Raw genomic sequence first — 140,548 nt, 5'->3', positions numbered from 1 at the left:
TATCCAGGACATCAGGTGCCCCTCCCCCATGGAACGTTTACACACATCTGATGTCTGGTGTGCTGGGGTCACATATCATTAGGCCACTTTCTCCATGGGTGGAGTAACTGGGAAAAGCGGGCGTCCACACACCAGTGCCCGGGGCAAAACCAAGCAAAGCTCTGTTTCTCTTCTTCACAGCCTCCTGGGGGAGAGGGAGAGCGGGGGCAGGGGGTCCTCCCTTAAGAAGGGGCTCACCTCTGAGCCAACCTGCCCCTTGAGGACAGGAGACAAATCTTCCCTGGAGGGAAGGGGGCCTCTCAGGTCTGGAGTGTTTGACGCAGCGCGTGATCTCCACATGCTTTCAGCCTAATTAAAGGCCGCTCAGCCCTTGCCTGGAGGTTCTTCTCCCCGGGCTTCATGGAGACTCTGATAACCCACATTTCACCCTCACCATCCTCGAGGCTGGTGAGCATTAGGCGGAGGCCCCACCAACAGAGGAAGCAAAGCTTTTCTCACCCCTGAAACCAGGGGCTGGCTCTGATCTAGTGGGACCCACCATCAGGGTACCAGGATGGGTCAGTGTCCCAGGATGCCAGACTTTCACGCTGAACCCAAGACAGCCCTGGGCAGGAGGGGCCACCCCGTATCTCTGAGAACATCTGGGGCTCTGCGGGGTCATCATCGGGCTCCTGGCTGGGTTCTCGCCTTCCAGGGCTCCCGCACCCCTTCCAGTCTGCACTTTTTCGTCATGACCACTGCGCTGTTGGCCCCAAGGATCCTCAGAATAGAATTCTCTCTGTGCCTCTCTTCTTCAGATAGTAATCTGTTCTGCAGGAAAACATCACACCACACTGGGTTAGGTCTGCTAACTAAATTCTCAAAAAGCCACTACGTGGCTCCAAATTTCTCTAAACACTTAAGTTACTTAGAAAAAATCAAATTCGTGAAGAGTGAGCTGGTGGCCGGGTTGGAGCACCAGGGCACAGAGGGCATCCCTTGTCTTGCACAGAGAATGCTGGCAATTTTTAGAGTAACATGAAAAACCTTATACTTTTCTGATGACCTAAATATTTCTAGCCAAAAATGCATACTTGGTCTCAGACGAGCCGCTTGGTACAGTTGTATCTCTGTATTAAGTTGACCGTTCTCGGCGCTTTGGGTGGGAGTGGGAGGAAAGGTCAGGATTCCGAGGGGGGGGGGCACGCCCTCCTGCCACAGACACATCTGTCTTCTGGACGCTCCCGAAGGCACCCCGGGCCGAATTCACACGGCACACCCGGCAAAGATGAGGCTTCAGAACCGTCCAGCCTCCATCCACTCATGCTGTTAAATTGTCTGTGAGTCAGGACCTCTGGGACCCCACCCAGGGCTCGGCTGAGGGCCACTGACGTGCTCTCAGCTGGACGTCCCTGTAAAGATCTTCTGAGACACAATAATCTCCCTTTATTAAAAATAGGCGGTACAGTGGTTAAGACTCACACTTCCATTGCAGGAGGCGCGGGTTCAATCCCTGGTCAGGGAGCTAAGGTCCCAAATGCCGCATGGTGAAGGAAAAAAAAAAATACTGACTGTAATTTATTTTAAAACTTCCTCTGTTTCAAAGGCCCCAAATGTTTATACACTCTAATTCATTATTCTTTCTTCTGATTTATTTTAGAGATAATCAGAAGTGCCCACTAGGTTTATATAGAAAGGGGTTCAATGCAGAATTCATTCTAATAAGAAAACTTGTCAATACTCTCCCTACCCACCTGCAACCCACCTAACCACCTGTATTGTAATACAACACATACACTGAAGTATCACGCAACTGTATTTAGCACTTGCTAAACTTCATAGACCTCTTAGAAGCTTCAAAAACAATTTATGTAGACCTTTTCTGTTGGTTTTGTATATATGGTAATGATTAATGAGTGCAGGAAAATGGCCGGATGATTTAGAAAATGATTTCTTCGCTATTATATCAATTCTCACTAAAAGGCAATGTTTCTCCTCCTCCCTTCCTTTGAGACAGCTCTGTCTTCAGGTGGCCCATCAGCGGGCATCGTCACGTTCACAGAGCTCCCAGCTGCCCTGGGAATCAGGGGTGCCCCAACGCAGGGTGCTCTGTGCTTCTGTTGCCCACCCGCCCCATCGCCTCTGCCACACCCCACAGACAGCTCACAAAGCAGCAGCGATTTCTCGCCGTCCCTGAGAGGCCTGAGGCCCAAGTCCCCCCGGGGCCCCCACCCACTCTGCTCAGCACCAGAGGAGGTCGGGGCCTCGGGCACCCGCCCCCTATACCCTGCAGCTCCCTGAGCCCCCGTGCGGGGGTCCCTGGACCTCGGACCCTGCCTCGCTGCTGCTTTCCCAGCTCTTTCTCCCGGGATCCCCCCCATCCGGTGATGCTTCAGCCCCGTCGCAACCCCGATCCACTGACCCTACAGCTGCTTTACTGTCCAGCCTCCTCCTGGCACCGGCCTGGAAGGCCCAGCGGTGCACTGTAGGTTCCAGGGCAGCGGGCCCAGAGGACCCACTGCAGGACGGTGCCCACGTGGCCGGGGGCAGGGCGGGGGCTGCCCTGCCTGTATGGGAGGGACTTCAAGGCCTGAGTATGAGGGGTGGGGACCACTGGTGCCCGCCGTGGAGCCTGCAGGTCACCCCGTGTGGCTCCACTTCATGGAGCTCGAGGTCAGGCAAAGCGACCCTCTGGTGCCGGTGACGGCGTTTACAGAAGCTCAGCTCCTGTGGGCGAGGCTTCACTGGCTCGGCTGCGGGGAGTCTCTGTCCTGAACTGGGTGAGCGCAGGTCCACAGACACACGTGAAAGCCCAGCTGAGCTCTTTGCTGGCTGTGAGTGAGTTACCCTTCGATACAACATAAAAATTGGAACCTGTGGCCTGGTGAACACCCCAGCAGCAGGGGTGCTGAGGACGGCAGGCTCGCAGGACACCTGGGCTTGTGTGGGCCTCTGGGGAGAGTGAAGAGGGTCCGTCTGCGTCTGCGGAGAGGCTGGGCACCAGGCCGTGAGCTCAGCAGCCCTCCTGGCAGGTGGTACTGGGAAGGGGGCACGTGGGGAGGCCCTGAGGCCACCTAAAGAGAGAGAGATGCCACCAGCCCCCCACTGCTCTGCATCCCAACACCCGGTCTTCTACCTCAACCAACCCCTGACCCCCACCCCAGAGTCCGATCCAGAACCACCAGAACCTTCCGGAATTCCAGACCCCAAATCCACGATTGGTTGTTAAAGTCCTGGGTTTGGGAGGCTCCTTCCTCCTCCGACTGAGGCAGTTGGTTGGGACCCAGGTGCGTTCGCGGCACTTTCTGTTGTGAGAAGCCAGTATGGACCCGGCAAGCCCGTCCGCAAACGCTCAGACTGGAAGAACACCTGAGCGCCTGTCAGAAGGTGGCCTGCGAGAAGGGTCTCGTCCCGAGGAATGAGCAGCCTTGAGAGCCACAGACGGTGCCCAGTTGCCACGTGATCGCCCCCGTCACAGGCGGGGCACCGCCGCGAGTCCGCCAGCCCCATCACTCCGCCTGCCTCACCCCTAATCCACGAGCTCGAAAAGCAGCCCCCGGCCCCCCGGCCCCCTGGCTTGAGCAAGGACCCCGAGGGGCAGGTGGCAAGCACAGCCCTGAGCTCAAGCCGAGGATGCTGAGGACGCTGAGGGGTGCCGGGTGCGGGTGGGAAAATGCTGCTCGCGGGGGGTGCGGGGGTCTCCCAGGCCCAGAGCAAAGGGATCAGAGGGGGCTGGGGGCGGCATGGCCGGGGTGAGGGCAGGGCAGGGCTGCGGCTTCCTGCAGCAGCTTTGTGGTCCGAAGGCCTCAGCGGGTGGGCCCACACGTCCACGTGTAGCTGCAGTTGAAGGCCCCGAGCCGACGGAGAGCAGGACCGCGGGGATCACTCTGCCCGGAGGAGGTGGCCGGCTGTCCTGAGTGGTCACCTTCCCGGTGCCGGTCAGGCTGCCCAGAGAGTGAGGGTCTGCATGTCCTGGGGCTGCACCACAAATCACCACACACTGGTGGCTTGGAGCAGCAGAAACATATCCTGCCCCTGCTCTGGAGGCCAGAGTCCGACGTGGAGGCCCCGCTCCCTCTGGAGGCTCCCACCTAGTCCGGCTGCCGGGGCCGTCGCTCCAGCCCCTGCCTCCGTCTTCACGTGCGCCCCGCCATGTGTCTTGAATGCCCTCTTCCCCCGCCTCAGGACACCTGCAATGCACTTAGGGCCAACCGGTTAATCCGGGATAATCTCCTCCTCGCGAGATCTTTAACTTGGTCACATCTGCTGCATCACATTTCTCCTATTTGAAGAAAGGTCACATTCCCAGATTCTGGGATCAGGATGTGGACGTGATCGGGCTGGCGGTTCCTGGCTGTGAACCGTGAAAGACAGACCTGCCCAACGTCAGAAGCACCGCAGTCACTGGGAGGACACCAGTGGCCTCTGATTTTCCAGGGAGGCTGGAAAGCGAGGTCCAGAACATGGGCACCTAGGCAGGAGGCCGGAAACCAGCCAAGGTCGCGGCCTGGGAGGCCCTAGTGACCTAACCACCCTCCCTGGAGTGCATCCTGCCCCCACCTGATTCACACCTGTGTGTGCTGGGCTGAGGGGCCTGATTCCCAGGAAACCCTGGGCCGTGTGAGACCTGCATGATGGGAGGCCCTGGTCGGGGCTCCCCGACCGTGTGTCTATGGAGCCCCATCCGCAGGCGACACAGCAGGGCACAGGTGAGGGCTACGTCGTGGTGACACAGCATCCCTCAAGTGTAAGGAATAAAAGTCCAAGGATATGGAGACTCCGGGGCCCCTCACTGTGGGGCCCCAGCCCTGCAGCGGGAAAGTGGCTAGAGAGAGAGAGAGGCCTTGGGGAGCTGACCCACCACCTCCAGGCTCTTTCCTGGCTGTCGGGGCTTCATCATCTACCTGATTCATGTCTGCTGACCACTGACTGCAGGAATCTGAAGGGTGAGGTCCCGAGGGCTGGGGCCCAGAAGCCTCGGGGCCGCCAGGATGTGCTGTCCTAGTTTCTGAGGGGAACGCCTGCACAATGAGTCCCCAGGGCTAGGCTCTCCAAATGCAGGAAGGGAATCAGATTCAAGAAAGCCAACATGACAACACTGTCCTGGTTCTAGCTCCAGGCACCCACGGAGATGAGAGGAAACCCACGGGCGAGGGGAGTTAATCTTTGAAACACGAGTTCTCATCCGTGGTTCCTGTGTCACACATTTCTAGCATCACTTTTATTTTATTATGAGATTCTTAAAACACACCTTCTTTCTCTTCATCTCTGGGCATTGTCCCCGAGGCCTTGGAAGTAGAAGGAACCTTGTGACAGGGATGCCTCAGGAACCCGAGACCCGGCCAGCCCCAGGTCATGAAGAACAGGTGACCATAAACAGCGTTGAGGGCACCCATGACATTCTCCTTCTCCAAAGGAAGCAGCTGTTATCTCTCACCTTCTATCAAATTCACTTCCACCCTCCATCTGTAAAATGGGAATCGCTCTTTTATTTCAGTTCATGTATTTTTTTCCCTGTATATTAGTGAAACAGGACACAATGATTAAGTTCCATAGCATGGAAATACTTAACTAACTGGAGAGCTATACCATGTACCTGAATGGAAATATGCAGTTTTGTAACATGTCAATTCTGTAAATTCATTGTAATCCTAATCAAAATTTCAACAGAATCAGGCCTCTAAAATTCACATAGAAGAATAACCCTACAAAAGTGATCAAGAAATACTTGATAAAAACAAAAAAAATAGGAGGGATGGGGAATGTCCCCCATGGACAAAGAAGGAACATTATGAAACTGCAGTGTCAGGCCAGGCCTAGTCAAATAAATCCAGGAAGCAGATCTGTGTACGTATAAGAATGTACTATGTGGTTTATCTGGCTTCCAAATCCATGGAGAAAAGATAAAGTGTTCAATAAATCCTATTTGGACAAATGACTGTTCATTTGGGAAAAAAAAATTATATCCCAAAGACAAATGCCAAATACTTTAAGACCTAAACATGGGAAAACTACAAATATATCAGAAGCAAATGTAAAACAGTGAGTATATAACCTTTGAGAATTAGGACCTTCTTATACCAGATACTAAAAACAAAGTGCATAACAAATAAAATGACTGATAAAGTTGACCACCTCAGAATTTGAAACTTCTTAGTTAAAAGACAGTAAAGTACACAGACCAGGACAACTGGGGACATAAACAACAATCAGAGTTATGACCCAGCATCTGTAAAGAACTCGGAAAATCCAGGCAGAACAGACACTCAACAGGAAGACAAGTCAGAAGCAGACAATCTCAGAGGAGGAAACCCCTATGGCCAATGAGAACTGAGAAAATAAACTCCCTAGTAGACAACACAGTGCAAATTGAAGCAATTTCCACAGCTCAGGCTGCAATCATTTACGGTTGGGTCTTTTCTTTGGGGGAAGAGGGGATGGGTCTGTGGCCGACCCCAGACATCCAGCAACATGCATCCCTCCTTGTTCCCTGTAAAAGAGTCCCCGACACTGAGCTGAGACACAGCTTCCAGGAAAAGTTCATCTCCCAGCTTCCCTGAACCTGCGCAGCCACGTGGCCAGCCGTGGCTCATGAGCGGTGGGGGGGACGCTGTGCATCCCCAGGTTAGTGGGGGCGTGGGGTACATACGCACATCTTCCTTTTTATCAGCTGGTTTCCAGGAAGACATGAGGGCTGGAGCTTGAACTCAAAGTAGACCTGCTGGTTGAGGATGACAGAGCCACAAAGCGAAGGGAGCAGGTCCCCGCCTGACCACGAGCCAGCAGGCAGCCCCACCAGGACCGTCCACCCGAATTTTGCCTTTAAGTCCCTGCTCTTTTCGATTTTCTGTCCACAGCCACTGAGGCAAATCCTCACCACTGCAGGCTCTCCCCTCACTGCTGGTGGGAGTGTGGATCTCTTAGCAGTTTGAATTACATTTTTAACGTAGACACAGCCCCCCATCCTCAGGTGCCCCCCCGCCACTTTCCTCTGTTATCCTCGAAATGTCCCATGTTGAACCATCCCTGAAAATAGCCCCTCTAGGAGACAGCCAGACTGACCGTGGTCCAAATGGCCAAGGTCAATTAGGTGACGGCGTTGGCTGGACGGGAGCTGATGACCCAGCTGCACGTCCGTCAAGCTGTTTGGCCGCACGGTCAGTGGAGTGACGGGCATTGGGGGGGTTCCTTTTAAAGGGTCATGAGGGTGTTGGGTGCTGCCTCTGAAACAGGCCCCCACGTGGGATCAGCGGATGGACAAGGTCGTGTCAACCCAGGTGGGAAGGAACCAAGACGAGGGGCTGCTCCCACCCACGTGGCTCTGCGGAGATCGCACACAGGGTCGTCCCCCTCCCGGCTCTGGCGGGTGAGCCTCAGATCAGAGCGCCCCAGGGCAGCGCCCCAGTCACCTTCCATGCGGAGGGTGGAAGTGGACGGGTGGGTTTCAGCCTCCTGATCTGGAAGAAAATCTGAAGCCCCAAGAAAGCTTCTTTTGTCTTCATCACTCATTCCTGGGCCAGCACCGAACATCGGTGCCCAGTAGTTATCTCCTCATTGAAGCAGAAAGAAGGCTGGTCCCCTTCTGTGTTCCCATGTGTATTTCAAGGCAGGACAACTAGATAATTTTGTTAAATCTGCACGAGAGAGTTCACAAATTCAAACAGGTTCATCTGCTGAACAGAGCAAATCACTCATGGGTTGTTGACTTATAAGGGAGTTCAGGGGCCAGAACGAGCCCTGACGGTGGGACCGGGCCTGAGGCCTGCCCTGCTGCTGGCCAGTGCTGGGCCTGCTTGTTACCACCATCACCAGCAGGGCCCACGACCCCTGGGATTCAGCGGGAGCGGGTCCGACACTAAGTTCGTGGCCGAAGCCTGGACCGTCTGTTCCATGGATCAAGGACCACGTCTGGTGGGAAATCAGGGCCAGCGCAGAGGCAGGGGTGGGTGTTGATGGTGAAGATTGCTCACAGTGACCGGAAGTGCCCAAACACCCAGGGAGCAGCTGAAGCAAGCGCTCACTGGAGGGCGCCCCGTGGTCTCAGGTGGCTCCCAAGCCAGGCTTCTGAGAGACGCAGGTTTGCTCTCACGGGGCAGTGCACACAAGCGGGCGCGCCCGTTGTTTCACTAAACCGTCACCAAAACAACTGTACTGTGCGTTTACAGCTAGACTTCTCCTTTCTCTCCAGCCAGGATATCGGCAGGACATTCTCCCCACCTCACGAGGGATGGCAGCTGGACATGGGTCTGTATCACCTGGACAGGACCACATGCACGCCGGTTTGTCCTGCGAGCCCGCCCCGAGTGTCTAGTTACAACCGAAAGCTGAAAACCAGGGAAGACGTTCTCCCTGCATATTTTGCCCGCCTGGCCTGGAGTCCCGCCCCAGGGCCACGCGACCTGGGGACGCTCTTCAATCCTCGTGTCACAGCTGAGTCTGTAGGAGCAAGAGGCCCAGAGAAGGAGAGGAGTGTTTAAAAATAAGAAGTTTTTTTAAAAAAAATTAAGCATCTAATTTAAAAAAAAAAAAAAAGAGGAAGTTTTTTAGGAACTCTCAGTGATTTGCGCTTTGAAGAAAATGCCTGTGAAGCTACCAAAATTCTCAGAGGCTGCCCTGGGCCAGGCACTGCAGGCTGGCCTCATGCCCTCGCCTGCTCCCCCTGGGGGCAAACACTGTCCCGGGGGTCCTGTGGGAGAAGGTGTCTGCCAGCTGCAACCTCATCAACCCGTCTGCCTTTGACACGTGGGGAGCTCGTCCAAGCCAAGAGAAAATATTGATTCAGTGCTTAGCAAAAAAGGCAATCCATTGAAACAGCTTTGCTTTCACCGAGAGCCCTTTGAAAGCACAGTGGTGTAAAGTAATGGCTGTTTTTTGGTGTTTTTTTTTTCACGGTACGTGGGCCTCTCACTGTTGCGGCCTCTCCCGTTGCGGAGCACAGGCTCCGGACGCGCAGGCTCAGCAGCCATGGCTCACGGGCCTAGCCGCTCCGCGGCATGTGGGATCCTCCCGGACCGGGGCACGAACCCACGTCCCCTGCATCGGCAGGCGGACTCTCAACCACTGCGCCACCAGGGAAGCCCGCAATGGCTGGTTTTGAAATGCTTGTTTAGGTGGTATGAGTGCATTTACATGCAACTATTTATATAGCATTACTATCTTTTTTAGAAAACTTTTATGACATGTGACCGTCAAGCAGAATACTGTATAATTTCACACATCATGTGGCCATACCAGCAAACCCAGAACTCGACACCAGCACACTCACAGTCCCCACCGTCCAGCCACCGCCCGGCCCTTCAGGCACCCCGTCCCCACCCCGATGCACCGGACAGCGTTGCCCAGTTTTGAAATCTGCACTGTCAGCAGAAGCAGGACGCAGGCTCTTGCCTGGCTTCCAACAGCCATGCTCCCAAGATCCGTCCCAGTGTTGAGTGTGTTTGCAGTTCATTTATCATCCTTGCTTGCTGGATTCTGCTGCGCTCACCACCACCCCCCATTTATTCGTCCACTGTGTTGTTAACGGGCACTGGAGTTGTGCCCAGTTTGGGGCCGTGAACGTTCACACTCGTGTGTTTTGGTGAACGTAGTGTACATGTTTTTGTTGGGTACCTGCTGGATGTGGCATCGCGTGTCCCCATGTGCAACTTCAGTGGCATCCCACATGCCTCCAGCTCTAGCCGCTCCACCCTGATGCCATCCCTGACATTTCTGTCTGTTTCATTTTAGCCAACCTGGTGTGGGGAAGAAATTCTGAATTTTGGTGTAAGTGAAATGTCCCCATGTGTGTTTGTTTCTGGAGGCCTTATTTGTCTTGTTGGTCTATTTTTCTTTCTAGAGTCCCACACTGTGTTACTGGCTGTAACTTTATTTATTTTTATTTATTTTATTTGTTTATTTGTTTATTTATTTTTGGCTGCATTGGGTGTTCATTGTGGCGCATAGGCTTTGTCTAGTTGTGGCGAGCGGGGGCTACTCTTTGTTGCAGTAACCAGGCTTCTCTTGTTGTGGAGCACAGGCTCTAGGCATGCAGGCTTCAGTAGTTGTGGTGCGTGGGCTCAGTAGTTGTGGCTCTCAGGCTTAGTTGCCCCATGGGATGTGGGATCTTCCTGGACCAGGGATTGAACCCATGTCCCCTGCATTGGCAGGTGGATTCTTAACCACTGCACCACCAGGGATGTCCATGTAACTTTAAAATAAGTCCCCCATCCAAGAGCAGTAGTTCTGCAACTTTGTTCTTCCTCAACATTATGTCTATTATGGACTCTTGGTATTTCAATATATTTTTCAGAAATGTGTTTTCAATGTCCACACACACATACACAATCTTCTGAGATCTTTATCAGATTATGGTGAATCTATAAATCACCTTGGAGGGAATTAACATCTTCAAATATGAGGCATCCAATTCATGAACATGGTACATCTCTCTATTCTTTAGGATTCAACACTTTTTTTCTGAATAATATTGTGTAGATATTTTGTAAAAGGTTTTGAGCATATTTGATTAGATTTTTTCTGGATTTTTTTAGTGCAGTTCTAAATATTTAAAAACTTTTAAAAATTGTTTTTGCTAATATATAAAAAGACAACAGAGTTTAAAATAATTCACAGACTTTATTTTTTAGAACATTTTTAAGTTTGCAGAAAAATTGAACAGCAAGTACAGAGAGTTCTCACGCACCTCCTCTCCCCTGACCTGCAGTTTTCCTTATTTCTAATATCTTGCATTGATGTGGTACATTTGCTACACTTGATGAGTCAACACTGATACATTATGACTAACGGAAGTCCATAGTTCACATTGTGGTTCAGTCTTGGTACTGTACATTCTATGGGTTTAGATGAACGTATAATGACATGTATCCAGAATTATAAAATCATACAGAGTAGCTTCCCTGCCCTGAAAATCCCCTGTGCTCCACCTGTTTATCCCTCCCACCAAACCCTGGCAACCACTGATCTTTTCACTGTCTGCATATTTTGTCTTTTCCAGAATGTCATGGAGTTGGAATCATACAATCTGTAGCTTTCTCTGACTGGCTTTTCTCCTTTAATAACATGCATTTAAGGTTTGTCCATGTCTTTTCATGGATTGATAGCTCATTTCTTTTTTTTTAATATTGGACAAATCATAATATTGATATATTAACAAAATATTACCATGGAAGAAAAAATGAGCAATCCTGCATATCCAAATATTATTACTTGAAAAAATGATGAAAGTAGATAGCTCATTTCTCTTAAGCACTGAATACTACTCCGTTGTCTGGATGGACCACAGTTTATTTAGCCATCACCTACTGGTAGGAATTCTTCTTGGAAGCACTTAGTTACTGATTTGTTTGCCATCTGTTCTTTAATGTGATGAAATTCGCCTGTGTTCCTTTAGAGAGAACCTCTAATTCAGGCTCTTCAATCATTAAAACCAGGTCCCCAGTCACCCCCCAAGAGTGAAGTTTTAGTGTCACTCACAACGGTCGTCAGTCATACACAGCTGCCCTGTCTGAACCATTCTTTATCTCCAATAAAACTATTCTACAGGTGTGGCTTTCCTTACTCTGAGCCGGGCACTATTCTAGGTACACACCATGTTCCTGCCATCCTGGAATGAACGTCTTGGTCGGCAAGAAAAACAGGGAAAAAGTAAGTATGAGCCAGGTGGGTAGGCCGGGTATAGCCCTTGGCTGAGTGGAAGAGGCCCACCCTGGGGAGAGCCATCTGCTTTACTGAGTGCATGGAATCAAAGGCTATTCTCATCCAGAAGCACCCAGAATAAACTCTGACCAACTATCTAGACACTTAGTGATCCAGTTGACCCATAAACTCAGCTGTCACACAGAGTGACATTTCACAGGTAGTTCTGGCTTCTGTCTGGACAACATGCTGGTAGGCTGCAGGAGCTGGAGATGCCTCCAGGGGCCACTGATGACCCAGTTCGGTGGAGCCGCCCTGCGTTTCTGAGGCTCCAGCCGGCACCCTCTGGTTCTTCCCCTCCAGGTAACTACACACCAATCTGATGTGGCTTTCTGGGGAGTGATTTGAGGGACTCTAATGCTGGTCTCCTGATGGCTCCTCCCTGCCCAGGCTTCTCCAGTATGGACCACCATCCACCATCTCACCGTCTCCCCCTCCCTGGTTTGGCAACACACTGGTGTGTAATTCAGAATCAGATGACTCTGATCCTCAGGGCTGTCAGCAAAAAGGAGCAGCCGCAAGTATGTCACGGGAAAGCAGAGTTTTCAGAGTGCCTGTGTGGCTCTGAAATGCAAGTCGCTGGTAGGGGTGGCCTGCTTGTCACATCAGAGGGGCTCCCGACACCGCATGGGACACCCAGGTCAGACCCAGGCGCAGCCGGCTAAGGAATATTCGTGTTTTCTCTTCTTGAGAAGCCATGCTCAACTTAATCACCCCAGTGGGTTCACAGTTGCAGGAAACATTGTTTCTTTTTAAAAAATCATCCTTTTCTTCCAATTAAGTACAGCTGGTTCGCCATATGCGGTAACTGTTCTGCAGAGACACCCAGACACTGAGTTGGCAAGCCCTGAGCCTTTGCTCCTGGGGACGCAGGGCTGGGCTCCTGTGGGCCTCAGGTCACATTTCCCTCAATGGGTCAACACCTAACCCTGTCTTGTGTGTGTTTCTGCTGAGGGACATCTTACCGGATATCTACTGTTGCCGCATTGACACGGACCTTCAGCCAAGAGCACGTAACTCCGGCCCTGACAAAGCTTCTCTCCCAGGCCCTTTCTCCCGAAGCACAGTCCTTCCTCACTGGGCTTGGGGGCATTTTAAGCAGCAAAACCACCCCCCCAAAAAAAAGCACAAAAATGCAAAAATGACAACTTTTTGTAGACCTCGAGAAAGCCACATGTCACAGCGGAGCTGACACAGGAAGCAGTGTCTCCTCTCAGGCCAGGGCTGGCGCTACGAGGCAGGACCACGCTGGCTCGTCCACGAGCGTGGATCTGGAGCCCCAGACAGACTTCAGTGAACAAGTGTATTCGAGAACACAGAACCAGGATGGTGAGGACCGGGGTGGTTGCCTGGCCTTTATTCCTCTCTCCTCGGGGACCGTCCTGCGCCTGGGGCTCCCCCGATGTCCAGTATACGCCTCTCGGGGTGGGGGGGTGAGCATCGCTTAGCACAAAGGCAGCCAGGAGGGGGACCAGAGGTCAGCAGCGGGCCCACCAGGCAGGTCCTGGGGCAGACACCCTCTTCCGAGGGCTGCAGTGACACAGCCAGGAGCACACCTATTGGAACCCGCCCAGCGCCTGCTGTCCCGTGGGTATTCTGTAAATAGTTACTACCTGACCATGAACCCCAAAGGGCCTTTTGAGGATGAAATCTCACTCCGGCCTCCATGGCCCTACCAGCGAGAGATGAGGGGACGTGGGGCTTGGCACACAGTATGTCACCTTTAGGCCGAAGGGCCACCCAAGAACGGGTGGCGAGACGGCCACGAGTCCACACTGCTCTGCCTCATCCAAGGGAGCAGCAGAGATGGGGCGGAGCAGCCTGTGGGTGCTGGGGAAAGCCATGCCTTCAACCCACCTTCAGAATCACACTGTCGCTACAGTGAAAGCCAGAGAGGCCCAAACAGGGCTCTAATGGGAGCACCTGCAGCAGCATGGGAATCCCGCCTGCTGAGGAGACCCTCTTTTTCCTTAAGGATGGTGACTAAAAAAAAATCTTTTGGTAATTCCCTGGCGGTCCAGTGGTTAGGACTCTGAGCTTCCACTGCAGGGGGCACGGTCCAGTCCCTGGTCAAGGAACTAATGTCCCGCTTGCCGTGAGGCCAGAAAAAAAAAAAAAAAAAAAAAAAAAAAGATGGCAACTGCCAGACCTTGTGAGGTATATTCCAGGAATGATTGTTTCCTGGAGAATCTTTATTCTTTCACAGAACTTTTAACCTTAACTTGCTAGAGATTGTCGTAAAGTCTTACCTCTAACATCTACATGTTTTAGGGGAATTCAGATAAAACTTTCCACTTTCTATCCCATTTTAGGAATTTCTTCAAAGGCTGAGATATTCCAAGCACTATTTTGATTCTGTAATTCACCTTATGGGGAAAGTTGGCTCAAGGAATATTTCTGAAACAGACAAAGAGACCAGGAGATGGGCCAGGCCACAGCCACCCCTGAGCACAATGCGATGCCCACTTAAGCCCCAGCTCCAAGCCATTGGGAGGTTTTCTCTCCTGTGAGTCAAGCGCCCTCACCTGTGAAACAGCTGATGACCCCCCCCCATCCGCCTCTGCCAGGTCTCCAAGGTAATTTATACAACACTTTACACACTTCAACACTGTTTCTTGTTATCATCACTATGGCTGTTATTATTATGTTATAGATGGCGACAAAAAAAATTAATCAGTCGACCTAAGAAAGAAATGAAAAATTTTATTCGGGCCAAACTGAGGCTTATAACCCAAGAACAGCCTCTCAGAAAGCTCCAAAAATTGTTCCACCCATTAGAAGCCCAGGCACAGTTATTTAAGTTTTTTGAGACAGAGGGCTGTGCATTAAATGAGGTATTATTGACAGTTTACACAGTCTAGAGCTAAGCATCACTGTGGCCCCTTAAAAGATCAAAAGGAATGTTTTCTTTAAGGAGTTGTCTTGTTGGTGCTGGGAGAATGTTGCTCTGTGTGGATGAGCAGGTATGTCTGCCAATGGGGAGGTGTGGTCATCCCTAATGCAGATACATGATGCACAGTTGGGGGAGAGGGGAGGTCAAAGGGCAGAGTAAATTTTTTATGTTTAAATTTTTCCAGTCTTGCCATAAAATATGAATTTTATTTCACATAGATGAAGCTCCTGGTTAAAATAAACAATGAAAGTGGAGCACCAATAGTATTTCACAGGTAGAATAAAACGCCTCAATCTGAAATGGTTAAAATACTAGATGCACCTGAGTTTTCCAAACTATAATCTTTAAAAACTCAATCTTGTCTCAGAAATTACTTCTCCAAATTTTGACGTACAGTATTTCACGTTTGTCTTCTGCTGGGAGTGAAGCTGCCGACCTGAGCTTAGGGGATGGTGGGTCACCCCTAGGCCGGTGACTCAGAGACAGCTGGCTCGGATGCAGCCGGAGGGACTGGGTCTGCTCTGGGTGCCCCCCTTCCCTGCTGCACTTGAGTAGAGGTGGCCAGAGGGACATCCACCCCCAGACAGTATGGGCTTCCTGAAAAGCTCAAAGGCAGAGAACAGTGGGGTCCTCAGGCCAGCATCCCAGCTGTTGGGAACAAGAGTGAATCAGCTGCCTGTGGACGGGGTGGGTGTGATGACATTCCTTGTGCCCTTGTGACCTGGCTGTGGCCCTGGACAAGGAACTAAAATGCTTAGACTCACTCCCAGAGGGTCTGCCTCTCCAGGAGGGAGGGCGCTGGGCAGGGAGGATGGAGAGGTGGCAGCTCCCCCCGCTCCAGAGGCTTCCAGGAGTGGGGAAATCAGGAAGGGCTCGTGGACGGAGGTGTCCGCCACTTGGCGAGGGTGCTGGTCTCCATGGGGGCAGACCCACCTCAATGCGCCGATGCTGGGAGGTCGCCAGGCCCTGGGTGGACAGCAGGAGCTGTGTGCCCTGGCTGGGGATGCAGGCGGTCCTCGTGGGCCTGTGTGTCCTGGACGCCAAGCCTGGACCTGCAGATCAAGCCCAGCATCTGAAGGAGGAGGGAAAAAGACCAGACAAAGACAGCATCTGGCCAGAGTGCCAGGACTAGGGGCAGAGCTGCTGGCCTGAGCTCCAGGGAAGAAAGCGCTGGACACTGGCTTTTCACGTGCTCCATGGCCAGGAACCGGTGGTCGAGTCAAGGAAGCCAGAAGTCGAAGAACCAGCAGACGGAAAGATCCGCAGTCCAGACCATCTTCTACGTTCGAGGGTTGATAATCATGGTTACAGAGAAATGACGGTGCTACTGGATGGAGGGGCATAAACTTTCAGGAACTTTCCCGGTGGGGGGGCGGGGGCAGCGTCCGTCACAGACAGGTCTGGGAACAACCTCAGGGCCCCCGCCGCCTGCTCAGTGCCCCCGGAAGGGCCCCCAGACTCTGCTGCTCAGGGTCCGCCCAGTTCATTGAAAGCCCTACTCAGTGCAGCCCCAGGGCAAGGCCCGGGGTCTTACATGTGATTCTCCAACCAGGCAGGACAGCCAGCCTGGGCAGGGTCACCTGGGGCCCTGCCCTCCCAGCAGAACAGGTCCAGCAGCTGAAGGGGCCACGTCCCCGCCCCAAGGGCAGGACTGGAGTTGGGGGGACGGTGTCTCAAGGCCACGAGGTGGCCTCCTGCCCACGCCCCAGCCGCCCCCACACACCGGACGTGCCCACATCCTGGCCTCAGTCAGCACTGCGTGGCCCGGTGCTGCCGTTTCCAGAAGTCAGCTGACCCCAGAAGGCGAAGTTCCTGTTTGCAGCGCAGACATTCTGGCAGGGGAAGGGGGGGGGGACGGCCCCTCCCCCTCAGCCCTGCAGACCCTCCCAAGCTGAAAGGTCACAGCGACACATGGCAGGGGCCCGGGCAGCGTCCCCTGAGCAGCTTCGGGTGCCCTGAGGGAGTCTGTGGTGACAGTGAGCTTCCTCCAGTAAAGGAGCTGCAAAAGCACCGATTCTGGGGACTTTGTCCAGAAATGACCCCAACCCCCCAGCGGGGAGCATCGCACGCACTGCCTCTCAACTCCAAGGGGCACAGACGCCTTGGGAGGGTCCCAGAAGACTGAGACCCCTCTGCTGCGGGCCTGGTGCGGACAGCGGGCACAGAAGCCTCGGCTTTGGTGGTCTGGGCGCCGCAAACCTGCTGCACGTGAGGGCTTTCCCACGTGCCCCGGTGATGCTACCCGGCCCCCACCTGCACCTGCTCTCACCTGGACGCTGGCCCTACTGTTCAAGGTCCCTTTCGTCCGTCTTTGGTGGGGTCAGCCACCTGCTGCCAGCCAGGACCCTGCTTATCCCTAGTGGTCCCCCGGGAGACCCACCGACGCCTGTGCAGGGCTGGCCCCAGAGCTGTAGGGCTTTGCGTCCAGGCTGTCCCTGCCACGACCACTCATCCTGTTGTAGGCGGACAACGGCCACAGCGAATGCAAGAGGAGCAGGGCTGCGTTCTGGTAAAGCCTCGCTCACACTCTGCCCGTGGGTGCCCTTCCCTGTCCTGCACCCACACCCCTGTGAGATGTGACCTGTGAGCGTCCTGGCTGTGGACGGGATGACGGGGCCCCGAAGCCCTGCCTGCCAGGTGCTGCCCTGAGTCCTGCCAGAGCCTCGTCCCCCTAGCCTCCCGCGGCAGTCTCTTCCTCCGGGCAGCCTTCCCTGAGCAGGTCACACCTGCATGTGACCCCCCACCCCCCGCCCTGGTCAGAGCCTGAGCTTGGCTGCGTTGGGAACATGCTCCCATGTCCCAGGAGCCAGCCCTGAGCTGCGGGGAGGGGCCATGAGGGGGACAGGTTGAAAGCCAGAGCTTCGTCTGTTGAAGACGTCCTGGGCCTGTGAGAAGGGTGCGACGCCACACCTGCATCAGGGTTTGGAAGTAAAATGACCCCCTTCCCTCAGCTTGGGGCACCCTGCAGCCCAGGCCCCACCCCTACACGTGAATTCCTCACGGTCCTCAGTCATCCGGACCCAACCATGTCCTTGCAGGGACGCAACCCTTAGGTGACTTCATTCCACTGAGAAAAATTCAGGCAAGGCGGCCAGTTTGCACATCATCACAAGCCACAGGTGGCGTCGCTGCCCCGTCCTCTGTGGCGCTGGCCATCCTGGCACAGAGCCTCCACGCAGGCCCCTCCTAACACCCGAACAGCCCAGGCCCGCCCTGGGTTCTCCACAAGCAGAGTCACAAACCGGCATCTTCAAGAAGAATGACGAGAAGGGCCGGAAATGCCCCCTGGGAGCAGGTGAAGTTTTGTGGGAGCCCAAAGCTGCCACTGTTGGCAGAGGGAGGGCCCATCCCGACACATCCTTGTGCAGGGAAATCCCTGAGAGGTTTTCGGGAAGAAACCTGAGATTCCGTGGCTCAGTAAATATTAGCACAGCATGGAACACCCTGAGTGGCTGGATTCAGAGATGGACTTGGTTCTGCCAAAGTCGGGGCCGGCGGGGAGCCTGCCCGACTGCGGCCCCACGGTGACCCTCCCAGCAGCGCTCCCACCCCGTGGGGACACACCCCTGGCCCTCCAGCCCAGCCCAGCTGCCGACAGGCCCGTCCACTCCAGCCGGTTCCCTGGTGAGCTAAGGAGCGATGCTGCTGGGTCCCGAGAGGCCACCCCTCCATCCTGTCCCTCAGTGTGTAATCAACACCGTCAGAAACTGTACAGAAGGCATGCTTTCCATGTGCAGTGGTGAGGGCCTGGCAGTCCAGACGTGGTTAGACACAGAAAAGCAGCACTCAGTTAAAAAAAAGAAACTCTGAAACTAAGGAATCATCACTGCAAGGCTGTATAATCCTTGTTTTGACAGAAAAGACAGCTTCCAGATTACCCTGTTCTATAACTGAAAGCCTCACACACTGGACCGTCCTGCAGAAAATCCACGGTGGGCACCATGCAGAAAGGAGCAGCCGTCGGATTAATCAGCGGCCACGGGGGCCTGAGCTCCACGGGGTGTTCTCACCAGGACCCAGGGTGTCGCCTTCAGGGTGAGCCTTGGATGAAGGTGTTTAGCCTTGAGAAACACAGTTAGAATTTGCAAAGGTGTCAGGGTGGGGGGACCAATCCTATCACTCTGCAGAGGAGGACACCGAGGGGCGAGTCCCCAGCCCTGATCAAGGACCCGTGGTGACCCCACCCGCCCCGTGCCCGCCTTCCAGGGCTGGTTCTGCAGAACCTCTGTTTGGCACGTGGGCCCTGCATCAGCCACCCGCCTCCACAGTCTCCCGTTCTCCTTCCAACCCCACATATGTGTTCAAAACACACCCACCTCCAGGACACACCGGCGGACAGGTGCGCTCAGGTGAAAACACCTGAAAACCACGCAGAGCAGACCTGTGCCTACCTAGGCCTCAGAGGGGCAGGACGGTGTAAAAGTAACTTCCCTGAAGCTTTGGTTGGAGAGAGGGGAGGAACAGGGTTAGGTGGCTGGAAGACCCCTTGAGGGGAGCCCACCCAGTCTGCAGCAGGTCTGCCTGGAGGGATGAGCCCTCAGCCCCGCCTGCCCCCTGGCTGACCGCCAGCTGCAAGTCCCGCCCCATAGGGCCTGGGCCGCGTCACTCCGAGGACTGTGCCCAGAGGAGAAGCAGGAAACGTGCCCTCTTCTCTTTCTGCTCCGCTGATCTCTGAAAATGGGGCCCAGCAGGTTCCGCCCCCGATGTGCAGCACCAGCCCCTCCTGGGAACTGTGCCGTGTCAACTGGACGACAAGACAGCCTAGAAAGATCACACGGTGGCGGGCAAGCCCCCCGCCCCACCACATTCTAAGGTTCCAAGGCCTGAAAGAGCAAGACCCCCATCTGAGAACCAGCTGCAGCCCACCCGACTCCCAGCCCGATGCATCCGCCTCAGGTCCCTGCCAGGCTGTAGAATTATCCAAACAAGCCCGCCTCGTCCCCCTGGGAACTGCAAAGCTTCCTCTGCAGCCCCCCAGACGGGCCCATTAGTCATGTGCCTGTGACTAATCACCTGCTGCCAGTCTCACCTGTCCAGGGTGGGGTGTGGGCAGGTCCCTCCCTTCTGGGTGGGGCGAGAAGCAGGTGGCCAGAGCGGCCCCTTTGGCTGTGTTGGCTGAGGTCCAGGCATCCCTAGACGCGCTTTCCCCTTGGGGTCAGGGAATCCTCCCTGCCTTCCTTCCAGGCAACGTCCAAACAGCTAAGGTTTCAAAGCCAAAAAAAAAAAAAAAAAGGATTGAGAACTGAACACAACAATTCCACAAAATCTGCAGGAATGGAGGTCTCCCCCAAACCAAGTTCCTGATCCTGAGTTTGTGGGGCTGACATGCCCCCTCCCCGAAAACTAAACACGGGACCGAGCGCCTCAGGAAGGAAAGGAAAGGTGGTCGTGAGGGTCCCGTGAACTCGGAGGTGCTGAAGAAATTCATGGGGCAGAGTCCCCTCCCTCCGGTCCACCCACTGAACCGGAATCGGGCACCGTCTGTCCCCCTCCACGGGCTTTCCCGCCAGGTCCATCTGCAAGTCCGTCCCCGTGGCTGAGCCGAGGCCGGGACCCTCTCTGTGCAAAGCCTGTCATGAGGGAACAGAGGCTTTTTGTTGCCCTGCGGTTTCCAGGGCTGAGCTGGCCTCACGCACTGAGTGGTCTTGCTCCACAGACCTTGGCCACCTGGCCGCTGTCCAGCGGGGGACAGAGGGATCTGTGTTGGGTCAACAGCACAGCACAGCCACGGCAGGAAAGCGGGGCGGCTGTCCCCAAAGCCCTGGATTGTGTGAACGAGGTTTCTTTTTCCGAAGTCGCCAAAATGTCGGTCCATGCTGAAAGCTCACCACCAGCCAGGGTCACTGCAGTTCCATCTAAAATAAAAATACTACAGAACCAGAAGCTGAGTAAATTCTTTTTTCTTACTCTCCTTCAACAAAGCTGAATGGAATAATTGAGATCAAATCCTCCCCTTCAAAATCACATTTGGCTGAGAACCATCTGTGCCAAGTGTCAGCCTGAAATAATCCTTTTGCTGACATTGTAAACCCTGTGAAAGAGCGTGGACCACAGAGATGCTGACGCCACCAGAAGCGCGGCAGGACAGATGAGATGTGAGTTCTCTTTAATTTTATTCTTAAAGTGAAAGAGCTTGTCAGCAGAGCTGCATCTAAAACGAGTCACGTAAATGCTGTGAGCACTCAAACCACCTACTGTCAGGATTTTACCCTCCAACGTAAAATAAAATTCAAGCACGGAGATTAAAATTAAAAGTATTGAATATAAAAAGCCACAGTTTCATGATCAAAAGAATAAAGCTCAAGACCTAAAACGTACATTCCCAGTTACATAAACACCCGTGGGTGTCTCAGGGTCACACCCCCTCCTGGGTCCAGCCCCGTCTGCTTTCCTGTGCAGGACGGCACGTGCCACAGTGAGACCCCGACGGACCCCAGCCTCATGCTGCTCCCCTCGCCATCTGCCTTTGTCCATTTACTGTTAGGGTCATTTACCATTGCTTCAACTTTCAGGAGATGTCTCATCACCTTCCGCATCTACTTGTCCAAATCTGCTCATGTCTTAGAAGGAGTCTGAGTCCCCACCCAAAGTGCTGCCTTAGGACATCCCCTGGAACTCTGTGCCTCTCTTCTTTGGTCTTAGGTTGTGATTGTTTCCGTGCTTCTAAAAAAGAAAAACAATCCCCATTCGCTGTGGTTCTCCGGCTCTGCCTTGTTACCCACCGCCAGCACCTGGGGCTGCATCTCCTTCTCGGCTACTAGTCGACTGCTCAGGGCTCCACACGTGACTCTGCTGACTTCTCTTACCACCTGCCCCCTGGATGGACACTCCAGTTCTCACAATTCCACAATAAAGAGTCTGCTCAGCTGTGGGGCTTCTCTGGGATGTATCCCTAGGGCTGTCGTTCCTGGGTCACAGGGCGTGTGCATCTTCACTGACTGGGTGTTTGCGCACTGGTTCCCGGGCGGCCGCACTTGCCTCGCGTCCCAGGTCCTGGCCGGTCCCCAGCACCACTTTGCCAGCCCCTCTCATGCTGCATCTCCTTGGGTGCGTCTCCCGTGGGTCTGCAAGCTCAAGCACCTTCTCGTCTCTTCCTGCCCTGCGGGCTTCCTCTCTTGGGCATTGCCTGTGCGTAAGCTTTCCCCATTTGGGGTCATTTTGCTTTCTTAGAGCCATGTAGAGTTTCTTTACATTATCAAACGATGCTGGTCCTTTTCCCATGATGCTCATTGTAACTATTTTTTGGCTGAGTTGTGGCTTTTATTTTCAGCCGGTTTACAGTGAGACTTTTACAATGTTATCGAAACGTGTTGGTGTCTCTTCGGCTTGTGCTTTTTGTGGACTCATTAGGAAATCCTTCCCTATCCAGAAGTCACAAAGAATAATCTCCAATTTTTTTAACTTTAAGGTTACACTTTGCACAATTAGCCACTCATTCATTTGTGGGGTTTTTTTTAATGTGGTAAAATAAACATAAAATAAAATTCACCGTTTTAACCATTTTCAAGTGTATGGTTCAGTGGCATTTAGTGCATTCTCAATGCTATGCTACCATCACAGGCTCTTTCTTCACCCCAGACTCATTTGTTTTCTAAACCATTTATTCAACAGACCTTATCGAGCCTCTCATGAGGGCCGGCAAGACGCTGGAACAGCCAGTGAAGGAATTAACAGGACTCCCTGTCCTCGGGGGCTGACCCTCGGGGACACGCGTCAGTGGTAAGAAGCGGGGACCGGACGACCGGGCTGGCTCTCCGGCTTTTGCCCGAGGGCCGAGATTTGTCCCCTCTGACCTGTGAGGTGACGTGTGGGGCCATCACCCCAGCCACGCAGGCCGGCCCTCATGCGGACCGGACGCTGCTGCATCTCAAGGAGCTTCCCCCAGAGAAAAGCTGCTGAGAGCACCTGGTGGCACAAACCAGCTCCCGGACGCCGCTGATGAGGGGTGTCTGCGGGCAGGAGATGACGCTCCTTCCGTGCAGATTTCAGATCTGCTGGAGCAGAGATGAGAACCAGATGAGCTGGTGAGAGGGGCCCCGGGAGGGCGGTGACGGCCACCGCCCCAGCTTTAAAGGGCTCATCCTGGAGGGAGGCAGACGGCTGTTCTGCTCTGTTCGGAGAGCCGCTTTCAGGGTGTGGTCGGCGTCCTGGCCCGGGGTCGGGCGGCAGGAGGGGTGGCTCCTGGGGTCCCAGGAGGTGCAGGCCGTGGGGCGGGGGGGGCCCGGGATGTCCCCGGCACCTTCTTCATGTGCAGCCGGCAGGGCCACAGTGCAGCCACGGCTCCCCCCGGTTTGCCGATGGCACGGGCTCCTCAGCACAGGCCTCGGCCACATGTCCGGTGGGTAGAGGGAGGGTCGGCCTGCAGTGAGGCCGCCGGCTCGGGATGCGCCCTGGACAGAGGCACAGGGTCGGGGGATGGCTCAGGACCAGCTCGGGGTGCGGACAAGAGGCCCCGGCCGGGTCAGCCCCCTAGTCCACAGCCAGGCTGGTCCTGACTGCATCACTCCAGCCGCCCAAGGTGTCGCCGATTTTAACACGCCTTCTCCTGAGCGGCGAGTTCCACCGGACCTTGGTAACAGGGCCATCGGGGAGCCGTCCCCAGAGCCAGGCAGGCCACGTGGTGCCCCTCACGTGGCAGCACTCGGGACTGGGGAAGAAGGTGGCTGTTCCGTGTCTCACGGGGTCTGGAGCTTTACACAACCGCAGGTGCTTTCTTTAAGGAAAAAAGTGTAAAATTACAATAATAGATTAGGATGACACTGAACACCTGTTTAGAATGAGAACAGAAAGGGCCACGTATCACAAACATTTTAAAGCTGCAGGACAAGGTCAGATGTGGGAGGAGTGCCCACCCTGGGACCGCACCCTCTCCGCTCCCCAGCTGGTCCACACCTTGGACACAGCGAGTCCAGAGCCCAGCCCAGCCAGGCCACATTTACTGACAGTTTAGGGAAGTTTCCTTCCGCTTTGCCCTGCGGAAGGGCTGCCCTTTTGAGGCAGGAAGGAGGCAGGGCACAGCCTTTAAAAGCATGACACAGCCCGAGGACACGACAGAAGCTGGTTGGAACAGCGAGGTCCAAGGTGGCTGACAAGCAGCCCTCCACTAGACCCCGAGCCTCAGTATCCGCTCATTGTAACACGTCAGCTACATGACTCACCCACAGGAGCCAGGAGAGTTCTGAGGGTGACCACGGAAGGCCGAAAGCAGGCGAGGCCCAATTCCCAGAAACTTCCCACCCCCCCAACCCTCCTACTCACTAGCCTATGAAATTACCCAGCCCTATAAAAACTGACAACCCCGTACCCTGGCTCTTTTGGTTTCTTGTTTCTCTCACCTTCCGTCGATGGAGTGTGTTTCTCCCTGAATAAACCTTCTTTCCTTTTACTACGGCTCGCTCTTGAATTCCTTCCTGTGCGAAGCCAAGAATCCCCACTCGGCGGCCGTCCCCGGGACTCAGATGTGACCTGGGAGGTGACCATCCTCTCACGCCTCACTCTCTTACCTGCAACACTTTGACCTCAGCTGTGCCAACTTCTTACGCTGCCTCAGCCCCCGGGGCTTGGCCAGGTCCTGAGTGCCCCAGGGGCAGCAGGGGTGCCCTGCTTGGTTCTTTCTCCTTGAGGGTCACAGAGGTCCACGTGGGCCATGGGCCCTGGGGGTTGGGGAGGTCATGTGGAAGCCAGGACCTCACCCAGGGGAGGGGGCACCCACTAGGCCTCCCCCCACATCCCAGAGAACGCTCTGGAAGGGTCAGGAAAGAGGGGCCCTGACGCTTGAGGGTGACTGGGCCAGGAGGCTGTGGGTGAGGACGGGCATCACTCTATGGCCAATGGGTAGAAGCACCTCCCGGGGAGGCTGTGGCAGTGGGGTGGACACCTGGCAGAGGTCAGTCTCCTCGGGCCAGGCCCTGCGGCTTCCTGGCAGACAGAGGAAGGAAGAGGGTTTGCTTCTCCGACTCTGGCACCTTCTCACTGCGTGGACGGTTAGAGCAGAGGCACCGGGGTCCGGCGCTGCAACTGTCATAGTTGTCACCGGGGCCCCCTCGCTCCCCTCTGCTCACGGGGGACCTCGGGGCCCCCACGAGCGCTGTCACTCCCTTCCTCTCACCTCGATCCCCTCAAACCCAGCCCCCAAGGCAGTGCCCTCCTGGCCCAGTGCTGGGGGGTGACCCCGCTGCCGCTCCGTCTCCCCCTCCTTCTTCCCCTCCGGGGCTGCGTCTCCTCTCTGGACACCGCCGTCCACTCCCCCGCGTTCCGTCTGCGTCCTGGAGCCGCGCCAGACATCTGGGCATCCCTTCCACGCTTGGTGGAGAGGAAACAAATGGGCTTTGAGGATCTGAAAGAAACCGCTGCCAAAGTAAACCTTAGTGTCCTCCACAGTGACAAATACCACGGTTGGTTCCTCAGACAGCCGAGATTCGAATGTAAACGTGTGGGTCCCAAAGACGCCGTGGGGTGGTCCACGGTCAACCGAAGAAGAGCTTGCAACACCAAACGGTAACATGTCCACAGAGTTTATTTTCTACTGAATCTCCTATTACTAGAAACTTTCTTTACTCCTAGGCTAAAAAAAAAAATTTTTTTTAAGGATTAAGATAGAAAGATTTAAGTTGGAGCCTAAGAAACTTGTTACATAGAGCTTGAGGGACTGACAAAAAAAAGAAGAGGGAAAAGGCAAGGATGCTACAAGGGTAAATCTGCAACTCTGTCCTGCCTGCAGATTTTACTGAGAGCTTTCTATCTCAAGGTAGGATACGATTCCAAGGAAAGAAATCATTTCTGGAAAAAGGACCTTTTGAAAAATGTTTGACTAGTTCACATTCTCACAGTGTGTCTTTACATTTGGACTTTGGATAAACTAGAGGAGTGGCTGTGTAATGTACCTGTGTCCCCAGGGATCCCGTCACAGGACACCTGACAAGGGACTCCACCTCCGAAGCCCTCGGGGCGGGACTGTCCTCTTCTCTCCAAGCCCTAACCCTGAAGACTCTATAGCTTAGACAGCAGGCCCAGACATCTGGGAATTCACTGGAATTCAAATTCACTGGGCCTTCTTTCTGTTTGCTTGTTTTGTTTTGGTTTTTTTAAGTTGATATGTTGTGTTTTCACTTTTATTCAGTTCAAGGAATTTTTTTTTATTTATTTTTTATTTTTTTGCCACACAGCATGCGGGACCTACTTCCCCAACCAGGGATCGAACTCGCTCCCTCTGCAGTGGAAGCCTGGAGTCTTAACCACTGGACTGCCAGGGAAGTCCCTGGGCACCCTTTTTGGGTGTGAGGAGACCCATCCCATCGCCCAGTGTGGGAGCTGCAAGGAACTGCATTTTCACACTTCGCGCCTGTGAAGTACGACCGTGGCTGCAGAAATACCTGGGGGAGCAGACACAAGGGCTGCACGGGGTTCCTGTGTTTTTACCCGCGTTCGCTTCATAGGGTGGGTCTTGTCCCCATCACACCTGTTGGGATCCTACAGGAATTCTTCGTGGTTGCTTAGCCACATGGGACGTATGTCCTTAACCCCAGGTCGTGCTGTGCACCCGCGATGCCCTCCCCCACCTCGGAAGAGGAGCTGGATGCCAGGAACGAGGAAGTGGCCCTAAACCATTTGGTTGAAGTCACTTCATGAATCATAATGACGGCTGAGAACAATAAGCCGCATTGTGAACACTGCATGAGTTCACCTCAAATATACTGTGTCGCTGTATGCAGCCTTTCCCCGGATTTCTTTTTAAACAGGGAAGACAGAAGACCTTACTGCCCACCCACGTGTGATTCAATGTCCGTTTGTCTCGGTTGGTTTCATATGCGGGAGGTGGGTCCCTCTGGTCGTATCAGGGGCCTACCCTCACCCCCAGCCCCTCCCCCAGCTCACTCCCCCGGGGACAGGACAGGCACGAGGCTGGACCATTTACTTAGTGGTTACCTCCATAACCCTCCTGACAACCATCAAAGAGGCGACAAGATCTGGACACAGCCAGTCCCATGGACTCCAGTGAGAAAGGGGTGGAGTTAGAATCCAGGCTTAGAAGCGGCCACCTTCAGCCCGTGTCGACTTCAACTTCTCACAAAAGCACAGCATGCCTGTGAGAGTCACACGTATGAGCTCACAGTTTAAAATAAAAGTCCACATCACATCTAGAGACAGGAAACAACCTGCAATTTAAAATAATAATAATAATTTGAATAATATTATAAAAAGACGACAGAGCATCGGCGTAATTTGTTCCTGAGAGGCTATGGTGTGGACAGAGACCCACAGTCACGAACACTGAGCAGCACCTGAACCAAACGCAGGCTATGATGTTCCACCTCGTGGAAGAAGTCCACGCGGTTGGCACAGTGAGCGAGGAACAGCCGGACTTCAGGTTTAGGTGAGGAAGCGGCTCACGCTTTTCATGCCGATGCTGACAGTGAGATCATTCATTACGAACTTCCTGCGAGCCCACCTTTTGCTAAGGCTGGACATGAAGACGCTGTTTGCAGTGACCCTTGAGACACGCCGTCTCACTGACCCCCTTAACTTGTCCAAGGTTCCCCTCATGGCAAAGGCCACCCCGAACCCCAACTCTCGGGCAGCCCCTGGGGGGCAGCCTTTGTTCCGGTGCCCTTGGTCAGCAGGCACGTTCATATGTCTAAGTCATGTCACCGTGCACAGGTGCTGGGGATGTATGTCCAGAGAAATGTGTGTGTGTTACACAGGAATAAACCCAAACTGTGAAAATGAAGAATGCAGGGCACATGGTCAGAGTGGGACCCATGGAGCTGCATGTGAATGTGGAGGAAGTCCTTTGCTCAAAGAGAAGGCGGGGAGATGCCCACGTCAAAACACACCACCTCTCCTGTAAGAATTGGGACTCTCTGCTAAACACACAAAGTTGGCAGTGTGTTTCCCCAGTAATCCAGTCAGTAGCAAAAATCACATCCAACTTTCCACAAAACCCTGTTTGCCGTCCAGGACCCAACTCTCAGAGAACTAGGACTGATTCCCTAACCTTCATGAAGCAGTTGACGCTTTGTGTTTTCCCGGCCACATCAAAACAAACTCTACCGAGAACTCAGGGATGTGCTCCTGTCCACCCCAAATCCCCGCTTCTCTGTGAAAAGAGCACTGACTCTGGCAGATGAGCACTGATGAAGACCATGGGGGCTTCAGAGCCCAGGCCATGCCAGGCGCCCTTCCACGCCCTTCCAGGCCCCTCACCTGCGCTCACTCGGTGCTTCACAAAAACCCTGCAGACAGGTTCAGCTCCATCCTTAGTTTGCAGGTGAGGAAGGAAAGTGAGGCAGACAAAGGCGGTCCCCCCCAAGGTCACGGCAGAACCCACGTTCCTGACCCCACTCTGCTGTCTTGCTGTGTCACAGAATGTAACTCCCATGACTAAAAAATACTCTGGACTTGGGTCAACTTGTCCCAACGGTGAGATCGCCATTGGTTACAAGAGGGTTTCCAGGATAACCCTTTAATTCTGAGCCCAGAGGAAAGGGGAATTGCTGGGACCATGGTCAGAAAACAGCCCCGCTCATATCAGACAAGTTTGCCCTATCACGGGGATTGGCACAGCTGAACGGTATGAAAGTATTTCCTTTACAGCTTGAAAAATACAACTGCAAAAGAATTGGGCTCATTTTGGGTTTTCAATGCCTGTTCTAACTGGGGGTCATTCGGGACTTCCCTGGTGGTCCAGTGGTTAGGACTCTGTGCTTCCACTGCTGGGGGCGCAGGTTCCATCCCTGGTCAGGGAACTAAGATCTCACATGCTACGTGGCGAGGCCAGAAAAATGGGGGTCATTCTAAAAATACACGATGAAGTGAAATATATGCTGTTCAACTAGGACTAAACACACTTTCCGGGAACCAAGGGCTGCACGCCCAGTTCTGAGCGCAAAGTCCTGACTCAGAAGCCCTTCCTCAAACCCAGGAGCTACTTTCCACCCCTTGTCTTAAGAGATACACCCTCCTTATTGAGTCGCTAAAATCAAGTGGCTTATAAAAGCCCTATGCTCCGATACAAGTTCCCGGCCTTATCAATTTAAGTGCAGAAAATAGGCACAGGGCTCCTGTTATGATGGACACCCCAAGGTCAAGGAGCTGGATCAGGTAATTCTCTGCAGCCTCTCTTCTCGGAGACCAAGTGCTCCTGCTCAGGAGGATGCCCCTGTTTGCTGAAGCAAGAACCACTTGTACAAAGTGAGCCCCGGGGCTGCCGCAGCCGGGGCGCCAGTGCACTGGGGGGGACATGAAGAGGACAGGTGTGCAGGCAGGGCTGTGTGCAGGTGTGTGAACAGGTGCAGGTGTGCTTGCAGGTACAGGCTGTGAGCAGCACACCCCCGGGTGCCCATGGCTCCATGGCCCAACCCATCCACACCTGCCATGCTTGCTCACTTCCAGGCGTGAGTGAGGGATGTGGCACCACCCGGCTATGTAAGAGGTCTTGCCAGAGATCCGGTGCCCAGCCCTCATGTCCGCAAGAGAGGACTACAGGGAGGGAGGGGGCAGGCCACCCCCCGCCACCTGGCACCACATGCTGCAGACACCACGGGGCCTGGAGCGGATGAGGTTCTCACCTCCTCACTCACCACTTTCCTCCTGGACCTCTTTCCAGACTTTCCCAAATGCCCTCTCCTCCTTGGAAACCTCCATGACCTTCCAGTAGGAGCTACTGCTCCCTTCCTCAAGCTTCTGGGCCTTTCCAGCCCCTCTTTTCCCCCAGGCACCTGCTGGGCCCACCTGCGTAGGTGTTATCCCCCAGCTCGGGGCAAACCCACATCCTTGCCCCAACCTCCCGGCCAGAGCTTGGGAGGTACGAAGGGTTAGTCAATCATGAATATGAAGATTTAAGCCACTACACCCATCTAGAAGAAAGTTTTTACTCTCTAAATGAGTCTATTTTCTCTCTCTCTCTCTCTTTTTCAAACGATAATGTGATACAACCAAAATGTCTCAGGACCTTAGAGCGAAGGTGGCACCTTTGAGAAACATCTCCTGAATCCCTACGATGTTCTAGAGCTTTGAGGTGAATAAAAAGGTCCGGGAGATGTCAGACCACCAAGGGCAGGAGGCCCTCCTGACAGGAGAGCAGGGTGGGCTTTAGGGAGTGAAATGGTGTGGGAAGGGGTGGAGAGGGGCCAGGCCAAAAGGCCCTGTAGAAATTGGGATGAGAGACAACAAGGGGATTGAAGAGGAAGCAGGAGATAGGCGTATTCAGAGGGGTTTAAAGGGGCCTCTTAAATCTAGTTCAGTGCACAAAGATCAATACCTAAGTCTATTTTGTCGATGCAAAAAGATCAATAACATATCTTCTCGGGCTTTGCTTAGGTTTTGTGGGGTTTTTTGTTTGTTTTGGTTTTGTTTGTTTTGGTTTTGCGTGGGCTTTTTTCAGTCCAAGCATCCCTAGTGGCCTATATATTCATTAGGATTAAGTTTACTTGCAAGCAACAGAAAAATCCAAAACAATAACCACTTAAAGATAGAAGCTTACTTCTCACAACCATGAAGGCCAGCGGTAGCCACCCAGGGTTGGGAGCAACCTCCACATGGTCCGGGACTTGGGTTCCTTCTCTCCGATTGGTCTGCTAGGATGCCTTCCACTCCCAAAGTTGTTTCATGGCTCAAGATGGATGCTGTAGCTCCAGCCATTACATTCCCCTTCCAGCCAGCAGAAAGGCACCCTTGCTTAAGGGCACTTCCCAGAAGTTCCACAAACCTTGTGCTTTTGTCCCATCTGCTGCTGGAACTTAGTCATATGACCACAACTAACTGGCAGGTAGGTTAGGAAATGCAGTCTTTATCCTGGGTGGCCATGCTTCCCTGTGAGACGTGCACAGTCCATCACGATGGAGGTGCAGATGGGTGTGGCCTGGCCTCCACCCGCCTCCTCACGGTGAGCCCCCTCCTTCAGGAATATGCCCCTCTTCCGAAAAGTGAGGCCTCTGTTTGCAACTTGGTAAGAATAATTCGACACAGTATTTCTCAATGCCAACTGGAAACAATTACTGTAAGCAATTTTTTTCATAAAAGATCACTCCTTTGAGAACATATTTTCATATTTGTGCTTTCTTTTGACATTTTGGGAAGCAAAATTACATGCAAACATTTGTTCTGCAAACCCAGTGTGTGAAGAAGCTCGGCCTCTGAGTTCCAAAACCTGTTTAGTTTGCACAGAGGCCCATGGAAGAGCATCATCTCAGCGCATGTTCCACTCCGAGGATCGTTTTCTTAATGCCACAGAAAAGGGAACACTGCTAAGGGGACACTGCTAAGAGAGGGGCCGTGGGATGATGAGACTTTAACCCCCTGGGGCCCCTTACACCTGCATCTCTGTGTAAGTGGCTTCAGATCACCAGCGTTACCCCAAGTGGGTTGTAAGTGCTTACCTGAATATTAAATGACAGTCAAAAATTACACATAGGGGCTTCCCTGGTGGCGCAGTGGTTGAGAGTCCGTCTGCCGATGCAGGGGACACAGGTTCGTGCTCCGGTCCGGGAAGATCCCACATGCCGCGGAGCGGCTGGGCCCGTGAGCCATGGCCGCTGAGCCTGCGCGTCCGGAGCCTGTGCTCCACAACGGGAGAGGCCACAGCAGTGAGAGGCCCACGTACTGCAAAAAAAAAAAAAAAAAAAAAAAAAAAAAAAATTACACATAAAATATAGAAAAACGTCAAGTATCTAGATCCTTACTTGATGTCCAATGTCTGTATCTTTGAGGAAAATGGTTTTGTCTGGAATCCAAGTGTTGTAAAAATAGGACCTCTCTCTGGAAGGCCACCTGCAGAGATGGATGACCACAGGGCAAGTCCATCCTGACATGCGAGCTGAAGGAACGACGCCTGGAAACATGGCTGCGGCCTTCACTGGTCCTGACTTGGATCTTGACCTCAGTCTCTGTGCCTCCATTTTTCTATCTATAAAATGGCCCTACTTGGCCCGAATGTGAGGGGAAGGGGGAGGGGAGGGAGGGAAAAAGAGGTCGGGAGAGAAGAGGGAGACTGGCGGAGGTGCTGACGGGGGTGGACGAGGTCAGGGGAGAGTGGACAGAGACTCCAGGGGCGTCTGGGAGCCCAGACAGTAAGGTGGAGGAGGGGCGTGGCCAGCAGCAAGATGCCCTGGAGCGTCCAGACGCCGACGGACCAGGACCCAGCAGTGTAGGCCCCGGGACCGGCCATGGGAGGGTGAGGAGCCGGGTTGGCAGCAGATCCGGGGCGGCCGGGGATGTGGCCGCACCAGCCCTCAGAGAGGACAGACACCTCGGGCCCCTCTGCTGTCCTGCCACCTCCAGAGGGTTCTGGGCCCTCCCCGGTGCCAGAGAGCAGCCCGTGCTGAGGGCACCGAACCAACACAGGCAAGACAGTGACGCTGCTCAGGCCACCAGCTCCGGGTGGAGCTGGACGCCGGCAACGAGACTTCCGTGGGCGCATCCTCGCCTCTGCCAGGTCTGAGGAGGAGGAAGGGCTCTGAGATCCTCCAACGAGAGGCCAGACCTCACCTGTGTGTGCTGGTGGGTTAGCCCATGCTCGCAGAGATGCAGGAGTGAGCTCCTCCAGGACCTAGGAGACACCGACACAGCCAGGTTTTCTTGAAGGGACCACGTAACGTAAATTCCTGAGCATGCAAAAGCAATATTTTCTTTGTGCTTCTACGCTGGATTGTGCACCTTGAATCTAAATTGAGTACAGAGAAGATGATGCTCTTCACCGTGTACTGGACAAACCGTGCGTAATAACGCTCAACTGGCTGACGCTCATCAACATTATATTTTGATAGGTTGAAGTCCCCACATAGGTAATATTTTCTTTCTTTTTCTTCCTCCAAATTGCATCAGAGTTGGGTTGAATAAGAAAACACGACGGGGGATACTTCGTGGCCTTAGAAACACGCTCACACACACGGTGCCCACGTCGACACCTGTCCCCTGCCCTGGGGAGGGCCCCGGGGGAAGGACTCAGGCCCTGCAGCCCCGTCCCCACGGCTCACGGGGGCACTGCAGCCAGGACCCCTCCCCACCTCGAACCCTCCGAGGACTGGACGGGCAGCGGGTGCCCGGAGCCAGAGAATCCTCAGTGAACTCGGTGCTTGGGTATTTTATGGCCAAATGCGTACAGAAAACTCTCCCAAAGGGATCAGCAAGGAAATGTAACAAGGAGAGTGGCGGGCATGCAGTGAGACGAGGCCCCAGTGCAAGTGGGGCCATGAGGCCCACAGAAGAACTTGCTCCAGGGCCGGTGCAGCTTGTGATTTCCTGAGCCATCCTTTGCAGACGCCACCAGGTTGTTTCTGGACGGGGGCGTTTTGGCTGAGCTGCTTCCACCGAGGTGATAACCCCCAGCCGACGGGAAAGGGAGCCCTGAGCCCTGACCTCTGTGGGGTGATGGAGGGGACAGAGGCTGTATTTTATCTTTAACATCTATTCACGGATTTTGCCAAGATTGCCCAAGATGAGCTGGCCATAGTGGGATGGATCATGCTCCCAAAAAAAGATGTGTTTAAGTCCCGACCTCTGGTACCTGTGGAAAGTGCGTGACCTTATTTGGAAACAGTGTCTCTGCAGATGTGATTAAAGTCAGACCTGCAGAAGAGACCCTCCTGGATTGAGAGCAGGCCTCCACCCAATGACTGGTGTCCTCCTAAGAGAGAGAAGAGGGCGACTGGAGACCCACAGACACGGCCCTATAGCTATTACAGAAACTGAATTTCAGTTAAAAACACTCCCAGAAAGAAAACTGCACACCCAGATGGCTTCATGGGAAATTCTACCAAATATTTAAAGAAGAGATAGTGCCAGCTCCACACACACTCCTCCAGAAATTTCAAGAGAACTGAACAACTGCTTCTAAAGGCTAACATCACTCTGATTCCAAATCCAGACACGGATGTTATAGGAAAGGAAGCAACATCCTGCATGAATACAGATGCAAATTTTCTTGTGAAGTGTTTGCAAATAGAATCCAACAACGTAAACAAAGGATAATACATCAAGCCTAAGTGGGAAAAGACAGGGATGTCCATGGTCACCACTTCTATTCAAAAGTATACTCAAGGGCTTCCCTGGTGGCGCAGTGGTTGAGAGTCCACCTGCTGATGCAGGGGACACGGGTTCGTGCCCCGGTCTGGGAAGATCCCACATGCCACAGAGCGGCTGGGCCCATGAGCCATGGCCGCTGAGCCTGCGCATCTGGAGCCTGTGCTCCGCAACGGGAGAGGCCACAACAGTGAGAGGCCCGCGTACCACAAAAAGAAAAAAAAAAAGTATACTCAAGGCTCCAACCAGTAAGAAAGAAAGAAAAGACATCCAAATTAGAAAGGGAAGGAGTAAAACTGTTGTTATTTGCAGAGAACGTGACTTTCTATCAAGAAAATACAGATACTAGAACTTGCAAGTGAATCTACTTCGTTCACGACATGAAATCTGTATTAGAAATAAATTGTATTCTCATATACTAGCAGTGAACAATCAAAAATGGACATTTTTAAACAAGGATTTACTGTATAGCACAGGGAACTATATTCAATATCTTGCAATAAGCTATTGATATAATGAAAAAGAATCTGAAAATATATATTATATATACACACACATAAGTGAATCACTTTGCTGTACACCTGAAACTAACACAATATTGTAAATCAACTATACTTCAATTAAAGAAAAAAATAAAAAGGGGCATTTTTAAAGTATTGTGTACAGTAGCACCAAAAATTTAAATACTTACTGATAAATCTGAAAAAAGATATACAAGATTATAACTGAAAACTACAAAACGTTGCTGAGAGAAATTAAAGCAAACCTAAATAAATTGAGAGATAAACCATGTTCATGGATCAAAAGACTCAATATTGTTGGTGCTATTTTTCCCAAAACTGATGTATAAAAGCAACATATTCCTAACCAAAATGGCAGAAGGAATTTCCTGTGTAAATTCACAAACTGATTCTAAGATTCACATGGAAATGGAAAGGACCTAGAATAGCTGGAATAACTTTCAAAAAGAAAAACTAAGTTTGAGGACCAATGCTGACTGATGTTAAGACACATTATAAGGCTTTAGTAATCAACATGGTGTAGAATTGGCATCAAAATGGATAAATAGATCAATGGGCAGAATAGACAGTTCAGAAACAGAAGCACATATATGTAGTCAGTTAACTCCTGACAAAGGTACAAAGGCAATTCCGTGGTAAAAGGATGGTCTTTACAATAAATGGTCTGGAACTATGTATGCCATGGGCAAAATATTAAAAAGCCTTATATATATATATCTCACATCAAATAAAAAATGTGTTCACAATGGATTATCTACCTAAATGTAAAATATGAAATTATAAAACTTCTTGAAGAAAACAGGAGAAAGTAATTTATGAACTTGGCTTAAGCAAGAGTATTTTTAGATATAACACTAAAAAGGAGGATTCGCTTAAAAACTGATAGATTAAAAAACAACCATGAAAGACAGAACTCAAAATAAATATAAATATGATCAAGTGGGGGTTTATCCAGAAAAACAAGGTTGGTTTAAAATTGGAATATCAACCAATTTAATTCAACATATTAACAGGATTAAGGAGGAAAAACTATATGATAGACCTTTGACAAAATGGCAAAAACGCTCAGCAAACAGGGAATAGAAAGGAACTTCCTCAACTTTATTCAAGGTGGCTATGAAAACCCACAGCTAAGGTCGATACAGAATCCCTTCCCTAAGATTGTTAACAAGGCACCACCTCTGCTCAGCATCGTGTACTGACGTCCTAACAAGTGAAATGAGAGAAAATAAGAACAATCGAAGACACACATGTTAAGGAGGCAAAAGTAAAACTACCTTTATTCACAGGTAGCATGACTGTGAATAGGGAAAAGCCTAAGTAATCTACAAACATGCCATCAGAATGAATAAATGAATTTAGCAAGGTTGAAGCATACAAAGTAAATACACAAAATTCAGTTGTACTGCTCTATATTAGCAACAAACCTCTAGAGATTGAAATTAAAAATCAGTTCCGGGGGCTTCCCTGGTGGCGCAGTGGTTGGGAGTCCGCCTGCCGATGCAGGAGACAGGGTTCGTGCCCCGGTCCAGGAGGATCCCACATGCCGTGGAGCGGCTAGGCCCGTGAGCCATGGCCACTGAGCCTGAACGTCCGGAGCCTGTGCTCCGCAGCAGGAGAGGCCGCAACAGTGAGAGGCTGCGTACCGCAAAAAAAAAAAAAAATCAGTCCCGGGACTTCCCTGGTGGCGCAGTGGTTAAGAATCCGCCTGCCAATACAGGGCACACAGGTTCGAGCCCTTGTCCGGGAATATCCCACATGCCGTGGAGCAACTAAGCCAGAGAACCACAACTACTGAGCCTGCACTCTAGAGCTCACGAGCCACAACTACCAAGCCCATGTGCCACAATTACTGAAGCCCGCGTGCCTAGAGCCCATGCTCCGCAACAAGAGAAGCCACCACAGTGAGAAGCCCAACGAAGCAGCAACGAAGACCCAACACAACCATAAATAAATAAATAAATAAATAAATAAATAAATAAATAAATAAATAAATAAAAACAGTCCCATCAGCCCCATTTGGGAACTCCCTGGCTGTCCAGTGGTTGGGACTCTGCACTTTCACTGCTGGGGCCCAGGTTCAATCCCTGGTCGGGGAAATAAGATCCCACAAGCTGAGCAGCACAGTTAAGAGGAAAAAAAAAACAGTCCCATTTACAACAGCATCAAAACATAAAACAATTAGGGGCAGAATTAGAAAAACATAGGTAAGACCTATAAGTGATAAGCAAAATCATGAAACATTGCTGAGAAAAATTAAAGAAAACCTAAATCAATGAGATATATACCATGCTCAGAGATAGATAACAATATTACTAAGATGTTGATTTTTCCAAATTAATCAGTAGATTCCACACAATCTCATTAAAAATCCCAGCAGATGTTTTTGAGATATTAACAAATTGATTCTAAAATTTCTATGGGAAGTGAAAGGATCTGGAAGAGGAACACAGTTGGAGGACTTACATTATCTAATTTCAAGGTTTAACACAAAGCTTCAGTAATCAAGGCAGTGTGATGTTAGCACAGGGGTCAATGTACAGATAAATGAAACACTACACGGGGTCCAGAAATGGACCCCATACTCATGTCACAAATTTGCTAAGGTAAGTCAACAGTGCAAGGATTTTCTCATCAACGATGGTGCTGGATATCTAGAGAGAAAACAATATAAGCCTCTGTCTCCACCCTCACCACAGGGCTTCACAAACATTAATTTCCAATGGAATCTAGACCTACAAGGTTAAAGCTAAAACTATAACACTTTTTAAATTAATTAATTAATTAATTAATTTGGCTGCATTGGGTCTTTGTTGCTGCGTGTGGGCTTTCTCTAGTTGTGGTGACCGGGGGCTACTCTTCGTTGCAGTGCGCGGGCTTCTCATTGCGGTGGCTTCTCTTGTTGCGGAGCATGGGCTCTAGGTGTGCGGGCTTCAGTAGTTGTGGCACGCAGGCTCAGTAGTTGTGGCGCAAAGGCTTAGTTGCTCCGCGGCATGTGGTATCTTCCTGGACCAGGGCTCAAACCCATGTCCCCTGCATTGGCAGGTGGATTCTTAACCACTGCGCCACCAGGGAAGTCTGATTAAGATAATTCTTGAAGCGCCACCTGGAATTCATCCTACTGGCGACTAAGGCACATTAATCCAAAGGTATAGATGTTAGAACAGTGTGGTACCAGCACAGGAACACACAAACCAATGGAATAAAATAGAGCATCCAGAAATAGCTTTATAAACACTTCTCTTCATGCCCAAAGCGAGACCACAAGTGGGAGACACAGATTGATCAATGGTGTCGAAAATATCGGGTCACTGTGTAAGAAGAAAAATCTGTAGATGGGTTAGAAACAGCCATGAAAGGCAGAACTAAAAATAAATATTAGAAGAAAATGAAAGAATGTCTCTTCCTCTCCTGTAAATAACTCTAGAATTCAAAAACTAAACAAACCAAAACTACCTCATCACCCAGGAACAGGCAGGTACCACCTGCGCTCCGTGCATCTGGAGCGCGGGAAGTTGTTCTCTCTATATCCACCTTCACTAAACCGAGCAAAGCAAGAGTGGGGAGCTGAAGGGACACAGCTGTGTCCCCAGAGCACAGCCAGCAGCTCCTGGGTCCCAGTGTCCAGGGTCCGAGGGTTCCCGGGGATTCCAGGCGACTGGCTTTAGTGGTTAAAGGACCCACCTGGTGGTTTTTCCAAAACCAAGAAACTAAGGCCCCAAATGATTGAAAGCTTTCTTTCTCCTCTAGCAAAAGGAACTGCTTATAACTGCCTGCCCGAGACCAGCTTCTCCCAACCAAGCTTCCAGAGCCCTCTGGGACTTCCAGAACATCCTATTACACTATGAAAATTGAAGCCTAGGTTTGAATGACCAGTGCGAGCCAACAAGCTCCCCAGCCCCTCTTCCGGGCCCGCGACACCCTCCCCCCAGCCCCTACCCAGCGTTCTCGGTCCCCCTGCACACACGGAGGTCCCTCGTCCCCAGCGGGTAACTGTCCTCCTTTCCAGCTGGAGCAGAGAGGGCTCCCCAGCCCGTCCCAGCCCGTCCTGTCCCTTCCCCTGATCCGGGACCCTTCAGGACTGAGATGGGGCCACAGTGGGGGTTTCAACCTCCCCTGTAGGGCTGGCTTTTTGCCTCCTGCCCCCAGCCCTTCCCCAAAGAGACAGTCCTGGATCCGAACCCCGCCCCTCCCCAGGCCTCCGCTTCCCTCCTGCTCCTCCATCACCCAGCTTTCCCCACGGCCCAGTGCAGGCTGGTCTCCACCGCTGGCTACTGCCACTGAGTGGCCATCCCAGTTCTATCCTGGTCGGTCCTGCCGGGGCGGGGGGCGACTCCAGAGCATCACCCCTCTCTCCCCAGCCCCGCTCTCCTGGCTGTCTTCCGCCCTCGTTGGCCACTTGGGGCCCACCAGGCTTCTGCTCGTTGTCAATGAGTGCAGCATCCCTCCCTCACCCCTTTCCCCTCACACTGCCCAGCCCCCCGCACCATCCCACCAGCTCTCCCAGCCGTCAGAGCAACTGGCCACCGAACATCCAGGAGGTCAGCAGAGGGACAATGGCCTCAGAGGCAAAGGAGATGGAGCCCACCGGTGTCCACCGGTGTCCACAAGCAAACAAGGTCCATCATGACCCCTGGGGCTTTCGTGTGGTCACAGCATGGTGGAGAAGGCAGGCACCGCTCAAGTTGCCTTTTACAGATGTGACAACCGAGGTTCTGAGGAGTGGTCACTTGTCCAGGTCGAGCATGAGGCTTTGAAGAAGTTTGGACGCAGCCGTGCACTTTCCCTTCTGTATTAACAATGCACGCAGGATGCCAGAGACTTCGGGGGGGAGGGGACCACTGGCCTCCCTTCTGGCTCTCCTTGCCCCAACGTCTCTCTCTCCATCAAAACACAGAAGGGCCCTCAGCATGGCAAGGCTTCACCACGTCATCCGTGAGGGTATTGGCTGGGTTATCAGAGGGCAGATCACCCCCTGATGTGCTGCCCAGGAGAACGCAGCTGCCCCAGGAGCCCAGGGCTTTGGAGAAGGTCAGCCAGGCAGCCCCAGAACAATGTGGGAAGAGCTGGGGGTCCTCCCCAAGGTTTCGGGAGGCCTTCCTCACCCGCCACCCACTGCCTGCTCCTGCGCTCCGTCACCTGCCTGTCGGGGCCACAAGGAGAGATGTGCGGAAACGTAGCTGTTCTTGATACTAAAGGTTTGCGGTGAGTTTTCGAAATTTATAGACTTTGAACAGGGAGTTATTCTGCATTTGCCCTAGTTAGTACTGTGCCACAAATTAGGGATCCCCTGTGTACCCCCTTCACCCAAAAGAGTAATTCAAGAACTAGAGTCCTTAGGGAATGAGAAAGAGTCATCACCCCCTTCTCAAACCACTGGGTCCCTGGACCCTGTGGTCTGAGTGGACCCCGTGCGTCTGGGATGAGGCCTGCCCTCAGGGGCTCCTGGTGCAGCCCACAGCCAGGGCTGGCAGGACCACGGAGCAGCGCAGCGTAGCCCATCTGAGGAGGACAGGTGAGGAGGAAGAAAAGCCAAGGGAGCTGGGTCCAGGACGGGGACCCAGTGGAACCTCTCACACGTGCGCCTGGCCAGGCGCTGCTCAACAGCGTCCCTCGGGATTTGGGCTGCCTCCCGCGGGGACTGCTCTGGGACTCTGCATCCACAGCCCGGGGTAGCGCGTGCCCGCCCCATCTCCACGTCGCTGCACTCCTTCCGCTCCACAGGCCGCGCCCCGGCTCGGCGCCCGGAGCGGCGTAAGGGGCCAACGTGGCGTGCCGCGCCGCGCTGGGGACTCGATCTCCCCTTCTCCGGGACCAGGCCCGGCTCGTGAGTCCCTGTGGTCAGGCCACCGCGAGCGGCTCTCCGCCAGGGCCTCGGCGCCCCTCAGGACCCGCGCCCAGCGACTCCGGCTGGCACACCCGGCAGCAGCGCGCGGAGCTCTGGGCTGTCGGCGCGCGCTGGGGCGGTCTCTCCCGGCCCGCGGGGGGCGGGGCGAACAAGCACGCCCCTCCCCGACCCGCCCCGCCCACCCCGCCGGCGCCCCCCGCCCGCCCCGCCCCGCCCACGTCATGCAGCCTCCCCTCCCGCGCCTGCGCGGCCGCGCGCCTGGCCCGCTCCAGACGCCGCGCATCCTCTGCCCGCGCCCGGCGCCCCGCGCCCATCTCTGCGCCCGGCTCCGCGACCCGCTCCTCGCCCGGCCCGGCGCCCCGCTCCCCTCGCCGCGGGCGGCGCGGCCATGAGGCTGCGGGGACGCGATCCCCGAGCCGCCCCCGCCTCCAGCGCGGGGGCCGGCGACGCGCGGCGGCTGGCGCCCCCGGGGCGGAACCCTTTCGTGCACGAGCTGCGTCTCAGCGCCCTGCAGAAGGCCCAGGTGTGTGTCCGTCGTGTGCCCAGCCCGCCCCGGGCCCGGGGCCGCGCCGAGGGTCGGGGATGCGCGGCCGGAGGGGGCCGGGAAGGGGACTTCGGGCGCGGCCCAGCCCCGCGGCGCCCCGGGGCCCGCGATTGCCACACTTCCCTGCGACCCGCAGCCTGCATCCCCCGCCTCCCTCACCCCATCCCCGGTTCCCGTCACCCTGGTTCCCACCGCCAGTGCCCTGAACCTGGCTCTGCATCCCCTTTCCCCAGGTCCCCGCTCCCGGCTCCATCCCCCTTTCCCTGATCCCTAGACCCCGCAGCCCTTTGCCCTGGCCCCTGCACCCCGATCTCGTACCCGCACCCCGGTCGGTCGGCGCCGCGCGCTGTCCTGGTCCCGGCGTCCACTGCCGCCGCGTGCAGGCCCCGCGCGGTACCGGAGCGGCTCCCCCTGGATGTGACTTCGTCACTTGATGCGCTTCGTGTGTGGGGACCTCTTTGGTCACTTGAGTCAGTGCCGGCGGCAGTGGGGTGCGGACTGTGGGCTCCCCTGGCGCTGCCGGCAGGAGGGTTCTGCGTCTGCGGGTTTCCACGTTGTTTCTGAGCGACTCCCTTGGGGGTTAGTCTGCGGCCAGAATCGGTCGCGTCCAGCCTTGTCCAGCCTGGGGTACAGCGCGCAGGCGGCCTGCTTCTGGCACGTCTTATCTGTGGGGTGGTCTGGTACTGGCTGAGGGACGGCGGCTGCAGGAAGCAGGGCGCCCCCTAACACTTGTCCCCTGCCTTCACGTGGCTCCCGACCTGGAGGGATACTTCTCTGAGCTGGTGGGATCTGTGAGCTGACCGTGAGCTGTGTTCGCATTTCTCTAGGATTGCTCACAGGAGGGCCTTTCTTTGACTCCAAAACGATGCGTAGAAGCAGGGAAGTTTCGGGTCTTCAGGGGTTGTCTAGCCGGTGGGGCGTACACCTCCAACTGGGACAACACTTTTTGTGGGAAGATCGGAGTTTTTTAAATGTGTAAAGTAACTCATCTGAAATCATATTAAAGTGAAAAGATCTTGAAGTCAGCCTAAAACTGTCATTTCCCCAGACGCCTGCCTTTTCTCTAACCGCCCCCTTGGTGGGTCCAGTGGTGGTCAAGGTGGTTGTCAGTGGGAGCAGAACCGGGCAGAAGAATGGGGGGGAGGGGAGAACGGAGAGCGGCAGCCCCCTGGCGACACGAAAGGACAGGGCTGTCCCACCCTGCCCGCCGTGTGGTCCCCGGTGCCTCCCCGCTCGTCCTCATTGGCTCACACGCCCCCTTGTCTCCCCCAGGTGGGGCTCACAGTGGCTTCCTCTGAGCTCCTGAGTGAGCCCCCATCACTGTCACACCCCCGCTCCCCCACCCCCCCACCCCCGCTTCCAGGGTCTTCCTCCCGCTGCTTAGAGCCCTCGGGAGGGGGCTCCCTGGGATGGAGCCCTGAGGCCTTCGGGCAGTTTCCGGTGCCCCCAGGCCCGTCACCCTTGGCCCCCGCTGATGCAGAGCCGTCCCCTTTCTGCTCCTGCCCCCTCTTCTCCTCCCTCAGGTCTGGGGTGAAACATCTCCACCAGCAGGCAGCCCCCTGCGCCCTGGAGGGCCTCCTCTGTGTCCCTGTCACACTGGCAGCCCCCGTTACTGCGGGCGCACGGGGCGGGGTGGGGGGGGGTCAGGTCTGTCCTGCCCGGGACTGTGCTCACTGCCCCAGGGGATGGAGGATCCACACGCAGAGCCAGCTGGCTGTTGAGGGAATGAACAAGCAAAGGGACAGATGTCCGAGCAGACCCCCCTCAGGTGGGGGTCATGGGGCTGGGAATTGGAGGATCCCAGCTGTGGGCAGTTGTTGCCTCGGCATCTGGATGAGTTCAGAAGAATAGGTGTGTGGGAAAAAAAAAATACCGAACAGGTGGGTGGCATGTTTTCACCTGCCTCCTAGGGAGTAATACTTTGTTTGTACCTTGTTGCAGTGTTTCAGAGGCCCGGTCAGAATAATCTTGGTGTATTTGTAACAAAGCCCTGTTTCTGCCCAGGGGTCTGAGGCCCCAGGTGTAGTCTGTAGTCTCCAATTTCCAAGTCCGGGTCTGCAGAAGCATTTTGCTTTTTACCAACACTGTTCTGCAAAGCTACCCCCCTTTACCATACTTTGTTATGGTAAAGTTTGAGCAGAGTGGACTGGCCTATCCAAGCAAAGAAAGCCCACCTCCCGAAATCAATACATAAATGGATCGATCCTGCAATGTCCGAGACACCCGGGGGCCGCTCAGAAGCTCACCGAAATTCTGAGTTGAGATCGAACAGTAAGTGTGCCTATATTTACCTGCTGGCGTTTGCTGTAGGGGAGGGGCTGCTGCGTGTCTGGGGATTAATGACCAGTTGGCCCATCTGGCATTTAACTGCAGCTTAGTGAGGAGCTTAAGCATCTCTTTGGACAGAAAACAACATGTTGAGACCTGAAAACCCATGGATAGTGGAATATCATATCATCACCCTGTGATGTGGAGTCAGGCGGTGGTTCGATGTCACCGGGTGTTTGGGTACTTCCCGCTGGAAGCCGCGGGTGTGAGCACATCCCCTCCAGCTCTGGTGCTTCCCCATTTCTGAACCCCCTGAACCAGTGTCACCGAGAGTTTACTTCCTGGAGAGCAGCCTGGTTTCCCAAACACCTTGGAACTGAGCCCTGGGAGGGAGAGGCCCTGCGTGCACCCCTCCCCCGGTCCAGTCCTCAGGGAGGATCACAGGAGGGGTGACTCCAGGGACAGACCTGTTGGGCAGCCCAGAAGCGGGCGATCTTTTTCTCCAAGTTCTGATCCAAATGCCCGAGTCTGGGGCTGTGTCTGGACGCCGAGTCAGGGGCAGCCGCTCCGGGGCAGGGGGGCCGTGCCCTGCGCACTCCCCAGCCACTCGAGGGAAGGCTGCTGTTTACACCCATCGTGGCCCCGGTGCTCCGCCCCCACATGTCCACACACCAGGCCCACCTGCACCCGCTCACGACCCTCACGTCTGGGTGCTTCACGCAGGAGACTCCACGGTGAGCAGCTCTTCATCCAGCGCCTCCCACGGCCCCAGCGCTGTGCCTGGTGGTGGGGTCGGCGGGGGGGGGATGGATGACTGGGGAGGTGGCCCGGCCTAAAGCCGGTGCTCTTGAGGGGCTGGCGATAATAGAAACTGGGAACAGGAGATGGAGGCCTTCCAGGAGAGCACGTGTCCTGTGGAAGGAGCAGGCTGTGTCCCTGGGGACCTGGGAGGCCAAGGCCCCAGAGTCCCCTTCTGAGGACTACTGAGGACCCGGGAGTGCAGCCCTGGAAGGCAGGCGGGTGGAGGGTCGGGGGCCGTGTCCTCATGTCCAGGTGAGGAGGCCGAGGCCCAGGTCCTGTGCTGTCCCCGGGCTCCAGGCAGCACGGGCTGGCTCAGAGCAGGTGTCTGACCCGCCGCTTTCTCTTCCAGCTCACCGGGAGCCTCCTGTAATCCGATCCTAATTTTCTGGAAGGATGCTCGTGTGAAACTTCATTGTGGTTAAGGTTGAGGAACGAGACGGGGGGGTTCAAGGGTGCAGGATTCGACTTTTCATTTGTTGGGTTCTTCTGTCCTGAAGTGCGACACACACACACACACACACACACGCACATGTACACACAGTTTTCTCTTTCTCTTTCTCTTTCTCTCGCTTTAATTCCTTAGTGCTGAGCAAAGCACAGTCTTATTTCTCATTTTTACAAAGCAGGATTTTGTCCCTGAGCGTGGGCCCGGCCCGCCCCGGCCCCGAGGCCCGGGGACCGTCTGAGGAGGTGCCCGGTGGTCCTGTACCCAGCGAGTCCCAGCATGGCCTCCAGGAGCCTCTGTCACGAAGCCGGGCCCTGCCCACCTGCCCCCAGGCTGTCACCCACACAGCCGGGACAAGGGCCACCAGGACAAGGGCCACCATCCCCAGTGGGCGGGGCCCGAGCCCACTTCTCGCGGGTTCGCTGCAAGTTAGGGTTGGTGTTTCCGTGTCCCTTAAACCTTCAGTCTTGCTGTGAGTTATTCTGAAATGAGCCCAGAGGAAAGCGTGTGTTTGGAAATAGCCTGTGGAAATGCGGTAGTGGGTTCGTCCTAAAGCCCAAGTCACTGCTCGGCCGTCAGTGCAAGGTTTGCAGTAATTTGCTCATTCACACGTTCCTTGGTGTCTTGACCACGTTCCAGCCTTGTGGGCCGGGGTGTAACCGTGGCTGAATACCCTTCGTCACCGCGCACACGGCTGCCGGCCTCCGGGACCCCCTTGGGCCCAGCGTCCTCGGTGGTGCTCCGCAGGGGTCCTGGATGGGGGCCGAGCCGGGGCGCCTGGGACTGCGGCCTGTGTACCCCTGACTCGTGTTTCCATGTTAGACCCAGAGGAGTGAGTTATTTTCCCTAAAAAGTTAGTTGCCAGTTAAGAGCTTTTTAAACTACATCTTTCACGCTTTTAACCTTTCAGTCCCCTGGGATGGGAACACGGAGCTGGGCCTCACCTTGCAGAGTCGTGCTCGGGGTCCTGAGGTCCGGCTGGGGAGGACAGGCCACCCGGCGGGCCCTGCTACTCCTTGCCACCCGAGGAGCCCGGGAGCACAGAGCGACCTCAGTGCCCGAGACAGCGGGGATGCCGCTGGGCTGGACCAGGCACTGAATGCCCGCCCCAAGGCGGGGGTCTTTTCTACCGGGTCTCTTCGCTAGCCCTGGAGGGCTGACAGCTGTCCCACGTACAGAGCGAGTGACAGAACCTCCTTTCGGTAGCAGCAGATATTTCTCCCAAGAGGGCAGAGCCAGTGGTCGCTTTTGTGTGTGTGCCTCATAATCCGCACGTCCTCGCTGGGCCTTTCCAGCTGGACCCCTGGTCCCCCACCCTGCGACCACCCGGCGCGGAGGGGTTGATGTGGGATGTGGAGCCCCTCCTCCCTCCCCCCAGAGTAGCCGGGGCCACTCTGCGTCCCCGCAGTGCAGTGGTCTCCCGGCTGCCTGCCCTGGCCCCGCCCTCTCCATCACTGCCTCACCTGTACCTCGTCCTCAGGAGCTGTCAGACCGGTCACCTGCCCGCTTCCCCAGGCTGCTCAGAGGAGTGACTGCCTGGCTGGGGGACGGGCTGCCCCAGGCTCCTCTGCACTCCTGCTACCCTGAGCAGCCCCAGGGCCCAGTGCCGGGCCCAGCCCAGCCCACGCCGGAACTGGCGGGCCAGGGGCTACCTGCAACCGGGGCGGGGGGATGGGCGGAGCTGGGGTGTTCTGGGGGGCTGCCTGCTGCTGGGGGAGGTACAGAATGTACCCGTGGGTCGCCTTGCAGCTAGAGGGGCCGTCCCGAAGCTGGGATTACAGCCAGGATGTGGTTGGGGGGAACCCCTTGCAGTCGGGGGTAGGGCCGGGATGTTCCCTGGGGCTCCCCACAGCCGCGGGCCTAGAAGCAGAATTTTGGTGACGGGCCTCCAGCCGTTGGGCCGGGGTTGAGCTGGGATGTCCTGGGGGTGCTCTCGGTATCTGAGGGTGGGGTGCGTAGGAGGTGCCCCGCTGGGGGGCTGCCTGCAGCTGGGAGCCCCAGAGAGCCCGAGGCTGCTGGAGAGGCTCCCACAGCAGAGGGACTAGGAGACTCTGGCCAGGGCCCTGCCGCTTCCTGCAGGTATTTGCTGAACAGGTGGAAGCAGCGGGAAATGCTGCAGGTCTGGAATTTCGAGATTCTCTTCTTCAAACCCTGCAGTAAGGGCCCTGGAGATAAGGGATTTCCTTGAGCCACAAGCCAGGGTGGGTCTGACGTCAGGGCAGCTCTGAGCTGTGAGCAGGGGGCAGCGAGGGGCTGGGTCTGAGCCTCTCAGGCCCGTTCTGTGCAGGGGCGGGGGGGGGAGTTCTTTGTCATCGGGGTTCTCACAGCATCCTCCATCCCTGCCTTGGGGACCGCCCCAGGCCCCCCTTCCCGTGTGTCCTGCCCCTGTTGGCCACCCGCCGGGCGTGGTAGGATGCTCCTGGCTTCAGACAGTGAAAACATCAGAAGGGGTGCAGGTAGGAGCCGGCCGCGAGAGCCCCGAGGGCAGGGACCGCCGTGTCCTGCGACACAGCCAGGGATTCATAGCCACCTGTGGTGAGCCAGCCAGTCGGCAGACATTACCTCTGGGCCCTGGCACTCATTCGGGTGGCACCCTCCGGCCCAGTGTGTTGTTTGTGGACACAGAGGTGCCCCGCCTCAGCTGCCCCCCAACTCCCCCCTCCCGTGTTTCTCAGCCCCTCGGGGAGACATTCTCGAGGACCAGGCTGCTGGGAGTGCTGGTGGGGTGGGCCCTGCACCCCGGTGCCTGAGCCTCGGCACCTTTGTGTGGGACTTGCAGCCTCCTGGGTCCGCTTCTGCAGGTGGGGAGCTCGGAGCCTTGGAAGCTAGCTCCCTTTCTGCAGACGCAGAATTACCGGGGGTCCCAGCCCCACAGGGGAGATGCGTGGGGAAGGAGGTCAGGAGTCGCTGAGCTCCTGAACCAGCACCTGCTCTGGGACCTGAGCCTCGTGCCCGTGGAACGTCCAGCCCAGAAGCCTTGCACCTTCCCGCCTCCCTGCTGCTGCCGTCCGTCCTTCCCACGGAAGGGCTCCAGCCTGGGGTTCGCTGTGCTGTGAATTTCACAGCTGGAGCCTGCAGATCGCCATCACGGGGACCCCGGGACAGAGCTCTGGTCTCCAGCAGAGGGGTCCTGAAAACCCGGAGGAGATGAGATTTGGTACAAAACTTGGGTGATTCGGAGGAGGATTGAGGATGGCCAGGGAGGGTGCAGGCAAGACCCAGAGGCCAGCCCGGTGGGCGCCGGCGGCCAGAAGCAGGAGCGGGGCACCGGCTGTGGGCGCCCCCCACGTGTCCGCCCTGCCCCTCCAGGCCCAGCCTCCCCTCCCACACGTGGGAGGCTCTCCCCTGCACTTCCTTCCGGCTTTGCTCAGACCCCACCAGTTATTATCCTAGGGGCCTTTCTCAACTGCCCTGGAGACCCGGAGTCCACGTGGCAGGCGGCTCCCGGTGTCCCAAGCGTCCACTGCCCTGGCCTCCCGGGCGGGCTCCTCTGCCGTCTGCTGGAATGTACCGCGGCCTCCAGCCTGGCCTGAGTGCCCTGCCCGGCCTCCTTCAGGCCCCCAGTGCTGCGATCTCTGCTGCACTGCCCCCGAGGCCCCCGAGCTGCCCCTCCGTGCAGACTGCTGACCCTGGGGCTGCCTTCCCACCTCCTTTGCCTGCGGACCATGGGCCCCACCACCCCTGGCTGCCCGCGGTGTCCGGGCACCAGGGACCGGCAAGCCCCGGCCCCGTGAAAGACCAGTGTGAGTGCCGCGGCCAGACGCAGGCCGAGCCGGGCAGGATCAGCTGATGCGAAGGCTTCGACCTGCCCCCTGGAGCCCTCGGACCCTGGCTGGGAGGAGGAAGGGCCAGTGTGTGGTTCTCCTTGCCGCCTGGGCTGCAGGGCGTCATGCTTCGGGTTCCCTCCGACCAAGTGGCTCTGATCGCTCAGAGCTGCACAGGTGTTCACTGCGGCCTCACAAGATCACCCTGTCAGCTGTGGTTGAAAATGGTGACTATGGTCATCTAGGAAAATCGCTCTGCGTTGGGCTGTGGGACAGATTTGTAAACTCGGTGAATTACCGAAAGACACTCATTTTGCAGAAGGCTCCAGATGAGGCGACACGCGCTAAAACTTGAGTTGAAAGCTCTTGAGTAGATATCACCGGGATGGTGGGGAAGTTGGGCCTGCTTGAGAGTTTGAAAGAAAAAAATAGCTCTTTAGAAAAGCTATATTTAATTTTAGATTTGAGTGGGAGAGCTAAGAAGAAATAGCTTCTATACACAGTCAGCATGGGCTCTGGAAGGAGAGTTTTCCCAAGTGGAGGCACAGATTATCCTAATAGACACACAGGTAGATGGAGAGCCTCGGAGGTGAGGCAGTGGAGGCCTGAGGTCAAGAAGACAGTCACACCTTAGCAAGAAAAAGACACATGAGTCCAGTGTGAATTTGGGCACAGGATTTATGTAGATGGACAAACCCCCAGAAGAAGCCCAGGTACCCAATAAACAGAAAGTTCTCAATAAGCACAGGACAGGACCTGTGCCCCCTGGGCCCCCACTAGCCATTCCCCCCTCGCTGTTGACCCCTTGGATCTCTGGCCACACTTAGTGTTTTGTCTGATAGTAAAGAGAAGCCTTTTCTGGAGGGCAGCTGTGTGTGTGACAAGCCACCGTGAACAGCCACGGTTCAGAATGCCAGCTTTTTCTGTTTCGCTTTTGCTTTCAAGTATTTTAACTATTCGAATTAGTTGTGAAAAGGACTGGTTATTTCCTATTTGAAGGCAGCATATGATTTGGACCGGAAGGCATTTTATATTTAATAAAGGTGTTTTGCTGATGGCGGTAAGCAGAGGGGATGCGTTTTCAGGTTGATTTGCTGGCTTTGCATCTCAAGCATCCAGAGCTGGTGCTTCTCCTTCCCAGCTGTGACCTCCAAGGGCCTGTGGCTTCACTGTGCCAGCTTGTAGGACTCTGTGGCAGTAACTGTGCTTTTTCTAAGAAAAATAAATAAAGTTAGATGTGTCTTTTTCTCTCTCACCACTGCGTCCAGCAGATGGAGTGTTCCCTCAAGGCTCTGCCTGCTTCCTGCCCGAGCGAGGCTGGGGTGCAGCCACCGGCTGCCCAGGGCATCAGGTGGCACCTTGGCAGTTTTAGCATCTTCTGTCTACTCTAAAGTAGGATTCTCAAAAACAGCTGGCTTTATAGTTTGTTTGTTTGTTTGTTTGTTTTAATACATGTAAGTAACAGCAAAGAAAAGATTGATTTCCTGGGTGAGGCTTTCCTGTGTTTCTCCCACGTGCCTTGGAGATGTTTCTGCAGAATTTGCGAGTCTCATTTCTAACTTGCTCCACGTGGAACAGCTTGGAGGTGACCAGGACCAGGCTCCCAGGAGAGCACAAGACCAGCCCCAGAACGCACTGCTCCCTCCCCTCTGCCCCAGCTGTGCTTGTCTCCAGAGGTGAGCTCTGTGCCCCACCGGGACTGCGGCTGACCTGTCTCGGGAGGCTCCTCCGGGTCGGGGCCGGGGCGCCTGTCTGACTCCCTCACTCCTCGCCCTCTGGCCCTCGTCTGTGGCCGAGGGGTGAGAGGGTGCTGGACCTGGCCCTGCAGCCTGGGGAAGGACCCTCTGTGGTGCCCGTGGGGGAGCCTGGGGTTAAAGGGTGACCCTGCAGCCATGCAGAACTCTGAACCCCGATCTGTTTTGGAGGCGGAGCCAGTAGGAGTTGGTAAGAAAGAGAGGTGGCGTGACTCCCAAGTGTGTGTCCAGGAACAGGCAGGTGGGCGGGGCCCGCTTGGGTGTCTGTTTGGGGGTTGTTGCCAGTTTTCCCGCTGATGCCTCTGGAGCGCTGGGCAGCTGGGACATCAGTGTAGGGGCCTCATCCACATCAGGCCAGGGTCCGAGAACGTGAGGGTGCTCACGGGAGGGAGGGGGTCCCAGGCCTGGGCTGCCCCCGCCCCCTCCGCCGCCAGGGCAGCCCCTTCTCGTCCAGGCTGCTCCTCGAAACTTGGCTTTGCTCCCACCGGCGGCTGACCTTGGGAAGCCGCCCCGCCCCCTGGCCGGGCCTCAGTTTCCTCGCCCATCTGAGCCCATGCACTGTGGGTGCGTTCTCTCTCTGGGGGGTGGCCGGCACCCTGCCTTCCCTGGAAAGATCATTGCTGACGCCCCCTCTGGCGGCCTGTGTGCTGGGCGGGTGGCCAGGCCCTGCCTGCCTGCGTCCTGCACGGGGTGCCCGCGCTGTTTGGGAGGGTGAACTGATTTGCGGGGAGTTGACGGTCGTGTTCCTGGAGCTGCTTCCTTGCATCCTGTGAGCTGGTGAGCCATCCCCGTGGTTCTCTGCCCCCGTGCGGGGTCTCCTGGCCTCTGGCACTTCCTGCGGCCACCAGTCAGCCCAGCGCCTGTGTCCTGGGGTCCCATCCTCGTCGGTTTGGGGAGACCCACAGGGCAGGGCACCTTTTGTCCTTCACACCTGGGATCTGGGCACCCTGGATGCTGGCTCCGTGCGCCCCAGGCCCCTGTGCTGGCCGTGCGTGTAGCACCCCTGTTAAGCCAGGCTTCACCTACCCCTCAACCCCACCACCGTGAGTGATTGGCCTACTTTCTGTGTGCTCACCGAGGTCCGCCATCCTTGAAAACCCTTCATTCCAGGTTGTGAAGTCATCTAATTGGCTTGCACAGGTCGGTCCCGTCTTGTTTCGTGCCTTTTTTACCGACTGTCGCCCTGGGATGTGTCCTCTGTGTCCCGTGTAGTTCATCGCTCCTCCCCTGGCTGGCCCCTGGTGTCTGTCACACAGGTGACCTTCAGCGTACCTGTCCCCCGGTGGCGCCCTGGGTGGCATCCAGCTCCGCTGCTACCAGCAGCACGCCCATGTGAGCAGCCCCTGGGGAGCTGGGCCTGGGCCCGCCAGCTGGCCAGGTGCCCACGCACAGCTCCCCACCCCGGCCCCGAGTTCTCACCTGCAGCGCAGAGGCTCCAGCACCGTCCTCACGGCCTGGGGACCACCTCTGAGCTGTGGTTACTCCCAGAACCTCAGGAGCACGTGGACTCCGGCAGAACCAGTGGGCCCTGGGCTCTGCACTCAGGGTCCTTGCGGGCAGCGGTGCAGAGCTCTTGGCCACATGATGTCTATCAGTTCATGGGTCTTACCCACTGCCCGGAGATGGTTTGTGGTGCCCGCGGTGGATCGAGCACCCAGCGCGCGAGGGCAAAGTCTATTCCCTTTTTTTTTTTTAAAGTCCTGCTAGGATTTTTTTTTTTTTTTTTTTGGCTGTGTTGGGTCTTTGTTGCCACACGCGGGCTTTCTCTAGCTGCGGCGAGCGGGGGCTACTCTTTGTTGTGGTGCGCGGGCTTCTCATTGCGGTGGCTTCTCTTGTTGCGGAGCGTGGCCTCTAGGCACGCGGGCTTCAGTAGTTATGGCGCACAGGCTTAGTTGCTCCGCGGCACGTGGGATCTTCCCGGACCAGGGCTCAAACCCGTATCCCCTGCGTTGGCAGGCGGATTCTTAACCACTGCGCCACCAGGGAAGTCCCTCTTTCTATTTCTATCAGCATGATTTTCAGGAACTTTCGGAGAAAAGAGGTAATGGCCGAGGATGTGGGCTCAGCGCAGGGTTTGTGTGGCCAGCTGGCCCTGTGTGTGCTTGCTTATTACATTTTCTTTCATCATAGGAGGGAGTGAATTTCCCTCCAGCCGCCTGGTGAACGCGGTTCCTTTGGAATGGTGGGATTTCTTCCCGTGATGCAAGCACTGGCATTGGACGGCGCCTTCGGGAGAGTCTTCCTGTGCTGCCGGTCCACATGCTGACGGTCCTGACGTGCTGGCACCCAGCATCTGGGACGTCGGCTCTGCCTGTAACGCGGCCGCTGTTCTCCAAGCTACTGGCACCGAGTCCCTAGTGCTTTCCTGGCCGCACGTGTCGAGTCAGGGTCTCGCACGGCTGCCTGGGGTCCCTCAGCAGGCGTGTGCTCGAGGGCACAGGCATCGCAGCCCCCTGGGGCCTGTCCTCCCTGGGCGAGGGCCTGGGTCTCTCTAGAGATCTTGTCTCTTAAGTAACGCATTGTGTTTCCTCGTTGGTTGTGAAACATAAGGCACTTGGACCAACTTGGGTGATGCCAGCGGCCTTGGTGGCCTTGGCAGGGAGGAGGGGTGATTGCCGGGCTGGTCTGAGCCGGGTGTTGGAACCTCAGGTGCTGCACCTGGAGAGTTCTGGACCCGTGGATTCGATGAATTCAGTGTGAACTGGAGACTGTTTTACATCCAAAACAAGAATTGTCACTTTCACAGTTCTTATCACAGGAAGTGTCAAATGTTTGACAACTTCTAGTGGCTTAACCCAAGTAGCTCAGCTGGGCACTCATTGCACGTCACCCTCAAGGGTTGTGTTATAAGCCCTCGTGTGGCCCTCGAGAAGGGTGACCATATAGTTGACCTGGCACTTTTGAGGGTGATGGGCCCCTGATGGTGGCCCAGGGCCGAAGCTCTGGGCACCATCTCAGGAAACCAGTCCCCCCTGCCCCCCGTGGGCTCCCGAAGGGACCCGCCTCCTCCCAGCAATTTCCACGGCCCCCGCGTGCTTGCTGCCCACCTCGTCCCCCAACCCCGGCCCCGGCAGAGCCGAGGTGGGTCCCGGGCTCAGGCCGCGTTCCGTCGGCACCTGCCCACCTCGTCTGTGGGAGGCCTGCCTCTTCGCTGAGGGTCGAGGCTGTGTGGTCACTCACACGTCCCTTCCCCGCTGGCTGCAAAACTCAGACACCAGGACCGTCTCCCCGACGCACACAGAGCGGGCGCAGAGATGCATCCTCTGAGAGGCAAATGTGGTCACATGTCTTGTCCACGGGGAGTGGCCGGTGAGCCAGCTTGCGGGACGTCCTCCGCTCATCAACCAGCAGTTTGAACGGCGGCACTTGCCCCGACTCCAGGGTCACCCCTTCAAGCCTCGTCATCACCCCAGTTGGTCCGGACAGACTGGGGTGCTACCTTCCGGGGCCTCAGAAGCCGTGGGGAAACTGGGTGCTCTTTCTGGAACCCTGAGACCTGGTGTTCTCTTCTGTTACCTGCAGTAGCAGCCGTCCTGGCCGTGGAATGTGGCTGCACAGTCAGGCTGTGTCCGCGACCCATGAGTGCTCTGAGCGTGCTGGCCCCGGAGCTCCTGTCCGGCGCTTTGCCGCCTGTTCATTCTCTCTATGGCACAGGCACCGGCTTTAGGGTCCATTTATGGGGACACACCGCAAACTATCCAGTGACTCAGCTGCCCTGCAACCTGGAGGAGCAGCAGCCACGGGTCGTAGGCTGAGCGGGTACGCGGGGCTCCCAGCACAGCCCCCAGAGCCGGAGCTCTGGGCCGTCTAGGTGACAGGCAGACCGAGAGGCAGGGGCCCCGCCAGCGAGGAGGTGGGGTGTCTCCGCCCTCCCTCTGCAGCAAAGTTACAACAGCAAGGATGGACAAGGACATGTTTTGAAATGAAGGAAAGGCTACCTTTTAAAACTTGTGGGATTGAATTAAAGTCCTTAGAGAAAGCTGCCTTCTCCATGTGAATTTGGGGGAAATAAGGTATTTCTGAAAATATGCTCCAGGCTCTTCCCTCAAGAAGTTAGAAAGAACGTTAGGGTACACTCAGAGTAGAGGAGAGAGGCCCCTGTAAGATACAAAATTAATGTGACTGAATAGGTCACAGCAGAGATAAGGAACAAATGCACAAGTGGTTCTGTAAACAGATTAGTGGAGGGGAGGGCTGTGTATCGGCACAGGCTGAAGGGTCTCAGAAGCACAAACGATATGAACAACGACGCGTAGATCAGGGCAGGGTTGATGTAACTTCAAGGCTGCGGCTTCGCACGATTATCTTGAAAATGCACGATGGGGAATCTGGTGGGAGGAGAAGCCTGCTGAGGACGCCCAGAGATTTCCTCCCTGACAGAAATACTGAAATAACTCCAGAAAATAGGAAATCTAGATAAACAATGAGAAGCATTGGAACAGCCATCAGGAAGCTCCATAGGAATTCCTCCAATGAGGTGGGCTGGTGTCTGGCGTGGTGACCGCAGGACCCGAGGACGGCGGTGCCCGAGGACGGCGGTGCGGGGGACGTGACCAGGCTCGCCTTCCAGACGCGTGTTGGCAAACAAACCTGGCGAGGTCCTAAGAGAGGTGGCTTCCCAGCGCTGGAACCGAGGTTGTGACACCAGAGAAGCTGTGGCTGCCGTGGGTCACGTGGACAGGGTGACAGATGAGCACGTAATTATCCCGCAGGGAAGACTTGTGGTGACATTCACCCCGTTCACGCTGACCCCAAAACAAGATGCTTAGAAAACCCGGGGTGGGAGGCACGTTCCCGCCAGCACGTTCCTGCTCTGTCTGACCCCCTAGAGCAGACCACCCCCCCACCATTTAACAGGAAGCATTGTCACCAGCGGCGGCCACGACAGGTCCGGGGTCACCGGCCCTGTTCCACCTTGTGCTGAAACCAGAGGTTCAGCCAGGGGATCCCACCCAGCCCCTGAAGGCGGGGGGGAGAGGCCCTTTGAAGTCACCAGCGTCACAGCACATGGAGACCTGGACCCACACCAGCGTGGGCAGCACAGGCCACATGTGGCTGTAGGGCACCTAGAATGTGGCGCGCGTGAATGAGATGTGCTGTGAGCCCAGAACACACCGGACTCCCTGGACGTGATGAGGAGAGTGTGAACTGGCTCGTCCACGCCTCGTACTACGTACGTGCGGAAATGACGGTATTTTAGGCGTGTTGGGTTAAATAAACTGCATGTTGAATTAATTTCATCACCTTTGTGTTTTTAAACATGGCTGCTAGAAAATGTAAAATGGCACACGTGACCTGCGTTGTATTCCTGTCGGGCAGTGCTGGCCTTGGTGGAGACCGCAGAGAATCAGGGAACGGTCAGCACGCAGGCCTGCAGGTGGCAGAGACGGGTGCGGCGGGTGGTGGTGGTGAGCAGCTTGGACACGGTACCACGGACCTGGGTCTCTTCCCGTCTTTTCTGTCTCCTGTGCACCAAACCTACGTATTTCAAGGGTATTTTCTTGCAAATAATCAAAAACTGCATCTGTTCGTTGTAAGGCTCCATGAGTTTTGTCTTGTCATCCCCTGTTTTCTAATCGATCGCCTGAGAGCAAGTTCATCACAAAACATGCTGTTCCTGGATGTCGCCCACCCGCAGTGTGGGACCAGAACGTCACTTTGTACGCAGAAGTGCTGGGACCTCAGTCACAGCTGCCCGTCCACCGGGGCCCCTCCCTGAGCCTGACTTGGCCACTACTGAACCCGTGTGTCCCCCCTCACGTGCAGGGCCTGCCCTCCCCATGGAGCCCTAGCCTGCTCTCCCCGCGTCCACCGGACCAGACCCGTGGCTCTGGATGCCCCCCTCCCTCCCTGCTGGGCCCCCATCCCGTCTGTGACTTCCTGGGGTTGGAGAGTCCCCGAGTCCCCGTCTTCCTTGTGGTCTGAGCCCAGTCCTGCCCCTCTGTGCCTGTGGCCCCGTGAAAGCATCCTTGTGTGCAGGGGCTGCTGGACGCGCTGAGGAGGGGGCTCGGGGGGCGGGGCTGCCTGCTGGGGGTGCTGGGAGTGAGCGGAGCGCCGTCGGCCAGGAGGACACCCCGACCCCAGGCGTCCCCTCGGTGGCTGTAGGAGGGACTGGGCCGCAGCGCCCGCGGGAGGCGGGTGCGGGGGGCGGCGCGAGGAGCCCAGAGGACAGTCCCCCGAGTGACCGTGCCCTGTCCCCCCAGGTCGCCGTCATGACGCTGACACTCTTCCCCATCCGGCTGCTGGTTGCCGCCGTCATGATGCTGCTCGCCTGGCCCCTGGCGCTCGTGGCCTCGCTGGGATCCGCTGAGCGGGAGCCAGAGCAACCCCTGGCCTTGTGGCGGAGGTGAGTGCACGTCTGTGGGGGCCCTGGCGGGTGTCGCAGGGCCGCGCTCCCCCTGCCAGCATCCTGCCCTGAGGCTCCTTCCAGGGCTCCGCGAGCCGAGTGGCCGCTGTGTTGTGCCCTGAGCACAGGGGCCCCGCGCGTCCCTGTCCCCTGCCCTCGAGGCCGCAGGTCAGCCTGCTTCCGCTCGTGTGGCCTCTGCTTTGTGTAGATGGACACGTGAATCCATCTCAAGTGAAGACCCAACAGGGGCCTCCCAAAAGGACATGAAATCACAGCGTCTTCTTGTGTATTTAAATGCCTAAAGCTGTTCCTTAACTCAAACTACATGCCGTTTCTAGTGAAGGAAAACGTTGAGCTATGGGAAGGATTTTGGTGAGTATTTCCTGAGTGTTAGAAGACACCGTTCCGGTCGTAAAACCAAGTTGCTGGCCACCTCCTGTGTCTGCATCTCCGATCAATCCTAAGGGTCCTTGGACGGTTTATTCAGAACAGAAGTGTTCTTAGTTTAGCACAGGGGCGGTGGTCGGCAAAAGGGCCCACAGGCCAAACCCGGCTGCAGCCTGTTTTTGTGAATGAGGTTTTATTGGGATGCATCCCTGCCCATTCATTTGTACGCCATCCAGGGCTGCTGTCCTGGAGGGCAGGGGTCATTGTGGCCAAGGCCACAGGCCCACAAAGCCTAAACTACCTGCTGCCTGGCCCGCAAGGTTTATGGACCAGCTCAGGCCCCTCCTTTCTCTCCCAGTGTCTGAGCTGCTGGAATGTGGATGCCCTGAGAGGCTGTGGAAACTGGCGCCCATCCTGGACCTTGGTTCCCCGCTGCCCACGTGCCGTGGTCAGAACAGCAGTTACATTCAGGGCAGAGACGGCCAGTTAAGGTTCAAGGGTTTTCTGAGCCTTTCATGAGCATGGCGCCTGGGGACCCCTCACCCTCCTCGTGGTAATATTTCACGTCCTCAGACCATCCCCAGTTTCAAGTGAACCATGGTCTCTCCCCCTCCCTAGAAGCCAGAAGGTAGACGTGGCTGTCTCCGTGGGTGTGTCCCCAGCACAGAGCCTTGCCTGAGGGACAGGAAAGTCCCTCCCAAATGAACGAATGAATGGGTCAGTGAATGACTGAATGAAAGAGGGCATGGGTGGGTAGAGAGCTGGGTTTTCTCATCTCTTTGGAAATCAGGCTTTACCTTGAGGTTTGGGTTTTTTTTTTAATATTTTAACTGTAAAATATGAATTTGGTATCATATATAATCAAGCAAAACAAATCCAGACCAAATAGGAATCAGAATTTCAGTTTTCACTCGGTTGAGAACCCGTAGCTAGAAAGCAGAGACTTTGTAGTTTTTTACACATTACGAATGAGTTGATCAAAAGTGCCTTAACTCCCTGTTCCCCCTGCTCTGTTCTGGGGCGGGGCTCCCCTCCCGCCCCGCCGTCCTGCCCCACGAAGGAGGAAACCTCGCACAACCTCGGCGTCTGTCTTTTCAAAACAGGTGACTCTGGGCTGTTTCCATTGCCCTGTGTTGACTCCCTGTAGCTTTTCTTGTCTGCGATAACGTACTTGGTCTCATCGGGTGATAGATGGGCCACAGCAAACTTTAGTTCCGACAGCCCGCTCACTTCACAGACGCACCGTATGTGTGTGCGTGTGTGCGTGTGTGTGTGTGTGTGTGTGTGTGTGACGTGCACACCTGATGTGCCCCACGTGGGGAGATGTGGGGCTAAGGTTCACGGGAGCTCTGGGTGCTCAGGTACGTGGAGACTGAGCATCGTTCCGAGTATATGTGTATATGGGCGTGTCTGTGTGTATATGTGTGTATGTATATGTGTGTGTGTTTGTGTACGTGTGAGTCTGTGCATAAGTGTGTGTGCACATATGTGTGTGTTTATATGCGTACTGGCATGTACCCCTGCTGCACACGCCACCCACATTGAATTCCCACCCCCTGCAGCCCTTGGGGTCTCCACACAGCAGCGTTTCTCGGGAACTCGGTGCACAGCCCTGGGCTCTGTGGAAACAAGAAAAAACACCCGGCCCCGAGCTCCTCAAAGGAGACACAGTGACAGAGCATCCTGAGTTTGGGGCACGGGGAGTTAGGAGGAAACAAGTTTAAAATAACAGGACTCAGGGCTTCCCTGGTGGCGCAGTGGTTGGGAGTCCGCCTGCCGATGCAGGGGACACGGGTTCGTGCCCCGGTCCGGGAAGATCCCACGTGCCGCGGAGCGGCTGGGCCCATGAGCCATGGCCGCTGAGCCTGCGCGTCCAGAGCCTGTGCTTCGCAAGGGGAGAGGCCACAACAGTGAGAGGCCTGCGTACCACAAAAAAAATAAATAAATAAAAATAAAAAAATAACAGGACTCAGAGTAGAGGACATCATGTCATCAGCTGCGGCGGTGGGTTGGTTCACGCCAGGCACAGCTGTGCGGTTTTGAGCAGATTTTTGTTTGATCAGGGAGGATTTTTGCTGAATATAAGTTAGTGTCAGTCAAACCTTCCTCAAATAAAATCTTGGGTTTTCAATGAAAGGAGGAACGACACAATTTCTCATAAGACTTTGTGTTTCAAAACACAGAGTGTTGTAAAACCTATAGTATTTATCTTCTTACAGAACCCTATCAGGCAGGGCAGGAGACACTGCTGGCCAGTCCTGCAGGCCCTGGCCCTTGGCCGACTCAGGGTTCAGGAGGGTCAGTTCAGCCGTCACAACCGGGTACCATGGTGGGGCTTAGACAGCAGGATTCGTTTCTCATGGTTTTAGAGGCTGAAGTGGGAGGTCAGGGTTGGCAGCCATGGCTCGTGGCGGGACCTCCGTCCACCTGCAGACGCCGCGTCCTCGCAGGCGAGACCTCTTCCTCTCCTGTAAGGACACTGGTCCCCTGGATCAGAGTCCCACCCTGGGACCTCCCTGGACCTTAGCTCCAGATACAGTCATGTTGGGGGTCAGGGCTTCAGCATAGGAATGTGGGGTGACATGAGTCGGTCCATCGCAGAGGATGCCCTTTCCTGAGTGCACCGTGTGGGGACATCCATCCCTGGGTCATCTCCATGACGACTCTGAGTCGCCACGTGTATGCTGGTGGCGTTTCTCACTTTTGTTGGAGCAACGCGAGTTGGTGGTTACAGCAAAGTGGTGGGGAAGGGTGGGTGGCCGAGGGCAGGCCTGCAGTCCCTCCTCCCAGCGCCACGCAGATGCCCTCCGCACGTGTGTGTGGCTTTTCTGCCGTTGCCTCTGTCACCCTGGGGAAGGAGCCGTGAGCTCTGGGCCTGTTGGGTTCGGACCCCAACCCCGAGGGGCACCGGGCGGCCTGCGCATCTGCACACGCAGGGCCCCGGGGCGGGTGAAGGTGGTGGTCAGCATCGCCATGTGCTTCTCGCTCACACAGTTTCTCAAAGTCACCTGCACATCTGCCTGCTTTGTGAAGTAAAGTCTGAACTTTACTTCTTGTATTGTGTTTTCCATTTTACAGAATTTCCGATTTTATTTTGCCTGTTAACCAAGAGAATAATGAGCCGTGAGTGTAGCCTCAAAATTCTCCACCCCAAAGTCCTGCGGCCGCTGCCTGGGATTCATTCTCCTCCCAGAGGGTCCGGGGCCCTGACCGCTGCGTGGCGTGTATTTCTCTTCTGCTGCACTCTCAGCATGATCTGCATTTCCTGGGCCTGTTTTCTTTGTCTTTGTTTTTTGTTCCAAGATTTTCTGGAGTATTGGGTTCTCAGAAGGAAGATGTGCAGGAGGAACTCATTCACATCTTGTGTCTGGAAATGTCTTTATTGTCTCCTCTGTGTTGGTGTGTAGTTTGACTGGGTATAGAATTGCAGGTTTCACGTCATGTGTCCCCAGAGCTTTGGAGATGCGCTGCTGACACCTGCAGCTTTGATGCTGGAAACCCGTTTGTTTTAAAGTCTTCTCTTTGTCATTGGAAATTTGAAAAATTCTCAAAGGAAATAATATGAGTCTTTTTCATAAAATTCATTCTGCTCAGCACCTTGAGATGGTGCTGAAGATCTGGGTCTTTCTTCAACTCTGAGAAACTATTTTCTTTATATCTTATAGTTCTGTCCCTTTCTTTTTCCTGCATGTTCTGGGAGGTCCCCTTCTCTTGTCCTCTGGACCTTTGCAGAGCATCCTGCTCTTCTGGCACTGTAACGTCCTGATGCGTGTGGATTTTTACACATCTCTTCTGATGCCTGCCCTCGGGTCTCCTCAGGGTCATACTCCTCTTATCCATCATGTAGCTGGTTCTGCCCACACGTCCAAGTCTGAGGTGTCCACCTGTGTGATGAACGACAGATGGAGTCGGGGTGCAGGTCCCTGCCCTTGAGCATGTAGATCTGTCTCCCGATTCCCTTCCCCTGGAGAAGCTCTGGCATCTCCGGTGTCACTGGTGCCCTTGCCTTGGGGACCGTGGTGCTGGCCCTGCACTGGGAAGTGGCTGGGGCTCTGCTCTGAGGCCGGTACCCACACCCATAGGCATCTCTTCCCCACAGGCAGCTTGGGGACAGAATTCCTCCAAGACCTTAGAGGATTATCAGATTTGGTTTTTCCTGTCCCAGTACATCACTGTCACTGTTTGACCTTTGGACCCGAGAGGTGGTGGCTGTGTCTCCGATGGAGGGGCTGAGATTTGACCCCCCTTTTCACCAGCTCTCCTCCTGGACCTGCCTTCCTGGGACTGGCTGTGCTCCCACTGCAGCCTCCCCCGCAGTCTCGTTTCTCTCTCCTTGTGCATCAATTGACATCCATTGGCTTTTATTTTTGTAAATGACTTTATCGTGAAAAATAACATGCATGCAGAGAAGTGCATTTTAAAATGTGCAGTAGAACAAGCGACTGGAAGTGCATGCTTTGTAGTCACCTAGCTCTAGACGCAGCGCCCAGCGTGGCCCCCGCATTGCGTGGGTGACTGTGCAGGACCTGCCCGTGGTCAGAGGACGTCGTTTCCAGGTGGCTCCTTGCAGGCGCGGTGCAGCTTCAGAGACCTGCTCAGATCTGTCGGGGCTCATCTCGGGAATTCTCTTGAGAGGGTTGTTAAGCCCCCTGGGAAATCAATCCAATAAGGATTTAGGCTCTTGTGCTTCTATGCAGTGATTTTTACCCAATTTGATCACCCACGTAGCACAGCAGCACAGCGAGACATGGGTCCCTCTGAAGGTGGCCCTTCTCCCAAGGGCTCAGGTGCGTGGCCTGCAGTCACTTGCCCGCCAGGCCATCACTCACCGTGGTTTCAGGGACATGACAGTGACCTGGTTTGTAGTATCAGATTCCTGTGAAAGGGAACGTGCAGATTTAGATGCTTAAGTTCTCGTATGTTTAGAAAGGAATAAATTAGAAGCAAATTCAGTTTATCTAGCCTGATTTTTACTCTGTTTTCCAAATTTATTGTGCATCTAATTTCATCCAGAAAAGGCTGGTTTCCGGAAGGTAACGGCTGCCTCCCGGAGCCTGAGGCCACCTGTGGGAGGCGAGGGTGCGGCTTCCCCAGCGTCTCTGCTCCTGACCGCAGCTCCGCTGCCTCTGCACAGTTCAGTGTGCAGTTTAGGTGCCGATGAGTTCTTTTCGTTTACAACTTAGATCCTTAGGATGCTGAGAGATCACCCGACGTGTCTGTGTCTCTAGTTTTGTCCTGTGGGCCTCACTCCTCACATGCTGCTGGCCCTGTGACGTGGCTGAGACGGCTTCCGTTTTCTTGAGTGAACGGGTGCCACAGCTATTCTGCTGCCCGTGTGCACAGTCGGAGGGAAGAAAGCACAGCCTCCTTCCCTTCCCTCCTCGGATGTTTCAGTGACAGTGGCGGCAGATCTCCTGGGATTGGCACAGTCCCTGACGGGGTGTGGGCAATGGGGCTGCGTCCCCCGCCAGGCCTGGGTCTGACAGCTGCGCTTCTGTTGCAGGGTCGTGGACGTCCTGCTCAAGGCCATCATGCGCACCATGTGGTTTGCCGGCGGCTTCCACCGCGTGGCCGTGAAGGGGCGCCAGGCGCTGCCCACCGAGGCCGCCATCCTCACCCTGGCACCACACTCCTCCTACTTCGATGCCATCCCCGTCACCATGACGATGTCCTCCATCGTGATGAAGGCGGAGAGCAGAGACATCCCGATATGGGGAAGTGAGTGAGCCCCCCGTCCTGCTGGGAGTGAAAGCCCCAGTGCTGGCCAGTCCAGGTCACGGTGACAGCACAGCCACGCCCACACCGCTCGTGTACCCACGGGAAATAGGCACCGGGCCTTGCATCCCTGTTTTCTCTGTTGTGATTTCTTCTGTGATATTCTTGTGATTTTCATTTTTTATTAACACGCAAGTGCCCTTGGCTCTAAGGTGTTGAAGTGCTCCTTGAAGTTCTAACAAGAACGTGTCACCCTCATCACACAGAAGCTCTAGAAGTTGGGGACAACTCAGTAACTGTCCCATTGGGTTACTGTCTGTACCATAAATCCAGGTGTATGAGCGTCCTGAGACCTCGTTAACCCGTCACCAAAGCTGAGGGCTTAAAATCACAGGAATTCGTCCTCTCCCAGCTCCGGGACCAGAAGCCTGCCATCAAGGTGCCCCAGGGCCCCACTCCCTCCGGAGGCTCCAGGGGAGGCTCCTTCCTGCCTCTCCCATGCATTTACCCACCGCTTCAAATGTCTTGACCACAGAGCTGCCCGCTGCGAAGCAGGCATCGGGCCCTTCTTGTCCGGGCTCGGGGCTCGGGGGACAGAGACTGTGTTTCCCTCCTGTCCTCAGAAGCATGCAGTTCCCGGGTGGGGTCCCCACGGACACGCGCAGTCAGGGACCCCTGCCGTCCTGAGTCCAGAGAGCCCTCCGGGTTCCCCGCCTTGGGCCTCGGGTCCGTCCAGGAATTGGGAAAAGCCTCCTCATCCGCTTTCTTCTCTTTGCCGTGTAGACAGGGTAGCTCTGGCCGGTAAAACCCACCTCCCTGCCAGGTGAGCGGGCCTCCTTCCCCCTCGCCCCCTGGGAAGCGGCGCCGCGCTCGGGCAAGACGGTCGCTGGGCTCACCTGTTTCTCTGTGCCCCGTCCTTCTGGGTGATTCCACCGGACCTCCCTTTCCTTCTCATGGTCATTTTTTAGCAGCATCAGGGTAATTGGTGAGGAAGGATAAAAGAGTTCCAGTTTGGTGAAGAAGCAAAATGTTTCAAGATGTGGGAAAAACTACCACTGAGATCCACTTAGATTTTATGAGTGCCATGGACCCAACTAGATAGAATTTTATTTTTTTTAATGTTTTTTCTTTGCTTTTTGGAAGACCTCCAAGACGTAAAAGTCATGAAATATGACTCTTTACAAGTAACAGAGATGCTCAGAAAAGAAGCTCAGAGCTCATCTCAGTACCAGTGAGGTGTGGCCCTGCGGCAGAGCAGGGGGGGACGTGGCCTCACCGGCCCAGGAGGGTGACCGACTGCCACGGCCTCTGCCTGCCATCAGTTCAAAGTTTTCTAAGAAGTATCTTAGAAATACTAAGAAGTATCTTAGAAATACCACCTTTACATCCTCGTTCGAGAGGACCGGTGTGCTGGGTGTCGCCATCAGCTTCGGTCAGGGAGCCCTGACCTCACACACTTGCTGGGGGCCGTGTGTGTGGTGCTGGAATGGGGTCTGTGTGAGTGTCCTGGGGCAGCCGTGACAAAGCACCACAGACCACAGAGCTCAAAACTACAGAAATGTATATTCTCTCACTGTTCTGGGGGCCAGAAGTCCAAAATCAAGGTGTCGGCAGGCTGGTCCCAAGGGAGAGTCCATCCCAGGCTGCCCTCCGGTCTCCAGTGGTCCCGGCTCTCCTGGGCCTCCCCCGGCCATGGCCACATCACCCCGTCCTTGCCTCTGTCATCACGTGGCGATCTCTCCCTCTCTCCTCCTTATGGGGACACCAGTCACTGATCAGGGCCCACCCCAGCGCACTGTGACCTCATCTGAACTTGACTGCATCTGCAGAGACCCTGTTTCCAAACGAAGTCAGTCACAGGCATCTGGGCTAGGACATCAGTCTGTCTCTATGAGGGACACAGTTCAGCCCGCAGCGAGGCTGATGGGGTCCGAGCCACATGCCCCAGGCCCTGCTGGCTCTGGGTCCTCCCCACTTCCCCACCCCAGCCCCCCACCGGTGACACGGGTGACCAAAGGCTCTCCACTCCCCATGGGGTCAACCCCATCTGTCTCTTTCTCCTGATTTGTCATCTGTGGATGCTTGGAGTTGTTACTGTTGGCCCCGCAGTTTGCAGGGCTTCTGGCCATCCTCTAAGTCCACTGAAGCTTCAGTGCCCCCGCCCTCCCCGATCCCTCGTGGTCCGCGCTGGCTGGCTGCCTGCCCCACGGCACAGCCCTCGGGGCACCTCTGGGGGGCTCACCTCTCACCGGGCGCTGTGGGCAGCCACCCCAACACGAGCACCGCCCCCCTCTCTTTCAGCTCTGATAAAGTACATCCGGCCCGTGTTCGTGTCCCGGATGGACCAGGATTCTCGCAGGAAGACGGTGGAAGTGATCAAGAGGCGGGCGCAGTCCAGTGGGAAGTGGCCGCAGGTGTGCAGCGCTGCTTGCGTTCTCAGCAGTTATTCCAAAAGAGGCGACCTTAGGGATTGGAGGGGAAAGAGAGACACGAGGGCCAGAGCTTGCTTCCCTGGAGGCTGGCTTCCTTGTGTTTCGTTTTATTTTCAATGAGTGCAAATCCAAGAATGTCCCGGATATCAGGTAGTTTGGGTTCTGGCGTTTTAAAAATAAAAGAAATAGGGGAAAACAATTCTCACATGCATCTCAAGGTGCCGAATCGTCTTTTAAGTTCTGTATCGGAAAGAGCCAGCTGCCCGACCCTGGGGTCGGCATGGTCTCGTGTCTGAATACTGCGTCAGGCTGCAAGGTGTACCCCATTGCTTCTCAAAGTTCCGGGCTTGTCTGGCATGTGTCTGGTTCCCTCGGGGCATCGGGAAGGCTGCCCCGGGCCGGGGGGCAGGGGCCTCGGCCAGTGTTAGCTGTGGGTGCGTTTGACCTATGCTGTTTATGTATAGCTTTTCTTTTCACTCGAGCCGACCTTGAGAAGCTGGAAATCCCACAGGACTCTCTGGGTTCTGGCTGCTCAGAAGACATTGAAGGCCTTGCTTGTGGCACCCATGCCCGAGGACGGGCAGCCCTTTGGGGGTTCCAGGGTCTCCAGCTGCCATCCGCACAAGAATAGGTTGACCCCCTCCGCCATTCAGCTCACCTGCCTGACCCTCAGGCGTGCTGGGGTCGGTCCCAAGCTGACTCAGTGCCCCTTGGAGATGATCTTTCTCCTGGGCTCAGGACTGAAGGCAACCTCACGGGCTATACTTTCCACCACGCAGGGGAAAGTTAGCGTACGTTATGTTGCTGGAAGTCAGTAAGAATTGGAGTGATTGGAGGTCCTGGTGAGGAAGGCGTTACTTCGCTGCTGATGCTGTGGGTGTTTGTGTCGCTGGCCGGGCCCCAGCCTCTCCCCCACCCCACCCCAGGCCCCGTACTCAGCCACGGGCTCTCCATCCCTGCGCCTTTGTCCTGCTTTGTGCTCGTGGCTGCCGGCTCCAGGCAGTGGGATCTCGTCTGCACAGCAGCTGCAGGTGGGCACTAAGGCCAGTTGTTCACATATCCCACCGCCCAAGAGGGCACATGCTGTTTGTGTACCTGCGTTGCTTCCAGATTTTAGTCAAACCAGCAGTTAGAAGGGAAATTAATGAAGGCTTCTATATGCATCTTAACTTTTTCAACTGAACATAATTAAAGTACCTAAATCACGTCAGGACTAGAGGAAATAGGTTGTGAAGTTGGCCCCTATGAACTCTGAACTGTCCCTTTGATGCTGATTTTTTTTTTCTATTTCAAGATAATGATTTTCCCAGAGGGCACTTGTACCAACAGGACCTGCCTAATTACCTTCAAGCCTGGTAAGTAGTTTTCTTAATTATTTCTTTTTTGCCTTGAGAAGGTGGGGGACACCCTCACTCCCACCAGAGTACCTCAGCCCGGAGATGCTCTTGTGCCTGTTTCCTGTGCCCCTGGGGTTTTCTCTGAGCGTCCACAGCTGGCACAGATGTTGAGGAAACCTGCCCAGCACTGAATGACTGCTGACCGGGAAGGCCTGTCAGAGAAGCCCACTTTGTCCTGAGACCCACACGGGAAGTATGGGCAGGGGACTTGCTGCCACGGAGATCAGAGGTGTCCCTTTCTCCCTCTGCAGGTGCGTTTATCCCAGGAGTTCCTGTCCAGCCGGTGGTTTTGCGGTACCCAAACAAACTGGTGAGTGTGTTTTCCTGGCACGAATGTCCAGTGAATTTCCTGGGCCTGAGAATTGCCCGGTATCTCAGGACACTGTCTCCATCTACCCTGGCATTCTGGAACATTCCCCAGCACTAGCTCACGAAGTCCCGCCTTCGTGGATCACAAAGCCCTGGCCCTTCCGCGAGCCTGACGTGCAGGTGTGAGACCCCCGTGTCCTCGGTGGCTCCTGCCTCCCAGGTCGCACTCTGGGACATTTTAAAACTGAGAATGTTTAATTCCCAAAGGCTGGCAAGCAGGAGGGAAAGAGGTTAAGTGCCTCCATGGTCCCTCTGCCAGGTGCACAAGGGTGATCTTGACGGACCCCAGCTCAGCTCGCAGGGTGGGGGGCCTGGACGAGGTTCTGGTGCCTGTGGGCACTCCTCCTGGGCTGCCCTGTCTGTAACCCCCATGTGACATCTGTGGGCACCAGGGGCTTTCAGCCCTCCCTCTTCCGGGCCAGGGCCCTGGGGTCCAAGGTCAATGCACTGACCCTGTGCCCATGGGTGTGGACAGGCCCAGTGTGTGAGTGCCAGTCAGAAGTGGCAGCCACACGGGCCGGCAGACACAGCTGTTCTTACAGCTCTGAAGAGGTGCGTTCGCTAGCCAGTTTCTGAGAATGAGAATCCATCATCACCAGTGTGTAGGATTCTAGATTTTCCCCTTTTTAAGTTTGTTCCATCAGCTTATTTGAAGCACGGCACTGGGTTCTTCTGGGAACATTCAGCGCGGTTGTCGGGGAACGGTGACCTCTGTCTGCCTTGCGCTCATGGTCTATGTCACGTGCTCTTTGGCTGCTTAAGGTTTGAGCACAGACCTGCGTGGAGGGGGCTGGGCTGGGGACTGCGTGTGGGACGCCCCGTGGCAGGTGGGTTTCCAGGAGCCATAAGGGTGTGGGTGGGTGTCAGACCTGCGAGAGAAGGAAGCCCTGGTGGGTGACCGGTGTCAGGGTGGAAGCAGGACGTGTGTCACCCACGGTCCTCACCTAGGTGGCTGAGGATGGAGAGCATCTGAAATGTCCCCGTGGGACCCCGGGCAGGCACGGGGTGGGGGAGATGCGGCCCTGTGGCTTTGTTCCGCGCTCCCTGCCCCCATCCGGAGCTGACCGTCAGCGTCTCTGACCAAGTCCAGGCGAGGACCCTGGGGGCTCAAGTGGGTGTGGAGCTGGAACGAGGCTGCCAACAGCATCACCTGGCTAGGTGGTGGTGATGGGCAGGGCAGGGCCTGCAGAGCACAGAGCAGGTCCGGGCGTGGACTGAAGTTGCCCCGGGCGCCCGGAGAAGGCGGAGGCAGAGGGGGGCAGGACGGGGTCTTGGGCGGACGCTGGGATGGGTGAGTCTGGGGGGACCTGCGGTGCTGGGCTCCCCCTTCTCCCCTGCCCCAGAGGGGACGTGGCTGGTAGGGAAGACAGCCCCTCTGCGGTCCCAGGTGGCCAGGGCGAGGGCCGGGGCGAGGCCGGCATTCCCGAGGTCGAGGAGGAGGAGGAGGGGCGCGGCACACACGGGCTTCCCTCCTGACTCATCGCTCCTTTCCTGCCCCCAGGACACCATCACCTGGACGTGGCAAGGCCCCGGAGCGTAAGTCAGACCCCGCCCTGTCTTGTTTGTCCTGTCCTCCCAGGAAAGCAGGCCCGCTCCAGTGACCGCCGTGCTGCTTACTTTAGCAAAGGCAGAAACGGAGCACAGGGCCGCTGCTGCTGGACAGCAGTTCGGTTCGGCCCAGGGAGGCCAGCTGCACGAGGCTGGCCTTCTTCACACTCCTGGATTCCAGGACTGAAGTTAATTGTCCTCGGCCCTGGCGGGAAGGTAGCTGAGAACTTCTCTTCCCGCCTGTGTCTGCCAGCTCGGCGCTCGGCTGCACATGGCCGGCCCCAGAGAGGAGAGGGGAGCGTGGGGCCTCCTCCCGCGCGGCTGCTGGGGGCGTACGGGGGTCCAGGCGCCGGCATGTGGGCTGGCGTTCGGAGGCCGAGGGCCGGGTGGTGAGGCCACGCAGAGCCCTCCGAGGCCCCTGGCGCGCCCGAGTGGCGCGGGGGGTCGGGGGGGCATTGCTGAGGCTGGAGGGCGGAGTGGACGGAAGCTGGGGAATGTCTGGGAGGGGGATCCTTCAGGGTCCCGGTGACCTGGGCTTGGGGCTGGCAGTGATGAGGTGGAAGTGGGGGGTGGGCGGAGAGCTGAGGCCGGGCATGGGGATGGCATGATGTAGGGCCTGGGACAGCCAGGAGGGGGCGGGGTCAGGTAGATGAGACTTCCTGAGCCAGAGGACAAACAGGGCACAGCGGCTTCCAGGGCACAGCCAGGCCGGTGTGCGCGTGTTTAATAAGCTCAGTGGAGACTTCTGTTTAATCAAAGTAGCCTTGTCACTCAGTGGTGTGTTTAAGGTTCAGATTTAGGCTGAGGAAGGCTCAGCATCCCCTCCTGAAGGAGAATTGCCTGCTCGGTGGTGCCCTCTGCAGGGGAGCGGGGTCTGGAGACTTTGCTCCAGAACTAGAAGTAGTTTAACTAAAAGGAATTGAGAATCTTTTAACCAGTGCTGTAAACCCTTTCATTTTTAAGGTTGAAAATCCTGTGGCTCACATTGTGTCAGTTTCACAATCAAGTGGAAATTGAGGTTTGTATAGATACAGTGTTACACAACGTTGTATGGGAGTTTATACAGATGCGATGTTATACAATGTTATATTGTCTGTATTGTTATAATGTTATGTTGTGGTTTCTATAGATACAGTGTTACACAATGTTATTTTGATGTCTCTATACATATAATGTTATATGGATACAATGATACATAGGGTTATACAATGTCATGTTGGTATCTGCACAGATACAAAGTTATATGTCATCTGTCTTGCTTTGAACTTCTTCCATTTCTCATGGCTCCTTAAAGGTGCTTCCCAAGGGTTTTGCATCAACTTTGTGTCTCTTGCATGACTTTTTATCCATTCAGATAGGATTTTAAAAATCAACAGGAAGCTAAGCCCATCATTCTTTTATTATGGTTAGCATAGCTTAAGGGCATGTAAGGTTGGCATACCTGCGATTAATGATTCTTTTGGCTTATATTTTTACCCAGTACTAACACTGCTGATATCGTACTGCTAACTTATCATACTGTTGTCCTGTTTAATACTTGGTCAGACCAGGTAGACTGCCTCCAGTATTCAGCCCGTTTCCAAAGTCACAATACCTGTCCTCTCTACTCACATAAATATGGTCACATTCATGCAGCCTGTAAATTTAATTGAGTGGATGAGGAATAGAGTTTATTTTCTTAAAAGGGGAATTAACTTGCTACTCCTACACCTGAAAATGAGAGATGAGTCTTACACAACTTAAAGCATTTCATTTGCTACCTTCTGATAAATACTGCAGAGTAATACTGAATTTACAAACGAGCCCGGCTTTCAGCCAGGTTTTTCACTTCAGTAGAACATAAGCCACTTAATTATAAAGGACTGGGCTGAAAGGGCCATGGCCTGAGTCCAAGGGTGGCTGGCCTGCAACCCAGGATATTTTATGGGGCTCGTTTGCTGGTGGCCGAGAGGCAGAGGCGGGGTGAGACTCCAGGGAAGATGCTCTATTTCAGACTGGTTTCTAATTTTAAGAGCTGGGAAGAAACTCTATGGCTTTGTGAAATCACTCTAAATTCTTTCTTTGTGTCACTCCTACAAGACGCCAGTGCTAATATGAGGAACTGTTGCAACTTACAAAGTTTTTAAAAGGTGGCAGTAAGTGAAAGACAAGAATTATATGATGAGAATTGATAGGATTGGGGGATGTTCCTGTATTCTTGGATATCCATACTAAAGAAAAGGGCTCCGTGATGGTCTTTTTCCTTTTCTACAATGGGGGGTTGGCACAGGGTGTGAGACATACTTATTTAAAACACGCAAAGACACACGTTCCTGGGACAGTTTATTATATTCTCCAAATGCGGTAGTTGTCAAAAAGCTAATAATAGTCTTTCATGTGGAAATAATTTGTCGTGTTACCCACAACACAAAACTGAGACTTTAGAAGTGGAAGCACACGTGCGATTCTTTTGATTCCAAAGACTAAGCCCCTGTGTGAAATCGTAAGCACGACTCACTGGCTTCTGTGTCGGAGGAGTGGTGCTCCTGGTGAGGAAAGGTGGGTTGTGAGTTCACACACGTGTGTGTCTGTGCACGTGTGTGCGTGCATGGGCAGCAGTGACAGCTCCGGAGACGATTCCAGTGGGGGGTACTCTGACAGATCTTGATTTGTCCGGGAGGAGCTTGTCATCGTGGTGGTGGTGGGGCGAGGGCAGAGTCTTGTGCTCATGCAGGTAACCGGCGTCTCTGTGTGCACAGTTCCTTCCCGTGTACACCCCCTCAGAGGAGGAGAAGAAGGACCCCACTCTGTACGCCAGCAACGTGCGGCACGTGATGGCAGAGTGAGTGAGCGCCCCTTCCGCGGCGGGGTGGCGGGGTCTGCGGGAAGCCCCGGTGCCCTTGGCTTCCCTGAGCGTTCGTTACTCAGTGTCCTTGTCCGCCAGTGTCGTGGCCTTGCTGTAAAACCAGTCAGCGGCTTCGGGGAGGTGGCTGGAACCAGCCTAGGCTGAGCATCGGCCAGAGTGTGCTTGGCTGCATGCTTTGTCTCCTGATTCTGTTGGAGGACATTTCTGCTTGTTCAACATTTGGAAGATGGTTCATTGCCACTTAATTCTGCACATTGCAAACATCCCCATTAGCCAGCAGTCCCCATGGGGGCTGCGTCCGTGCGCGTCCCTTGGAGACAGGCAGCGGGGCCGCGGGCGAGAGCACTGGCCTGGGCTGGTGCGTCCTCGACACTTGCCATCTACCCACACAGCGTTACTAAGGTTCTTACTCCGTCCCGCCGAGCTAAGTGTGGTATTGGTGCACTTAATCTTGCGCTGCTCGTACAACAGTGTGTGTGTGGCCAGGAATCTTCTCACCTCCTATTTCCCTGCAGTTGCCGCTTGTTTCAGGCCCTGGCAGCCTCAGCCCAGACCCCAGGTGCCTTCCCCCTTCCTCTCAGTCCCAGCCCCTCCCTCCCCTCCTCTCTTCTCCCGGGCAGGGACTGCCTCTGAGTTCGGCCACTGCAGTGCCTGGAGGGGTGCTCGGACGGTGTCACCTGTGGGGACGTGCACACAGCTGCCCTGGTGCGACTTAGGTTCTAAGGGAAAGTCCATCTCCTCACTACGGATGCGTCGTCCCCGCTTTAGTGCATTCTGTGAGACACACTGAGCAAAATCATGCGTTTAGCCTCAGCACACGTGAATTAAACTCAGCCAGGCGTTCAGTCTGCCCAGGCGTCCTCAGAGTGTTAGGCGCTGGGAATGGAGTCCAGCAAAACACGCCCGCTCCCCTCAGGCCCCCCTTCTCCGAATCCCACATGCGGACACAGAGCTGCCGGGATGCGGGAGATTCTCAACTCCCAGCTTTTGGGAAGTCAGGGCAGTGAGTGACACCCTTGATCAACCTCTAGATAAGAAAATAATATCCAGAGTCACAGACCTGACAGGTTAGGTGTAATTTTTTTTTTTTTTTAGTTCGTGTTCAGACAAATTAACAATTAAATATTTTAAATATGTATCCTAAAGAAACTTTTATGGCGTCATATGATCTGTGTTAACAGAGACGCGTCACGTTCAGTGGAAAAGGGCAGAAACCCATCGGGTCTCCCCTTGCCTCACAGCCAGAACCACGGACGTGGGCGGTCACCTTCCTGGTCTTTAGTCACACCGGGGCTGCACCTGGGAAGGGCCCGGGTCCCGACAAGCTTTGCAGGCGGCCCCTGAGCCAGCCCCCTCCCCCTTCCTGTGGGTAGCCCGGGAGCTCCTGGGGCAGTTCTGGCGTCTGTCCCCACGCGACCAGGCCTAAGTGCTCTTAAGGGGAATTTAGCAGCCTCGGAAAGAAGCCTTCAAAGTCGCTGTTTCCTTATTACCTGACTGCACACAGCATTGCCATGGCAGCAAGGAACTATAGCTGTGCCCCAGTACCCGCCAGGGACTGGTTCCAGGACCCTCGGAGGCCAAAATCCAAGGATGCTCGAGTCCCTTATGTGAGACAGTCTGGTGCAGCTGCCCTCTGTATCCTTGGATGTGGAACCACGGATCCAGAGGGCCGACTGTCCCATCGAAATGAGTAAACGCCCTTTCAGTTACGGAGGCGGGGTTGGGGGGCAGTTTTCTATATGCGGTCAATTTCCTACCATGAATGCACTTTCCAGAATAGTCAGGAGAAGGCTATTTTTCTTGAAATCTGACGCCGCTCTGTGGAATGACTGGGTTCTGACTCTCCCTCTGACTTCAGGGTGGTGCCAGCACAGATAGCAGTGGTCCCTGCGGCCTGCAAAGATGACTTGAGCTGAACTGAGCACCACTGCGGGCAGCGTCGTCCTCTTTAAGGCGCTAGATGCGTGCTAGTTCCCTAGTGGGCGGAAACCACAGCGATACGAGACTAACCACGAAGCTGGGGCGGCCCCAGCTTCCAAGTAATTGAGATTTGGGGTCAGCTCTTCGGCCTTTATGTTTACTGCTGAATATGGTCTTTTTTATTTATTTGTTTGTTTGTTTCTATTTTGGCCACACCTCGAAGCATGTAGGGTTGTTCCCCGACCAGGGATGGAACCCGGGCCGCTGCAGTGAAAGCGCCAAATCCTAACCACTAGGCCACCAGGGGACTCCCTGAACGTGGCCTTTAAACGTCACCTTTCCGCCCACCTCAGCGTCCAGAGCACTCGCTCTGCTGCCCCGAGGGGGCGGCTGATGGCAGTGCCCTCCTCTCTCGCAGGGCCCTGGGCGTCTCCGTAACTGACTACACGTTTGAGGACTGCCAGCTGGCCCTGGCGGAAGGCCAGCTTCGTCTCCCCGCGGACACGTGCCTTCTAGAGTTTGCCAGGCTGGTGAGGGGCCTGGGGTGAGTTCCCTGCTCCTTTCTCTTGAGCGCCCAGTTGGAGGCAGCGCTCCTGTGGGTGCCTGTGACACCCACCAGGCCGCCGCAGGGTCTCCGCCTGGGCACTTGCTGACCGAGCTGGAGGTCACGGGTGGCGGGCAATCGAGATAATTAATGGTGCTTTTTCTGAGATTTGGGGTGGGTTTTTTTTTCTCTTTTTTTCAAATACCAGCTTCATTCCACACAGAAGTAAGTGTCTTAAACCCTGAATGGTCGGCCCTGGCCGTCTCTGTATGGACGCCCCCACCGCCCCGGTCCGCCATCCCCTGAGGACCTGCCCAAGGGTGGGGCCCGTACACCCACAGGGGTGTCAGTGCTTGTGCGGATGCTCACACAGGACACACTCGTGCCTTCAAGCTCCTGGAAGAGCCTCTTTTCTCGAGGACTGACTGCTGCTTGGTCTATGAATCCTTTTAATGTTTTGTTGGGGTTTAATACATAACAGTAAATCTGCCATTTTCAGCATTTTGTAATTTTATTGAAAAAAAATGTTCCCCTCATTTTTTGTTTAGGCTAAAACCAGAAAAACTCGAACGCGACCTGGACAGACACGCAGACAGCGCCAGGCTGAAGCGGGGCGGGAGGCTGACTCTGCCCGGGCTCGCGGCGCAGCTGGGGGTCCCCGAGTCCGAGGCGCTGGAGGACCTGTTTGCCCTGTTTGATGAGGTGAGGCCTTGTGGGGGGGCTTGGGGGCAGCTGTGTCCCTCGACAGAAACGTTCTTCAGGCAATTTTGGAAGCAGAGAAGGGGAGACCAGCCCTTGTTGCCCATCCTGCCAGCCCCCCCAGTCTTTTGGGGTATTTTCTCCCCCAAAGATGCTGTCAAATGCACATAGAAATTTGGCTTTAAATCAGCGTTTGCTGATAAACACGCCTGTAGTTGGGGTTTTTTTAAGCGGTTGCCAAAAGGCCTGGGACGTCACACGCACGCTCGGGACGGGGCAGGGCTGTCTCCTGAGAGCGTCTCTTCCCAGGGAGGCAGCGGGGAGATGGACGTGCGGGAGTACTTGGTCGCTTTGTCCGTCGTGTGTCGGCCGTCGCAGACCCTGGACACCATCCAGCTGGCGTTCAAGGTAAGTGTGGCGTTTACGTGACCTTTAAGTTGTGGGGTCGGTGAGACCGGGGTCACGTGAGACCTGTGAGGCTTTTCATAGCCCCTTATGACTTTGGTAAACGTACTGTTTGCCTGCTCTTCTCACATAAGCTTGTACTGGCCGTTGTTTGTAAAAAGGCCCGCAAACCTCCTCTACTTGATTCCTCCCTGGAATCAGAGCCCTCACTCATAAGGTAAGAGTGTGGAGAAGGGTCTTCCTGAGTCCTGGATGCCTGAGCAGGACCAGTGGGTTCTAGCTCCCAGCACGGCCTCCCCATCCCATCAGCCTGTTGACCAGAGGAAAGCAGGGCTTCGGGACTAAGGAGCCGCCTGCCCCAGCGTAGCCCAGAGCCAGGCCGTTCACCATGGGTGCAGTGAGTCTGGGAGACTGGGGAAGGCCCATGATGGGGCCCCGGCCCGCCCACAGATCCACCTGGCTGCCCTCAAGCATGGCCTCACCTGGTCAGTCCCCTAGGGTGGAGCTGGGCACGCTTTGCCACACAGAGACATCCTGTCTGTGTCTCACAGGTGCAACTCACATTAGCCAGACTCACGAAAACATGACGTATAGGTCAGGAAGCTGCTGTCACTCACTGCCGGGAAAACCCCTTCTCTCCCTTCTGACCCCAGCAGACCCTCTCCATGGCACACTGGGGGAGTCCCCCACGGTGCAGGGCGGCTTCTGCGGGTCAGGTCACGGAGGTTAATCAGACGGCAGCGGCCCTCGGTAGCGCCCTGTCTCAGAAAGCCTGTCCCCTCCTCCAGCCTTGGCGGGCACCTCCAGGGTGGCTCTTGGGCTCGTCGCCCCCGTGCCGGTGCTGCCTTGGCCACGCCCTGTCTGGTGGCCCTGCAGCAGCTTCTCTGACATCTCCTGGTGGACTCTGCTGCCACGACAGTGGCTGGCAGGGAGGTGGCCAGCTTGTTTCTCAGTGAAACAGCTGAGCATGAGCATGGCCACCTTCTAGCAGCGCTACCAAGGCCCCCACCTGAGGGCAGGCGCGAGGGCCGCGGGGAGGACGGCGCCGCTCGTGCCGCCTTGTGGGTCCCGGCACTTCTCCACGACGACGTCCCCTGCAGTGACCACTCCTCACGGGCCCCCTGGGAAGGCAGACAGCCCCATCCATGCCCGGGCATCCGCACGGCGGGGCCGGTGTGTCCTGCTCATGTGGACATCCCGCCACGGGAAGCCCACCTCTAGGCAGGAGGGCAGAGGGACCGCCCCAAGAAGTCCGGGGGGTTGGGGAGCAGGTTGGTCAGGGGCCCCCCAGCGTGGCGAGGAGAGCCTGCAGACAGCGCAGCAGTGATGGCCCCCAGCTCTGCAGCCCCTGGTCAGGCTGGGGTGGGGGAGGCAGGGGCCGCTCCTCCCAAACTGGGGCAGGAGGAGGAGGACATCAGGCATTTACAGCGCAGGATGGAATGCGGTCGTGTGCTGGTCTCAGCCTGTCGGTAGCCAGGGCTGTGGCTGGACCGGCCCCTGGGGCTCCCAGTGTGACTGCAGGACGCCCTCGGCGACAGCCATCAGGGAACTTGGAAAAGACAGGTCTATTACTCACAGGTCCTGGAGGGCACACGGCGTGCCCTGGGGGCAGCGAGGTCACAGGTCACGGGGCTCTGCCTTTGTCAGGGTTGAGGGTAGGGGCCTAGGGTTTTGGGGGTTCTCTCTTTCTTGGTGAATTTAAAGCGTTAAGAGTGGGAATTAGGGCACAGGAGAGGAGAAGCAGGGTCCCTGAGGTGGTCAGTTATGTGGGTCACCCAGGGCCTTCTGGAAGGGGGACCTCACAGAGGCGGGGCGGCCTGGCTCCTTTCCTGGCAGTTTCACTGGTCACCGCGACTCATAGCCGCAGCGTGTTCATTCAGGTGGGCATCTGTGAAGTGGGCACCTCGCAGCCAAAGGCTGAACGCCAGGTCCTCACGTTGCAGCGTATATACCACCCTTTCTTGGTGGGTTTAAAACACAAGAGCAGGGCCTCCCTGGTGGCGCAGTGGTTGAGAGTCCGCCTGCCGACGCAGGGGACACGGGTTCGTGCCCCGGTCTGGGAGGATCCCACATACCGTGGAGCGGCTAGGCCCGTGAGCCATGGCCACTGAGCCCACACGTCCGGAGCCTGTGCTCCTCAACGGGAGAGGCCACAACAGTGAGAGGCCCGCGTACCGCAAAAAAAAAAAAAAACACAAGAGCAGGGAACTGAAGGCTCCTGGCTGCCACCCTGCCCGAGGTGCTCAGTGCTCCCGAGGGCTCGGTCGTGCAACTGAGTTCCGGCCATTCTGACCCTGTGGTATCTGGGCCGGCCGGAGAGCTGGGAACGCCAAGGAGGAGAAGCAGCTGCCCTGGGTAGTCGGGGCTGGCGGGGCCACGGGGTGACGCCTGCCCCTGCCTTGCAGATGTACGGGTCGCAGGAGGATGGCAGCATAGACGAGCACGCCCTGTCCAGCATCCTCAAGACCGCCTTGGGAGTGGCTGAACTGACCGTGACCGACCTCTTCCAGGCGATCGACCAAGAGGAGAAGGGCAGGATCACGTTTGGTGAGTGCTGGGAGCTGGGGAGGCCACCCCCTAGTGCGAGGTGGGGGAGGCACTGCCCCTGCCCTCTCGCCAGGCTCTCCTGAAACCTGGCAGGGCTGGGGTGGGAGCTTCCAGTCTCGCTTCTGCAGGCCATTAACAGAAGCACGTTCCCAGCCCAGCTGTAAAGTAGGCGCCTTCCCCGGGGCTGCGGCCGGGCTGAGATCAGGGTCCCCGGTGGGGGGAGGAACCCCATGCCCAGCCCATCAGGACCGATTCCTGGGGCATCTCCTCTCCCAGGGTTTTGGCTATGTCACCTGTCGCCACACAAAGCAGAACAGCCGAGATCCTCGGGAACGGGGACCGGAACCCGCCTGGGGACCGAGGCCGGGGGCGTGGGAGCAGCAGGAGCCCCAGAAGGCGGCCCGCTCAGCGCGCCGGCCGCGTGCACATCTGAGGATGAGCCCATAATCTCCCTAAAGTAGGAGGAGACGTTTGCTCAGGAAAGGTCACTGTGCACGTCGTGTTTGGATGTGTTTTTAAATCGCATCCAAATGTCAGGCAGGTGCCGCAGCGCGTTGGTCTGGGTGTGCGCGCGTGTCTGCGCTAAAGGGGGCCGTACCTCCCGGGGAGCGGGTGCTACTGCTGAGCCTCGGAGCCCTGACCGACCACAGACTCCCTGTGGAGGCAGCTCCGCTCCCCGCGGGAGCACGGCATTTCTCTGCAGCCGCTGGAGCTTGCAGTGCCCTGGGCCCGGGCCTCTGAGCATCACCGAGCCCCCAGGGTGCCCCAGTGCGAGCCCGAGGGCGCTCCCCACCCCGACGCCAGGACCCAGGGCCACCGGGAGACACACAGCCGCGCAGGCCCCACGATGGCTCGGGGTGACTCTCTGTGCACCTGGTGTCCCCAGGGCCTAGCTGTGTCCATCGAGGCTCCTGCCTCGGGGGTATCAGGCCGCTGCCAGGATGCTGAGCACCCAGAATACATCCCTGACTGGATCCTTTAGTTTCCCCAAAGCAGGAGTAGCCGAAAGGACGTGAGAGCCACCCTGGTCTTCACGGGGAATGGGGTACACAGAGAAAACTGAGGTGCAGTGCCTCGTGTGGCCTCCCGAGGGTCCACGTAGATGCCACGATGCCCCCAGGGTGTGAGTGGGGCGCCAGGGAGAGACCCCGGACTCTAGACCTTTGCCCCCGCAGGCCGGTAACCAAGGTGCCTTTGTCTTTCCAGCCGACTTCGAGAGGTTTGCCGAAGCGTACCCCGACTTCGCGGAGGAATACCTGTACCCCGAGCAGACGCACTCCCAGAGCTGCGCACAGACGACCCCGGCTCCCACCCCCAACGGCTTCTGCGCCGACTTCAGCCCCGAAAACTCGGCCGCTGGGACGGAGCCTTTTCGTAAGAAGCTGGACTAGGACGTAAGGTTCTGGCGAGACGAGGCCTCTCCGCAGCCGCCGCCCCGTTTGCTGTGATATAGCATCCGGGCTCCACGCTCCCACACGTGCTGTCCCTTTCCTGCCCGCGGGCCCGAGGCCGTGGCCGTGCGTGCCTGACGGGCGCGGTGAGCTCGTGGGGGCGGCTCCTGGGGCTCCCTTCCAGGCGGCACTCGGGGGCCGGCCCAGGCATTGCTCTCTTTTCACCTCGAGCCTCCCGTTTTGTTTCCGTGCTCTCCCACCGTCCCTGCTGGCCCGTTCCAGGCTGCGCAGGCCAGCGGCTGCCACACGCACCTGAAAGCGGGACGTGTCACCCGCGTTTCGATTCCGGCACAAAGTCTCTGCCGACCTCGGTGGAATCGGTGGGCAGAACCGCCATCTGATTTTTCAACGTTTCTATATTTGCAGGAGCTCATGAGTATTTTATAAACTTCATTTAGATACTTCAGGAAACACTCAGCATTTTTTTACGAAAAGAGAATTGCTTTTCTACTTCATCTTCCTTGGAGGGTCAGGGGATGTTTCTTTATAGGCCCTTTTCCTCGCAGGCCCTGAGGCTGCCTGGGGCTCTGAGCTAACGCTCCCTCCGGCCTCTCTCGACCAGGGAACTCCCCTCCACCGAGGCTCCCGGCCCGGAACCACCTTTTTGTCTCCTCGGTCCTTTACAAAAACCCCCTCTTTTTATACCAGCTTTTGGGGTTTCTGTTTCCGTGTGACATGATCTACTTCACCAAAGTGTCAGCTCCGATCAGAGCATTGAATATTGGGGAGATGAGGTGGGCCGGGGTGGAAACGGGGGGGTTCCTGTCTCCCGGGCCGGGTGCCCCAGGGATGGTGACACTCTGGAAGGCCCCGCCTGCGCTGACCGTCCCGCCATTCGCACCAGGGTTCTCGGGGCATCTGGAGACAGACGGATGAGCCTCGGGGAAGGAGGGGCAGGCCTGGGGGGCTCCAGTCCCTCTCCGTGTCTGGGGGCGTCAGTAGGGAGCAGTGCCGCCGGGCTCGGGGAGGGGCTCCAGGTGCTGCCTTCACCCTCATGAAACCACCTTGATTCACCTCCTTGTGACGTAACTAGAAACCTGTCGTCAAAGCACAATGACAACCACACACTGAGTTCCCTGAAGCAAAGCCTCTGGGTCTGTTTGGGAAATTTTTTTTGAGTTTCTAATTTCTCTTGGGGCCATCTCCATAGGAAGTGACCACCAGAGCCAGAAGTACAGGGAAAATGTTTACTAACTTCCTGAGGCTTGGAGACGTGCGTGTCTCCAGTTAGACGTCAGAAAAGGAAACACCCTTAACTTCCGTTCATTCCGAAGCCCCTCCTGCCCCGCGCAGGGTGCGTGCGGGGTGACTGACATCATTCCAGGGCGCTCGCCCGTCAGGCGCAGAGCTTCCCGCACGGCCTGGGTAGCGAACAGGACTGATTTCATGATCGTGGGATGCGTGGAGTTTCATTTTTAAAAGAGAAAAACCCACACCTGGCAATGAAGGAGGTGAACAAGCTGAGATGTTCTGAGGAAGGGCCTGGGCCCTGTGTCTGTGGATGAAGGGTTTTTGAATGAAATGCCGCTGTGCGTTTTCAGGAAAAAAATCTCTGATAAACAGACATTGAATGGATGTTTGTTCCTCCAGATACTCTTTTCTCTTTCGTAGCGACTTAGGGTCGCGGGCATCCAGAACTGTGAACGTACAGAGCTCGGGACTGAGTCCCCTTGTGTGGGACCAGGAGCCACAGGGGCGCCCGCCGCCTGCAGAGGCCCTGCCGGGCGCGAGGGGGGTGGGACGGGAGCCTCCCAACAAACTCGGGGTTTTCAATGGAACGAATAAAACGCAAAGTCTTACGTACTTGAGGACGTATTTGTTATGTGCGGTTTTTTTCATCGGAAAGACAACAGCAGACATGATGCAGGCTATGACAGGAGAACCAGTCCCACTGAGATTTCTTAGTGCTTTTCTAGGACGTTGGGGAAGCATCGTAATTGAACTCTGTAGAAAACGCTTTCTGGATGGCAAAGGGAGGGTCGGAGGTTTCACTGGCACGCAGACAGCGGCTGACGTCTCAGAACTCAACCTCGTAGGCTGTTTGCCGACCTGCTGAGTTGCTCTCTATAATTTCTCTGTGAAACACGCACCTTCTACGTACGTTTTGTCGAGCAGAGAGAGACAGGAATCTTGAATTCGTCCTATTAAATCAGTGAAGGATTTAGAAATAGAAGTGAAAGAAAGAGCTGATGTACTGCAGTCCCGAAAACTATATAGGAGAAAATTGAGGTTGTGTAGCCAGCGGCTTCCAGATGGAGTGACCCTTAGCATCGTGTTCATGTCGTAAGTCAGGGAAGCCGGAGAGGGAGCCCGTGGTCTGACCCCATCGGGGCAGCGGCGGAGGAAATGCACCAGAATGACATTCATGCACCAACCGGGGTAGGCATTGGCCCTTCCTAACGTAACAAATAGGTGTTGCCTTTGAAAATGGTTAAAGTTTGCTCAAGTCTTTAAGTAAAAAAAAGGGCCAAAGCAAGCCAGGGTCTGGACATTTCACATTCAAAGCTGGGCACAGCTTCCCAGTCGAAGGAAGGGGACAAGCAGCCTCTGGGAGCTGGGGGGGGGGGGGGTGGAGGGCACACTGCCCTGGGACCTGCCGCGGCTTCTGGGGCTTCCCAGCACCTCAGAGGGGACGGGTGTTAAGGTGGGGTGGGCGCTCAAGGTGTGCCTGGTGGCGATTCCTACAGAAGCAGAAGGTTCACCTCTGCCCAACCCCCTGCCCCCATTTGCTGATCCGGCCGGAAGCCCCCTCCTGGGGCGGAGCTCCGCACGCGCGGGTGGGTGCCGCCGAGAGCAGCAGCGGCCAGTGGCCAGGACGGCCCGTCCCTCCAGCCACGCAGCGCCCATCCTCGCTCCTTCCCGCGAGGGAGCGACGCGCGTGATGTAATGGTCACTTCTGCAAACGCAGAGGCTCCGCCTCCTCCCAGAAGGTGAGGTCCCGGGGACCCTCGCGTCCCTCCCGGTGATGCTCATTCTTCTGGTGCTGGCAGACACCCCTCGACGCTCTGTCACGCGGAAAACTAGGTTTTCCCTAGTTCCCGAAGTTCCCGCTCCTTGCCACTGCCGTTCCCTCTGTAAACTGAGGACACACACACACACACACGCACGCACGCACGCACGCACACACACACACACACACGCACGCCAGGCAGGAAGGCGGCTGCAAGGGCGCTGCTGTCCTCACTTCCGGGGCCGGTTGTGTGGCTGAGGCCAGTATTTACGACTTCCTTCCTCCCTCCCCTCCCCCGTCCCCCGTCCCCCGTCCCCCTTCCTCCGGCCTCCCTCCCCCCCTCCCCTGTGGCCCCCACCACACCTTGGACGGTTGGGTCTTTGCCCAGTGAGACGACTCACATTTTCACTCCAAAGTATCCGGAGCCTGTGGTCTTGCCTCTGCTGGTCACAGGATTTGTCCTGAAAGTGCCGAGAAGCACCCAGAAGAGCCCGGGCCCCCTTCCCCTGCTGCCGTTAGCCCCCGTGACACCCCCGGTCCTGTCACGTCGCTGGCCGGAGGAGCCCAACAGCTGGTGACCATCTGAACTTGCAGCGCGGAGGCTCCGCGGTGTCCCGAGTAGGAGTGTCTCATCCAGCGGAGCGGAGACCTTCAAGACGGACAAGCCCAGAGCTGCAGAGAAGAGAACAGAAGCATGTGGCTGGTTCTCGGGCCAGGATTCAGGGCAGCGACAGGTTCCCCCTCGCTCACCTGTCCTGGGGCAGCTCCAGCCGCCTGTCCCCGCGCATCCCCGTCTGCCAGCGCAGCCTCTCTCCAGGGTCCCGCCAGGCGGACGCACAGGGAAGAGAAGAGCCCGACGCTTCTGCACGGAAATAAAACCCTTCCCCTGCTCACATCTCCCCGGCCGGAGCGCAGCACGTGGCACCCGAGTCCCACAGGCTACGGCATCCCGCAGATGCAGAATCACACAGGCCACACCCCGCGGTCACCGGCCGTGAGGGTGAGAAGAGCGTTCCCACGGGCCCCCAGGTGTCGCGGACGTGCGTTGTGCGCGACCAGCTCGAAGCACAGCCTGCACGCCACGGGGGCACCCCGTTAGGACGGACCCCGGCCACTGAAGCGTCAGAAGTTGTTTCTCTTCCCGTCAGGCCGGCAGCTTCTGGTGGGGGCTTGCTCAGAGCTGCCAGGCTTCCCTTGTGGTAAGGTAAATCCCTTCCTGACGTAACACAAGGTGGGCGGCGGGGAGTCAGCCGCCAGCTAAGTCCGCAGACCGTGCTGCCAGAGCCGCAGGGACGGGAAGGAAGTCCACCCCCGGCACAAGTGTATCAGATGAACACAAGCATTTCCCCTCGAGGACGGGGGTCTGGTGCGAGCAAGCTGACGCCCAGAGAAGGGGCCGCGCTGGGAGCTAAGTCCTGGGCCCGTGTCTGACAAGGCGGGGTCCGGCCCGGCCACACCAGCTGGGGCTGCTCTGGTCGCTCAGCTCCGGGTAGGGATCCGTGCTTCACCCAGCCCCTCCGTCCCCTGCCATGCTGTACTCGCTGGGTCGGCTGGGAAGAGAGGCAGACCCATAGCCACCAACCGCATCCCGCCCTGGGCAGGGGCACCTGAGAGACACACTACAGAGAAAACACCATGAGCCCATCGTGTAGCAACATGTGGGCCCAATGGAGCACAGACTGGGAAGAAAGCTGACCAAAAGAAACACCAGGGGTCCTATCACAGGTGACGGGAGGCCCAGGGAAGAGGAGGTTAGGACAGAAAAAAACTATTGGACAGAATAACGGCCAGAGTTTTCCCAAATCTAAGAGCTCAGATATCCAAGAAGCTCAACTCGCCACAAGCAGAAGAAATATAACAAAAATACAGCAAGGCACTTTACAAAAAATTCTGGAAGCCACTGGTAAAGAGGTAATCTTAAAAGCAGCCAGAGAAAAAGAAAATATTATCATGGAACAAAGGTAAGAGTGACATGCATGTGGAAACCTGGCTCTGCAGAGAGAATTAGTGTTATTTAAAGAGAGACCGTGAACACTTAAAAACGTATTGCAAGCCTTCAGAGAAAACAAAATAAAAACAGAGAGGTATTATTAGTTAATAAGCCTATAGATAAATAAAATGGGATAGTTTAAAATAATAATTTCACCCAAACTAAGCAGGAAAGTAAGAAGAAAAAAATAAAGAACAAAGGGCAGATAATACAAACAGAAAACAAACAGCAAGTGGTAAACTTAAATCCAACCGTACTAGTAATTACATTAAATATAGACTAAAAACTCCTAAATGACTGTTGCTAGACCAAATTAAAAATCCAACAAAAAAACCCTAACTATATGCTGTTTAAACACATACTGAAAGTTTAAAAAAAAAAACAAAAAATGGAAATATATGTAATGTGCAAACATAACCGCAAGACAGCTGATGTAGCAGGATTAATAATATCACACTAAGTGACCTTTAAGATGAGGAGGATTATGGTGTCAAAGACAAATATTGCAGAGCCATAAAGGGTTCAGTTCACCCCAGGACACAGTCATCCTAAAGGTGTACATCCCCAGTGACATACCTTGAAATATACTAAGCAAACATAGACAGAATGAAAAGAGGAAATAAATAAATCAGCAAAGTTGGAGGTTTTCACACAATTCTCTCAGTAGTCTATAGAGCCACCAGGGAAAGAAACACAGTTTTGTAGAAACTTTGAAAAACCCTGTTTACCAAATTGACTTAATTGCCATTAAAAATGCACATGAAGCAGTTGGCAAAATAGACTCTATGGTTGGCTCGAGAGTAAGTCTCAAAATATTTAAATCATACAGTGTATGTTCTCTCATCCAAAGGAAGCCGCCCATGTTCCAGGGGCAGAACCGACCTCCATGGCCCCCCAACCACACGAGAGTCTGGCAGGGGTCTACCACAGGATTGTCAAGAGCTGCTCAGGCTCTGATTCGTTCTTTTAAACTTAATAAACTTTAATGAGTCCACAATTTTGCTTCTAGTCACGATGGAGGGGCAGAGGCTGCCATCCTGGAAGGGGTGCTCAGGTGGAAACTCAGATGGGATTTGCCTGAGTCGTGAAGAAATCGTAACCCCCCTCGGCAAAACTCGACTCTGGTCTTGCCACGCAAAGCTTAAAAGCAAGACCTGAAAGAATGACCAAACTCTTTGTAAGTAGCTTGCCTGCAGCCCAAAGTTCGAGAATATTCAGAGGAATATACAACTACCCAGCATCCAAAGGGTCAAATTCACAATGATTTGCATCCCATCAGAGGTCACCCAGATGCAAAAAAGCAGGAAAGATGATCTGTAATCAACGAAAACAGACCCAGAAGTGACTCAGGTGATGGAATTAGTAGATGAAGGCATTGACAATCATTATGCAAAATCTGTGTCCAAAGGCTAGCTGGAAGCAAGACTAACCATGTGTAGTTATGACATGACAGGTGTCTTTTAGAAGACACAAATCTAAATTCTACAGATAAGAACTACGATGTTTGTGACGCAAGATACCCTGGTTGGGATTAACGGTGGCTTTGACATCACAGAGGAGACAGCAAGTGAACTTGAAGAGTAGCAGTATGAACTATTCAAAACAAAATAGAGAAAAACGACAAAAATTTGCACAGAGCACCAGTGAGTGTGAGACTTCAAGTTGCCTGATATATATACCACTGGAGTCCCAAGGGCAAACAAAAATATTTGAAGAAATACTTTCCCAAATTCAGTACAGACTATAAACCCCTGGGTCCAAGGAGCTCAATGAATTCCAAGCACAAGCGCCATGGAGGAAACATACCAGGAGCATCATAATCGAATGCTTAAAATAGATGATAAAGAGAAGGTCAGCCACCAGAGGAAAAGGACACAGAGCAACAACCATGTGCACAGAGCAGATTCTTCATCAGAACAACAGAAGCCAGTGAAGCAACATCCATAAAATACGCAAAGAAAAAGAACACAGTCAACCCAGAATTCTTCACTCGGCAAAAATATCTTTCACAACAGAGAAATAAAAATGTTTTTAGACACAAAAGCTAAAAAAATTTGTCACTGGCTGGCAGACCTCACTACACAGTGTGTGAAAGTAAGTCCTTACAGCAGAAGGAAAGTGATTCCATTCTGAAATCTGGATCCACACAGAGGCCTGAGGAGGCTCAGAAGCTGTAATCATGTGGGTAAATAGAAACACTTGTTTCTCATCATTTAAATCTCTGTAAAGGATGATTGAGTATCTAAAGTAAAACTGACAGTGCATTTTGGGGTTCATAACACATAGGTGACAATGGCACAGAGGCCGGGAGGGGTGACTAGAAGTGGCCCCAGGTCCATCCTAATGACATGTACAGCAGTGTGATGCCACTTGAAGGTGACATGAAAATGACACAGCAAAGAGATACGGCTAAGAGTCCAACAGGGGAAGCAGAACATGGGACTTGAAAACTCCTCAGTCTGAAGGACAGCAGGCATGGTGGTAAAGGGGGACAGAGGGCACAGTGTAGCAGACGGTAGATTTAACGCAACTGTATCAGCACTACATTAAATGTAAATAGCCAAACACCCCAATCAATCAGCAGAAATCGTCAGATTGGATGTAAAAGCAAGAACCAACCACAAGATGCCTGCAAGAAGCACACTTTATCCAGCCACCAGTGGGCCAAAAGGAAAAGGACAGTGCCAACTCCATCAAAAGAAGGTAGGGTAAATGTTGATCTCAGAGACCAAGTGGTCAGCGGGTGGAAGAAAGGTCGTTTCACAGTAAGGATGCAGCTCCCAGGGGGATGTGGCAACCCTAAGATGTGCGCCTGACAAGAGAGCTTCCACGTGAACCATGCAAAGACAGCAGAACCACAAGGACTATAAGACCAGTCCACATGGCTGTGCCTCAGGGTTTCAACACTTCTCTCCCAATGACCCATAGGACAAGGGTACGAAACTGATCTATACCTTACACCATGGTAATTTAAAATGGATCTTATACATAAGGATAGAACCTAAAATTTTAAAACTCTTAGAGGAAAACTTAGGAGAAAATTTTTGTGATCTTGGGTTAAGTAAAAATTTCTCAGATATGGCACTAAAAGCAGGATTCATTTAAAAATTTGATAATTGGGCTTCATCAAAATTAATAACTTCTGTTCTTCAAAAGACTCTATTAAGAGAATGAAAAGGCAATCCAAGATTGGGAAAGATATTTACAAAGCACCTGATAAAGGACTTGTATCCAGAATATGTAAAGAACTCTCAGAACTCAATAATAATATAACAATATAATATAACAAACAACCCAAATGTGCAGAAGATTTGAACATCCACTTGACAAGAAGTGATACTGATGGCAACCACACACATGAAGGACTGCTAAAACACTTCAGTCATTAGAGAAATGCCAATTTAAATGGTAATGAGATACTACCGCACACTTATGAGAATGGCTAAAATTTAAAAGACCGGCCATTCTAAGTGTTGACAAGGACGTGGAGCAACGGAAACTCTTGCACTGTTCACGGAAATGTCAAACAGTATCACCACTTTGCAAAACAACTTGACAGTTTTTAAAAACAGTTAAACACACATCAAGCAAATGACCCAGCCATTCCACAGCTAAGCACTTAACTCAAGAGAGATGAAAGCCCATGTCCACACAGAGACTTGTGCACAAGTGTTCACAGGGGTTTGTTTTATTTGTAAGAGTCAAACGTCCATCAACAGGTGAATGGGTGAATAGATTATGCTCTATCTATATGATGGAACACTACTCAGCAATGAAAAGGAATTCACTGATCCGTGTAACAACACAGATTCAGCTCAAACATGCGGAGTGGGAGGAAGAGACCAAAAAACAGTCCTTACTGCAGGTTCCATTTATATAAAATCCTAGGAAGAAAAAAGGAATCTATAGCTGGGGGACGAGCAGTTGCCTGGGTGGGGTGGATAAAGATGGATACACAGGAGCGCGACGATTGTCTGAGTGGGATGAACATTTTATTCTCATGGTGCTCGCGTCCTGTGGCCACATAAACGGCCTCCCAAATTGTGCACTTGAGACCCGTGCAGTTTATGGTATGTCGATTAAACCCCAATAAAGCTGTCTGTAGAGCGAGGACACAAATGGAAAAATAATCACAGAAAATACAGTTAAGTTTTGTGCAGATGGTGGGATTACAAAGTTTCCTTTGTCCTCCAATCTCGTTCTTTTTTGGCATTGTTTTGGCTACTCTGGGTCCATATGCATTTTAGAACCAACTGGTTGAGCTGTTCAAAAGAGCCAGTTAGAATTTTGGTTGGAACTGGGTCGAATCTATAGTCAGTTTGAGAAGAAATTAACATCTTAATGATACTGAGCCTTTAGATCATGGACATGGTCTTACCACTCCACTTCCTTCAGCCCTTTTAGTTCTTCAGCAGTGTTGTCTAGATGTCAACATTCATGTCTTGCACGCACGCATTTTATGCCTCAGCATTTTGTTTTGGATACTGTTGTAAATGAAATTATTTTAAATTTTATTTTATAGTTGTTTCCTGCTGGTATATAGAAATACAATTGATTTCTGTGTATCCTATGACCTTCTAAATTCACTTGTTAATTCTAGCTTTTGTTTTGTAGATTCTTTAAGATTGTCTCCATAGGTGATTATGTCATCTGCAGATAAAGGCCTTGTCATCAATTTCCCAATTTTCTTTGAATCTCTTATCACACAACCAAACACTAGCCAATGTGTAAGAATCACTGAGACCCGTACCTCTGACCGTCCTCTTCTTGGCTAAGGAACAACCCTGTCCACTGCTCAGGTATCTGCCCACCGGGAAGATTTCCCTGTGTCTTCCGAGCGTGGCTGCAATGCTGCAGTCTTCCACTCCCCGGTGGGATTGGTACACTGTGGGATCCATGTTTCTGCAGTCAGATGGTCATAAGAAACGCCCGTGAAGCCCAGGTACAGGTTAAGGGGGTGATACCGATGCAACAAGCGGGGCACCTGTTCCTGCAGCTTAGTTGTGTCTGCAGCACCCGCCCGAGCCTGAAAGCGTGTATATTGCCTCCACTTGATGATAGCAAATTGCTGTCTGTACCAAACTTTACGGGTTGGCTGGTTAATTTATGACGGGCAGCTCAGCTTATATGCTAACTGAATTTCCATGAGTTTCTACTATGGCTCAGCGGTATACTAATTCAAACGGAGCATAAGGATTTTCAGAAGACTGTTTGGTTATTCTCCAAAACTCCAAGTGTTTGCACTGAGTCCCTGCAGGGGCTGCCAGGGGCTCCACGCTGCATCTCTATCTTCCAGAATCTTCCACTCCCCATGGGTCCGGCCAGGTCAGTGTTTCTCAGAGTGTGGCCCCAGAGCCAACAGCAGTGGCATCCCCCGAGAAGTTGTTAGGAATGCAGGTCCCCAGGTCCCCCCTCAGACCTGCTGACTCAGAGTCTCTGAGGGTGAGACCCAGAATCCTTGCTTTGGGTGCGGGCCAGGGTTTACGCGGGCGACTTGGGAACTGCGCTGGGTCGCAGCCCCCTCTTGCCAGTGCCGCTTGCTCTGGGCTCCCCTCGAAATGAACCCTATGAATAACCTGGGAAGCAGGCCCGCCCACTGGCCTCCTGCTCGGTCTCTGCAGCTGCCCCTGCGGGCGTGGCCGGGCTTCCCACCGCAGACTCTGAGCTGGCCTGACGGAGGCCCTTTGGGAAGCGCAGTCCTGGGCTCCAGGCTCGGCACGTGGGGAGCTTGGGGTGCAGGGTCCAAGCATCTATCCGCACAGATGGCCACAGCAGCATGGAGTGCCCGGGGGCGCTGCCAGGCTGCTGGCGGCTTTTCTTTCTGTCTGCTCACTGCCCTTTGTCCCTCGGTGAGGAGCAGCCAGGCCAGGGTGGCCAGGGCCTTCTGAGGGCAGGAGGCTGCTGAGCACAGAGCCCGGCACTGCCCTGAGGGTCACTGCCGGAAGCGATTGTTATTTCGGTCCCTTTCACACTGTGTGAGGGTGGTCAGCAAGCAGAGGGGAGAACGGAGGCTGGGACACCGCATGAACGTCGTGTGACCTGTGAAATTGGGGTGAGGCCTTGTCCGGCCACCTGGAGCCCTGGCATCCTGGTCTGGTGTCGATGCCTGCAGCAGCATAGGGTCAGAAAGGGCGAGGGAGCTGTAGCAGAGACGCTCCCATGGGCTCCAAGCCCAGCGCCCAGTGAGGGTCCAAGCACCACGGTTCTGCTTGTCCCCTTACGTCTAAAGCAAAGCCAGAGGGAGCGAGGCCTGAACTGAGCCCCAGGTGCCCTGCCAGTGCCCTGAGCAGGGCATCCTCTCCCACCCTCTGCTGGCACCGCCCCGAGAGTCCCTTCTTCCCTGAAAGCAGCAGGACGCCTGAAGCCAGCTCTCCTGCACCCCGCTCTTCCCACTCCAAGACTTTGCACGTCCAGATTAAACTAGCCTGAGCTGCTGGGACCACGGGTCGGGAGGCTCTGACATGTTCTAAGCTGCTCCCCTCGAGAACAGGCCTGTTAAGGTTCTTCTTTCTTGTGGGTTGAACTGTGCCCCCAAATTCAGATGTTGCAATTCTAAGCCCCAGGACCTCAGAATGTGGCCTTAATTGGAGCTGAGGTCTTTGCGGAGATAATCAAGCTAAAATGGAGCATTAGGTCCGGCCCCGATCCAACATGACACAGACACACACACACACACACACACACACACACACACACACACACACACAGAACACCATATGAGCGTGAAGGCAGAGATGGGGTGATGCTTCTACAAGCCAACGACTCCAAGGATGCCAGCACACCCCCAGAAGCTGGAGGGGGGCCTAGGACAGACTCCCCCTCAATCCTCGAAAGGAGGCAGCCCTGCCGACGCCTTGATCTCAGACTTCTGGCTCCAGAACAGAGAGAGGATGCTATTCTGTTGTTTAAGCCACCCCATCAGTTATGGCAATCACTCTTTTTTTTTTTTTTTTTTGTGATACACGGGCCTCTCACTGTTGTGGCCTCTCCGGTTGCGGAGCACAGGCTCCAGACGCGCAGGCTCAGCGGCCATGGCTCACGGGCCCAGCCGCTCTGCGGCATGTGGGATCCTCCCGGACCGGGGCATGAACCCACGTCCCCTGCATCGGCAGGCGGACTCTCAACCACTGCGCCACCAGGGAAGCCCGGCAATCACTCTTAAAATCTAGCCGGGGACCGACCTCATCACCAGTGTGGTGACACCTGAGCTCTCCAGCTCTTCCTAACAGAGCTTTGGGGTGGCGTCCCTCCAGCCAGGCACCTCCTGGCAGATGTGGATCTGGGGATGAAAAAGCACCTCCCCTGCTGTTGAACTGCTGTGCTCACCGGGCACCACTACCTCGCCCTCACCTGCAGGTGGCTTTCTGAAGCTCGGATAGGATTCTGCATTTATCCACCATGGCTCCAGCCTCTCGGGAATGTCGAAGGCCTTGACATCAGCGCATGGCCTGTGTCCTCCCGTGGATGGGGCACCTGTCGGGGGAGCACCCACGCTGCCTTCCAAGTCAGGGTGAAGCAGGCTGCTCGAGACAGGACACAGGCAACGTCCAGCAGCGACCTCCTCGGTTGGCGGCACCCAGATGGGGGTCACCAGCGGGGCAGAGCCGCTTGGGGGCAGCAGCCAGAGCCACAGGCTCTCCCCTGGGCCCGCCCACGGGCTCTGCGGCTGCAACGGGTGCACAGCAGACAGCGAGCGACTGCCCTGAGGGTCGGCAGGATGGTACTCTGAGATACTCCGTCCATCCAGGGCTCTGAGCCAACAGCAGCCAGGCCAATAATAAACTTCGGGCAAAGTTCCAAGCATGCGAAGGCCGGCTGTTTAATCAGCTCTAACCCCACAGGTTCCACCCGCACAGGTGCCGACAGGGAGGACCCTGCCGGGGACGATGGAGGTGCACAGGAGCCGGACAGCTGCCTGCTCTGCCTTCTGCGGCCAGGCTGCGGGCCCAGCTCCCACGTCATTCTGCTGCGGAGCACCCGGGCTCTTCATCCTGAGTCACTGGTAGAAGAGAGGGTCGGGTGGGGCAGGGGGTGCGGTGCTCCTGGACGCACGCAGGACTCTTCTCCTCGGTGCAGGTGCGCTGTTGGGCGTGGGCCACAGCTGCTCCCACCTCCCCAGCCCCGGCAGGGTTTGCTCCGCTTCCCAGGGGTTTCCATCTAGTATGTGTGCTTTTAACATACACATCTGAGCTCACTGGCTCTGCTCTGTGTTCCTGTGACCCTGTCCATTAGGCCCAAACCTAGGACCACTCCTCTTTCTTGAAACTCACACTGTGGAGCATGTGTGGGGAGAGCCCGCCTGCTGTGATGGCCACTGGTCACAGACTCAAGGTGGCACATCACCATCTTCTGAAATCCCTGCCCCCTCCCCAGGTGTACGGAATGAATTGCATTCCCAAAATTCATGTTGAAACCCTAACCCCCGTGCGATGGTCCTAGGAGTTGGGCCTCTGGGAGGCGGTCAGGTCATAGGGGCTGAGCCCTCATGAGTGGCACCAGTGCTCTTATAAAGGTGGCTCCAGAGCACTTCTGGGTGCTTCTGCCGTGTGAGGACTTGACTTCCAGCCAATATTTCCATGTCCGTAAGCTGCCCCGCCTGTGGCGTTTCTGTTAGCATAGCCAGCGGAAGCCGGGACCCTGAGTCGTGGCTTCTTCCATGGATCCCAGTCCTGCCTGGAAGAGCAGCCCCTGCCGGTTCTTCCCCGGTACCAGGTACCAGCCCTGTCCTGGGCACCAGCCCCTGGTGGGGAGGCTGCCCGGGGGCGTGGTCCCCGGGATGAGCCAGGGTGCTCTGCGGGCCCCTGGTACAGGGACACTGCTTCTGTGGCCCTGCCGAGGAGGGACATATGGCCCAGACAGAGTGGAGAGCGGCTGGCATGGGCGCCCCCCTGCAGCCATCGCAGGGCAGGAAAACCAAAGCTTACACGGAGGGGGGAGGGGAAGGTTACGTCCCAGGCTTGGGTCACCAGGGCCTCCACCATGTGCAGAGCCAGGGTGCCACCTACCTTGATGCTCTCCTGCACCTGTGGGTCCTGGGCCTGCTTGGTGGTCTGGGGACTCCATTCCTCCGCATCATGAATGTGCAGTCTTGCTGGAGGTCATCTCAGCAATGATTCCGAATGATTCCGAATCAGTCCGTTCTGAGCCAGTATCGACAGCTGCGGCTTTCCGGGCTGTCCCTGGAAATCGTGTCCCGATGCGAGTGTGATTCGAGCCCCTTGGTTCCAGTCAATTCGCGCTCCATGTGGGCAAAGCGCGGCGACGCTTCGCTCCTTGCTTGACGCGCGCGGACACTGGGTCCTGCGAGGGGTCGGCTCCCGGGCCACAGAAGGACCCGCGTCTCCGCAGCCCGGATCCGGGCGAGGATCGGGTACCTCGCGGCCGGGGCGCAAGGCCGGAGGAGAGAAGGCAGAGACCCCGGCAAGGTCCGAGCCTGCCCGTCAGGGCAGGAGCAAGGGTCTCCGCGGCCCGGCTAGGGACGCCCACAGGACCCCAAACGCCAGGCGCAGGATCCCTGCCCCCAGGCCGGCCCAACTCGAGTGGGACTGGCTGGTGGAGGAGATGCCCCCAGGGCGCCAGGCCTCGGGGGAGGGGGGGCGGCCGCGGCGGGAGGAGCGGACAGAACCGACGTCTGGGGAGAGGGGTCGGTGCAGCATCAGGAAGGCGGCCCCTGCGGCAGCGGCGGGAAGAGGGAGAGTGGGCAGGAGAGGGGAGGGAGGCAAGACCCGGCTCGGCCCCGCGCGCCCGCCGCCCAGCTTCCTCCCCGGGCGGAGCGGCGGGTGGGCCAGGGGAGCCCCGCCCCAGGCAGATGCGCGGGGCAGCCCCGGGGCGCGCAAGCTCGAGTGGGAAGGAGACGGAAAACCGCCCGTCTCGGTCCTGCGAGGCCTGGGACCCCGAGGTGACCCTGCTGCCCCTCGCCCCAGGTTCCGGGCGCGCGAGGCCTCGGGCAGAGCGCGCTGCTGGCAGCTGACTGGCGCCGGCGGTCGGGTCCCGGGGGGCGGGGCGCGGGGGCGCGTCCGCGCTCGTCCTCCGCCCACCCGGGGCGGCACGGAGGCGGAGCCAGGGCGGGTGAGCGCCCCCGGTGGCCGGCGGGGCGGGTCCCGGCGACAAGATAAGAGCCCGGAGCGCAGCGGGACCCGAGCGGGAGCTTCCGTGGACGCTCGGTGTCAGGACCCCAGCAGAGACGAGGCTGGGGCGCGCAGGTGAGGCCGGGCAGCCCCGTGGCCCGCTCCCCGCACAGGTGCCCCTGCGCGTCCTCCGGGCGCTCCGCTCCCGCCTCTGACCCCGAAGGCTGCGGCCGAGGGGCGCCCGGCCGGGGCGAGCACCGTCGGGGGGCGCCGTCTCCCGCAGGCTGCGGCGTCTGCAAAAGTCGCCAACAGTTGGGGTGCACAGCGCCGCGACAGTGCCATTGGCGATCTTAAGGTGAGGTGGCCGAGAGGTGCGAGCCCCGGAGCGGGCGCGGGGCTGATGTGCGCCCCCGTGGCCCCTGGCCCCATCCTGCCCCAGGCTCGGAGAGACGGGGTAGGGGCCGGCGGTCCCCGGCTTCCCTGAGGCGCTGACCCCTGGGCACCGCGGCTCTTTGTGGCTGACCCCTCCCTGCTGAACCAGACCTGCCCGGGGTTGGGGGCACCTGGGCAAGCGGCCCCCAGAGCCAATAGGGGTAATTTTCTCAGCCATCGCTTCTTCTCACAGGGCTTAGTCTTTGACTTTTAAGATGGGGCAGGGGTGCAGGGTTGTGGGGTGCTGAGCGTCCAGGCTGTAGGGTCGGACTGCAGCTCTGTTTCTGCTCTGGGTGCAGAATCACACTTTCTAAGCATCACATTCGCTTCCTGTACCCAAACCTGGCCTCTGAGGCCGGGGCTTCGTGGGTGGTGTGAGCTCACCGCAAATGCAGAGCCGGGGTCTCCCTGGCAGGTGGTCCCCGATGCGCCTGCGAGGGCCGCTGTCAGAGCAAACCGGCTGGCATCTGGCGCCTGCACAAGCCCAGCCCTCTCCACTGGACCCCACTGCAGGACGGCCCCTCCCGCCTCTCCCCGCCCCAAGTCCCTTCTGTCCCTTTTCATTCATCTCAGGAATGTGCTGTTGTGTTCGTCACAGAGACATGGTGCACACAATGACATGTTGTGGGATTCTGTTCAAACTTGGATGCAGAGGAAAATGACCCCTTTACCGCTGCCATCCTGCTACCTTCTGCTTCAGAGTGTGTGTGTGTGTGTGTGTGGTGTGTGTGTACACATGCAAGCGTCTGCAGTTGAAACATCCAAACGTCAGAAGAAGTCGTATTTGAAGCTGCTCTCGGCCGTGTAATTTCTGTGTTACCCACTGTGTGTAATTTCTTCTGTTCTCCTTGATTATATTACCCAGAGTTTCATGAAGGTAACCTGGAGATGATTTCCCTGGTAAAGCTGCTACGTGCAGGAGCTAGTCCTGTAAACCCCCAGGTAAATCCTGACTGGAAGGATTTACCTGACTGGAAGCCCTTGTCCCTGCCCAGCCCTTCCAGGTGTGGCCACAGGTGGACGCAGAATGTGCAGCCATTCCTTGAAGGAAACTCTTAAAATCGTTACTTTGAAAGTTTGAATTCCTGTGGCTGACTCTGGCTTTAGAATTTTGCTTCTGACTTTGGTCTCTGAGTATAAAGAATGTATGTGCACTGTTGTGAAGACTTACTATTGAAAACTATTTGAAGGTTGTCAAGTTACTCCCTGGCAATGTGGGGAGTGCGGAGGTAGCATCTTGCATTATTACTAAGTTGGAGAGGACACAGCCTTGCACTCTGATGGGAATGGAGAGGTCTGTCCTGAGGTCCTCAGTCTGCCCTGAGGTCTCCACGGCCTGTCTCCCGGCCCCACGACGAGGGTAGCTCATCTCCTACTGTCCTCAACCCTGGCTGTGTCCTCTTGGGTGCTTGGAGTGCATTTGTTCTGCCCCAAAGAAATGGCTGGAAATGCCTCAGATCTGTGCTCACGCCACCGGGTGCATCGTGATCTGGCTACTAAATCAGTGCATTCCTGTGCGTTTCTCTTTCATGCTGGCTGTAGACCAAGAGGGAGGAAGCGCTGAGTCCAGGAGGCCATGAGTAAGAGCAGGTGCTCCGTGGCACTGATGTCTTCCGTGGTGGCCACAACTAAGGAGGCCAATGCCACGGGCCCGAAGGCGGTGGAACTCGTCCTGGTCAAGGAACAAAATGGGGTGCAGCTCACGAACTCCACCCTCCTCAACCCCCCGCAGAGCCCCGCACAGGCCCAGGACCGGGAGACCTGGAGCAAGAAGGCCGACTTCCTCCTCTCGGTGATCGGCTTCGCTGTGGACCTGGCCAACGTCTGGCGGTTCCCTTACCTGTGCTACAAAAATGGCGGCGGTGAGTGCGTCCCCCCCTCCCTGCGCCCTCCTTCCAGCCAGGGCCACAAGGCTGGCATCTGGAGGAATGTGGCCTAAGTGGGACGCAGTTTCCCCAGATGAACGTCCTGGACTGTAGACGTAGAGCTCAGAGTGGTCTCCTTCCCTGACTGTTCTCTCCAGCCGAGGACGCTGAGGCCAGGAAAGCAGGATCCCCGAGGGAGTGGTCAGAGGCACCATGGCTCTGCTTTCTGTTTCCAAAGGTGACTTTCACTTTGGAAAAGAAAATTCTCCAAGGCCCAGAGAATGGTATCTTTGGCTGATTTAACCAGTGTTTACAAAACATGCAGAGGCCCTGGGCAGTTGCCGGCACCAAAGATGCCCTGGGGGTGTGCCCGTCTCCCTCGCCCTGCACAGCCAGTCCCAGAACTTCCATGTGTGGGCTTGAGGCAGAAAACTAAGAAATGGGCCAGGGTCACCACAAAAATTCAAGCTGAGAAGCAGTTAGGTTGGTGCCTGTTTCCTGTGAGTCCCCCGACTCTGCTACCCCCTGTCGGGGGTCACTCCATGCCACACACTTGGGGGGGGCTTCGGGAGACTTCCTTGGGGAGGGCCTTCCAGGGTGCCTGTGAGTGGGTCGGCATTTTGGCACCCCACTTGAGGTCTAACAGGTACAGAAGTTGCCCCAAGACAGGCATCGCTCTGGGGTCTCCCTGTCTCCCCCGCCCCTCCCCGGAAGAGAGCCGAGACAAAGCCCCCTTATCTGAGGTGCAGCGAGAGGGCTTCAGGAGGCTGAGCCTGCGGGGGCCTGACCTCTGTGCCCTGAGCGAGGCTGCGGCCCTGATGGAGGCAGGCTCCAAATGCCAGGGGCCAGGCAGGGTCACATCCCGAGGATTCACAGCTCAAGGCGGCAGACATCTCCACGGCGTGGGGGAGGGGGGCACGGGGCAGGCCCCGCCGCGCAGGCGGGGAAGCCACAGCACCCAGGAGCAAAGCCACGACGCGGGCTGACCCACAACTTGGGGGGGGAGCTGACCGGAGTCCTGCAGGGATGCGCTGGGGCACGGATGACAGCGGGGGCCAGGCATGGAGGCGGGACGCTCACCACCCCTGCCTGCAGGGAGCTTCAGGGAGAAACAGGGACAGGAGACGGATGACAACAGTCGTGCGCAAGACACATGTGGTCGGCTGGGGCGGCTGAGCCCTCGCTCCAATGACCACAGGCCGCCCGTCCTCGGCCCCAGGCTGAACATGCTGTCGTGTGCCCCAGGTGCCTTCCTGGTCCCCTACCTGTTCTTCATGGTCATCGCCGGGATGCCGCTTTTCTACATGGAGCTGGCCCTCGGGCAGTTCAACAGGGAGGGGGCTGCCGGCGTCTGGAAGATCTGCCCTATCCTGAAAGGTAACGGCGGGGACGCCCCCTTGCACCTGGCGTGGTGTGGACCAGGGCAAGGCTGGAGCAATTTTGAAGCAAGTCAACCCCAGCTGTGTGCATTCAGTCCTGCTTTGCTAGGTGTCTAGGCACGTGGACACATCCTTCTAATTTTGGTCCTACTTTAAAGATCTGTGATGACTAAGGATTTGAGTGTGTCTCCTTGTTCCCAGGTGAGGCCAGCCTGCAATTGATGAGTGGTGTTTTGTCAAAGTGCTAAAATAGTAGAAAAGATAAAAAATACTCCTATCTCTGGATCTGTCATCTGTCATCTATAATCTGTCATTCGTCTATCTATCCCCCTCCCTCCCTCCCTCTCCTTCCTCTGTCTCTGTCTCCTCTCCCCCTCCCTCTCCCTCTCATTCCCTCCCTGCCCCTCCCCTCCCCCTGCCCCCTCTCTCTCATACACACACACACACACACACACACACACACGTGCACATACATACGCACACACACACCAAGTAGATACGAAAGGCACTCAGACCGCCAACAGCAGAGGAATTCTCTCCTGTTTTCTTCAAAGACCTGCCAATGAGTCTTGCAAGAAATGGGAGGCTGCTCCATCAAGGCGTGTCCTCCAGCTGGGGTCCTGGAATTACTATTTGTCCCCGACACCCTCTTCCTGCTGAAGCCAGCTCTGGGGAACGCTCTGGAGTGACCTGGCTTTAGTGGTGGAGAAGGGGGCTGTTGTCCCTCTTGAGGCCCGAGGATGCTCCGTTTCAGGTTGTCTGGTTAATTGCCTAAGATAACCCCCACTGTGTGTACGGCATGGAAAACACCTATTTTATCGACTATAAAATAATTTATTATATTTTGTGGTCAGTAATATTTTAGTGTGGTTTACCAAACTCTGCCTCTTTCTAAAAAGGAACTTTAAGTGGCTTAAAATTAAAAATGCATGCAGAGTTAATATTAAAAATACTGAACAAACTGAAATTTAAGAAACTTGACCTTAAGAGCTGTGAGTGAAGTTCACACTTGGTCTTGAGCTTCCTGGTAGCCGGACAAAAGAGGGACACGTCGAGGTTTCGTTCATATTTTCACTGGAAGTGTTAGAGGGGACCGAACCTGTCACCTCCTTGGGAGGGACGTTTCCCGTGGCACAGAATAATAGAAGAAACGTGTCAGGTGGAGCTTTAGAGTATATGATGATGTATGAACACCGATCATTCACTGAACAAGAGCATTCTCAGAGCAAACAGGGCAGTGGATTTAGTGTGGCTGGGTCTTAAGTGACACAAAGGAAGAACTTGACGGCAGGGTCGGTGAGGTGCTGCCCTCGGGCGGCCAAGGGCCAGGGCTTCCTGGGGCTCTGTGGTCCTGGAGGACAGAGCTCAGAGGGACCGAAAGAATGGCTGGTGCTCACAGCCACATTCCTAGGAAATCGTTCCTTCATGCAGGCCTCTGCGGCAGCTGGACAGCAGCGCCCTTGGATGGGGGACCCTCCGGGGCTGGTGTGCCGTGGCTGATGGGGCAAAGCTCACGTGCCCTGGGAGCCACATCAGCCCGGGGCACCTTTGTCCCTCTTCTGGGACAGCGAGAAACCTGGCCTGCCCAGTGGAGGGCTATCCACACGGCAGTGGGTTCAGAAGGCAGAAGCCGCTCTCTCTCTGACCCTGGATTGGATCTGCTTTAGTGTTTGATCAAAGGCTCCGTTGAGTTCCCCAAACTTCAAGTGGAGGATTTGGTGTGCAGCGTTGTCACCTTCCAAAGATTTCCGGGCAGGCACCCACAGCCAGCTCACCACCACGGAACACCTTCCGTGACACACTGGAAGCAGCGTGGCTTCCCGCCGACGTGGCTGCCGGGGCGAGTTCACGGGGAGCCAGCCTCTCCTAAGGAGCTCAGGAAGCAGAAGTGCAGTAAAGTTATTTCACGTTGATGAGTCCACGTCGGAGAAGGCCTTCTGAAGGCACAGTCTGGGTTTTGTCATCGCTGCTACTGAGCATGTTTTCCAAGAGGGACCACGTACCAGGGACTGTTTGCTTTTAAATATATCACTCCTGATACTGGATCTGTTTAATATCTACACGTAAATAAATTGTAGTCCCTCTCTTTTGGCTTTCAAAAGAGGAAAGAGAATTTTAATGAAGTGTCCTGAGCAGGAAAATAGCTTCTCCTAAGGGCTAGACCCATAAAAAACAAGCCAAGCCACTCCCCGAAAAAGTCGGCTTGAAGGCAAGCCCCTCCCCGGCCACAGGCAGGCAAGACGGGACAGGGCGCCCACCAGGTTCTAAGGCAGTGAAGTTATAGTTATAGCCCAAACTAGTCCTGGCAACAAAGCCAGGAAAGAATGCGGAAACGAGAACTCTGCATGAAGCCTGATACAGTCACCCGCAGTGATGGGACCCAACAGTGCTTGTCCAGCACTGAATAGGGAGGAGGTCTCACTGCCAGACCATCCGTCCACCACAGCCAGGATGTCACGTCTCCAAAGACTGCTCACCACTCTGTTCTGCTCCAGGAGCCAGGAGCCCCTCAGGGACTGTCACAAATTCCAGGGCTTGTGATCCTGGAAAGGGACTCTGACAAGCCCTGGGGGCCCCTGTGTGGTCATAGGTGACCCTTGGAGACCCTGGATGGTCATGCGTGGTCCTGGGTGTTGTTGGGTAGACCCAGCTGACTCTGTTTGCCCTGAGTGGCCTAGAGGGGCATGGTTAGCTATGGGTGGACATGAATGGCCCTGGACAGCTCTAGGTAGCCCAGGTAGGCATGGATTGTCTTGGAGGCCCTGGATGGTCCTGGATGAGCCTGGGTGGCTGTGGAAGAGCGTGAAACACCCTAGTAATCCTTTAGTGACTATGGGTGGCCCTGCATGGCTCTGGGAGGCACTGGGTGGCCTTAGGTGACCCTGAGTGGTTTGGGGTGGCCTTTGTCGACTTGGTGTTTTGTACCCTTGGGTCTTCCTAGATGGCCCTGGGTGGTCCTGGGTGCCTGCGGATGATTCTGATGGTTTTGTTTGGCCAGTGGCCCTGGATAACCCTGGGTGGAGTTGCCCTGGGTGACCCAGAGTGGCCCTAGATGACCTTAAGTGAGCCTGGATGACCCAGACTGGCTGTGAGTGACGGTGGACAGCCATGGATGGCCCTTAGTTACCCTGTATGTCTGAGGGTGACTTGGCTGTACCAGGGCGTCCCTGGATAGCCCTGCATGTCTGGATAGATGTCAAGGGCCACGGATGGTTTTGGAAGTGGGCAGCCCCTTCTCTGACCATGACGCGAAGTCTGGGACCCACCCTTTCCCTCGTCTTCTGGCGTGTCTGAAGGCGCTGCCTGGTTTTAGGACAGCCCAGGTGGAGCTGCGACCTGTGAGGGGAGGGGCAAGGGTGAGCTGCTGATGGGGCCATGCTCTCCCCACCAGGCGTGGGCTACACGGTCATCCTCATCTCACTCTACATCGGCTTCTTCTACAACGTCATCATCGCCTGGGCGCTGCACTACCTCTTCTCCTCCTTCACCACGGAGCTGCCCTGGACCCACTGCAACCACACCTGGAACAGCCCCCTCTGCTCCGACGCCCGCGCCCCCAGCTCCAGCCCTGACCCCAATGACACCTTCAGGACCACCCCTGCCGCCGAGTACTTTGAGTAAGTGGGGGCCTCGGGGTCTGAGGACACCCCCGGGGGTGGGGGTGGGGGAAGCCGGGCCAGCCACCTGCCTCTGCCGCCTCCCGGGGATGTGGGGAGGACCCCTCGCTGGCCTGTGCCGCGTCCCGTCCCTCTGGGCTCTTGTGGGCTTATTTCTGACCCCACCTCCAGCAGCTCAGCATGGCTCCTGCAGGGAGACCTCGCAGGGAAGGGAAACTGGAGGGGCTGCCCCACCTGCTCCCTGCGGCCCTTTGGGGTCTTTTGGCGGGGGATGGCCTGTGACCCTGCAGATGCCGCAGGGAGGAGGTGTGTGGGGCTGGGCTCCGGGGGCTGCAGCACCGCCTCCAGAGGGGGCCGGGCTCCCCTTTCCCGGTCACCGCCCCCTTCTCCCTCTGCTCATGGCCCCGCCTCCAGCCGGAGGCAGGATCATCAGACAGTTGCCCGAGGTCTTCCCTGAGGGAAGGCACTGTCCCACTCCTGGGGCCTGTGGGGCTGGGTGAGACCAGGTGTGCAGGAGAGAAACTGAACCTTCGGGCACTGGGAGAATCTGTCGTGTGGGGGTAGGAGTGACACCGCCAGAAGGGCAAGGGGTGTTCATGGAACCTGCGGACATTCAGCATCTGAAGTTGCGTGTTTCAGATACTCAGGGTCTAAGTCCTTTGCTCTAGAATCCCCGCCACACGTGGGGAACGTATCTCCAGGACTGGCTGCTTCAGAAAGTGGCAGCGATGGGCAGGAATGGAGTAAGGTGGGGGTTTGGGGGGCCTGGGGGGACCACCAGAGGGATGGGGTGCCTTTCTCAGGCATTATTAGGAAGAGCATGGTTAGGGTGGGGACGAGGGTTGTGTGTGATGGGACTTGTTTAATTTTTTGGAAGATACTCTTTTTGGCGGTTTGGGATTAGAGAGTGAAGGAGTCTGGGGAGGGCAGGGAGGGAGGTTCCGCGAAGCGGGGAAGAGAGGGGCCGCTGAGAACCCGCCTGCCCGGAGGAGGGAGAGTCCAAAGCCGGGGGGGTGAGGGCCTGGGTCTCCAGGAGCTCTCAGGAGGGGGCGAGCAGGTTTCAGAGGACAGGCTGGAGACGAGAGTCCACCTGGGATGGGTCCCATTAGATCTGCCTGAAAGACACCAATGAGGACGTACCCGCGAGAAATGGAAACCCAGGCCCTGTCACCTGAGTGTGTGGGCAGGACTCAGAGTGACAAGCAAGCAAGAAATGATAGATTCGTCCAAGTAAAAGCAGAGCATTCATCCAAGTTGCTTGTGCATCTGAGGAGCTTGCTGCCGGCCGGTTCCTTACTGCATTTCCCAAACTTAAGAGCATCTCATGCACAGGTCAAAGCCCGGGCTGCAAGTACTCTCACCAGCGGCCCAGCTCTCAGGTTTAGTGTGTGATGGGAGACGGGGGACCAGAAAAGAGAGAGGGAGGGGTGGGGACCCCTGCATCAGAAAGCAGAAAGGGGAGACACAGACATGGCTGTGGACGAGTGCCTGGGAGCATCCCACCCGTCCCACCACTGACAGACATGCAGAGACAGCTCTTGCTACAGTCGGGTTTAAGTTATCATTTCACCAACAAAACGATGGCTAAGTTTTCAAGCTAGTGTGTCTTTTACAATTTTAAGATGGATTTTGGTGCAATTTAGAATGTTTAGAAAGCTTTAAGAGATATCAAATGTGTCAGGTGAGGCCATTTGGGGATACTTACCTTTTGTTTGGGAGGTGTGGAAAAAGTTGATTTATCTAAGTGATTTTTCAGATGAGAAAAATAGAGGGAAAAAACTGATTAGTCAATGATTTATTATTAAGAATGCTAGAAGGAAACATATGTGATAGGTGAATTTAAAAAAAAAAAAAGAACTCACTAGTGAAGTCTGTTTGGAAATTCCAAGTCTGGAAGAGAAAGATTGAGCTAGAAAGCTGCCTGAACCCTCCATGTAAAGGGCTGTTAGCAGGAGCAGATGTCCAACCGTAGTTGGAGGTGACCCTGGGACAAAGGCGGGGCCTTTGAAGGTTTACAACGAAGTCATAGATCATTAACGACACGATGAGTTATTAAACTGAACTGATGACACACCAGGTGATTTCACTAACGGTGGTGACTGGGTTTTCCTGAGACAGGCCCCACTGACTGTCAGGTCTGCAAGGGTTTTCTGGAATGTAAACCCACTTCATAAAGTGGATCTTTGTGGAAAGCATTACATCTTCTTGAAGGCACATGTAATTAGGGAGCTCACATCCCACCATGAAATTCCAGGATAACTATAATCATTGAAGTAGTAAAGCTGTAAGTGCTACAAAGTGCATGTGGGCTTTGGAAACCCCAAAATTGGCCCCTGTAACTCCAACTAGTGTTAAATTTCCCTCAACTCCATAAACACTTATTAAAACCACCTTCACCTACTTTCTAATATAAATTAGAAAGCTATATATTTAAAGCTACAAACTTGCCTCTAAGAGACTGCTTTAGCTGCCTCCTGCACATTTAATATGTTGTGTATTAAAGTATTCCCTGCTCTGCCTTGTGATTTCTTCTTTGATTCACAGGAGATTTTTAGAAATTTGTTGTTTGACTTTAAAATATTTGGAGGTTTTCTAGATATATTTCTGTTACTGATTTCTAATTTAATTCAGATTTGGTGACATAATATATTTTAAAACCTCATTATTCCTAAATATACTGAGATTTGTCATATTGCCCAATATATGGTTTATCCTGGTAAGTATTCCACGTGCACTTAAAAAGAATGTGTATCCTGCTGTTGTTGGGTAGACGTGTTGGCTAGGTCCTGTTAGCTCCTAGTGCTGTTTAAGTTTTCTACACCCTTACTGTTTATTTGTTCTATCAGTTACTGTGAAAGGTGTGTTGAAATCTCAATTATAATTGTGGATTTACCTATTTCCCTTCACAGTTCTATCAGTTTTTGCTTCATTCATGTATCTTAAAGCTCTGTTCTAAAGTGCACACATGTTTATGAATATCAAATCTTTTAATTGAGTCCTTTTCCGTTATGAACTGTCCCTCTTGGTACTATTCCTCATTCTTTTTTTTTTTCCTTTATTTTGGCTACGTTGGGTCTTTGTTGCTGCGCGCGGGCTTTCTCTAGTTGCGGTGAGTGGGGGCTACTCTTTGTTGCGAGGCATGGGCTTCTCATTGTGGTGGCTTCTCTTGTTACGGAGCACAGGATCTAGGTGCGCGGGCTTCAGTAGTTGTGGCACGTGGGCTCAGTAATTGTGGCTCATGGGGTCTAGAGCGCAGACTCAGCAGATGTGGAGCACGGGCTTAGTTGCTCCGCGGCATGTGGGATCTTCCTAGAGCAGGTCTCGAACTCGTGTCCCCTGCATTGGCAGGCGGATTCTTAACCACTATTCCACCAGGGAAGTCCCTATTCCTCATCCTGATTTGTCTGATATTAATATGCCCACATCATATGATCACTCCAGATTTCCTATGAATAGTGTTTACATGGGATATCTTCTCTATCCTTATGTTTTAAACCTATATGTATCATATTTGAAGTGGGTTTCATGTAGACAGCACAGAGTTGGTTCTTGCTTTTTTATTCACTATGACAATCTCTGTCTTTTAATTAGAGTGTTTCCAATCAATAATTATCAGTATGGTTAGGGTTTAGTCTTCCATCTTGCTTGTCCCACCGGTTCATTGTTTCTTGTTTCCTCTGTGTATTTTCTTTGGAATTAATTAATTATTTTGGCTTCCACCTTATCTACTCCATTTGCTAATAAGTTCTAGCTCTTCTTTTCTTGTTTTGTTTTGTTTTCTTGGCCACACCACACAGCATGTGGGATCTTAGCTCCCCGACCAGGGATCAAACGTGTGGCCCCTGCATTGGAAGCATGGAGTCTTAACCACTGGACCACCAGGGAAGTCCATCTAGCTCTTTGTCTTAATTTTTAGTGGCTATTACAGGGTTTGCAATCTACATCTTTAAGTTATCACAGTCTACCTTCTCCTGTCAGTGTGGCCCTGGGCCAGGGCTGGGCTTCTGTGGGCTCCCAGCGTGCGGTGGCCCACCTGCTCTTCTCACCTGGAGGATGGGCCCTGCATCTCCACTAAGGCTGGAGTCCTGGCCTTTCTGGGGTGGGGGGCGAGGGGTGGGGGTCTCCAGGCCCATCAGGCCAGGTCCCTGCTGCCATGCCGAGTTGGGGAGGCAGGTCTCTGCACAAGCACAGCCCCCTGTTCCAGTTCTGGGCATGGAGGCAGCCCCCCCAGGACACCCATCTCCTTCCTCTCCAGGCGCGGTGTGCTGCACCTCCACGAGAGCCAGGGCATCGACGACCTGGGCCCTCCCCGCTGGCAGCTCACATCTTGCCTGGTGCTGGTCATTGTCCTGCTCTACTTCAGCCTGTGGAAGGGAGTGAAGACTTCCGGGAAGGTGAGGCAGCAAGGCTCTCCAGCTGGGGAGTGGACAGGTGGCCGTGGTGGGTTGGGGAGTGGACAGGTGGGCCGTGGTGGGTTGGGGAGTGGACAGGTGACCTGTGGTGGGTTGGAGAGTGGACAGGTGGGCCGTAGTAGGTTGGGGAGTGGACAGGTGGCCGTGGTGGGTTGGGGAGTGGACAGGTGGCCATGGTGGGTTGGGGAGTGGACAGGTGGCCATGGTGGGTTGGGGAGTGGACAGGTGGGCCGTAGTGTGTTGGGGAGTGGACAGGTGGCCGTAGTGTGTTGGGGAGTGGACAGGTCGCCATGGTGGGTTGGGGAGTGGACAGGTGGCCGTGGTGGGTTGGGGAGTGGACAGGTGGCCGTGGTGGGTTGGGGAGTGGATAGGTGGGCCATAGTGTGTTGGGGAGTGGACAGGTGGGCCGTGGTGGGTTGGAGAGTGGACAGGTGGCCATGATGGGTTGGGGAGTGGACAGGTGGCCGTGGTGGGTTGGGACAGGTGGCTGTGGTTGAAGAATGATGTCAGGAGAGTGCTTTCAGCGTGAAGACAAGCACAACAAAATATGTTTGCTGATGAAAATATTTTGGTCATTATCTGGGCGCCCAAAGCAACGATGACCAGAATGCCCCCGTCACTCGGGCTAACACTTGCAGTGACTTTCCAGCACCTGAGTCTTCTGATGGCCACAGGTACTCTCCTCCACGTCCCCCATGGCCCAGAGTCCATCTGTCACAAGTGATCCAGGTGCCCATTTGCACAATCAGTGCAAATCACTCACATCTCCCTCATCAGGAATTCAGCCACTGCTGCCTACTGCCATGGCCAGAATGCAGAGAAGGAGTGCTCCTTCCTTGCCAAATTGTTTGGCCTGTTTTAATCCCTGGGAAAGACAACATACAGGATAGAAGGCACTGGACAGTCTTGCTCCAGGAGGCATTTGTTGAGCTGGTGTCCTGTGACTGATTGGGACGCCGGGCTTCCCAATCTGAGGCCCCCCTCTCTGAGCACAAACCATGAGGGTGACCCTGTGCCCAGCCATGCCAGCCGGTGGCCAGTGTGCCCTGGTGACACTGTGCCCTCCCCAGGTCGTGTGGATCACAGCCACCATGCCGTACGTGGTCCTCTTTGCGCTGCTTCTGCGAGGCATCACCCTCCCTGGGGCCGTGGACGGCATCAGAGCGTACCTGAGCGTGGACTTCCATCGGCTCTGCGAGGCCTCGGTGAGTACGCCCTCCACTCGCGGCCCCAGTCCACGTGGGCTGTCAGATGCGTCATGGGGCTCTACATCCCAGGCAGGAGACCCCAAAGGCTGCAGCTGGGCAGCAATTCTCACTCACCCCGCCATGTGCTGGGCCCACCCAGCAGAGTTCCCCGTCCAGGTGAGAAGGGGCCATGTGGGCACAGCGAGCAGCTGAATGGACCGGAACAAGGACATTAGGGGACCAGGTCACCTAGGCTTCTGCAGGGAGAGAGCGGGCGTCGGCTGCCCCGCGACCTCTTCGCTGTGGGCCGTGCTGTCCCTGGAGGAACGCTCCCGGCTCCTCGGATGAGCACCTGGGGGCCGCCCGGTCTGTCCCCGAGGGTGTTGCTGCTCGACTGGACCGCAGCCACGAGCTCTGGTCCCGGATGCATCCTCGGAGCTGGGCTGAGGCTGCGTGAGCTAGGGCCCCCCGTCGGGGAGCCAGACCTTGATGGTCAAACACCCCGGCGCCCCCGGCATAAAGGCGTGACGTGACCGCATCGTGGCCAGAACTTAGTCCACAGTCAGGCTGCGGGTTTCTTCGGCAAAGGAAGAAGCAACTCTGGGTTGAAATATGAGAAGACAACCTTGTGAAGAGAAGAGGCTCGGCGGGGCAATGGCGGGGCGGCGGGGGCTGGAGAGAGAGACAGGCAGCAGCATCGCAGGGAGACGGGCCCAGAGCAGGGAGGCTGGGTGGGCGGCAGGGTCACTGGAAGATCAGGTGGACTGCACTGGGGCGGGGGGGGCCTGTGGCCACCCAGGGAGGCTGAGCTACCGGAGCAGCACGAGGGCGAGGGCGGTCTGGGCTGGGGTGTGGGGCCGGGGCCTGACGCTGCCAGGTTGTGCGAGGGTCGGCTGTGGGGCTCATCGGGCCGGAGGAGGCACCCCCTGGGGCAGCAGTGGGGAGGAAGGGCGAGAAGGGGAGGCAGACGTGGCTCCGACCCCAGGAGCCCTGGGAATGGGGGGCGCCGGCAGGGCGGAGGTCGGGCGCCGAGGGGCAGTGAGAGGAAAGCGCCACGGTCTCGGTGCCACAAGCGCACAGGCGAGGGCAGCCGTGAGCAGTGCCGGGCACAGGCCGGGCAGCCCACCCGAGGACCGAGGCTGTCAGGGCAGCACACGGGTCTCCACGGGAGGCTAAAAGGAGAGTCCGTCCGGCAGCGGGTCCAGGGCCCCACAGCTGCAGAGCCAAGCCCGGGGAGCTGAGAGGTCAGCAGGGCATCCGTCCTCGGGAAAGCCCACGGCAGCTGGGGGGTGCTGGCAGGAGGAGGTGGCCTCGGGCGTCCAAGGCCAGCTGGGCGTGATCTGGAAGTCAGGGAGAAGTGGGGCGTCAGGCAGGAAGGTCAGGCAGCACGAGAGTGCGCGAGACAGATGCCAGGGGTGCAGAGAAAGCAGAGGAGAGTAGGAACCGGTGGTTGTCACGAGTGAGGTAGATTGGTGGATGGATGAGACAGATGATAGAGTCCAGGTGGATGGACGATAGATCACAGACAGGCAGCAGGTGACGGACGATAGATCACAGACAGGCAGCAGGTGACGGACGATAGATCACAGACAGGCGGGCAGCAGATGACGGGTGGATGACGGAAGGACAGGCGTAGGTGGTGGGCGACGGAGACACACAGGACTGGACCTGATCTGAGTGTCCCCACCTCTAACAGTCCCGTCAGCTAGGGAGGGCAGGAGCAGAGACCAGGACAGAGCAGGCCCACAAGCACTGGGCTCCTGGGAGACTGCGGTCCCCAAAGGACAGGTCTATGCAGTCCCCAGCTCGGAGGGTGGGGCCGTTCCTGGTCCCTCCGTGGGGTTCTGGCTGACTTTGCACCACGTCCTCCAGGACAGGGCAGGGCCTGGGCCTCACCAGCTTGGCAGCCATCCTGAGCTGTCCTCCCAGGGCTGCTCCGGGCCCAGGGGCTGCCTGTACGCCCTCTCCCAGGCTCAGGGCAGCCTCCGTCAGAGACCGAGCAGCCCCGGCACCCTTCCCCTGGGGCTTGGCAGTGGGGGGCCAAGTCCCACAGGCCCCGAGGGGATGTGGTTGGGGACTGGCCCAGATCGGGGTGCAGGGCCCCAGCACCATCCCAGGCTCGTCCCTGACCACCCCCTGGGGGATCAGCCATGGTGGCTCAGTCCAGAGGGGCTGCAGGGAGGGGCCTGGACAGGTCCTCACTGGTCCAGGCCGGGTGGGAGCGGAGGTTCCACTGAGGGGCCTGCCCAGCAAGCGGATGGGTTGGAAGTAACTGTCGGCTCCACCCTTCTTGTGCCCCTGGCACCGGGGACCCTGTGCTGCTCTGACGTGGAGGCTGCCCTGCATCCTGGGGGCCATTTCTAGATCCCCATGGGGATGAAGGGGACTGCCTTCGGGGTCAGCGTCACTGTCCTCAGTGGCATCCAGAGGCCCAGCCCTTTCAGGCCATCCAGACTCAGTTGTTCATCTGCAGCTCTCGTGGAGCTGCTCCATCGGACAGGCGGGGTCTAGGCTGGGACAGACAGAGTGCTGTCCAGGAGGGCCCCATTCCAGCAGCAGAGAGGAGGACGGGAAGTAAAGGAAGGGCAAGTCCAGGTCAGTTCTGAGAGGCTGCCCAGGCGGGTCCCAGGGTGGACCGTGGCCTGGGTCTGGAGCTGGGTCCTAGGAGCGGCAGTGAGCAAAGGCTTGGACAGATGGCTGGGAGGCGTATCCTGATGGGTGAGCTGCACGTGCAAAGGCTCTGGGGTGGCCACTGCCCACGGTGAGGACCTGGGGTTGAAAGGAGATAGGAGTCCCCCGGCGACACCGGCTCCTGTCTGCAGCTACCTGCCCAGACGAGCTGGCTGATGACCAGCACAAGGGGGCCCCTTGGCCCCCTGCCCACCCGGCCACTCTAGGCCTTGAGGTGGGAAACATGCTGTCCCCAGTGCTGGGGTGACCCCAAGACTGGGCGTGCTGCCCAAAGGACCGAGCACCACTGGTCCTGGCGTGTGGGCTCCATGTCCAGCCCCCTCACTCAGTCACACTCAGGCCAGCTGCCCTGTGTCCCCAGCTGGGGAGCTCTGGAGTCACTGCCTGAGGACCTCGGCCCACAGGCCTGCACCACGGGCTGTGGGGACAGCCCCCAGGACCTTCCGGGACAGCCCCCAGGACCTTCCAGCACAGCAGGTCTGGCCAGTCCCCCAGGGTGGGTTTCCACTCTCCTCATCCCTGCCCCAGGCTGTGCAGGGCCAAGGGGGGCCTACATCACCATCACCAGCTGGTCTCCACATCACCCTGACCCAAGAGGGTCGTGTCTGACTTTTAAAATACCTCCTTGGTCCAGTATCGACTGCAGGCCTTCACTTGTCATGTGTGTCAGCACCCGGATGTCACCTGTGCCACCCCCAGCAAGCGCACAGAGTCAGAGCCACGGTCGGCTCCACAGGGCTTTCTTCACGTCCCGCCGTGTGCTCACCCTGTGCTCACCGTGCACTCGCCCTGCACTCACCGTGTACTCACCATGCACTCACCGTGCACTCATCCTGCACTCACAATGTGCTTCCACGGGAAGGACAGAAAGTGGGTGTTGGTGGGCACGTGTCTGATTGAGGCACGCATGTCACACAGCATTTTCATAAATTACTGCTGTTACCAGGGTCACGGGCCAGACCAACCCTCACCAGTTGGAGTAATGGGAAACCTCAGGTCCTGCAACAAGACGCAGCCCCCCGTGTATCAGGCTCTCTCGGGCCAGCAACGCGGGAAAGGTTTATTCCCTGAGATGGCATTTGCTTGTTGACAATGATGTCAAGTTTAAGTTCGACCCTGTTCCTTGGAGCCCCTGGCATCGAAGGTGCGGCCGTCTGTGGGACCACCCCATGACCGCCCCCTGTCCTTGGGCTGGCTGAGCCCCCCCGCAGGGACCTCTCAGCGCCGCTCTGTCTGTCTCCGTGCCCCGCGCAGGTCTGGATAGATGCCGCCGTCCAGATATGCTTCTCGCTGGGAGTGGGGCTCGGAGTACTCATTGCCTTCTCCAGTTACAATAAGTTCACCAACAACTGCTACAGGTGAGTCCTGGGCTCCCGCGAGAGGGTCTGCAGAATCAGGTGGGGACACAGCTGATCAGCGGGGGCATCGCTGACTTTGGGAGATAACGTGTCCCTGGAGGAAGGGAGGGGGGATGAGCTGTGCTTGCAAGTCTAAGCCAAGTGGCTTTTAAAGTGGAAACTGAACAGGGAAGCTCGAGGCACAGTGTTGATTGTGGCGTTAAGGGAGCGTCGAAGCAGTGAAGATGCTGATCACCTCGCTGGGAGGAGGCGTCCCGGACCCCCCCCGCCCCCCCGCCCAGGCCCCTTCCTCTGCCCCTCCTCCATCCCCTGCCCCACCCAGCCGGCCTCATCCTCCCAGCACTCAGGGTCGGTCTCCTCCCCCACGTGCCCCACGAGGAAGGGCCTGAATGTGTGCCCACCTGGCCTGCACCTAGGGATCCTGGGCCCCAGGGGCATCCCAGACTCTGTGCAGAGGCCGCCGGGGACCCGGCACCAGGACAAGCAGGAAAGTGGCCGCACTGTGCACCCAGAGCTCTGGCAGCATCTCAGCTGGGGCCGCCCAGCCCGGATGACCTGAGTGACCCGCAGCCACTTGCTGGCCCTGAAATCCTTCTGAAAACAGAGAAAGAATTTCATCCAGGACTGCTTTCTTTGACCTTCGTGAGCCTGTATTTATTCTCTTTCATATCATGAGGATAAAAATGCGGTAAAAATACAAAGGCGGTGTGCACAACAAAATGGCCAGACTGACTACTACCCAGAGGGCCACACAAAGGTGGAGTCTGGATGGCAGGGCCAGACAGCCCCTGCCTGAGCCCACCCTGTGCCCACCTGGGTCTGTGCACCCTGCCAACATCCTTCCACTCGGGCACCAGGAGGGCTGACCCCACACTCCCCCCCACCCGCTCTCTGAATTCTCAGCCGTCAGAGTGGGGCCCACAGGCCAGCAGCATGGGACCCCCAGGAGCGAATGGGAAACACAGCATTTGGGGCCCACCAGACCCGCCCCGTCAGAACCTTCATCTTAACAAGCTCCCCCGGAGACATCTCAAAGCCCCGCCTGGCAGCCCCTGTCGAGCAGGGGTAGGGACCCCTGTGGTCGTCTGTGCTGCCCACCTGGAGCCCCAGCTTTGCTGGTGGGACTGTCTCGCCTTCAGCACTGAGTCGGGAGTCCCAAGAGTCCCTTGGTCCCCAGGCAAACATGGACGGGCCGTAGGGCCTGGCCTAACCAACGTCTGGCCAGAGCCCAAAGCCGCTCAGTGGGGGGTCCAGGTGGGAGGTCCTGTCACCATCACCCGGTGCCAGCCTCCCTCCGGCAGGGCAGCCCTGGACAGCCTCTGGGGCTGCAGGAGGGGATGGCCTGCTCGACTGGGGAAGCGCCCCCCGGAGCTGCCTGCCCCAGACGCAGTAAATTACGAATAATGACTGGAAATTGCAGCGGCTCCAGGCCGGGTGCTGAGACTGCACGTCTTGTTCCTGCAGAGACGCGATCATCACCACCTCCGTCAACTCGCTGACGAGCTTCTCCTCCGGCTTCGTGGTCTTCTCCTTCCTGGGGTACATGGCCCAGAAGCACAGTGTGCCCATCGGGGACGTGGCCAAGGACGGTGAGTGCCCCGGGGCAGGCAGGTCCCCCCTACCCCGCCCGCTCCCGAGGTTCAGGCTGCCCAGTTCTCGACCAGTGTTTTCCCTGCAAACCTAGAGGGAAATGCACAGGCCTCCAGAGCCCTTCCCAAGAGCTGCTGATGTGACTGAGAACAGGATCCTGGGTGCAGCGCACCCACCGCCTCCCCGCACCCCCCGCCCCTGCCCCCTCGGACCACCGTGCTGCATGCAGAGGTTGGGGCATCTTTGCCCCTTGTCCCAGTGCGCCTTGCAGAGGCCACTCGGCTGCAGGACGAGGGTCTGGCTCCGCTCACTGGGCGACCCCCGCCGTTGTTTACACCTGGCCAGGGACGTGAAGCTCAGGGCTCCGAGTCGTTCCAAGCGGCACGGACCTCGGTGTGGTCAGCCAGGAAGAAGCTGGGCTGGTTTGGACATAGCAGTTAATCTGTTCCAAAGCTTTTCCTCCAAATACCCAGTGGCCATGGCACTTGTAGATGGGATTTGGATAATAGCCGAGAATCCCCTGAAGTCTCTGGACGCGGTGACAACAGAGACCCATGTTCCCAACCTGCTCACCATGCCGACACGGACACGGAGTGTCTGCAAACTAGGAAGTTAGCTGAGGGAGAGTGGGCGGGGGAGGGCATGGGCCCAGGTGACACAGGGACCAAGCTGGGCCCCGCAGGAGAGAGCCCCCAGGGTGCTGGGCAGAAAGTCACGGCCTAGGCAGCCTGAAGCTAGGTCAGTCCAGGACCCCAAGGCCTCCCGCGACGGCTGCCACCCTCACCGGCCAGCAGGATCGTTCTGTGCGTGAGCCAGGAGGGGCCTCCCCCGAGACCGTCCCGGTCAGGGGTGGGCCCCTCCCTTCCCCTGGGAAGCCCCTCTTCTCCGGGGGGCTGGGGGACTGATCTCCTCCTGGTCTTCTCACTCTTGAGCCAGAGGGTGGCCTTCAGGGCGGGGCTGAGGGGGACAGACGGCCACCCCCACCTGCGCCCTGAGCTCTCAGCAGGTCGGCCCCGTCAGCCCATCCAGTTCTTGAGAATTTGAGTGCTGGGAGCCGCACTTTTTTTGTTTTCAATTTTTGAATTTTATTTTATTTTTTTATACAGCAGGTTCTTATTAGTCATCAATTTTATGCACATCAGTGTATACACGTCAATCCCAATTTCCCAATTCATCCCACCACCACCCCCGCCGCTTTCCCCCCATGGTGTCCATACGTTTGTTCTCTACATCTGTGTCTCAATTTCTGCCCTGCAAACCGGTTCATCTGTACCATTTTTCTAGGTTCCACATATATGCGTTAATATACGATATTTGTTTTTCTCTTTCTGACTCACTTCACTCTGTATGACAGTCTCTAGATCCATCCACGTCTCAACAAATGACCCAATTTTGTTCCTTTTAATGGCTGAGTAATATGCCATTGTATATATGTACCACATCTTCTTTATCCACTCGTCTGTCGAAGGGCATTTAGGTTGCTTCCATGATCTGGCTATTGTAAATGGTCCTGCAATGAACATTGGGGTTCATGTATCTTTTTTTTTTTTACAACTTTATTGGAGTATAATTGCTTCACAATTGTGTGTTAGTTTCTGCTTTATAACAAAATGATATACATATACATCTGTTCCCATATCCCTTCCCTCTTGCGTCTCCCTCCCTCCCACCCTCCCCATCCCACCCCTCTAGGTGGTCACAAAGCACCAAGCTGATCTCCCTGTGCTATGCGGCTGCTTCCCACTAGCTATCTATTTTACATTTGGTAGTGTATATATGTCCATGCCTCTCTCTCGCTTTGTCACAGCTTACCCTTCCCCCTCCCCATATCCTCAAGTCCATTCTCTAGTAGGTCTGTGTCTTTATTCCTGTTTTACCCCTAGGTTCTTCATGACATTTTTTTTCTCTTAAATTCCATATATATGTGTTAGCATATGGTATTTGTCTTTCTCTTTCTGACTTATTTCACTCTGTATGACAGACTCTGGGTATATGCCCAGTAGTGGGATTGCTGGGTCATATGGTAGTTCTATTTTTAGTTTTTTAAGGAACCTCCATACTGTTCTCCATAGTGGCTGTATCAATTTACATTGCCACCAACAGTGCAAGAAGGTTCCCTTTTCTCCACACCCTCTCCAGCATTTACTGTTTCTAGATTTTTTGATGATGGCCATTCTGACTGGTGTGAGGTGATACCTCATTGTAGTTTGGATTTGCATTTCTCTAATGATTAGTGATGTTGAGCATTCTTTCATGTGTTTGTTGGCAATCTGTATGTCTTCTTTGGAGAAATGTCTATTTAGGTCTTCTGCCCATTTTTGGATTGGGTTGTTTGTTTTTTTAATATTGAGCTGCATGAGCTGTTTATACATTTTGGAGATAAATCCTTTGTCCGTTGATTCATTTGCAAATATTTTCTCCCATTCTGAGGGTTGTCTTTTCATCTTGTTTATGGTTTCCTTTGCTGTGCAAAAGCTTTGAAGTTTCATTAGGTCACATTTGGAGCTGCACTTTGAAAGCAGGAAACAGAGGTTTGGAGACGGGGCAGACAGACCCCTCTAAGACTGCAGTGGGAAAGCTGGGGGCTGGAGTGAAATCTCAGCAAGTGTTTCCAAATCCATACTCTTTCCTGTAGGAAAAAAAATCCAATATAGGCAGGAGAAAGGGAACATAATGCAAATAAATACAGAGCAGTGAAATTTACTCACTGTTGCATTTATGCATTTTCACCGCTCTTTTGCCCTTTATTATGATAAATAGCAATAGTTTGCAAGAACCTCCATTAACCCCTGAAGTAAGCTGAATGTATTCTATGCATTTCCATGACAAGCAAAGTAAATGTCATTTATAGCTCTAATTCTCCAGAAAACAGGGTGAAATGTTAACCCAAGAGCAGAAATGAAAGGTGAGGATATTGGCCTTGAGTTCAGCCGAGCGTATGGTTATCGTCCTGGGTTTGTGGCATTTAGACTGTAGAGCTTTTCAAACGAGACACCCCTTCGTTCCACAGCGGAAACCCTGCTCCCTCCGTGGGGTTGGGACTCGCAGAGCACAGGCCTGACACCAGGGCTCCTAAGAGACCTTGGGAGGTGGACCCTGGCTCTGGCCTTTGTTTGACTCTCTAGAAGGATCAGTAAGTGCCCTGTTCCTAACAGCTGGCACCCAACACAGGCCCCGCTGAGGACGAGGGAACCGAAAAAGTTATGTCACACCTCCTTGATCAAGTGCTCGGGAGACCATCCCAGTGAGCTACATGGCACATCTTTTTAAAGTTACCCATGAAAATGATCAACTAGCAGTTTCCTGTGGGCATCTTTTTTACTTTGGGATCATTTGCAGCCAAAGTGCCTGAGTCTTGGCTGAGTCCTGAGCCCCTCCATCCCCACCTCCACCCAGATCCCACCTGCTGGGGGGAAGGGAGCAGGTGCGTTTCCCGCGTGTGCCCATCCTGACCTGGCAGTCGCACTCCCAGGAGAGTATCAAAGGGACAGTCAGAGGAGGCTCGTACATGAGCAGAAACACACCGCTTTGCCAGGAGCATCTGGAGAAGCCCTCGCTAAACTGTGGTATCTGTGTAACACTGCGTGGTTTCTAAAGATGATACTCTTGAGTTATACGTTGGCACAGAAAAATATCTACAGTGTGGGCTGCATGACCCACAGCGTGCCCGTGTGTGTAGGCAGTGCACATGTGTCCACCGCAGGCACCAAAAACAAACCAGGAGGCGCCCCGAGTGCTTGGAGGGAGGAACGGTAGGACCCCTGGAAGCCCCTCCCGCCCTCCCGCTGGCTGTGCCCCCTCCTCTCCCAGGGCCCGCACAGCCCCGGGAGACGGTCAGGGGCTGGAGGGGAGAGAACAGAGGCCCTCCCTCCCATGGATCCGGCTTCCATTCTCCAGAGTCCTGGGCCCTGAATTCCAGGAGGGAGGGCTTTCCAAGGAGAGCGGAAAGAAGGCAGTAGGCAGGGCGTTGTGCCCCTTGTGGTCTCCGGGGCGGGGGGGGGGGGGGGGGCGGGGCTGGGGGTGACGGAAGCAACGGCGGGGTCTGCTTTCAGGGCCGGGGCTGATCTTCATCATCTACCCCGAGGCGCTTGCCACGCTCCCGCTCTCCTCCGTCTGGGCCGTGGTTTTCTTTGTCATGCTGCTCACCCTGGGAATCGACAGCGCCGTGAGTGACCTCGGTGCTCCGCGTGCCGTGGGCCCACCAGTGACAGCCAGCCCTCACGGGGCCAGGCCGGCCCCGGGTGCCCTTGCGGGTCTCCCAAAGCCCCGTGCCTGCACAGCGCCCCTGCGTGGGAGGCAGGGTCCCACAGTAACTGCAGGGAGGCTTCGGACCAGCTCGCCCCTCTTCTCCCCCCGGGGGAGGGCACAGCAAGCCCCCTGCGAGTCCTAGACACACAGGCACAGGGCCGGGAGCAGCAGGGCGGTGCAGGAAAACGAGGCAACGGGGCGACGGGACACACGGGGCCCGGGCAGCCCGACTCACACCTTCCCTGCCCCCCAGCCGCCAGGAGGAAGGGTGCCCGCGCGGGGTGGGAAGCGGAGGCTGCAGCCGGGCCCTCTGAGCATCCTGTGGCGGCCCTGCGTGCGCACGGGCGCTGGCTCGGCAGGCGGACTTCCTCGGGCTACTCCTCCACGTGGCCTGCTGGGCCCGACAGCCGAGACCTCAGGCCCCACGTTCATCCGAGCTTCCTGCAAAGTGCGGAGGACCGCGATCCCCACTGTGACAGCCGGTCACGCACTGTAGCCCTCCACCTCCGTCTCCGCGTCAGCCTTGTCACCTGCCCACTGGGTGGGCACAGCCCTTGGCGGGGACTCCCATAATCAGCACGTCCTGGAGGGGGTGGTCCCCACAGAGCAGGGCAGAGAGGCCCCCCAGCTGGCCGGGCCTCGCGGGTGACACCCCATCACGACAGCACTGAGAGTCAGGAGGTCTTAATCAGTGAGGACATGGCCAGGTCCTCCCCGGGAGCAAAACTAAGCTGTGCTTGTGGGACAGACACTTGCTTAGAAAAGCCCAGCAGAGCTGAGCCTTTGTGGCGACGCAGGGGACGGTATTACGAGGGCCACGTAGCACTCCACCCCCTCTGGCAAATGCTCACCAGAGGACAGGGCATCCACCCCAGGTCCTCCCTCTCCAGTGGCCGTGTGTCCAGAGCAGCCCTTGCCGAGGGTGCATTGTGCACCCCAGACACCGTGCAGCTCCTGACTCTGTGCGCGTCCGTCGAGTTACCCGTATGGGGGCCTAGGCGGGGCGCAGAGCGCCGGCCCCGCCCCCAGCGCTCCTCTGCCCTGTGTCGGCTGCAGATGGGCGGGATGGAGTCGGTGATCACCGGGCTCATCGATGAGTTCCAGCTGCTGCACAGGCACCGGGAGCTCTTCACCCTCCTCATCGTCCTGGCAACCTTCCTTCTCTCCCTCTTCTGCGTCACCAATGTACGTACCTGCGCACCTGCGCTCGCCCGACCGACGATGTCTCCTTAGCGTTTGGTGTTGGGCAGCAGTGGTTAGCGCTGTCAGACCAGACAGAAGCACGGCATTTCCGAGGGCTGCACCCCTCCAGACAACCCGCGACCTGTAATACGCGGGTGGCTGTGGTCACTCTCGGGGTGGCCTTGAGCACATGCAGGGAGCCACGGTCACTCAGCGTCACCATGGTCTCACGCGGTCCCTGGGTGCCTGAGCACTTGGTCTGGAGTGTTTCGGAACCTGGAGAGCTCCCTGGGAAGAGCCCGTGGATTTGTGGGGCAGGAGGGTCAGGGGAGGCCTGTCGGGGGGATGCAGGACCCAGGTCCTCCCCCTCACAGAGGCCCTGCCAACTTTGGCATTTGCTTTGCTTTCATCCCTAATTGCTGGGGAGGAGAGAAGTTTTTCTTTTCCGGAATAGATGGGTCCCTAAGCAGCTGCTTGTGGACTGAATTTTAGTGATTCAAATAACACTCTCTAGGGAGTAAAATAGACGTTGTCTGTCACCTGACACTGCGGGCCAGGTTTCTGCTTTGGCAAGCGCACTTTGGTGGGCGAGGCGCGCCGCGCCGGGCACCCCGGGTTCAGCAGGCGCTCCCCGCTCTCTCCTAGGGTGGCATCTATGTCTTCACGCTGCTGGACCACTTTGCGGCCGGCACGTCCATCCTCTTCGGGGTGCTCATGGAGGTCATCGGGGTGGCCTGGTTCTACGGTAAGGACGGAGCTTTCCTCGGGGGGCTGCTGTGCTCCAACCACAAAGACCCAGCCCCTGCGCTGTCACTACGACCGGCCGGGCCGGCGTCCGTGGGCTTTGTCACTGTGCTGCTTCCTTTTTGGCAAAGCTGCCCTCCACTGTGGTCACCACACATCACAGAGGAGGCTTGGCAGCCAGCTGTTCAGTGGATCAGTGTAGACAGCCTGGACGGCAGCCCGAAATCCTTACTGCGGTCAGAGCACTCGGTGTGGCCACATAATCACGCTGCTGGTTCTTGAGGAGGAAGGATTTGCAAGGACGCTGGGACACTGGCTGGTGCTGGAGGCGAGGTCTCCGCATTTGCTGAGCACAGTCGACCAGCGCCGAGGTGGCAGGGGAGCAGGCTGAGTGGGCTTCTCTCTGGGGACGTGCCACTAAGGCCCTCAGCAGACGGGAGGGGTGACGGTAGTGTCCAGAGAGCCGCTGTCCAGCGTCGGGCCAGAACTCCTGACCCTGCGCGGACAGCACCACCTGGACTCCAGACCACCCCCCGCCCTGGTTCAGCGCTCACTCGTGGATTAGGACTGGGAGCCCCTCGAGGTCAGGGGCCTGCTGGTCAGCAGGCAGCCCCTGGAAGAGGCACGGCCCAGCCTGCAGCTGTGCTGCCCGGCCCCTCCTGGGGTGCCCGCCACATCTCCTGGGATGTCCTGCTGTAGGTTTGACAGCTGCAGAAGCTGTGCCCTTTCCAGCCTACTGCCCGGGCCCACCTTGCTCTCTCTCCGTTTCTTTCATGTGACCTGGGGTCATGGTGCCACTCAGCTCTCCTGGCCAGGTATCTGTGGGGGAGTTTGCAGTGAAAGCTCGAGATAACGGGCACACTCCCCTGCATGTGTATGTGCTTCAGCCCAAAGCCAAAGGCCTGTGCTGTTCAAGAACCACAGACTCGCAGCAGCCCTGGTGTCACATGAGGGGGTCATGGTCTCTGCCTCGGCCCTGGAATTATAACCTGAAAAGCACTCACTCTAGCTTTGAGAGGCTTAACCTGGCAAATAGTTCATATCCCAAGAATACTCTTCCAATTATATTTACTTTTCTACAGAAAAGGGAAATATCAAGCTCTCTGTGCTTTCATTGGCACCTGGAATCAATACTTGTCTATAGCTTTAAATTATAATCTCCCCACCTCAAAATAAAACCTCAGAGAAGGAGAGAAAGTGCTTCAAACGTATCCCACAGCCATGAACGTGGGGCTGGCGGAGACGGGAGGCAGGCTGGCCCTGCAGGGACCAGGTGCTTCCCAAAGCCTCCAAAGACAGAGGTCACGCCGTTTCTCCAGACGGCCATTCGCACCCAGAACGCGCCCACCTCTCAGTGCCCCCAGGTCCCTGTGGTCTCAGAGAGGATGACCCGGCGCAGGAGGGGCTGGCCTGCCCTGGACCTGCTTGAGGGCCCGAGGGGCCTGGTGGACACGCCCATCTTTGCTGGCCTTTGGGTTCAGCCTCCTCCACCCAACTTCTCCAGGGTCCGAGTCCGGGATCTGCTGATGGGGTTGGAGTGTGAAGAGGGGATTCTGCATGGAGGTGTAGCTCTGCTGTGTCCCCGCATGTGACACAAGACTCGGCCAACCAGCTGCTGTCACGTGACCAGAGGCCAGGCCAGGCTCAGGGCAAGAGAAATCACTGTAAGATCTGGAGAAAGCTGCGGCACATGGAGCTTCTAGAAGTAGCTTTCCTTACAAAAGCATGACTGTTCACACAAACGGAATGTCGTTCAGCCTTAAAAAGGGCATTCTGATGCATATGCTACTACAACATGGATGGACCTTGAGGGCATTCTGCTCAGTGACATAAGCCAGCCACAGAAGGACAGATCCTGTAGGAGTCCCATGAGGTCCCTGGAAGAGTCAGGTTCACACAGACAGAAAGTAGGATGGGGGCGTGGCATGGGCTGGGTGAGGGGATGGGGAGTGAGCACTTAATGGGGACCGAATCTCAGTTGGGGAGGATGAGAAAGTTCTGGAGATGATGGTGGTGGTACTCGCACAACAGTGTGAATGTACGTAATGCCACTGAGCTGTGCACTAAAAATGGTTAAAATGGTAAGTCTTATATATATTTTACCATGATTTTTGTAAATGAACAAAAAGTGATTACAGAGGGGAAGCAGGGATGACCGTGAGCCACGGGGAGGAGGAGCTGAGATGGGAGGAGGGCGGAGGCCCCACAGGCCCCCTTGGGGTCATCAGTGATCCCAGTGTCACCACGGGGACATGCGTTGGGCCTGGGTCAGCAAGACCCCTGGGTGGCTGGGTGGGGCGGCCTGGGCACCAGCGTGCAGCCCGAGCTCCAGGTCTGCTGGGGGTGGCCCCGGGGTTGGTGGGGGCCCGGCGGGGCCCGCGTCTCGGGCAGATGCCGTGCTGACCGCCTGCTTGGCCACCTCCCCGCAGGCGTGTGGCAGTTCAGCGACGACATCAAGCAGATGACCGGGCAGCGGCCCAGCCTCTACTGGCGGCTGTGCTGGAAGTTCATCAGCCCATGCTTCCTCCTGGTGAGGCCCCTCCTTCCCCGCTCCCCCGCCACCCGGTCCAGCAGGGGCCACACATGCCTGATGATGGGGGAGGGGCTCGGTGCTGCCCGGGGACCAGGGTCTCCACGGGCGGGAGTCGGCGGGTCACCAAACTCAGGCAGGAGGGCAGGCTGGCCCCCCACATCCTCTGGTCTCCTGAAGATCCCCCCCGACTGGAGCCACTGAGAAACCACTCACGGGAGGCAGGGGTCCCACCCGATTAAGGCCCGTGTGCGTCCTGCTCGGCCCCTGTGCTTGGAGGGCGTCAGCTGACCTCTGCCTGGAGGCCCGAGAGAAGGGTGAGAACCTGGGAAGACAGGTGCTCAGATGCGAGGCCGGACGGGAGCCGCTCAGGTTCTGTGACAGCGCGGCCCCCAGGGCTCCCCAGTAGCTGCTGTCGTCCAGGCCAGGGGTCTGCAAGCTCGGGCCTGCGGCCAGGTCCACCCACCGCCTGTTGCGTTGGAACACGGCCGTTCTGGTTCATCCACGCGTCCACACCACAACCTCAGAGCCAGGTGGCTGTGGCCGAGCCCCAGTGGCTCACAAAGCTGGAACTGCCTGCCCTGTCTGGTGGCCCCAGGCAGCCGTTTAGCGGCCGTCCAGCTCTGAGTGCAGAGCCCAGGACAGCGAGCACCTCGTGACCTTGGCCCTCCTCCTGCCCAGCCAGCCCAGCGGCCCCCAGGGTGTCCACGGATGGGGCAGGGGCCTCGGGCAGCACCCCCTCCACCCCGAGGGCCAGTGAGAGAGGAGGCAGAGTGGGGGTGAGGTTCCCAGTTCGAGCCCCAAGCTCCCTGAGCTGCTCCAAACCTGCAGGGGCTGCTGGTCACCCCCAGCTACCCAGCAGCCTGGGGCCTGTGACCTCCAGACCAGCCAGGTGTCCTGCTTCTCCCCGTGTGGCAACCTGTGAGGTTTACAAGGGACAGTGAGAGAATCCCCGCCCATCAGACTTCAGAATTGGAGGGGTGTGCGCCCCCCAAGCACCCCCGCCCCGTCCTGCAGCAGCCCCAGTCTGCAGAGTGCACACAGACGCCCGCTGCCTGGGTTCTCGGCCTAGTCCCGTTGTGCGGGGGACCCTCCACCGGAGCCACCCGCTGGTACCCCTGCCCCAGCCGCCCCTGACCCCTGCCCCTCGGTTTCAGTTTGTGGTTGTGGTCAGCGTCGCAACCTTCCGGCCCCCGCACTACGGAGCCTACATCTTCCCCGAGTGGGCCAACGCACTGGGCTGGGCCATCGCCGCCTCCTCCATGTCCGTGGTGCCCATCTACGCCGCCTACAAGTTCTGCACCCTGCCCGGCTCCTCGAGGGAGGTGTGTATCTGGACAGGTCTCCTTCACCTGCCCTTCCCCCCCGCCCCCGATCGTGAGGCCACCAACAAGGTCAGGCGGGTGTCCCTGTCCCAGGCCTACCCCCGCCTGCTCATTCTGCCCAGCAGGAGGGGCTGGAAGGGCCGGAGATCATGCCAGAGACACGTGGGCTGGTGTGAGGATGGGCTGTGCCTGTGCGTACATGCGTTCGTGTGTGTGTGTGCCTGTCTTTGTGTGTGCATGTGTGTGTGTACACGCCTGTGTGTGCCTGTCTTGGGGGGGGTGTGCGCTCACCTGTGTGTGCCTGTCTTGGTGTGTGTGTGTCCTCACGTGGGCACACACACGTGGGCACATACACGTGCGTACTTGCCTGTGTGTCTCTCTGTGTGTGTGCACACATGCTCTACAGTGTGCAGTGCAGGTGGAAGGTCAGTGGTCTGAGGGTGGGGGTGGAAGCAGGGGACCCGCCCTCTCCTGGGGCCGAGTCCATGTGGGGCCGAGCAGGGCCAGCGGGATCCCCAGGCGGGCACCCTCGTGTGGGCTGGGGGTGGCTCTGGGCCTCACAGTCGATCGGGCATGCTCCTGCGTCACCTATGAAGGAGGGGGTGGGTGGGCTGGGCACGGGGGTCCCTCCACCTCACATCTTGGTGCCGGGATTCCTGGAAGAGATGGAGGACACCTTTGCTCAGGGCCCACCGTGAGCTTGACGTGGAGACGAACCTCCTCCAGTAGTGGCTACTCCAAGTTGGGCTGGACTTTGCTCCAGGGTCTAAGGAGACCCAAGCCATCAGCTCCCACATCGACAGCAGTTGACCAGGGCCCATTCACCCCGCTGAGGCTGGGCCGGCGCCCACAGTTGCTCCTTCTCTTCTAGAAACTGGCCTACGCCATCACGCCCGAGAAGGAACACGAGCAGGTGGACAGAGGGGAGGTGCGCCAGTTCACAGTGAGTGCCACTCTCCCCACTGCTGGCTGGGAGCGGAGGTTCCCTGGGTGGGTGCTCCCTCCTCCAACCCCAGAGCGAGGTGCTTGGTCAGGACGCCAGCATCAGCTGTGAATGCTGCACAGCCAAGTCCTTCCAGGACGTGGACACTCTGACTCGAAAGCTGTGTAAGGGGCATGATTTTAGGCAGGGGTGGGGGTGGGGGCCTATTGGGACAGAGAACTGCCCCTTATGCAGCTTGAAGGGTCGTGACCTGGTGCAGGATGCTCTGTTTGTGCTTTGCTTTCTGTCTCATTCATTCCAGCTCTGTCATTATTTCTCCCTCCTACTTTCATTGGTCTACTCTGTCATACATTTACTAACTTCTTAATTTAGACCGTGGATCATTAATTTTCAACCTTTCTTCTTTTCTAACATAAGCATTCAAGGCTAAGAATTTCCCTCAGAATACCCTGTTGGCTGTGTTCCACAACTTTTTTTTCTTATAATGAGAAATTTTTGTTAACATCTTTATTGGAGTATAATTGCTTTACAGTGTTGTGTTAGTTTCTGCTGTATAACAAAGTGAATCAGCTATATGTCACAACTTTTAACATAGCATTTTGTGTATCATTTAGTTCTAAGCATATTTTAATTTTCATGGTGACTTCTTCCACCCATGAATGCTTAGAAGTCTGCCTTTAAATTCCCAAATATATGGGGATGTTTCATTTATCTTTTTATTATTGATTTCTAAATTAATTGCATTGGGTTCAGACACCTTTTTACTCATTCTTTGGAGTGTATTGATACTCCTTTATGGCCAAGTACCTAATCAAATTTTATAAATGCTACATGTATCTTCAGATGAGATGTATTCTCCAATTGTTGATATGCAATTCTCCTTCTGTCCATTAGATTGGGCTTGTAACTGCGTTGTTCAAATCTTTTACAATTTTGCACATTTTAGCTCTGTTTAACCATCAGTAATCAGTAGATATTTATGGGATATCTGACCTTGAAAGCATATTTGTCCAAGTTTCCCTTGTAGTTGTACTGGGTTTTGCTTTATCTATTCTGAGCCTGTTTTCTGGGACAGCTATGGGTTCAGAATTATCACATCTACTTGGCCGATCCTTGCTCCCTTGCTGTGTTTTTGCTCTTAAAGTCCTTCTTGTCTGAGGTGACTACAGCTGCACTAGGTTTCTTTTGAGTTTACCTGAAATGTCTTTTGTGATCTTTTAACTTCCAACTTTGCAATCATCTTAACATTTAGGTGTCTTTAGCAAACCTCGAACACACTGGAATGCTTTAGTCTGGCAACTGGGCAGATTAATCCATTTATATTTGTTGATTATGGTACAGTTGGGCTTGATTCTGCTATTTTTTAACCTGTTCCATTTTTTTTTTTTTTTTTTTTTTTTTTTTTTTTTTCTTTTTGCGGTATGCGGGCCTCTCACTGTTGTGGCCTCTCCCGTTGCGGAGCACAGGCTCCGGATGCGCAGGCCCATCGGCCATGGCTCACGGGCCCAGCCGCTCCGCGGCATATGGGATCCTCCCAGACCGGGGCACGAACCCGTATCCCCTGCATCGGCAGGCGGACTCTCAACCACTGCGCCACCAGGGAGGCCCAACCTGTTCCATTTTTTAATGTTTATTTTTCCACCTTATTGTTGCCTTTTATGATTGATTTTTTTGGTCTTTTTTTTTTCTTGTTCTACTCTTTCCTCTCTGTTTGGAATTTATATACTTTATTCTATTCATTTTATAGTTGTTTGTGAAATTGTACCATGCATATTTCACTTTAAGTATAAAGTTAAACATTATCTGAACACCCATCCTGAATATCACAAGGACTTAAATTTTCCTCCTACAGATTAATAAGCTATTATTGTCCAATATTCCATTTATGTCATTTTTAACCCACAAATTAGTCACTATTATTATTGTTGTTATTTTGTCCAGAAACTTCCCTGGACAAGTGTGCATGTCCAGTGTTTATTTGTTCACTCTACTTTTTGGCATATACGTCTTTCGTTTGAGGACCATTTTCTTGCCTTTCTAAGAAGCATCCTTCAGACATTCCTTTAAGGGGGTGTCTTAATAAACTTCCTCACTGTTGTGTGTCTGTGAATGTCTTTACTGGGCCCTTATTTATGACAGAGTTTCCACAGGCATGTGGCTCTCGATCAAGTTATGGTCTTTCAGCATTCTGAAGATGGTGGTTCTCCACCTGCAGCCCTGCAGTCCTGCTGAGACATGTGGCCCCATGGGGCGGGGTCCCCGGACCCATTCCAGCTTCCTTTGCATTTGGTGCTGCAGTTTCCCTGTGACGTGTCTGGGCATAGATTTCTTTTATTTATATTATTGCAAAGTTATTATAAGTAGTTTTATTTACTTATTCCTCCTGGCATCTCTTGTGTGCCCAGGGTCTGTAAATTCATGGTTTTTGTGAGTTCTGGGAACTTTGCAGCCCTACTTAAATCTTGCCCCTTGCTTCTCTGCTTCCGTCCTGGGCTCTGCCATATGGGGCTTCCCTGGCTCCTCCGGGTCTCATACTCTTTCAGGTGTCTTTTTAGGTTTTGTGTCCGGGTGCAGCATTGTACATTAGTCCACCCATGGCTGTTTTTCATTTATTTAACCACATAACAAAATAAACCCTTGTGAACAACCATACAAAACTCCACCTTGATAGTAACTCACGTCTACCTCCGTGTCTGCCACCCTCCTGCCCCTGAAGTCAACACCATCTCAATCTAGCTGAATATTTCCCATGCATTTTCTGCTGCACAGTTTTGTTGCATCTGTAGGTACTGCTATATTCCTGAAAAGTAGACTGTTTGGTTTCAGTTGTTTTTAAATTTATTGAAAGGGCATCACGCTGCCTGAGTCTTTGGGTTCATTTCTCCACCGTGCACGGTTCCAGCACTGTACTTCATGCTTCTCATACCCACAGTCTGCTGAGCCTTTTGGAACTGTGGGTTTATAATTTTCAGTGTATTTGGAAATTTTGGGCTATTATTTCTTCCATTTTTTTCTGTCCCACCCCCTAAGGTCACGGGCTCCAGTTACCCATATTTTAGGCCACATTAATTCTCTTCCCTTTGTGTGTTTTATTTTGCGTGCTTTCTGTTGCTTTTGTTTGGTCCACTAATTTTTTCCTCTGCAAAGTCTAATCTGCTAATAATCCCATCTAGCACACCTATCATTTCACACGTTGTCGTTTTCATCTCTAGAAGTTCACGCTGGGTCTTTTTATGTCCTTCATCACGCCTCTACTTACCTTTTGGACATATGGACTGCAGTTATAATCACTGTGTAATTCCCTCATCTGCCAGTGTCAACATCTGTGTCTGTGCCGGGTCAGTGTCAGTTGACTTTTCTCATAAGGGGTTGAATTCTTCTGCTGCTTCACACATCTGGTCATTTTTAATTGGATTCTGAATATTGTGAGTTTTACCTTGTTAGAGGCTGGATATGTTTGTGTTTCTTTACATATTCTTGAGCTCTGTTCTGGGTCGTCATTAAGTTACTCGGAGACAGTTTGATCTTTGGGGGACTTGGTTTTTAAGACTAGTTAGGTGGGACCAGAGCGGCATTTAGTGGGGGGCGGTTTCCAGTGCTGGTGCAAGACCTGGGTGAACACTCTACCTGGCGCCCTGAAATCCAGGAGATGCTCCAGCCTGGCTGCAGGGTGGGCACAGCTCCTGTCCTGTGAGTTTCAGAGACATTTCCCAAATCCTGCCGGGAGGGTGTCTCCAGCCTCGAGTGCCCTGAATGCTCAGCTGAACCCTCGGGTCCCTGTGCACGTGCCCAGGGCCCTCAGTGCCGCACTCGCCCCTCTGCAGCTCCATCCTGTGAACTCCAGCCGCCTTGGGCTCCCCAGCACTCACCCCACCTCATCAGGCCAGGGGGTCGCTGCCCCACCTGGTCGTCCCCTCCCCCGCTGAAGCCTAGAAAGCCCCTCGAGGCCGAGGCCGCAGTGGGGCAGTTGGACAGATCCCCTTGCTTGTCTCCCTCGGGGAATCTGTCCTCTGTCGTCTGGCCTCCTGTGTCTGAAAACCCATTATTATGTATATTTTGTTCATTTTAAGCCGTGTCAGATGGTAGAATATATTCAGTCCCCATTACTCCATCTGGACCAGAAATATCCTTCTTTTCTTTTTGGCTGAGCTGCGCACCTTGCGGGTTCTTAGTTCCCCGACCAGGCAGTGAAAGCGCCGAGTCCTAACCACTGGACCGCCAGAGAATTCCCTGGACCAGAAATGTCTTTGTCTGTGGCTGTGGCCGTTCACCTTGACGCTGCACACGGAAGTGTCACGTGTGCAGTGATGGAGACGCGTCTCCGTCACGTGCCCCCTTCCTGTGTCCCCCGTCGCTGACGGTTACACTGTTCACTTCTGTGGAAGCAGCAGTGGGCCCTGTGAACTGTGCAGCACGTAAGTGGCATCTATCACTTTTTAAACAATTTCTTACACAGCTGCCCAGTAATCCGAGGATCACAACCTCTCTGGTCCATGGGGATCTGAACTGGAGTTTCTGGTTCTTGCCGACCCGCTCGGGGTGGCTGCTGCCCGTGTTTCTGCTCTCCTGGTTGCAGCTTCATGGCTTGATCTCCACCTGTGGGGACTCTGAGCGGCCCCATAAGCACGCCTTCCTCTGAGAAGGTCGCCTTCGGCTCATCTGTGGCCAGGACAGAGGGCCACTTCACCCCCGGGGTCGGGTCTCAGCTGGGGTCCCAGGTGTGGCCCCCCCGGCCTCAGCACTGGTCTGAAGTCACCAGGGAGCCACTGCTCCGGCCCACGGGCCGTCCCTGTTCAAGCCCTGCCTTCTGGCTGCCCTCTGGCTGCTGTGTGGGTGTGTCCTAAGCAGGTTCTCCCGATGGTGATGGGGGGCCCTGCGGTGGGACCAGAGGCAGCACCTCCTACCCAAGGTGTGGCTGTGTCAGAGACAAGCCCTGCCCGTCTTTGTCCGGGAATGTTTACACAACACGGTTCTTTTTTTTTTTTTTTTTCAATTTAGAAGATATCATTTAAATTTTTTTTTCTTTTTTTTTTTTTACATCTTTATTGGAGTCTAATTGCTTTACAGTGGTGTGTTAGTTTCTGCTTTATAACAAAGTGAATCAGTTATACATATACATCTGTTCCCATATCCCTTCCCTCTTGCGTCTCCCTCCCTCCCACCCTCCCTATCCCACACCTCTAGGTTAGTGCGATCGGATGGCTTGTGCTCAAAAATAGGCTGAACTAACAGCTGGGTAATAACAGGCGATGACATTTGTGGACAACTAAATAGGGCCCCTGTCCATCTCACCCTTTCCCGAGCGGTGAACGAGGCCTCATCCCCCACCCACAGGGTCACACAAAGCAGACAGCACCACGGGGTGCAGGGTTCCACTGGGTTGGGATCAGAGGCCCCAGGGGGCCAGGGGCATCGCAGGTCACATGCGAGCCAGTAGGCGAGTGCTGTGGACCAGCCCAGGCATGCTGGCATGCAGTGTCTGTCCAGCATCTGATGTCACACTGGCCAGGGATGGCAGAGGCTGCTGGCCCATGCTCTGGCCCCTTGAGGCCACTGTGCCCGCCGACAACATCTCTTTGTGAAGTGATGACTTGTCTCCATAAAGTTAAAAAGGACGTCAGGTCTGTGGTACCCCAGGAGCAGTGCTGGTCACCCAGCCACCCGCTGGGCTCAGGGATCTCCCAGCTACAAACCGGGCCGCCAGCCCAGGAGCTGCTTTTATCCAAGGAGCTCCTCCCTTCACGCCTGAATAAGCCCTGTTTTCGTTCCAGCTCCGCCACTGGCTCGTGGTGTAGAGGGGAGCGGAGGAAGGAGACCCACAGGGCACCATCCACAGCAGGACAGAGGCAACGAAGAAGGAAAATCTGAGCTTTGAGAGAAAGGAGGGCTGTGCCCACGCCATACCTGCTGCTTCGCTGGACACACTCAAGCCCTTCCCCTGACTGGTCACACCCTCTGTGCCACAGGGAGCCGACCCTCTGTCCGCCGTGTCACTGTGTAACTTACCTAGTCTGTGCCCGTCCCGCAGGTAGAAACGTCTGAGTCGTGTTCTGTGCGTTAGAGCTGCTCGCTTCTCCCGTGCCCACCCCAGGGCCCCCTGGAGCCCACAGCTTGCTGTCATCCATGTGTGCAGGAGAAATACGAAAATTATAGATTACGGATTCTCTGCTGAGAATCCCAGTGCTCACAATAGCTTCTTGGATCCTTTGTTTTGCTCGTATTAAAAAAGCCGAGTGTCATATTTTGCCTAATTGTGCAGAGGTGAAATGGCGGAAGCCATACAAAAGGTGACGAAGTGGGACCACGTGTCCCCACGTCACACAGGTCTGCTCAGAGCCCACGGAGGGCTAGGGTCCGGGTGTGAGATGGGGGTGCTGTTTATTTCCTTGTAGCTACAAGAAAACTCCATAAAATGCATGTGGGCTGCCACCACCCCTGCCCGACGTGGACCCCCAGCCACGGAGAAATTGAGCTCGGCACGAGCAGGAGTGTGTCCCCCGTGGGGGTCTCCAACCACGCAGAGCCCCCGAGGTGGCAGCCTGGAGCCCCGCAGTCTCGGGAGGGAGACCCCGCCAGAATTTTCTCTGAGGCACGTGTCACGTCAGGAACAGCACTTGTTTCCTTAGGGAACGGCTTTTGGAATCGTATTGACATGGGAATCAAAGCCAGTTCTCAGAATGCAGGGCTGGTTTCTGAAATCTGTTTGCTGACGTTCCTGTGGTCCTTGGCGAGGATGTTGGACCCTCAGCTGAGAAACGCTCCCAGCACTGCCATCCTGGAGGGAGCACGGCCGAAGTCCAAGGACGTGCTGCTGGGCCGCAGGAGAGGCACTGCCAGACAGGCCCACGGAGGCTTCTTGGCCTTCCCTGAGAATGGACCTCGGCCCAGGCCTGTGGAGCCAGCCGCTCAGGGGAAACCAGCTTGCGGACCGGAGCGCGAGAGGAGTCGGGCCCGCCCTGTCCTTCCAGGAGTGTTGAGCGCTCGTGTAGAAAACCCACGTTGTCCACGTCCATCTGTCTCACAGTGGCCTCTTGTGTGGTCGTCACCGACAATAAAAGAAACCCATGGGAAAACGGCCGTGGCTGAGTAGCCAGCTTCCTGCTCGATGTCGTTTTGTGCTGGAGGCTGCCTCGGGCCCCCCGCCTCCCTTGAAAACCTCCCTTCACTCACCTCTCCCTGGCCAAGAGCAAGCACAGCCCCTGGGCCTCCCAGGTCCAGTGGGCTTAACCCAGACCCACCCCAGGGCCCCCGCTGGCTGTGCGCCATCCCCTCCTGCCCCCTATCTGTCCCACCTCTCTCTCAAGCCCTCACCTGCCTGGTCAGCTCCCCTGCAGTCTCCCCAGGTGTCCAGACTCCAGCCATGTGGTCTGACCACTGCTACTGCCCAGCCCAAGTGCCTCTTCTGAGTCCTGAGTGGCTCCCTGCCTTTGGTCCCTAAGGATCTCTTGTCCACGCTGGCCAAAGAGGTCCTGCTAGACACCAGTCAGCTCTGGCCACAGCCCAGAGGAGAGCTCTGTGGTATATCATTATGCTTGGATGCCACCTCTGGAAGTCGTCTCTGACCCCCGCTTCTGGGTTCTGCCCCTGCTCAGTGCTCCTTGAATGCCCACTCTCCCCAGGCCTCCCCAGAAGGTGTCCCATGGAATGGAGAGTGCTCACTGCCTCCCCAGTTTGAGCAGGAGCTCCCCTGGGAGCAGGGGCTGAGCTGGTCTCATTCGCTTCTGCCATTGTCTTAAATAGACTTGGTACACAGTAGACAGTGGCACTCAATTTATATTTACAGATGAATGAGTTAATGGATGGGTATTTAGGTGGATGGGTAGGTGGATGGATAGATGGGTGGTTGGTGGACGGGTGGATTGATGGATGGATAGAAGGAGGAAATGGAGAAAGGAGCGAGGGAAGAGGGATAGAAAATGGATGGATGGGTGTGTAGACAATGAATGGACAGATGACGGAGGGATGGATGAATGGATAGATGGAGGGCTCGTGAGCAAGTGGTTAGATAGATGGATGATGAATGTGTAAGTGGAGGAATGGTGGATGGATGGATGGGTGAGTGGACGGATGAGTGGATGGATGGATGGATGGACGGGTAGATGGATGGGTGGATGGATGGATGGATGGATGGGTAGATGGATGGATGGATGGATGGAGGGCTCATGAGCAAGTGGTTAGATTGATAGATGGATGATGAATGTGTAAGTGGAGGAATGGTGGATGGATGGATGGGTGAGTGGACGGATGAGTGGATGGATGGGTGGATGGATGGGTGGATGGATGGGTGGATGGATAATAGGTGGATGGATCGGTGGATGGATGGATGGAGGGCTCATGAGCAAGTGGTTAGATTGATAGATGGATGATGAATGTATAAGTGGAGGAATGGTGGATGGATGGATGGGTGAGTGGACGGATGAGTGGATGGATGGGTAGATGGATGGGTGGATGGATGGATGGGTGGGTGGGTGGGTTGATGGGTGAATGGATGAATGGATGGATGGATGGTTGAATGGATGGATGGATGGGTGGATGGATAATAGGTGGATGGATGGATGGATTGGATGGTTGGATGGATGGATGGATGGATGGATGGGTGTGTGGGTGGGTGGATGGGTAGATGGATGGGTGGGTGGATGGGTGGATGGATGGGTGGGTGGATGGATAATAGGTGGATGTATGGATGGATTAGATGGATGGTTGGATGGATGGATGGATGGATGGATGGGTGTGTGGGCGGGTGGATGGGTGGGTGGATGGAGGGCTCATGAGCAAGTGGTTAGATTGATAGACGGATGATGAATGTGTAAGTGGAGGAATGGTGGATGGATGGATGGGTGAGTGGACGGATGAGTGGATGGATGGGTGGATGGATGGATGGGTGGGTGGGTGGATGGATGGGTGTGTGGGTGGGTGGGTGGGTGGGTGGGTGGATGGATGGATGGGTGCGTGGGTGGGTTGATGGGTGAATGGATGAATGGATAATGGATGGTTGAATGGATGGATGGATGGGTGGATGGGTAATAGGTGGATGGATGGATGGATTCGATGGATGGTTGGATGGATGGATGGATGGATGGATGGATGGGTGTGTAGGCGGGTGGATGGGTGGATGGATGGATAGATGGATTAGATGGATGGTTGGATGGATGAATGGATGGATAGATGGATGGATGGGTAGATGGTGTGTACTTGGGTGGATGGACAGGTAGGTAGATGGGTGGAAACACAGATGGTGGAAAGTCCTGTATTACATCTAAAAGTCTATCATTCTGGTCCAGTCTCACACACCCCAGTGGTGCTAGCCATCTGAATGCTGTGTTTGGCGTCTGTTCTCCAAGGGGAGGTCAGGTTCTTTAATACAAGCGAAACATGTCAATTTTGAAACGCCTGAAGAAGTGTTTTCTTTCCACACTAACCTGGTGCAGAAACCAGCTCCCTGGGCAGGAAGAGGCTGCCTGTGCCCTAGTTCTGTTGATGGGAGGCCTCGGTCCCTCTGTCTACATTGCACTTTGCCATCAGATCGACACTCTTCACCCAGTGACCTTTAGACACAAAATCTGGGTGTTAAAGCCCAGAAAAGCCATGTGATTTTTCCTTTGAGAGGAGCATTTTAATAAAAGTTTGGCAACAGTGAAATAGGTGATTTGAAGGGTAAATGGATTCCTCCGTAGTTGGCTTTCTTTGGTTTTGCTCCACAACTTCTCCCTTAATCTCTATAGATGCACCTGACCAGCACCTTGACCTGTCTCCTGGTCACTGACAACAGGAAAAGGTCACTTTTTTTGAGACACTTAATTAGCAAGTCCTGTGTTCCGTGGTCCCCTGTGGAAGATGCTGCCACGCCCTGACCTCGGGGGGACTTCCTGCTCCCCTCATCCCCCCAAGGACCCCCAGGGCCCCAACACCACTGACGGAGCCTCCTAGCAGATCGGGGGCCTGCAAACCAACCTCCCACTGAGCACAGGAGGCCCACCCAGAGCTAGGAAAACAAAACCAAAGACGACAGTCCACCTCCCCAGCCCCTGGCCTTAGGTAATGGTGCCCCAGGTGATCCCGGCAGCCCCTGCACTGGGCCACAGCAGACAATTTTTGGTGCCATTATGCAGAATGGGAAACGTTGGACTATGCCAACTTAGTGAGTCTGGCTTGAGTATTTTTCAATTTAACAAAATAGAAAATATCAGAGTCAGTGCACCTAAGAAGGGCAAGGTCTGTTTTGTGAAACGTGTTTCAGGTATGCATCTTACCTGCGTGAGGGAGCGACAAAGAGACAGACAGAGTCAGAAAGTCAGAGACAGAGACAACGGGGGGGGGAGACAGGCCCTTGCAGGTCAGGGTCAAAGGCCTGGGGGCCCCACCCTGGGCAGGGCAGCGACCACCCCAGTCTGCCCGGTACCTCCAGAATGGCCTAGTCCCCAGCCCCCTGGGGCCCCACTGCGCCCCCCTGCACAGGCTGGCTTCTATTTACTTAACAAAACTTAAAACTCAAGTCAGTATTGACTCCGTGCTGAAGATATTTACCTAGAATTTGAATAATTCTACTTATTCCAGAAACTAAGTTCTTCTTTGCTTCAAGTTATTTGTTGTGTAGACGAAGGATTCTGTGGGATAGGACGTTTCTCTGGGTTAAAACCCGCCTGGTGTCTGTATTTACGCAGCAGCGCAGTCGGCCAGCTCCTTCCCACTGGGATCAGAGGTTAATATTTGGAGCAGCTTTTCAATAAATGTATTCAAAGATGGTGTTACGACCCATCAGCTATTAAATGCTCTGATATCTTTAAAGCCTTGTTCACACAGAGAAACTAAATGTAAATTCTGAAATGTTCTATTACACCAGAAATGGTCACCTTGAAAGCTTAGAGGTCCAGCCCCGAAGGCGGTGAATGAGAAGTGGCCCAGAGGGTGACCCTGGCCTACACCTCTGGTGATGATGCTGGGCTAGGCTCACCCTTTATCTCCCGGGTGGGGACTTCAGCTGTCTGAGTGAGGACGAAGTGGGAGAAGGAGGCAAGGGCAGGGCTGGCCCGACTGTCCAGGTGAATAACGGGCCCTGCTGCTGCCTGGGTCCTCACTGTCCACCTGTTTGCCCACCTGTTATAGGTGCCTCCCCCTGCCCACCTGGGTGGCTATAGAAAGGATTAAAGTGTTAAAATGTGGAAAGTGCTGAGAAGTCCTGGATGAGTGTGGCTGGTGGTGTTTCCGTCTGCTCTTAGCGGTATCTCAGACAGAGAGCTGACATTTTCTAATATGCTTGCTGGTTATGGCTGGCATGTAGAAAAGTTGTTTATAATCCAGTTAATAGTTGTTTTTATGGCTCTATCTGACTTTGGAAATGCAAATTTATTTGAACCCCTAAGTCGTCCGTTCCTTCGCTCTCTGACCACAGCACCATTACCTGTGGGCGCGTTGGGACGCCCGTCACTCTGGCGCGCCCCCTGCTGGCATGGCCCGGGTACGCCTCCCTGCAGGCATCCACGGTGCCGACGTGGATACAGGGACAGGGCTTTGGGGATGTGGGCGCAGCCTTGGCCGGGAGATGCTCTGCCCGTGCAGTGAAGTGTCCATAGGAGCCGACGAGGACCGGGAAGGAAGTGCCTCTTGGGCAGGAAGGAGAAAGTGGATAACGCCAGTGAGGGTGGGCACTCACAGGTCCGAGGCACACCCCCCCGGCTCCCGTGGGCCCCACTCTGAGAACCTTGTAGATGCAGGGCCCGTTACACTCAGCAGACCGAGGGCAGCGCTCACAGCCCCTCCTCCAAGCCCCCATCCCCTTGCACCCCGTCTGACTGACGGGTGTGACTTTGGGTGAGATGGGAGGGCCTGGCCGCGGCCTCCAGCCCTGGGCTGCCCTGCGAGGCCTCTGGGTCCAGGTCTAGAAGTCAGGCTTTAAATACCTGCTCTCTGTGCTGAGGCTCTTCAGCTGGGAAAAAGTCTTAGACCTCCTCTTCTCTGATGGAAAAACACATCCCTGCGTTTGGGCTCATATCAGGAAACTCTTCCTTGTTTTAGCAAAACAACAGACTTTCACCAAAAACAAAAAAAATGCTTTGAAATTAAAACGGCACAAAATGAGATTCAAGCTGACAGGCAGGACTGGGAGATTCCAGGGAGCACGAGGACAGATTAGAGCCTCAGTCCCCTCCCACAGGCCTGAGTCCCGAGTCCCCTCCCACAGGCCTGTCGCCCCCGACCAGGAACAAACAGGGCAGGGGGGAGGGAACACTGGGAACGCCCCTCCCCCCTCCCCCCGCCCCCGCCCGCAAATGCCCTGCTCATCTCTGAGTGTCCGACCGACCACCGTCTTGTCCCTTGGGCCCCTGAGCGGCTTCTCCGTCCTACTCACGTCGACCAGACGCTGATGCACGTGTGCACTGGCCTCGCTGGGGCATCTTCTCTGCTATCCCCGCCCCAGGAGGGTGTGGCCCATGCACCCAGGCTGCCCCACCAAAGCCTCCACCTCCACCCCAGGCCCCGCCGGCGACCCTGTCTCCAGGCGCCATTGGAGGAAACGAGCCCCCGAATGGGGACGTGTGACCCTTGCCCTGTGGCCTCTCCCCTGCCCCATGCCGCAGGCCTCCTCTGCTCTGAGGGGTCTGGCGGCCCCGCCTCCCAGAGCTCACGCCCTCGGGAGTAGCCTCCGGCCAGCAGCCAGCAAAACCGAGTCCGGGCCCGTGGCCACAAGAGCAACCTGGGGGCTTACACACAGTCCTTCCCCGTCGGGCCTCAGACAGGCCGCGGCCCGAGACCCTCTCCTGCCCGGCCCCCAGCCTCCCGTCGCGGCAGCAATGGACAGACTGGCAGACCAGTGGCTGAGCAGGCCAGGGCATGAGGCCCCCATAGCTCAGGGGAGGCCAGGAGGGCTCCGAGTCCCCTGGGCTGGGACAGGAGGGCAAAGCATTCGAGGGGCCCCTTGATGGCCCACCGCCTTTCCTGCATTCGGGTTTGGGCGCCAGCTGGGTCCTGCGTGCATGTGAGCCCCTGGCCAGGAGGACTCAGCACTCAGTGTGGACACGTTGAGTTGGGGCTGAAGAAAAATGGAGGCCCTGAAGGAGAGCTGGGGCCCGCAGCCTGGACGCCGGTCCCCGGGGTTTCCAGGACTCCGCCCCACTTCTTGTCCAGTTAGGGCTGCCCTTGTGCCCCCAAATTCGTGTTGAAGTCCTAACCCCCAGTACCTGGGAGTGTGACCTTGTTAGAAATGGGGTCTTTGTGAATAGATGTGGTTAAGATGAGGGCACACTGCAGGAGGCCAGGCCCTGATCCAGTAGGACTGGTGTCCTTGTAGAAACAGGACATTCGGAGACAGACACATTCAGGGAGACGCCATGTGAAGACGGGGCAGAGATGGGGCGATGCTTCTACAGGACGCCAGCAGAGCAGAGATGCTGGAGGGGCCTGGACCAGATTCTCCCTCGGCCTTAGAAGAAACCAGCCCCACTGACACACTGACCTCAGACTTCCGGCCACTGAACAGGGGTCACGGCAGCCCTGGGACACTCACACCTCCCCTCCCTCATTTTTCTGTCCAGTGAACACACACGACATCCTACTAGTGCCAGGCACCTGGGAGGTGCTGCCGAGACAATGGGGCCCCAGACAGGCCTGGCCATGTGCTGGGGTCCACAGCTCACCGGGGAGACTCTCAGCCTAACAAACACAGCAAATGCACTGACGCTGATGCACAAAGAGGCCCCAGAGCCCCAGGGTCCCAGCACAGCAGGCGGGATTCAGAAGAGATGCTTCAGTGGCAGCTGCAATGATCTGATGAGCTCATGGGGACGTGGGAGAGGAGAGGGCCGAGGCCCCGAGCGGGGCTGACATGGGGCGGGTGTGGCCGCACAGCCCCTCCCTGCCGCTCTGTGAGTCCCACCAGAAACACACAGACAGGGGTGGGAGAGGCAAGGGCCATGCTTCCCGGCCTGCAGGTCATACCATCAGTGGATGGAGGATCCAACACAAGGGTGGCAACTCTTTCTTTTAATAAATTAGAAAGCACCACGTGTCCTGTACGTTACAAGGGTAAGAATTGTTTCCGGAGAATTTTGTTCAGTTCCTTATACACAGGTTACGCGTGCCCTGGGCTGAGTAGACTGCTTCCTGTCTGATGCCGCGAGTGCCCACCAGGAACCAGATGCACATGATTGATCCACACCTCGATGTCCGGCCCAGGACGGAGGAGGCACCTGGGTGCCAAGACGGCCCCAATGCCTTCCACAGCGGGCAGAGCCAGGGATCTGGAGCCAGACTGCCAGCCTCTTCCTGAGCGATGGCCGCAGGACAGAGCCTGGGAGCCGGATCCCAAAACCTCACGTGCCAACAGATGCCAGCTGTGCATGCCCTATGCTGGCGGTCCCCATCTAACGCTGCACAGGACCCCAGCTCCCACCCGCTGCCCATCCTGGAAAGCGCATGATGGCCCAGGGAAAAGAGGATTCCCACCAACGTGACTGGTGTCGTGGTCGAGAAAGCACGTCACACGGTCAAGGGAGTGATGTAGGTGAGCTCGTGCCAGTGCACACGTGAGTGTGCACGTGTGTGTAGATGTGTGCTCGTGTGAGCATGTGCACACGTGTGGGGTATGTGTGTGCACTCACCCACACACACCATCGTGGTGCCGGGCTAGGGGTGGAAGGTGCCTGGATCTCTTCCCCAAGTGACTCAGGGAACAGAAGCCAGAGAGGAGCCCAGGGATGCACAACAGTCACTGGACGGTGAGATCCAGGGGAAAGCAGGGGTCGATGAAGGCGAGGGAGGCGTGGCCAGCCCTCCAGGTATCACAGCAATCTGGGCCCAGGCCGGGGGGCAGCCGAGGAGCGGGTGCTGGGAGCACCAGAGGTGCTGCCCTCTGCACCCAGCCCAGCCGGTGCCCACCTGAGGCCGCATCGGGACTCTGCTCTGCATCTCCCTCTCTGCCACCCTGCGAGGGGCTCCCCACTGCTCCCTGTGCCCCGCTGGAAGCTGGAGGACCAGTTGCATGTCCACGTGCTCCACAAGGTAGGTGTGTCCCGAAACGCGAGTCTGCACAGGACGTGCTAACGAGGAAGGGGCACCACGAAGCTTCCACAGGTCCCACCCACGGCGCCAGGCCACAGCGGACTGAGGCTGCCTCTGCAGAGCTGCCCACCAGGGCTGGCCGTCCAGATGGCCACTTCTGACCGCTGGCCAGGCTGCTGACCGCTCGTCCCACACAGGAGGAGCTGCATCTGCCCCTGGGCACCACCCCCGTCATCCTCCCCCTGGTTCTCATGGGAGTGATGCTAAGCCGTTGCCTCACTCGTGGGGTGAGTTTAATTAAAACTGAATGAGCTGGGTGACCAGGTGCAGATAAAGTACAAACATGCCAGGCCCAGCCACCGGCCTGGTGCCCAGCTCGTACTCCTGTCCAGCCAGACGGGGGCCAGCCCTTCCCTGGCCCAGGCCTGAGTGTCCCCACGCCCCTCCCTCTCCAGCCCTGCATGCCACTCCTCCCTCAGCCCCCCTAACCATCCACTGGACCTAGGGTGTGTCAGTCCGGCTTGTGTGGGTGGACAGATGGACACCTGACCTCAGCCCAGCCCGGGTCACTGGAAGACGGTGTTTTGACTGAGAACTGTAAGACATAGAACTGTGCCCTAGTTAGGGCGTTTGTTTTGCCCAGAGATGATTGAGCCATCCTGAAATTGCTCTGTATTTATTCTAGAATTGGGCAAGCAGGCAAACGTGTAGGTAATCAGAACGGCTGCACAATTTGCACGTTCTGTTCAAAATGAGAACGCGGGGCCCTTGTTCAAAACTCGTTCAGAATTTCAGGACGGCAACAGCAGAGCCATGAACCAAGCCCCTCCAAGCACGAGGCCCTGGACAATGCGAGTGTGGGCTGGAGGAAGGAGCCGCAGGTCAGCAGGGGAAGAGGGGAGTGAGGCTGCCACCCCACGTGGGAGTCCGCACGCGCTCAGGACTGTAACACAGACATGGGTGTGGACACGCACGGCCAGGCAGGCGGGCGGAGACCTGGGCACAGGTGTGTGTGGAAGCACATTCTGAGCTCTGGTCTCAGACACCACAGCACCCAGGTGGGCACGGAGCCCCCTCGGAGCCCAGACCACCGTTCCGAAGATCCCTCTCCTGCCAGAGGCATCAGGGCGCCCTGGAGAAACCTCTGATTCCAGAGCTCAGGCCCGGAAAGCGCCAGCGAGCCTGGAGTGTCCTTTGGGGTCACAAAGGGAGGACACAAAGGGGGGCCCATGGGAAGGACAGAGCCACCCCGCAGGGCTCCTGAAGGCCAAACCCAGGACAAGCTGACCAAAGAAAAACAATGATGAGACTCCTGCCTCAGCCCAGGCTGCCCTGACAAACACCACAGATGGGTGTTTAAACAACAGGCAGATTTCTCATGGCCCCGGAGGCCCCAGGCCACGGGGCTGCAGGGTCCTCACGCAGTGGACACGGACACCAGTCCCACCACAGGCCCCACTGCACGGGCGCGTCTGAACCCAATGACCTCCAAGGCCCACCTCCCCGTACCCCCCACGGCGGGGTCGGGGCTTCAACACATGGACTTGGGACACACAGATGTGCAGCCCGTCACACCAGCTAGGAAAACAAATGCCCAGACAAGGAGGAGAAGCTGAATTATGGTTCATAAACGCAGAAGGGCCAATGGACTCAGAATGGCCACTCAGCAAACACCACAGTGATCACTGTTTTAGGCCAGAAGCATCGAGGGCTGTAAAAATTGGTCGGAAAATTATGATGAGAATTGAGATAGTCTCCCCACGAGACAGTGGATGGAGACGCAGCAGGTTCACAATGGAGCAGACCACGTGCCGTGCACACGCGGACAAGAGGCCCCCGGAAGGGACCAGTGCCGCCCCTGTGGGTTCCCGCTCAGGGGCGCCTCCTCAGCGTGGCCACAAGGCAGCAGCAGACGAGCCCCAGCTGACAGGCCTAGCCGGGGCCAGTGTCCCCCAGACGTCCAAGAATGAGGCGCTGCGCCCTTGGAGGAGACCCAGGAGACATGGCGACTAAACACCGTGCATGTCCTGCAGTGGGTCCTGCTCAGGAAAAGACATTCAGATGAGGCCACGTTGCACCGGTGTCAACAGTGCTCACGGAGCTGGGTCAGCGTTCCCTTCCCAGCCGTGAGCAGGGCACGGCGGCGATGGAGTCGTTGGCTCCGGGGGTGCAGCTGCAGGACACGCCGGAATGCCCCGTGTGGTTTTGGTCCCTTTTTATGAGTCCAAAGTCATTTCCAAACCAACAGTTAGAATGTGACCCTAAAGTAAACGACGTTCCTTTGTCCTTGGCATATACCTCACTGACATACAGAGTGAGCACTGTGCTCGAAGGCGGTTTGGAAAAATCCTTCGATTTGTGTGGTTACGTAACCGCCGCTTTGACCCACGGCTGTGCCCACGTGGAATGGCGCCTCCCCAAGTTCATGTCCACCCAGACCCAGAACAGGCCCTTATTTGACGTAGGGTCTCCGCAGAAGTGGGTGGCCAGGACGAGGCTGTACCGGGTGGCACGGGCCCAGTCCAGCGCAGGCGTCCCATAAGAAGAGGGTGGGCACGCAGAGGGGAGCCGTGGGAACAGGAGGGTGGCCCCCGCCCAGGGACCCGGCCCCGAGCTGCCAGAGCGGGGCAGGTTCTCCCTGGGCCTCAGCAGGAACCACCGTCTGGCACCTGCTCCCAGACAAGAGACAATAAACCTCTGTCGTTTTAGATCCTGCAGTTTGCGAGCTCGCTGGGCAGCCCCAGGCGCTTGTTCCCGTCGCCTGTTTCTTTTCTCGCGCATGCGGGATCTTAGTTCCCTGGCCAGGGATCGAACCGGTGTCCCCTGCAGTCCTGCAGTGGAAGCACGCAGTCCTAACCACTGGACAGCCAGGGAATTCCCAGCGGTTGCCCGTTTCTTTGTTTCTCACGTC

At 55.8% G+C, this 140,548-nt stretch overlaps 2 protein-coding genes and 1 long non-coding RNA gene across 4 annotated transcripts; 2 read left to right on the top strand and 1 right to left on the bottom strand.

The window, feature by feature from the left end:
- Positions 1–18,566: 18,566 nt before the first annotated feature.
- Positions 18,567–20,067, bottom strand: LOC308615987. Its single transcript, XR_014015679.1, has 3 exons — positions 19,596–20,067; positions 18,883–19,003; positions 18,567–18,627 (listed from the first exon to the last, which is right to left on the bottom strand). It is a non-coding gene; the product is annotated as an uncharacterized lncRNA (long non-coding RNA).
- Positions 20,068–40,215: 20,148 nt separating this feature from the next.
- Positions 40,216–79,944, top strand: LPCAT1 (lysophosphatidylcholine acyltransferase 1). Of its 2 annotated transcripts, none has more exons than XR_014015682.1 (14): positions 40,216–40,475; positions 55,732–55,874; positions 61,765–61,979; positions 64,278–64,390; positions 65,703–65,763; positions 66,057–66,115; positions 67,676–67,710; positions 68,686–68,740; positions 70,461–70,543; positions 72,906–73,031; positions 73,580–73,733; positions 74,011–74,138; positions 76,541–76,682; positions 77,889–78,027. XR_014015682.1 is itself a non-coding variant. In XM_081231966.1 (14 exons), the coding sequence occupies exons 1-14, from the start codon at positions 40,341–40,343 to the stop codon at positions 78,071–78,073; spliced, it is 1,605 nt and encodes a 534-aa protein (XP_081088092.1). In that variant the 5' UTR covers positions 40,216–40,340; the 3' UTR covers positions 78,074–79,944. The 2 variants fall into 2 exon arrangements, 1 of the variants encoding a protein (XP_081088092.1); XM_081231966.1 differs by having other exon boundaries at positions 74,040–74,138; positions 77,889–79,944.
- A 15,127-nt stretch (positions 79,945–95,071) lies between these two features.
- On the top strand, positions 95,072–128,438 carry SLC6A3 (solute carrier family 6 member 3; the record flags this gene model as incomplete). The annotated part of the gene is made up of 14 exons (XM_081233887.1): positions 95,072–95,434; positions 96,683–96,814; positions 100,208–100,433; positions 104,689–104,827; positions 105,916–106,050; positions 109,978–110,081; positions 111,546–111,670; positions 115,724–115,836; positions 116,976–117,104; positions 117,747–117,846; positions 120,275–120,375; positions 121,533–121,700; positions 122,572–122,643; positions 128,415–128,438. Exons 1-14 carry the CDS (start codon positions 95,149–95,151, stop codon positions 128,436–128,438), a joined length of 1,854 nt encoding a protein of 617 aa, XP_081090013.1. The 5' UTR covers positions 95,072–95,148.
- Positions 128,439–140,548: the final 12,110 nt, after the last annotated feature.

The sequence above is a fragment of the Mesoplodon bidens genome, assembly GCF_964165515.1.
Source record: "Mesoplodon bidens genome assembly, chromosome: 4".
Classification (NCBI taxonomy): domain Eukaryota; kingdom Metazoa; phylum Chordata; class Mammalia; order Artiodactyla; family Ziphiidae; genus Mesoplodon; species Mesoplodon bidens.
The sequence above is the reverse complement of the archived record's forward strand: the minus strand, read 5'-3'. Positions and strand labels throughout refer to the sequence as shown.

Bases quoted from the DNA above. Each gene is read 5' to 3' on its own strand.
- LPCAT1 (XM_081231966.1), top strand. From the start codon at position 40,341: ATGAGGCTGCGGGGACGCGATCCCCGAGCCGCCCCCGCCTCCAGCGCG. The intron at 66,116-67,675 runs GTGAGTGTGTTT...TCCTGCCCCCAG, and splicing joins TGCGGTACCCAAACAAACTG to GACACCATCACCTGGACGTG. The intron at 67,711-68,685 runs GTAAGTCAGACC...TTCATTTTTAAG, and splicing joins ACGTGGCAAGGCCCCGGAGC to GTTGAAAATCCTGTGGCTCA.